This window comes from Gymnodraco acuticeps, unplaced genomic scaffold (genome assembly GCF_902827175.1).
Source record: "Gymnodraco acuticeps unplaced genomic scaffold, fGymAcu1.1, whole genome shotgun sequence".
NCBI lineage: Eukaryota > Metazoa > Chordata > Actinopteri > Perciformes > Bathydraconidae > Gymnodraco > Gymnodraco acuticeps.
The window spans coordinates 1,144,347-1,266,967 of NW_022989983.1; the positions used below are offsets into that span (position 1 = coordinate 1,144,347).

Sequence of the window (122,621 nt, forward strand, 5' to 3'; positions counted from 1 at the left end):
TTAAACAGCTTTGTCCTTACCTCTATTTCGATTCAGATTGGACAAAGTTCAAGACAAAGCAATCATATCACCAGACCTTTTAGGTAATTGAATCTTATTGTAAACCTTCTCCCAAATAAGTAGGAGTTTGATTAAAACCTGTATGATCTTCTGCCCTCTCTGTTTCTTTTGTAATGATGTTCGCTCGTTCCAATCTCAGCAAGAACTGCAGTGTGCATAATTATATCATAAAAGATAGAAATGATGGTTAAATACACCAATTCAAAAGTATTGGTGTTCAAACTCAGACGCCTTTGTTCAGTTGGTTCTAGGAACATCATTAACCTATCCATGATTGAACCATGCATTATTTAGTAGGAACATCTAACATGTAAGCCTTTGCAAATATTTCCAAGGTGGTATACGAGGCGCTTTGTTTAGTTTGACGAAGATGGTGGATGATTTAGTTTCCTCGGAGAGAAAGTGAAAAGGTCTTTGTGTGTTTGTGTGTTTTGTGTGTGTCTGTATATGTTTGAGTGGGTGAGAGTGTATTAACCAGACTCTTGGGCTTGACAAGTCTCTTTTAGAGAAGGAAGGAGAGGGGCGGCAGAACAGGGACCGAGGCCTGTCACAGCGCATTCAACTGCCAACCAGTTAGGATTCAATTCAGCCAAGTTTAACACTTCGGCCTGCAGATATCCGCTACACTGTAATACGATAAACTAAAAAGGAATTAGCCACCTTTTCCGTAAATGCAAAAAAACAGAAAGCTGCTCTGGCTCGAGTTCATGCTTATTCCCTGATGAAAGTAGGACGTGGAGGCTCATCTAAATGCTCGGTCAGGCCTTCACCATCAGGGCTGGTTATCCACCCCTCCCTTCATCGTGACCTGGCACTTTCTCAGAGTTCACTTTTCTGAAAGCTTCACAGAGCCTCTGCTGGCGTGAAGCGATTGGACCTCTGCTTCAGATCACACAACGTTGCCTGTCCTGAATAGTGTTCATTTATAGGTTTTGAGGCCCCATATGTTGTCATTCATCCTCTTTTCCTAATCATGCTGTGTTGTTTTGCCAGTGGTAGTGTTTCCCTGCATCTGTTTCTGATTCCTCTGTGGAAAGCAGGAAAATAAATGCATCTCTATCAGCAAAGATTTAGTAGGAAAGCGTAATTGAGATACGGGGATCTTAGGATCAGATTACTCCTGTAAAAGCTTTTATTTCAAGTAAGAGTAATGGCTTGCTTCAACTCATTTTCCTTTTCATTTTGATCTATGTATGGTGTTTGTAAAAAAAAGTTAACCTCTACCACCATTATGGCTCCCTAGAATCACAGTTACACACTGCTGTTAGTTCTCTTGCTCTACGGCAGGGCAATTATTATTTGTTGATGTCTTTTATGAATTATAAATCAGTTTTTCAAAACAGAGAAACATTCATATTCCTTTGGAGTCAGAAGTGTTGATTGGCCACCTGAGTACAATGCATCCATCTTGTTTGGTTTGTTAAGGTTTCCACCGACTATTTAGCTGCTTCATGGGCAACCACAGTATGTTTGGCAGCTTGTCACTTACTTTTTATATCTGCCATTTTTAGATACTGGGCAGGTAGCATACCAGTGGCAATCTCTGAAATAGTGACGCTACTTCTCAATGTATTTATAACCTTCGGCAAACATGAGTTCATGGTCTCAATTACCATCTTCTTCAATACAAAATGATTTTCCTTTTGTATACATTTGTCCCATTTAGAGTACAATAGACAATAAAGCAGCGTATGCTTAAAGATGTAGCTTGGGTGTTTCCTTGTTTTTGTCCTAGAACTTAACTTTCATATTACGAGTCACCTCAAATATCTTGTCCAGCATTCGATCGCTCTTAGCTCCACACTCGGCAATTGAGCTTGTTAAAAGAAATGGAGACAGCCAAAATGGCAAACCCAAGGCTTCAAAACCATAGTCCACAAACCATTAGCTGATGTCACATTGACTAAGACCGCTCCTTATTTGATATATATTAACCCTAACCCTATGTTGGCCTACATTGGGTGTATTACCTTAATTGACCTCTAGACGATTTTGTTCAATAGAAATATACAGTAAAAACAATATAATGATGTCTATATGTTGTGTATTAATTTACATCAAGAATATGTTAAGCAATACTCTTTAATCCCAACAGAAACATCAAAACCATTAAAACCATTTAAAGTACTTTCCATCCTTCTTCTCTCCTTCCTTATCTTGTCCTTTAACTTCTCGTATTTAAAGACTAATGGACTCACTCACTTGGAGTTTTGAAAGATAGAGGTCAAGGGTGCTGCAACAATCAGCGAGAAGGAAACCGCGACAAAACCAGGGTCTTTCTGCTGCAGACCCTGTTGTACATCTGCTGCAGACCCTGTTGTACATCTGCTGCAGACCCTGTTGTACATCAGCCAAAGTGATGGTGAAATGTTGTCACTTACGGTCCTGAAAACAAGGCACCTCCTTTCAGCACTGTGGTTTGGTCTGACTCAACTACTCTTTAGTCACTGACCTTTAACGTGACACTTAGCTGTGACACCCACTATTTATTTATGTTTGGGTCGAGGTGATCGAATTATTTGGCTAGATTGTACACTGGCGCATTAAACAAAATGGTTGGTATCAACAGAAACTCCCTGATACTTTGACAAATTGCCAATTCTCTGCAAAAACGATTTTACGTGTTGCTCATTATTTCACTGCTCTGCCCAGCCACAACATCTGTATTTGATGATGCTTTCAAGCTGAGTTCAAGGTAAGGTCTCTACAAATTACAAGAAAAGTCACTACATTTTATTACAGAATGACAACAGGTATTTTAACTGAAGACAGTGAGTTATAACCAGGCCTCCCATTGAGGAGAGTGGTATTCCTGTACTGAGATATTATCTTTTATTGGATATTTCGCTCTAAGACCAACCACACATTTCAGCCAACCCCTGATACCCACATTATTTCCTCAAAACAAGTCTTCCAATACTTTCCAATACTTTCGGACACCGCAGTACCCTGTGTGACTTCCCTCGTGGAACAAGTGTTGCTTCTAATTGCCCCCAGGCATATGGGTGATGAGAGGATTCAATGGGGCAGTATTAGTTGGTGCCCTCTGCCAAACAATGATGACATCAGGATGTTCGTTTTAATTACCCTCTAATCCTCTCTGCTTGAACAAGGCTCATGTTAAGCCTGGTGGTAATGGGCTGTCATAAACCAGAGTAGACATGGTTTAGGCTTGTTGGGATAATCAACCAGCTGATGAAGAATGGAACATCTGGGAGGAGGACGCTGGCGGTCAACTCCCACGAGGCTTGACGTTTCAGTAACTTTGTTTTCTCAGTGTGTGAGGGGAACAAAGACATTGAATGTATCAAAGTGTTTTAACTCTGCTACCTTTGTAAGCAGAATGATTGATTTTTTAAACAAATGTATTTGGATAAGAAAACATGAGAATGATTTCACTTTTATAATACTTTGTTTTAATTTGATTGTATAATCATTTTTTATATTTTTGAGTTTTAGCACAGGTACACTTTTTAACCTGTGACATATTATGCACTTTTTCAAGGTTCTTATTGGTATGTTGTGCCTCTTCCGTGAGATGTTTACATGCTTTAATGTTCAACAAGGTCTTCATTTTCTCACACGGTAATGTCACGTACCATTTGTTGGAAGGCTAGCCAATAGAAGAGCTAGTGTTACATAGTGATGTCACTGTCACATGCACAAAAACATATATAACACACGCAGATACTAAAAAATACATAGAAGTAGTACAACTCATCTGTTTTCTGACTTTAATATAATGAGGGTTTGCTCAATAAAGAACAAGAAATATGCACATGTGCAAGAAATAAGTGTAATGTAATTTTAAATCCAGGCTGAAGACTTTTCTTTTTGTCGCTGCTTTTAATTGAACTATTCATATCTTAGACTGCACTGTAACTTTTATCCATGTACTTTTTTCTTTTAATGTTTAATTGACAGCACTGTAACTTTTATCCATGTATTTTTTCTTTTAATGTTTATTTTATTAGCTTTTTTTTTTTAATGACTGATTTTAAATGCCATTTTCTTAATCTCTTTCATTTTTTGTAAAGCACTTTGAATTGTCTTGTGTTGAAAAGTGCTCTATAAATAAACTTGCCTTGCCTTGCCTTGCCTTGCCTTGCCTTGCCTTGCCTTGCCTTGCCTTGCCTAATGTGCCAGCTCTCCTTTGTGTGAATCCCTTGTTTAGAGAATGGCAAATCCCGACAATACAAACTACTATATGGATCAATAACTGATTTAATGAATACAGCAAATTAAATAACAGACAAACTAGCATGAGAAATAGGATTTTTCAGTTTTGACCAAAGCCATAAGTGTCTGCATTGCTTCTGCATGCGAGCACTGTGAGAAAGCTGGTGGTAGAGCTGCAGGGAAACTGAGCGGTGAATTCTTATTCAGATTGTATGTAAATGACCTATTTTCAAAGCGTCCAGAGGGGTGTAATGGATTTAATAACAGCACATTGTGCAATAGCAAAAATGTGCACATAGCATCCTATTTTGCATTGCCAACCAGATAATACATAAGTTTAAAGAAATGTAATGTGTTTTTAGACAGCATACCCATTGCACTTTGGTACAAAGCCATGTGCAATACATTTGGAAATGGCTGGAGGCCAAGCGAGTGTCTGCTGCTCCACACTGCGCACAGCTTACCTTTGATAATGAAGGCTTTGACTGTAATACAGCACTTTATCAGTGATTGCCATGCTGCTACTGGGACTGTGGTCAATGTGTTACAGGGGCTACTGTCAATTAAAATGTGAAAATATCCTAATTAGGCTGTAGTTTATTCATTCTAAATACATTTGAATACTTTAATAGCAGTGTTCATTTTAGTGTTGTTGCAATAAAGTTAGTGTTTGTTACTGTTCTACTTGTGGTACCAAGATTTGTGTTCACATCAGTGTGTACCAGCATTCACTACACATTATAGCACATCTGCACTCTTTAACCTCTTAAATGGATGATAAATGACATTCATTTTGAGTTTGCTGGAGAGACAGAATATGCACACAAAGTCTACTGAAAAGTAGGAATTTGACCTCTTGGAGCTGTTCACCCTCAGATGATATCGTAACAGCTGTATTCATCTGCAGAGTGAGTGTGTGAGGGACGCTCTCTTTTGAAGTGTGAAGGGGACAGCCAGTCAGTCTTTGCAGGTCAGAGTAATTACAGAGCGGCTTTAAGAGAGAGGTCAGAGAGAAGTGTCTGTTCTGGCGTCAGATTGCTGCGAGACAGCCTGAACACACTCCAGAGGTTAATGCTAATACTGTTAACGCCTTTTTGATATGACCTACTTTGACATTGTGTTGAAATACATGTCAGAGTTTAGAGTCAAGTATCTGGGATCAGAATCACAATCATAATCAGATTACTTTAATTCGTCACAGAATCAAAATATACATTTGTTACAGCAAGTAAAGAGCGAATGAAAGCTTAATATTAATTAAGGAGCATGCATACACATATTTTCAAAATAAAAATTACACAATCTACAATTTATAAAATACACATCCACAACCAGTAACAGTTTTGAGATATGGCACCAGGTGTAACAAGAGTTTAACTGGCAGAGACACCTTGTCTGTGTGTCCACAATCAGGTTTAAATGTAGTTTAGGCTCCAATTATAACTAACCACCTAAAGCACTGAAATAAGTTGAATAGTTGAATAGGGTTGTGATGGTATTTGTGTAATGTTGATAAAACTTGTTAATCGGATTAATCGCTGCTGTAAAAAATATGTTTTATACCGCTTTCTTTTTCTTCTTGGAGCTGGTTCTTCATATGGTGCAGGGACCCTGCTATAACTCACCAATCTCCCTACAGAACCATTTAACATAATTAAAATAAGTAAAGTCATCATATACCATTACATTGTACTGTTGGATAAAAAATAAAACTTGTTAGGTCCGGTCATTTTTGATGGCCCCTTTTCAACGTTTTAGAAAAATTAAACAAATGTATTTAATAAACATTTTAATTATTATATCAATTATAGTTGAAGTTGTATTTTTCGAGATATTTTTTTATTTAAAAAAAATAAGAATGTGTGATACTATTATCAAAGTCAATTTATTCACAAATATATGATAGACTGAATGTAAACAGGTTTTTTTTTTAATGCATTTGTAAACTAAAGTTTAGAGTTACATTTCACTGCTGTTTGGATAAACCCAAGATGGTGCAGATGCTGAAGCAGAGGTGAGAGTGGATCTGTAGAGGTAAGATTAAACCTGTCGTTTGTGTCGACTTTATGGTTTGTGTGGAGCTTCTTGTCGGTCGTCCATGTTACTGTCCCGCTGTGTGACAGAGCCGCTGCTGCTCCACAGCTGTCTCCTGGCTTACAGACGTGAGATAAAACACTGTAACATGTGTGCCAAACATGAGGTCAGTGTGTGGGAAAGCATGTCAGTCCGTGTGTGTGAATGTGTGTGATAGGTCACAACCCTGGACTGCCCCAGATACGGTGAATTGTCCTATGACAAGCAGCATTTTAGCACTTTCATAAATCAATTTTAGATCAATGCAATTCACTTCGTCCTTGTTCTAACATCATTGAAGTCTGATTTAAGCACATTTATGAGTGTGTCATACAAATGAAAACAGTGTATTTAACCATCGCCGTAATTTAATCTTAGTAAAAAAAAAATGTAAGCAGTATTGCTGCTCTTAAACACTGTGAGGTGTGTCTACTGATAGCGCCAAAAACAACACTTTACTGTGCAAATACATAATGCACAGTAAATTAAACATTGTTTGTTTGACATCTCAATATTGCCCGGTACTTTTGCTCTATGAGCAGAATTTGTACCTAGTCTTGGCCCTACACTAACTTAAAAAATTGATGATTCAGTTTGCAGCTCTTCGAGGCTTTTAATGAAGTCGGATGTCATTGATCAAATAGTACAGTGAGGCGAGTCATTTTAGGGGTTGGGGGTGACACTCAAAACAAATAATATTCACAGTTTTACAGTCCCAACAGCAGTGAACAGTCCGGGCTTGTTGGCTGGAAACATTTGAACTGATTTTTTACGTTATATGTAACCAGGTCACGCTATGTCAGATGGCCAGTACACCACAAGATGGATTTGTTTATAGTTGTTTTGATGGACTTTTGATTGAGTGGTAGAACCAGCCAAATGCACTCTATAGTGTTAGGGAAGCGTTATGCTAAGCATGGCTCTAGTGCGTCACCAAGCCATGATTTCAGACCTTCCCAAATATTACTAAACAGAAACATCGTATAAACAAGTTTACCAGCCTGGCACCACAGTTCGGTACTATGAGCTTCAGTCTTTTCACGTTTTAAACAATTATTTATAGCATTTTTTATGTTTTTAGAATCAAATAATAAATGTTGTACTGTCCCCAGACTTGAATTGTTTCCGTAACGTTTGCATATTTCTTTCGGTGGCCAAATTGCACACATGAGAAGACCTTTTCCATGTGCTTAACCAAACAAAGAGTTCATCAAAAGCCACCTTCTACTTATTGATGGTGATCTCATTCATGGGCAGCCAGATGACATGTGTCACCATGGTGGAGACATAATGTAGTCCCCCCTCATCTATTTTTCTGCAGCTCTCATTATGTGAGGCTGGGTCCCATGAAAGAAAGAGCAGGTCTGGGCCTGAGATGAAAGGGTATGTCAGTCAGCATCTGCAACAAGGCTGCCCACCTGCTCCTGATACCACACAGCTGGAGAGCTAATGAGATACCTGCTTGGATTAGAATACAGTATTTCATTAAGGGTCACCGCTCGCTTGCTGATTTCAGCCCAGCTCTGGTATTGAGCGGTGGCAGGACATGGATGCAGGACAATGAGGTAATTATCCGTCACTCGATAACGCTGCCAAATACCAGCAATGCCATGTTGATTGAGTTGCTATCAAATGCCAGGATCATAGGGCTCTTGGGAACAGGTGGTAAATGCTTATCAGAGCCTCAAAAGCCCCTCCCAGGTCCCTCCTAGTCGACTGATGCTTATCTTATATAATATGTGACAACTGGGTTTATTCTTTTGTGCGATTTTGCCACATTAAATGCACAGGGTTACCTTGCTAGAATCGCCCCTTGTTCCCTCAACAAAACGTGATTTTTCCGTTTTGATTGGATTATTGTAGTAAATAAACCCTGTGACAAACAATATCATCATAGTGCAATCTGACCCAAAGTCAAGAGATCTTGCACTATAGTCTTCCAGCATCTCTGGTCGCCTACAGTATGGTAGTCACAAGAACCCCTCAAAGGCTTCCATAGGATAAGATCTGAAATGAGTTCAAATTTGGTGGAGAAACAGTGTCCAATCTAGTCCGCCATTGAATTAGGGGTTTACTGGGACGTGGGATGTTGCCATATCTGGTATGTTGGGTAAATCTTCAGGGATACATTTTGTACCTTCATCATGACATGTCAAGGTCTCAGAGCCCTACATGAGGATGCCCTTCACAGGTGTCCTGAACAGATAAGGTCTCATTGCGGTCGTCAGGTCAGATCGCAATATTTGTCCAGTTTATTGCATGCCAAACAGGTTTTGGGAAATTGGATGTAAAAACAACACATACCACATATGTGTATTTCAATATGTCATTAAAAAAAATCACATTTTATTTAGTGCATTCCTATAGAAGCAGCGTTACTGGAGCTGTATACTTCTTTGAATTGCTGTGGGCTAACACAGTGTAACAATTCTTGACTCAGTAAAGAGGAAGCTGCTCAAAAGTAAATAGGTCTATATTATTTAAAAAGAAAACAACTGTGGTGCTTCTCACACATTAGCATTTCTAAATAAGAAAAAGGTTTTCTTGCCAGGTTCATTTGTAGTTGCAGATGAAGTCAGCAATTTACCAATAAGATTAAAGCTGAATTATTCACCTGTAATTTCTCAATTTGGTTTCTTAAGACCTGCTGATTTTGCCATTGCTCTTACAAACAAATAAGAAAGCCAATAGTGTTATCCACAATCCAGTGGCGAACCGTGTCTATCACAACTGGACCTTCTGTAGACACACACACACACACACACCCCCCCCCCCCCCCCCCGCCGTTATAATGTCCGTCTTTTCACTGAATTGTCGTTTTGAAAGGTACTCACAACTATTCCGCAACAACATCATCTTCGCCTGTTGCACTTGCCATTTCAACGTTAAAAACAATAAAACTGCGTATGAATTGCTTCGTGGCATTTATCCAGATCCTCTGTCTCGAGCCAGTTAACTAGCGGGCCTTCTAGAATACCCTGGAACTGAGGGAAACTGAAAGCATACGCCCATTAGCTACAAATCAATATATGGTTGGTTGATCAAACTGTGAGTCCAAACGTACGCTCTCATTCAGTGCAACGGCCAGGGCCTTCGATCAAGGATGTAGAATAACTTGGTTGAAGGATATTCTACCCAGAGACCCAGAACAAGATCTGATTGGTTGCTTTCTTTTCTAACACAAAACCACTGAAATGCGTAGAGCGTGGTCCGAGAAGGACAAACAAATCAACGTAACACTGTAATATTACAGATCAACAACACAGATACCATTCTCATTTATTCATTTTACATACGTTTTATTTATATAATTAAATCGATTTGTTGTTAGTTTTATCTGAGTGTTCCAGGGTATTCTCTGAATACCTTGAAGGCCCTGACGGTTCGCCACTGCCACAATCACTGGTTGCTATGGGCACTTTCCAATTAAAGCGAGACTGAGCTGAGTGCTGCTAATACAGTTCTGTTGAAAGTAACATTAGCATGGCTCTGATCTAGCACATGAAAGCGATGCGTGCCAGACTCACCCAACTGGAGACGCTGACATGGTCTAGACACACACAATGCTGGCAGAGAATCCCTGCCTTTAACTATGGGCTGGTCACCATGGATACCACATACTCATCACCAATTTCTATTACTCTCCACATGGCACTGTGTGAAGGCCACCCTACCTCAGAGATACAACTCAAAGCATCTGAAATGAAAGCTTTTACTCTTCGTGCCGGTTAAACTATCACAGGATAGAGATCATTATCAAACAGACTGTCATTAACTCCATCTTATCATGTATGAGCCACGAGCAAGGCTTTGAATATGGGGAAATAAATCGAGGTATGACTGGATTATGAGGGATTTGAATTTGACTCGAACAATGTTAACTCCAAGGCACACCTTCAGTATCACAGCACATGTGCTACTACAGTACTGCATATGCGCTTTCATTCATGAGGTCTCCCACATGAAACTACCCACACTACAACCACAAAATGCCTCAATAATTTACAAAGTTTCTTTGCCTGTATCTCCTCTGTTTTTATCAGATATTCCTTTTGCTTGGTTGCTCTCCTGGGAGAAACAGTGCAGGGCTTTTTCAGAATTGAGAATTTCAATCTGGTTTATTAATTCCCCCTCATTCCATCTCCATGTCAATCTGAATCCAATAGTAGTATTTCGTAAGCTCAAACTCACCTAGCATGCCATGGTTCAGATGTTATTTTACAACTGGCTTTAGTGCACTTTCTGACCTTGCAAATAGTGCCATTTGCAGATATTGGTAGGATACTGAAATCTTGGAACTAATCGGCTATCAGTCTGACCATAATTAGCATCTTGATGCAAAGGGCTATATTTCTGGGGTTTTGGTTTAGCGAGCGGATATAAGCCGAGACTTCCTCTGCCCCGAGCGGGTCAGTTGTTTATAGCTTCATTAGAAAACTTGAAATGCGAGCCTTGAGTTGGATTTGAGAGAGGTCTACGACTTGTTTTACAAGTAGCCAGCTTATTAGCACATTTTAAGCTAATAAATAGCAACATTTATCTGTTGTGTCCAACCTGATTAGCCGGACATGGTACATCATTCAGATAATAAAACAGCTAAGTTAAAATATGATCTCTTGGTATATTTATCTTGTTAAATGTTTACCCTGCTCACCACCTTAGTTCAGCTTGATAGCATGCTAACATTTGCTTATAAACTCTTAACACAAAGTTCAACTCAGGTTAAAGAGAATGGCATAGTTTTGCATTTGGTCACAAACTAAAAGTTTAAGGCAAATTTATAATTTTGGACCTGATAATAAGTTAAATGAATGAATCATCAAAGTTAAACTTGGTCATTATCAAACCATAGATTTCTTTACAAATGTAATTGCTTGGGAAAAAATCAGATTTTTGTTGAGATATTTCAATCTGGAGCAACATGTCGATCGCGTGGCTAAATATTTGTGCCAAATATCTTAATTTTGCCACAATTAGGATACTTGCTGGAAGTTTGGGATTTGGTTCTTCACTCTGGGCAGAAGCAATAAGTATGCAGAAAGTCAGGCTTCATGTGGACTTGATGAATTGTGAATTTAAAAAGCCCTTGGCACAAAGTCTTTATTATCAAATTCCTGCACGATCTGAAAATCTGAAAGTGCTAGGAGATGTGGACATTTGGATTCAGCCTGTATCATTGTCAAACAAACTTCTGTTTGCCATTAAGAACTCCATGCTACTTTATTTCACATTATTGTTCCTTCAAATTAAATATCTATAATATCTAGAGGCAGGAGACCAGTCTGCAACAACTGAAAGTAATAGGTGGGATCCTGAAAGTCACTTATATTGATCCGTTTGTTGTTGTTAATAAAACACAATTTCCTCTTAACAGGCACATTTCCCCGTCAATAGACCACCAGGGGCCTGGGGCTGATTGTGATGCAAATACCCGCAGCAGGAAAGCCTAAGGGTGAGGTACAGGTAGTGGTCGAAAGAGTGTTTGTCTGCATGTTTGTGTGTGTAGGGGGTTTGTGTTGGGTTGTTGTGTTTGTTTTGACATGAATGCTGAGGAAGGAAACAAAGAGGCAGAGAAGAAATGGTTTGAAGAGGCAGAGCAGGACTTCTGTCAGGCAGGAGCTCTGTCAGTCACACCAGGCCAGGTCAGAGATCACTGAGCAGTGTGCTCACTACAACCTCTGATGATGTCGGAAAGTGTTTCTTCAGGCTGAAACATGATGGATGGGTTTGTTTCTGTAAACGGAGGGATTTCTTTCTTCAGTGTCTGAAAGAGATGCATGTTTTATGTAACAGTGCTCAAGTGACTGACCATTTAACACAAAGAAAGTGTGTGTGTGTGTGTGTGTGGTATTCAGTTTGATCAGCTGTTGGTAAGCATCACCATGCTGTCGTTGTAAGCCAACCCAGTCTCATGGCATTTCGTGTTATAGTCACAATATTTAATCTATTGATTCGTGTTCACCAACACGATTTCCCCCTTTTTTTCGTGTCACACAGAATGATTTTAAAAGCAATGTATTTCTATTGGTACTGTGTTTCGTGCCTGCAACATGTCTTTTTGTCCTGTCGGGTCTTGGAAGACCGGAAGCTGTGTGGTTCATAAAAACATGTTCTTACTCAATATCAAGCCACGATTATTGTTTTTATTTTAAATCCTATAATTCTATAATCTCTGGCTTTTTTGGCGTCCGTCAGGAACTGAATTTCAAAATAAAAATAACCGGAAACAGATACACACCCACTGAACTGATTACCCAAGATCCTCAGCTATGGTTTAAGCTCGGTGATTGGATTGTTTAGCCGCAATGCACGTTGGGATATGGTGTTTATGCGATATGAAATCCGAAAAACTTTTTTTTTTAAAGAAAATAATACTTTAATGTATGTGTGCTTGCTTTTCTCTTTGAAAGTCATCACATAACGGCATTGTAATACACGGTTCGGCTGCATTAAATATTATACACCTGCCGTAGTTCTTTATTTATAGAGCCCTGATTAGAAGACCTTTGGACAAACTGGAAGAAATGCCGCCGAAACTGAATACGTGACGTGGATCATAAATATATCAGCAATTAAACAACATCTTCAATTTCTCTTCGCATAATACGTCTCCTTGCAGTATCAACATTAATTCGGCTGACTTTTATATTTGATCCAATTGATAGATAGGTTATATTTACACCATAACGGTGCACAGCTGATAGAAAGGGACTTGTAGTTTTTAAAGATATAAGAATGTAAATACTGAGTTCAGAGAAAAGTCAGGGTTTTTTCCCAGTAGAGACGTCCCATAGAACATTTTGCGAAACACAATAGCCAGCATGTGTAGTTCTGGGGGGGGGGGGGGGGGGCTGGTCCCGTTCGAGTCCAGTTTTGGATAGTCTGCCGTGGTTTTGTTCTATTTCAAAGAGCTGTTTGACGCTCGGCGTAACCTTGGCGCACTGCCACTCCAACATCCAATCACAGAGCTTGAAGATTAATCACGGGTTTTTTCAAGCAAAGGGACTGTAGTCCCAAACGATAGCTGAGGATTATGGGTAGTGTAGTGTCTTCGGCCATCCTCAACTCCGAAATGTTTTTCGGATTTCATATCGCAATAACACCATATCCCAACGAGCATTGCGGCTAAAACATCTAATCACTGAGCTTAAATCATACCTGAGGATCTTGGATAATCAATTCAGTCGATGTGTATTGAAATGATGCTCAAAATGTCCCATATAGGCCTACGTCTGTTTCCGGTTATTTTATTTAGAAATTCAGTTCCTGACGGAGAAACTCAGCTAACTGATCTTTTTTTTTTTTTTAAACCCACAAAGCTAACGCTCTGCCTCTGAATTAGCCACGAGCGGAAAAATGCTAACGCATTACTGCACAGAAACTCACTCATAACACCCTTATTACTTATCGTAGCTGCACGTCCAATCCATCGATTAGCATTGTGAGAAGACACAGAATCGATCGGTACCTACAGAACTCGCGAAGATATTAACAAGAACAGACATCAAAACATGTGGCGCTAGGTAGCTAAAAACGGCAAAATGGCTTACCTTTGTCCATGGACGTAGGAAGCATCCTCAATGTGAGTGAGACAATTTGACGGGGGGTGTGGGCAGGTGGTGGATCTCAACTCCTCTTGGGGGGTCCGAGGGCATGCTCCCCCGGGAAGTTTTTTTTTTTTAATGTTGAAGTTAAATGAATCTATCTGGTGCACTTTGAGAGCAAAGTTAGGGACTAAATCTATGGATACATCTCTCAACACCCATGTGAAACAGTACTGTTTAAAACAGACTTACTTTTTCTTTATGCATATTTTACTAATCACTCCCCTTTTAAACTGTATTTTTGTTTTACTGTCCTATAGAATGAGTTGGAATAATTTCATACCTGTTATTCTCGTGTTTTTTTATAATGATCATATAAAAGGTGTGCCTTGGAAACACTTGTTTACATGAGATAACTTAGACCCCGGCCACACGAGGACGATAATGGTCGTTTCCGTTACCGTTTTGTGTCATATAGACCGTTCGGCCACCCTAGGACGACAGAATATGACACTATACGACTACGGTAACGATAACGGTCCCAAGGTGGATAGAACGGCATACGCAACGCTCTGGGGGGTCCAACGGCTCCGTGTGGTCCAACGGCTCCGTGTGTACGCCCTATACGATCATTTTCTGATAATGTTGAGGCAATAGCCCCGCCTCTCCCCACCTCTGCTGCTCACCCTCGCGTCAAAGTAAACTGCACACTGAATTCAGATTATTTATCTTTCTCTCGATATAGAGTGGCGAAGTCACGTCCATCTACTTCCGGTCCATGGGACCTTATTTTGGAAAAATAATGTATTGAAGTCAATGGAGAGAGAACACTTATCTTTCGATCCCGTTTGAATTGTGCCATGAATTACACATATGATGTTTGTCAATCTTAAAAAAATTATTTCCATGTCAAAAAAGTCAGTTTGTCGTAAAACTGTTGAAATATAAGACTATGAAAAATACGCAACTAGAAAGACTACAAATCCCAGAGTCGCGTAAGTGATGTCACAATTGTTTTCCTCCACTAAGAGCTAAGATCAGCGCTGGCTAAGATAAGATAACTTTAACAAGATGCCTGTGTGCTTAGTACCAGGTTGTTATCATACCAGCAATGGGTCTTGCTCGTTCTTTCGCTTCCCGCCTGATGAAAGGACCAGGAGTGGCTGGATCAAGTTAGCTACCTAGCTAGTGGCTAGCACGTTAGTCAGCATTACAGCCTTGTCATTTTTATTAGCCTTAATATGAAGTAACATTAAGTAACCCAAAATGTTAAACAGTAAGAGTAGTAGTCATATTTCGTGAACCCTTTGAAGAGTACTGTCACCGATCATTCTATAATACACAATTTAAGCCCGGGGGAGAAATGCTAATGCTAGCATCGGCGATCGCCGATCTTTTGTACTTCATGCTATCTGCACAAATGGTTGACATTAAACATTAAAAAGACCAGGCAGTTCAGAGAGCATCAAAGGAAGGAAGGCAGGCAGCTTTGCATGACATTCTTCTGGACGTGTTTCATTGTGGTGATAGTGAGGGTAGCCAATCGTTTTGTTGACAAGACAGTAGTGACGGCCATCTTGGTGACGTGTGTTGTTCTGCGAGACCAGAGATGTAGTTCATTGAGCGTTTCACACAAACAAATGTGTTACTTCACAGTTTCACGACAATTTTTTTTTTTTTGACTTGCAAAATTATCTTTTAAATTGACAAACATCATATGTGTAATTCTTGGCACAATTCAAACGGGATCGAAAGATAATCTTTCTCTCTCCATTGACTACACTCTCCTGCGGCCCCCTTTCGTGGCCCGTTCCATGGCCCGGCCCTCACCTGCGACCCCACCCTCCTCGGCTCCTGTGGTGCTTCCTCCACGAACGTGAGGATTGTTTTTTGCCATGTTTGAAATCTGGGGGGGCTTGTGTGGTGACCACCTATTTATACACTGGGTTCATAATTCATACATGGAACTACAGTTGGGGGTATTGTTCCCACACTGACATGTTATGTGTTTTACTATATATGTTGTGTGCCCTCCTCTCTTCACTCTCTTCTTCCCGGACTGCAACTACAACATGACCTTAGTTACTCTCCAATAAAGTACCCTTTTGCACCTTCATTGCACCGTCTCTGACTCCCTATCTCTCGGCACTACAGTAGGGAATTTCATTGATTTGGGCATTCTCACAATAAGCAAGTGGAATGGATTTGATAATGAAGCACTGACTCAGCGCTCTACAAAGAGCGGCGAGTGGATAGACCGATTCACAGACTTTCCACATGGTAAACGTGGGAGGGTTCTAAACCTTCTATACTATATATATACTATATATAATATACTCTTCCCAGAGTATATGATGGGACCAAAGTGATGATTTAGTAGGCTACATGGTTTTAATAATACTTTTGCTTTTCAATATTTGTCATTTCAAACCATGAGGTGGTTCAAATAATATTTGCCTTGATTTACAATATGTTCTCATTTGTTTTATCAGTACAGTTTTTAAGCTTTTGTGCTTTTCTTTGCCATAGTCAACTTTGGACTATATGAAATATTTCAGGATTGCACTTTTAACTCACTTGAAATGTTCTCACTTGCTTGGTTTCAAAACATAACAAATGCCATAATCTTTTCATTGGGGACCATCAATGCTATTTTTCATTGCTGTTGCCGGCCACTATTGCTCATGTAAACCTGCTACTGCTGCGCCCCCTGTAATCTCAGATGCACCCTGAGTCATTTTGTCCTGGAACCGGGCCTGTACATGGCCATATACTAAACACACTACAGAGCCCATTCCGTGTCCTGTTATTGTTTACTTCCTGTCTGCCTTCTTCTGGTGACTCATCTGACGTCCAGCGCTCCATCTTTTAACCTCTTTTCCTTTCTCTTTCTTGATCCTCCTTAGCAACCTTCATTATAGTCCTTGACAGTGGTCTGTAGCTGGATTAACAACGTGTCACATGTTAAGCATTTACAATCGGAATCGAGTATTCAACTAAGCCGTGTAATACAAGTTGTTAGTAGCCTTAAGGGCATACACAGTTGTTATGCTATACCACATTGCCCTTCACTGGATGTATAATGAGCTGCACTAAACTACATTTTAGCATTTAAAATACCTAGCCATTCTTTTGCGGTTATTTTGGTGAAAGTAACTAAAAAGTAGTGTAACTCATTACATTTCAAAACACAGTAATAAGTCATATGTAATATATTACATTTTGGAAGTAACTTGCCCATCACTGGTCAAATGTCACTTGTTTTGCATCAATCTTGATACAGGGTACTTATTATATGTTGTACTTTGGATTCCTAAAGCTTTTAGCCTACCAATCATCATCATCCAAGGGTAGTTTTCACTATAAGTAAAAAATAATTTTTGAATGTTCAATCTGAATTTTCTTTAAAATAAAAAACATCTATATTTATTCTGACTTTTCTACATCCAACTCACAGGTTTATCATTACTTTGAGAAAAAAGATTATTAATGTTCCCCTTTTAGAAGTGTAGTTATGGTCATTTGTTCTGGAAATGTCCTGAAAAACAGGCTCAGTGCTTAACAGGTTAAAGGAATGCTCCACTCATTAGATAATTAATCAAAACTTCAGTATTTAGTGAAACATTATGTTTAAACCATACCCTGAAGAAATCAGCGATATTCCCCGGTAAATAATGATTTTATAGCTCTTTTTTTATTCCGTCAGGCCGCTGCCATTTTGCCCATTTTCAGTAGTCACGTGATGGTCGTGACGTCATCCATGCGTTCACTTTAGCCCCTTTCACACCAGCGCTTTTTCAGCTCCGGCTCGGAGCTGGAGCCTGAAAAACGCCGGTTTTTCCTGTTCACACCGCAGCGGCGCCGGCTCTTAGCTCCGGAATCGGGTTCACTTCCAGCTCCAAAAAATTGTCGGTCTAGAGCAGTGCTTCTCAAAGTGTGGTCCGCGGACCACTGGTGGTCCGTGACCGCCCCCTAGTGGTCCGTGAGTATATTGGTAAAATTTCACATTTGAAATAAATAAATTTAAGTTTTCCGCACTCTCGCGGGAATATCTCCGCAATGGAGCGAGCTTAAGTTTCATATAGGTATATAGCCCAGATAAACACTTTCATCACACATGTGGCCAGTTGTTTGTACCATTTTCAGGCGATTTGTAAAAAACGATGTGTTTTTGGATATTTGTGGAGTTAGGTGGTCCGCGAGTGTTTTTTTATTGATTAAGTGGTCCTTGGTATGAAAAAGTTTGAGAAACACTGGTCTAGAGGCAAGAGCTTCGGAGCTAAGAGGAGGCGTCGCTTACGTCTCTCTTACGTCGAGGCGTGCAGGAAACTAAACCCTCCTCCCCTGAACATGGGTCGACTGTCATGCCTGCCTACAAGCAGTAGTGCTTATAAACACACTTTATAAAGTCAGGCAACACTAACCAGGCTTCGTGTGATTCTGTTTATTTGTACCTTACTTTGACCATCCGTTCACTGTTATTGATCATTGTGGAGAGAGGCAGACGTGTTGTTTTGTATTATAGCAGCTATCGGATGGAATCAATACATGGGCTGCACAGGTTGTCGTGTCCGACTATCACAAGTAGAATCATAATAAAAATACGCCGGTAAAATGTGCCTGTAGAAAACGGTTTATGCCACAATAGGATAGCAATAGCAAGTAGTCAGTTTAGCTTCGGTTGCTATGCTAACATCACCCATTTTATACCAGAGAAACTTTCATAACAGCGTTGTGATACCAAACAGCGTCAATTCAGACTGACACACATTCACTTAGGCTAAGGGGAACTGGGGATATGTATCAGCTGCTTGTGTGAGTCGGACAGTGAATACTTTAGAGCGGCCGCAGCAGTGTGAGCTAACGGAGGAGAATAAACTCCCGTGCAGCGGTCGGTAAATGCTGCAGAAACACATTAATAAACAATGAACCACGGCACTCTGGAGCAAAGTATAAGGTTGGAGAAGTCGTTATTCAATTTAATCTGGCTTCGTGTGATTAAAAGCAACACGATCATCGACCCGACGCAGTTCTCCGTTGTTGTGAGCGCCGTAATGCCGTTGGGGAGCAAATGATTTAATCAGCGATGTAAACGATGACGTCATGACGCAGCAGCGGCAGCACCAGTCGGGTGCTGGGCGGTGTGAACAGAGCGAGAGCAGAAAAGGGAAACCGGAGCTGAACCAGAAAAGCGCTGGTGTGAAAGCCGCATATGTAAACACACGAAAACATGGCGGAGTATTTGAGTTCAGACCTATGGTTCGGACTCGTCAGCCGAGGAAGAAGTTTTGAGCAATATGAAGAGATTGGAAGGGGGAATTCAGCCATACAGGTTCGAGCCTACTTAGTACTACTTAGTAGATACAATGATTTTGATTACTAGATATGTATGCATGTAGTACCACCCTTGCTAGTGATTCCCTCTCTAGTTTAGCATACTCAGCCTCGTTGTCCCTGGCCCTAGAACCACGATTTTATGGGGCCGGAAAAACTGGGGGAAAATACCCACTAGCCGGTGTTCCGGATTAACTGGTTCCCCGATCAACTGGTTGACAGATGTGGAGGCGTGGCCTTCGACTGAAATACACATTTCGATCGCTTCTTCTGTCGTTTTCATAAATCTTTTGGTATATTTGACTGGATAGGAACACTTTGATGCACATTCAGTACCAGTGTGTGAGGTTGTGGTTACAATGGCGATATCCGGACGCGAACAGCGAGGACTACAAAAAGAAAAACGAGTTGACATGGGGATGTCTGTTCAAAACATTGCGAGCTCCAATAAATCATTTAAACCAGCTATTGTTGCCAGACTAATTACTGAATATCGTTCCTAATGTGATACCAAGTCCATCTGAGACACCTTCAGACAGCCTCCCAGTGAAGCGTACGTTGTTTACTCAGAGTTTGAAAGCAGCGTGGAGAAGTTTTCAGCTGTGATAAACTGTGATCCTCTCAGGTAAACTGTGATTCGCTCAGGGTCAACTGGGATCCACCCATGGGAAAATGGGATCCGCCCAGGTTAAACTGTGTTACGACTTCTGTGGCTATCTACCAGCGATCATGTTTAATATGAAAGACACACACATATACATCCCTTATAAAAACGGCATTCTTCAGCACTCATCCAGATAACATGTGACTGTTAACTCGTTTTGCAAAGATAGCAGCAGAAATGTCATTGCTGCATGTGCAGGGATATTAGACTTTACAATGCTGAAGGGTCATTAATGTTGGTCTCGGCAAACAATATTAGGAATCCTCTATTCAAACTACATAATATTCAGTGTCCATCGACATGAAAATAACAAAAGTTCATGCTGGACTCAAACCCGAGTCCCAACAGCAAAAGTCACTCCAGCCCTGCGCGTTATAAGTGCACCACGGATCAACACGACTCATCGAACCACCACACTATAATATTTTAGATTAACCTTGTTAAAAAGTTCCAGAAAAATGCAACCCGACCATCATTTATAATGTGAGCGAATCTATGTACACTTTAAGCCATATAATATACATATTGTAATATAGTATTCTGACTGAGGTCTGTATCAAGCCTCATTAAGACCCACCGAGATCAGATATCCTAGTTTATCAGCCTGCGAGCCCACATTATGTTGTGATAAATGTTAGTTTTACCGTGGTATCGTGTTGATTCGTGGCGCACTCATAACGCGCAGGGCTGGAGTGACTTTTGCTGTTGGGACTCGGGTTTGAGTCCAGCATGAACTTTTTTGTTATTTTCATGTCGATGGACACTGAATATTATGTAGTTTGAATAGAGGATTCCTAATATTGTTTGCCGAGACCAACATTAATGACCCATCAGCATTGTAAAGTCTAATATCCCTGCACATGCAGCAATGACATTTCTGCTGCTATCTTTTCAAAACGAGTTAACAGTCACATGTTATCTGGATGAGTGCTGAAGAATGCCGTTTTTATAAGGGATGTATATGTGTGTGTCTTTCATATTAAACATGATCGCTGGTAGATAGCCACAGAAGTCGTAACACAGTTTAACCTGGGCGGATCCCATTTTCCCATGGGTGGATCCCAGTTGACCCTGAGCGAATCACAGTTTACCTGAGAGGATCACAGTTTATCACAGCTGAAAACTTCTCCACGCTGCTTTCAAACTCTGAGTAAACAACGTACGCTTCACTGGGAGGCTGTCTGAAGGTGTACACATGTTTCAGATGGACTTGGTATCACATTAAGAACGATATTCAGTAATTAGTCTGGCAACAATAGCTGGTTTAAATGATTTATTGGAGCTCGCAATGTTTTGAACAGACATCCCCATGTCAACTTGTTTTTATTTGTGTAGTCCTCGCTGTTCGCGTCCGGATATCGCCATCGTAACCACAACCTCACACACTGGTACTGAATGTGCATCAAAGTGTTCCTATCCAGTCAAATATACCAAAAGATTTATGAAAACGACAGAAGAAGCGATCGAAATGTGTATTTCAGTCGAAGGCCACGCCTCCACATCTGTCAACCAGTTGATCGGGGAACCAGTTAATCCGGAACACCGGTACTACGCTATATGGAAAGGCCACCAAAAACTGGCCTGGCCTGGACGATAAAGGACGTTTAAACAGGCCTACCCGCTGCAATGGAAATGCGCTATAACCAGTGGCGTTTCTAGGTGTACAAAACTGGGGGGGCAGAAAGAGGTCGGGGGAGAGAGAGAGAGAGGGGGGGGGGGACAGAGAGAGGGAGGAGAGAGAGAGGGGGGACAGAGAGAGGGGGGGAGGAGAGAGAGGGGGGGAGTGTCAAATTACAATACTGAAGACCACAGGAGCAACACTGTGAGCGCATACATTTACGTACACAGCGTGGGGATGTCATAGTAATGCACCTTCATACATGGAGTAAAGGTCACCATCACAAAGTAATTCTTAACAATAACAACAACCGTAATGCTTTAGCATTAAAACACCATAGACTGTAAATATAAGGAAAACACAGACACTCATCATCGAGGTCACAATATCAATCGATCCAGCAGAGGCAAAACACAGAAGATCAACAAAATATATGACATAAATGAACTTACCAAAGCTGAAGGCTCACTTGAAAAGAAAAGCGGCACGGCGGTCCTTCCTCTGACAGAATGTGTCTATCACTTTGGGGATGAAGTCCTGTAGTTGCTGGATCAACTGGCTTTCAATTGAAAGCATGGCCAATGCGTTAAGTCGCGGCTGTCCCATGGTGTTGTGAGTGAAAGTCTTTATCCTTTTGAGGGTGGAAAAGTTCCTCTCTGACTCGGATGTCGTCATCGGAGTTGTCACTATTATTTTGACCAAAATAACAGTCTCAGCAAACGTTTCCTCCAAGTTGTTCTCGTGAATGGATTTCAACAGAGACAGGGCAGTGTTTCCAGTGTGAAGCTCACTGTGGCGGTAGAGCGTGGTCAGCTCAGACTTCAACTTCTCCTTGTTTCCCAACGCAGGCCACAGTTTCACGGCGCAGTCAAGCTCAGGTGTAGGAAATGACAGGACATGCTGTGGGAAGAATGAGCTGTCAACAAGCTTTGCAGCGATCAAATGGTCACTCTGTGAGAACCTCTGTTCCACCTGTGAGATGACTGTGTCCACAAGCCTCCTTCATCACCGGCGCTGTGCTGCTGACTCGTCGGCCTGGCTCGTCTGTTCCATCATGAGCAGTGGCGGCCAATGCATCAGTTTTCTGCCTCATTTTCTGAACATTTTCCTTGAAACGGCAGAGCGCGCTGTTGATCCCAGGTGCATCAATGCTTCGTTTTTGCAGAGTGTTGTATAGAACATCCACTTCTGGCATAAGCAACGAAAAAAACTCCAGGAGCTGCATAAATGCTCGGTCCCGCAGTTTCTTTGACAGGCCGTATGCCTCACTTATGGTGACCGCATCCCATCCTGGTTGTGCACGTATATGCTTCATACACTGAAGTAGTGCATCTCGGGTCTCCCAAACCGCGTTCACAGTTCTGCTTTTAAAGTTCCATCTCACAGCCGGTGGCCGTGGGATGCGTCTCTGTGTTGCCTCTGCAAGAGCTGCAACACGTTTTGGAGCACCGGAGAAAAAAGTGGAAAAAGCAGTTAGATCTGCAAAAAACACCTTCAGGATGCTCATCCTTGCTGAACACAGTTGCTGCAGGGTCAGGTTCAGTTGGTGGGCGTAGCAGTGAACAAACTGAGCGTTTGGGTACGTCTCCTTCATCACCGTCTGTACCCCCGCGCACGTTACCGCTCATGACGGCCGCCCCGTCATAGGTCTGAGCGATTAGCTTTTCTTTCAGCTTCAGGGGTTCCAGAACAGCCTTGATGCTGTTAGAGAGACCTACACCAGTTTTGTCCTTTACTTCCACAAACTCCAAAAAACGCTCTGTAACTGTGAGGTCAGGCATAATGTATCGCAGCACAATCACCATTTGCGATTTACAGGAGACATCGGTTGTCTCGTCGGCCTGAACGGCAACAAATGATGTGTTGTCCACTTGCTTGGCTATTTCCTCCCTGTACACATCATACATGCAGTCCAAGAGTTCATTCTGTATGGTGCTTGATGTCCCTTTGAAAACAAGCTGAGCTTCGTAGTGCCGTTGAAGCCTGGAATCGCCCTCACACATTATCTCGAAAATTGACCTGAATATCCCTGGATTCAGAGAGTCCGCCGACTCGTTGTGGCCCCGCAGTGCTGTCTCACATTTCCCACACAGTTTAATACAGGTGATGATCCGACCAAGCACGTACCTGTTTTCTTCCACCTTCCTATTATGAGAATCAATGCCGCGTCTGTAGGCGCTGTCAATCTGAGCTGCAACATTCACCCTTCCAAGTAATCCCAATTTTACGGCATTTTCCAAATGACTGTTGCTGCTCTCATGCTTCATTGTCCTCTCCGAAAGATGCTTTAAGTCCTTGTAACCTGTCCTCGACCAAGTACCTTGATCTTCACCAAAAAGCAGGCAAGGAAAGCAAAAGAGGGAATTCTTCTGGATGCTCGCCGTTAGCCATTTCTTTTTAGCAAACCACTCAGCGTTAAACCCACGTTTAACTTTGCCCGCAGTCTCGACCATTTGGAAATCCGGTGGATGGTGGGCACCGAGGCGCTTTACCTCCAGTTTCTCTCCGAGACTAAGTGTCTCAAATGTGTGCTCCAGTAAATGGTCAACTTCATTCATTTTCTTTCAGTTTTTTACATCTTTTAATCGCTGGTGATGTTAGCTATATGCTGCTCTCTCGTCTCCTCTTCAAACTACACGTGACGTTTCGCAGCACTGCACACGTGAGTACTTACAGCCAATCAATTCTGAATTATGTGAGATGACGTATGGTGGGGATGGGAGCACTATGCCCCTACGGTCATTATTTTTTTGCCACACACATTAAATAGAAAAATACTCTGAGCATGCGCAGTGTAGTTTTTACAATCACCGTTCACTTAGACTGTGAGAGGGAGGGGCAGGGTCGGGTTTTGTCCCACATGGCTCTAAACAGCTCAAAACGGCACTCTAGACACTAATTAGAAGAACACAGACTAAAACAGAAATGTACAGACGAATCAGATTATTAAACATGACCTTAAAATATATTTTATATGTTTTTTTATTTATTTTTTAGTATTTTTTTGTAATCATTATTTGTAATACTTTCTTCTGACACTAGGTGGGGCTGTGCCCCACCTGCCCCTAATGACCCGCCGCCACTGGCTATAACATACCTTATTCTTACTCCGAGCACTACTTCTGGTCCTCCGTCGCTTCACACTTGCAGAGGGCGATTTCTCAACTGGCCGAACTGGTGTCCTGGTCGGTGATGACACCAGAAAGACCGATGGTACTGCATCTCCATTAAGTAATGGTTGTTCAATAAATCCCATGTTATGTTTTATCATACTCTCAGAGTAGTCGTCCGGAAACTTGAAATGTTCGCTGCATACATGCGCCTGTGGATCTTTCGGTTCGGGCCGGCCACATTTCGCTAGCCACTGCCTCCGAACGTACTTCCTACGCTTACCTTTTGGCAACAGATGGAACCGAGCATTCCGTGGATTGTTCCTATCAGAATTGTGGCAATGTTTCGCGATACAATGAGGCATATTTGAAGAGAGTAACTACAGTAAATAACATGAACATCAACGTGTCCTCGAAACCAAACGCATGGTTTACGTCACGTCCGGTAAAATGGCGCCGCCCACAGTGTTGATGTTATTTCGGTAATTAATCAGTTTAAAATCACTGATAATGTCATCGGATTAAAAAAAACAAAAAAAAAACTGGCAGAGACTGGTCTGTTTTATCGGATGATAATTATTTAAAAATGAGTGTCATGAGCATACCATTCCTTTAAACAAATAAATAAAAACAAGGATAATTGTGTGTTATTGTTGAGTAAATAACAGTGTATTATTTAGAAAAGAATAACACATTTTTTTTTTAATACAGATTTCCGTGTTCTGAGGCTCTGAGCCCCATTTATTTTCCTCGCGGACGGCAAAAAAAGTCCGACATTATACGATTTAAAACTAAAAACAATAATCGTGGCTTGATATCGAGTAAGAACATGTTTTTATTAACCACACAGCTTCCGGTCTTCCACCGACCGGACAAAAAGACGTGTTGCAGGCCGAAACATACTACCAATAGAAATACATTGCTTTTAAAATCGTTCTGTGTGACACGAAAAAAAGGGAGAAATCGTGTTGGTGAACACGAATCAATAGATTAAATGTTGTGACTATAACACGAAATGCCGTGAGACTGGGTTGTGTAAGTATGCTAACGTTAGCATTTCAATGCAAAACAGTGCCTGCAAGTCCAGCATCAGAGCTGCTAGCATTGCTGTAGACTAGTTTTGTATTGTGCATGCAAGTTATTCGATTGTTATACAACCGTTGAAATACACTATCATAGAGAAATCCTGGATGCTACTCAGATTTTATTTAGTTTAAAACTGACCAGATAAAGTTTGCTAACTGATGCTAATCACACGTCAACAATGCAGTTGTTTCTCCAGTAGTTAAAAGAAAAGACACAACGTGCTGCAGGTTTGTCCATCTCTTCCAGAACTTTTGTTGTGAGACAATATGTTTAATCTGATTGGTATTCCTCTCTCATCCCTGGGCTGTGTGTATCCAGACCTCCATCAGAGAGGAGCTTGCTAATACCTGAGTATGCTGCTGGGCTTCATGCTGGGATAGGGGGATTATCTGATCACCTGTTCACGCTGCATTCCCTCGCTCTCTATCTGGGAGAGCTGCAGGTTTTAGTTATGTTTCCCTCTTTAGCCCTCCCTCTGTTATATATTCCCTTGTTACCTTTAGTGACAGTCCTCAAATTACTCTCTATTTGCACGCATCCCTGCAGGTATTTCTCACGAGAAAAATACCTTCTCATTCAAAGGTAAGGAGTCCTTCCGTTGCCACAATTGTTACTTCAGAGCCAAACAAAAGATCCTTTCATCCTTTCGTATTCAGGAGGGAAATAGTGTGTGTGCCCCGGAGACATTTGCTAACACGTTCCTGTAGTGGGTCATTTCCTACTTTAGTACTTCCAATAAAGACAAGCCAGTGGCGTTTACATTTAAGCCAGATGGGAAAGTATTACATGGAGTTATAACAATACCACTGCCCTTCTATTAAGTCGTAAACCTCAAAGTGACGATGCAGTCCATGCCGGGACGGATTTGTTTAACCCAAACCCCAATTTCTTCACACCCTATCTCCTAATCCATTGAACACATTGAATTGTCAAGAGGGGGAGATATGGAAAGGCAATTTTTGGGGATTGACAATTTAGATACACTTGATCCTAAAGGCCTCAGGGAGGATTTTGATTGAGGGCTATGCAGTGATCCACGGTGTTTATTTTCTTCATTTATCTTTAACATGGGAGGTCTATAGTTCATGATTGCAATTGCCTGAACCCCATCCATAAACCTTTGTTCCATTTTTGTTGTATTTTTGCTTTGGCATGCTTGTAGTTTCTTATTGATCCAGGGATCTCTGATATGTTCTGGCCCAAGGCTGATCCTTTCAAAGCCCCTTTTACTATCTGATGGTATTGCATGATACTTTTATAATGTGCAAGCTGATTACTTTCGTCAAGGAGGTCATGTTTTACTCTCTGTTTGTCCGTCAGGAGGATTATAGGAAGAAAAAAGGCATATTTGATTGATTAGACTGTGAGAAGAGTGTAGTGTGTGTCAATGAAGAACCAATTACAATTAGTAGCAGATGATTATTAATCAGGGGCTGAAAGTCAGTCAAAAGGCCCCTCAATTTGGAACAGCAATTCAAAAACAGCTATCAAGATGTTATTTAATCTTGATAGCTTTTATGTGTCAAAAGTGATCTTTTGTGTTGCCTCTATGGTGTCAACACATTGCGACGTAAAGCTTTTGAGCATACCAAAGTTGGAAAACGGACTTACACATATGCCCAATGGACCATTGCGGATATCTGAACTCTTCTAGTGCCATACTACAGTAGCTAATGCTTCCTCTTTATTCTCCCTATCCACCCCTTTTTGTATTTTAGAGGATTGCAAAGGTGTGTTGCATACTGGCAATGATTTGTTCACAGTCTGTCTGTTGTTCAATCATGTATGCTCGGATAAAAGCAACGTTCAAGTCCTGTCCTAAAAGTTTGAGTAAAGTGAAACAATACAGATAACTAAGTGTATGGATATCTCTTTTACTGTTTCACACACTCCCCAAGACACGCACCCCAAGACATGCAAAGACTGATGGCCCCTTCAATAGTAACCAGGCCAACATGCTAAGCCATTGGCTCCAGTCTGTGCTGTTGCGATCTGCTCATCAATCATGTTACAACTCAGTCTCTCTGCACAGCGGATTTATTTCCCCCTTTTTTATGAAGCGTATATGACGAGTTCTTTGCATGTCATCAATACTGCCTGCAGAGAACTAAGAGCCACAGATCCACCCTTGGAAATAAGTAGTGTTTTTGAGTTTGTTCCATCTGCGGCCTGTTTTAATGACCTGGCACCAGTCCGAATGGGTTACATGCTTACATTGTCCTCAAACTCCCCTCACACTTTATACCATACTAAGACTTGAACTCCTGGGGCAAATATGTTTTCCTTATGCAAAGCTTTGCGAGGGTGCTTTGAAGTTAAGTATTTTCTAACTGTGGGTGAAAGGGTGTTTTCTGGAGCGTGAGTCATGCTAAAATACTTTGTGTCTTTTACATCAGGCTAATGTTTGATGCCAGGGAGCAGATCCGTGCTGGAAATCCCTCTGCCAATAGGTCGTATAAGGAAAACATAAAGGGTCTTCGGGGAAGGACAGGAATCCAGCCAAGCCTAGAATCCAAAACAGTTTGTGGCTCAAAAGGTTCACGCAGAGGACTGTTTGATGAAGTCTTCTGCTCTGGTTTTGAACGAAATGAAAGCCAGTGTCATTTCACGCAGCGCGGTACTGACAGGATTGCTGTGTTATTGCTAAATTGAAAGCTATTAAAGGACATGACAGATGGTGTTTAGAGGGGGGGCTTTTTAGCACAGGCCTTGACGGAACTTGCTCGTATATCATCTTAATAGAGGATGAGCCACTGTGGCGCTCAACACTACAAACAATTAGAAAGGCATAAAACCAAATGAGTTTGTCACCTGGAGCACTGGGTAAAACATCTGTAGGATATGAGCACGGGATGATATCTGATCATGATGTGTTTCCCAACTGTCTGCTGAGTCATCCACGCACAGCTGAACTGACAGTGACTCTTTTTTATAGCTGTAAATGGAAAATAATAGAAATTGAAATTAGAGACCGAAATATAATCACATTTTCCAACTGCGGTTTCTACCCATGAAGATGGTTTCATTTGGACAGGTTTGGAGATTTCGGTTGCCACAACAATACAATGAAGGTAACTCGAACTTTCTCAGAGACTACGGAAAAGGACATTTGACAGTTTACGAGGTTATTTTAAGCAGAGGGGCGAGTCTACACTTGTTTTACTGGGGTTGCCCAATTGAAGCACACCCACACACACACACACACATACACACATTCACACAGTCATGATTCCATCATTACATTGAATTACAATGATTTCCCATAACCCTAACATTGGGAATCCCCTATCTAACCTAAACCAAACCCTCACCTAACCTAAGAACAAAATCGTCAACCTATATTATTATAATATAAATCAAAAGTTGGATTAGCACCAATTTACCATTTCAGAATTATATAGTCTCATACTGTATACTTAAATTACTACACATACCATTATTGCAGTGTCTTGCTGCTACCCGCACTAACACATCCCCTTATGTGGGTTTTGGATTTTCTTCTAACATGGGTCTGTATTTCTCTCTTAATGCCTGATCATTTTTGGCACCTGTCACATGACTTTGTGTTTTTTTATTGAACAGAAGAAGGACCATTGAGGACATCCAGGGACACACAATGTTCAGCCCAGCAGCCTCTCCCATGACATCATTGAGTCCCAGTGGGTTTAGTTTACACCCAACACAATAAAGGATTAATGTATTATAAAGAATTGATCCTGTTTGCGTAAAATCTGCAAACGTATATTGTAGTGATTAGGGATAAATCAAAACTTTAAACCAGTAAAGTTAGTGTATCTTTTAGTGATGTTGACAGTGTTACTCTGTTCCCAACGAAACTAATTCAATCCAGGCTTTGGCCTTTAGCGCTGTTGGCGCTGTGTAGTCTACGAACTGAGAGGCAGAGCTGCACAGACATGCAGGCCCACAGCCCCTCCGGCACTATGGCAGACAATACAAGTACCTCACGTAGAGATGTATCACGACTTGACACACAATGTTACTAAATCTCCCGTCACCCTCAGATCTCACATGCAGGCATGTCCCATACAATTTAAGGAATGTGGGGTTATTTTTTCTCATTGTCGGAGATGGCTTTAAGGACATTTTTAGGATGCTGATAGAAATCCTTCCCGTTTCCAGTTTTTATTAGATTCTAGCTCAGAGATTTATGGGTGATACTGAAGTGGCAGTATTTTTCCTCAGGCTCACACCTACTGTATCTCTGTCAAAGTAGCACAGCAACGGAGACATAATGTGAGTCAGCATACTTGGATTTGGCATAGGAGCAAACAATTGGTTTCAGGATGCCATGCTGTAATAGTTTACCCTTTTTGTAGTGAGTTTCCGTCACTATTGGGTGGTTCAATGCAAGGCACTGACTAATGTGTGTAGGGCACACCCTTGAATATTGGGACTGTTACCATGGCACTGGTGACCTGTGAGCTGGTAAAGAGGAAAGGATCCAACGTCAGAAGGGAAAGGGAAACAAGGAGTGTTCCTTAGCATCCCTGCAGCTGTAACCTATACTGTATGTGACTTTTTTGAAAAAGTGTGACATGGGAAATGTACTTCAGGGAAAGTTCAAGTGAAAACACAAATTTGAACCCACCCCTGTAACTTTGGGTCAGGGTTTTTAATATCCACACCTACCTACTGTACAACGGCACCCTTTACACTTTGCTATTGCAATCATACCCAAATAAGGGTATATTGCATTCAGCAATTAACTCAGAATTGTAATTACTTTGATTATTCAAGGTTCAAGGTTCAAGGTTCTTTATTTGTCATACAAACATAGCTAAGGAGTAGTTATGTCGATGAAAATCCTAGGTCACAGGCTTCTCCAACAGTGCAACACAATAATACAGAAAAACAGAAACATATAGTGCAAGTAAATATCAAAAAGTAAATACAAAAAGAAAAATAGTTTAAAAAAAGTGAAATAGTGAAATAAGAGTCTATATGCAAGCTATTGGAATGATATATTAGATAAATAGATAAATAATTACTAAGTAGCAGATGCATGTTATGGATGTTGTTTCAACAGTTCAGGTTCAGTTCATATTATTAAAGGATTAGTAATAAGAGTATATGCTTTAAATTGTATTTACATGAGTTTGGCTCATCTACTGGGTTTAAATCAGGTCATTTTAATTAGGTAGAGATTCTGGGGGTGACTTCATGGTGGGACGGGTGAGGGTGTGGGAGAGGAAGGGAGTATCCTGTCTCTGCAGAAACAATAGTTGTCAAGGCCAGTATCGAAGGTTTGCAGGATTAGGTCCCATAGAGAGTTAAAGATAACCGTTCAGCTCAGGCAGCGGCAACTCCCAGCACTTCAACCAGGCTTTACATGGTTGGCATGGAAATAGAGACGCAGATAAAAAGTGGCACTGCCTTTGTTTTACTGGTTGGGATCATGCCACTGATTTACCCTTGCATAGTTATACTTTTCTTTAAAGGTACAGTATATGCTTTCTGGGGCAATTAGTGTCAGAAGTTTACACTGAGTCACATCAAGGAGTAGTACATTTGAAAATCATATATCAAAATGAGAGATTACCTAAAGAAATGTTTTGTTGTAATCCCTATAGGAAATTGACAGGGAAAACGTACAAAAAAGTTTAAATGGTTACAATGTTCAGGTTTTCCGTCACTCTGCTAAAAACAGTGTAGTTACGCATGCTTATATCGGCATTTTATCATTTAACATTGAACCGGTCAACTATCTGAATGTGTTTCAATACTTCAGTTGAATTTACATGTCTTTGCTATTGATGTCTATACTCAAATCACGGTGCAATGGGTCAAGCCGGTTTGAACAGTGATCACAGTATTTAGCGCCAATGTCAACAGGCCAGGAGCTCAGTCAGATTAGTAGAAGCTGAATATGCTTGACAGGGTCAGGACCTCACAGCTCCTATCAAAAGGCAGGAAGTGAACGAGAGCCTAGAGGAAGTATTGCACTCTTACTCACTATGAGTCCCATGACTTCCTCAGGAAACTTCCATGGAGTGGAGCAGTATCAAAAGCACAATAGATAACTAGCCAATGGGAGAGAGGGCACAGATTGTTCCTAATTTTCACGGTCTCTTCTCTAACCCTGACCCAAATTCAAAGGAAAGCCACTGGGCCTGGCCACTTTTAGGCAAAGTACTAAGTTTAACTTTGAAGAGGAGAGTTAATGGCATGGACTCTCTGCTTCTCTGTGAGCCAGACGGTCACAATACATGAGTTGCTGACAGAGGTCGGAGAGAGTGGTATTAGTTATTAGTGCAGTGGTTGTGTAATGGTTTTCTCGTAAGTGTTTGATATTTGTAGAAGCATCTACTGCAGCTGTGGGAACAAAGTGGGTATAATGTGGAGCTTGTTAATATGAACACAATTAGGGAGCACTTGTGTTCTGACCATGCCTTAAATCGGTCAAAGAATCCATCTTAACCAGAATAATAGCAGCCTAGCTCACTATACATAATGCTTTATCTATCTTTAATTTGTACAAAAACCAGTAGGTACCAGTAAGTATAGTACAGGGGGGTCATGTGTGGGACTTTTTTGTGGCTAGGTCAATTCTTGACATGGACTTTCATGTAAGAAATGTAGTGTGCAAAAGTAGTCCAGTAAGTGAAATTATTAAAATGTGAATTATGAAGGTATGCAGCATCACGTAATAACAGACAATTTGTTGGAGGAAATAGCTTTTGTCAGAGTCTTTCCCATTTTTCTGTGACTGTTATGCTTTTATTGTCCTGGGATGGTAGCTGGACCTCCCAGATAACTACTTTTACAGATTCAGATATATTTTGATTATGTGTGAAAATGATTTCTCCAACATGCGTATCTAAACACTTCAGTGGTGCAGTGATGTAATCCAGTTTTTACCCCTCCCGAGAGTCCTAGCAGCACAGCGTAAACTCTGTCCTCGCTCAGAACCTCCCAGAAGGTTGGTGTGAAGAGGAAGTATGACGCATAGCAAGTATGAATCATATAAGACCCACCTAGAGACTTTTTTACAATCAGACCCAGTCCTCTGCTGAATGAAATCACCATTCAAACTTGGGTGGATGGATTATTTGTTCAAATTGTGCCACTCAACTCTACAGTGACAGCCAAAGAAATACCGGCCTCGGAGAACAGAGGCGTATTGAGAATCTCAATGTGGGTTGGCTTTTCCCCCGCAGGCCGATGTCTCGGTTTGTGATTTTATTCAATTACACAGTATTTACCTTTCACATAATGTCAACACTGATGTAGAGCAGCGGCGGGAAGAAATTAAGTCACCTGTTCGTTAGCACACACGTTATATTGTGTCCAATGGGCCACAATTTAAACGACACAGAAATATGTGCTCACACACCGTGGTTTGCGTTTGTTTATCCAGCTCGGTCAGGACCAGCTCAGACTTTGTCCCTTTCCCAATTTGATGTGTGAAAAGTGGAAGGAAATCAAAGCCATTTCCTTTATTCCGGCCGCTGTGGGTTGTGGTTCCCTGGGGTAGGAGGGCCGAGACTGGCAGTAAAATATCGTTGAGCGTGCAGAGTCTGGGAAGTGTATGGAGCACCATATGTTGCCAAAAACAACAGAGGAAACCATGGCTCAAATTCACCAACCGCAGGTAGGGGAAAGGAAGGTGGTCCAACCGCTGAATTGTAATCTCCGCTCCAAGAAGTTGCATACTCTGGTTCAGTGCGATCAGAGCCTCAAATCCCCTTCTTCCATCCTCTTCTACCTAATTGGTTCTTTTGGTTGTTTAAGTGAACACACTCACATTCAGTCACTCACCTCAGGAGATAATAAAAGTTTGTTTTAAACACTCTTGAAATGTTGAACAAGTTTTACATTGTGGAGTGTCCCTGTGATATCTAGATATGATGCTTTTCTTTTCTCATTTAAATGCTAATAACTTTGAGAACATCATCACAGAAAGTGCTGGGAGCAAAGCTTTTCTGCTATCTTGTTGCAGCACAAGGTGAGCACCTGCCTGCTGAATTTGAAATAAGTCTTGTTCTCGGCGCTACAGGACAGTCTGAGCTTTGTTTGAACGCTGTGTGCATTCAGTGTGTGTTTATGCGAGATAGAGTGTGTGAGGCGCAGACGTAATGCTTTCAGGAATCAGAATTATGTTCAAATGCCTAATAATGGGTAGACCAAGCCGATGTGAAACAAAGAGCATATTGTGATTTAAATTCACTCCTTTTGAAAGAGGGCCATGGTCTGTGCTTGAAACAGTACCTCAGGTTGTGATCAGAAAGCATTACTTAGTAATGCGTCAAAATGATTGCCTTTCTTCAGCAACAAGTAGGGATGACTTCTAAATTCAGTATTTATATAACAGTCACTAATCCGAGTAACGATGCATTTATTTTGGGGCGAGATTTGTTTACAGAAGTTTCATTCAACACTGATATCAACGATACTATGAGTAGGAATGTTTTTTAAACAATATATTGACAATGTAAATATTAATGCGTAATGATTATTAAATATAGTAGACTATGTTAAGATCCACAGGAAAACTTTTACTTTTTAAACATTTATCTGCTAATACTTAAAGGTAGGGTAGGTAAGTTTGAGAAACCGGCTCGAGATACACTTTTTGTTATTTTCCATGGAATGCTCTTAACATCCCGATAGCAATGAATATCTTAAGTGCTTTGACAACAAATCCATAAAGAAATGTCACCTGTGGAAGCCGTAGCACTGTAAAAAGCACGACCAATCATCTGAGCCGGCCCGGCTAAAGTAACTGGATGGCCTACCTGCCTGTCAGCCTTCCATCTGTGCACAAACTTATCTCGTGCCCTCATTGGTCATGTGCGTGTTCGTGTGTGTTGGAGGAGGGGCTCTGTAAGGAAGTGGCAGATTTTTTCCGGTTGTGTATTTTCAAATTCTAGCGCACTCGAGCTGGTTTCTCAAACTTACTGTACTTGATTAACTTGTTATACACATCATTCATTTACTTTGAATGCAGTATTTTTACAATATTTTAATGTTTTTTAACTTATGTAAAGAACCTGGATTTTTTTCCACCACTCTTTCAATGAATCAATGCATGTTACATACCGTTGATGCAATGTATTTAGGCTTTGTTATGTACGGTGGCCCTGAAGTGCAAGACACCACAGCATTTCACAAAACGCCACAGCATTTCACAAAACGCTAAAGCATTTCAGAAAACGCTACAGCATTTCAGAAAACAAGACGGCATTTCAGAAAATGCCACAGCATTTCAGAAAACAAGACGGCATTTCAGAAAACACCACAGCATTTCACAAAACACCACAGCATTTCCGAAAACGCCACAGCATTTCACAAAACACGGCAGCATTTCACAAAACACGACAGCATTTCAGAAAACGCCACAGTATTTCAGAAAACACAACAGCATTTCAGAAAACGCCACAGCATTTCACAAAACACGGCAGCATTTCAGAAAACACAACAGCATTTCACAAAACACGACAGCATTTCAGAAAACGCCACAGTATTTCACAAAACACAACAGCATTTCACAAAACACGGCAGCATTTCAGATTGGACGGAAAGGGTATTCCTTTAGGGAGAACACTTCTTGTTTATGATTAGACAGAGCCAGCCAGAGAAGCACTGCTGTGATTGGTTGTTTTTGCTGCCAGTGAAGAAATGACGCTTTGTGATTGGTCAACGTCCGACAGCGCAATATGTCCCAACCGGTCCCTCCCAACCATAGGCTCCCAACACATCAGCCGTTAGCACACACTCAGAGCTCACAGCTCCTCATATCTGTTCAGAAACTGGACAAAAGTTAAACATGTACAAATCACAGAATGTCTATGTCATGGCGAATACAGTCGCTGCTTTATTTATGTCTGTATGACGTTGTTGTGAGTGTGGACGGAGCAGCTACAGGTTAGTTTAGCCTGATGGATCCGATTCCATTCAGAAAACACGCATTTTAAAAGCTTTTCACCTGCCGTCTTGTCTGCAGACTTGTCAACGCGTTAATTCATGGTTTTTACTAACCGTTATCAGTATGTAGTTACTTCGGCATCAGTTTGAAACGTGTATTACAATTAAATCACGGTCAAATATGTTCATTTTGTTGTAGGTGGTATCTCCCATTGGATTTACATGGAGATACGCCCCGCCCCCTCTCCAGCGCGTCTTGTTTGAATGACAGGAGCAAACACAGCTGACAGCCGCGGTGAAACTCGAGCGATTAGAGCGATGCGAATATTGGGTAGTCTACCATAGTATTTACATGGAGATAAGCCCCTTAAAAACCATGAATTAATAAAGCATTAATTCTGTGTTTACTCCTGTCATTCAAAAAAGACGCTGGAGAGGGGGCGGGCCGTATCTCCATGTAAATCCTATCGGAATCGGATCGATCAGGCTAAACTAACCTGTAGCTGCTCCGTCCACACTCACAACAACGTCATACAGACATAAATAAAGCAGCGACTGTATTCGCCATGACATAGACAGTCTGTGTTTTGTATATCTTTAACTTTTGTCCAGTTTCTGAACAGATATGAGGAGCTGTGAGCTCTGAGTGTGTGCTAACAGCTAACGGCTGATGTGTTGGGCCAATCACGAAGCGTAATTTATTGATTGGCAGCAAAAACAACCAATCACAGCAGTGCTTCTATGGCTGGCTCTGTCCAATCACAAACAAGAAGTGTTCTCCCTAAGGAATACCCTTTCCATCCAATGTGAAATGCTGTGGTGTTTTCTGAAATGCTGTTGTGTTTTGTGAAATGCTGTGGTGTTTTGTGAAATGCTGTGGCGTTTTGTGAAATGCTGTGGCGTTTTGTGAAATGCTGTGGCGTTTTGTGAAATGCTGTGGCGTTTTGTGAAAGCTGTTCTGTTTTCTGAAATGCTGTGGCGTTTTGTGAAATGCTGTTGTGTTTCTGAAATGCTGTAGAGTTTTGTGAAATGCTGTGGCGTTTTGTGAAATGCTGTAGCGTTTTGTGAAATGCTGTGGCGTTTTGTGAAATGCTGTAGCGTTTTGTGAAAAGCTGTTCTGTTTTCTGAAATGCTGTGGCGTTTTGTGAAATGCTGTTGTGTTTTCTGAAATGCTGTAGAGTTTTGTGAAATGCTGTGGCGTTTTGTGAAATGCTGTGGCGTTTTTTGAAATGCTGTGGCGTTTTGTGAAATGCTGTTGTGTTTTCTGAAATGCTGTTGTGTTTTGTGAAATGCTGTTGTGTTTTCTGAAATGCTGTTGTGTTTTGTGAAATGCTGTGGTGTTTTGTGAAATGCTGTTGTGTTTTCTGAAATGATGTAGCGTTTTGTGAAATGCTGTGGTGTCTTGCACTTCAGGGCCACCGTAGTTATGATTTAAAGACACATTTAATGAAGTATGTGTATGTTTCAAAAGAAAAGTAACAGTTACAGTTTTTTAGGTAAAAGGCCAAACACTGGTTGTCACACATATTTGCCTCAAAACAGAAGTTAGAAGGAAGGTATATCAAGAGGTGGAAAAGACGAATCAGAGCAACAGCAAGAGAAGAATCTTGTCACTGCATTTTCACCTCCCCAGCCCAAGATAGAAGCTGACACCTTTCATGGTTCAACCCAATACAAAAACACAAAGCAGCCTCTACAGAGCATGCAACAGAGTGTCACATCTTTCCACACACATTGAAACTGAGATTGTGATATGGATGATCTTTTCAACCATGTAAGAATCACAAATGCTGATATAACACCTGGCATCTGCTCATGCCCTGCAGCAGAGACCCACAGAAAGCACTGTTCACACCTCACTGGAATGCAGGCTCCTCTGCAGAGCATTCAAACAACTTCATACACCACTAAGATAGATGTCAACAGCGACTTGGAATCAGGCACTAGCTAGATTTTATCACAAATATTATAGTTAAGGCCCACTTAGGAGCAAGAAGTCCTTCTGCGTATTGCACACAACTCTCCTTGGATTCCCATGAAGCAGAAAAGAGGAACTGTGGGCAATCAGGGCCGACAGTTGACTTTTTAAAATGTTTTCAAGCCCTTTTCACTTTCCATTGCACTGCAACACCTACATGTGTTACACATTCCCCAGAGGAGCTGTATGTGATAATTGATCATTCAAATGTGCCATCATTCATACCCAACATCATACTGACCCTATCAGACACTCAAATCCAGAACCTGACACTTTTTACGCTGCTATGGACAATCTTGCACTAATGTACATTTCCCAAAGATATTGAACTGACTGTTATTTTGTATTTGATTGTTGTGCTTTTATTTATGTCTTAATGTGCATATGTATAAATGTGTCTGTTGATTGTGTATATTTAGGATATACATATTTTATACATATTTTTATATATATTTGTATTTTTGTATTCGGGATTGTGGGAAACGGTATTTTCGATCTCTCTGTCTCTACGCACAAACTGAAAGATTGACAATAAAGTTGACTTTGACTTTGACTATCCTACCAGCTCTCTAATACAAAGTCTTTGTAATGTCCGATTGAGCAAATGTGTGAATGGAGCTGATCATGGTTGGAGCATTCAAAGCCAGGTAAGACATGTTGAAGAAACTCCTATCGTGGCAAGTGCGGAGCTCGAAGAAAGCAAACATTGGAGGGAAAATAGGAAGGTTCATTTCCATGAAGTTGGTCATGAACTCAAGTAACGTCTAGAGACGTGGTTGTTTTTGACCAAAGTACGAGTCAGCTTTGTGACAGTGATGTTATCTGCGTCACCAACTAGGGCATTGAGTTCCAATAATTCAGGGTTATTGATGGTTCCTAAGTAAATCCAACTCAACATCAAACTGACTTTACCCTGCCAGCTCTCCTAATATAAACTGTGTGTAATGTCAGATTGAGTCAAAGTGAGAATAGAGCCAATTGTGATCAGGAGCATTAAGCCTTTGCACTTGTTGGTTAAGCATAAAACCCGGTTGACAACGGTTGACAACGGTTCAACACAAATGAAGAAACACGGAAAGATGTAAAAGAAGGGGCACTTACACAAAGATGCTGAGGAAACTTGTCAGACAAAAAAAAATCAAGGAATGATAAGTGACTTGGTTGTTTCTGACCAAAATATGAATCGGCTTCATGACTGTGATGTAATCATTTTCATGTCCCAGTAGGGCATTGCATTCCATGAATGCAGAATAATGATGGTTCTTTGAAAAGGCAAATGAATGAAACATTTGTACCAGACATCAAAGTGACTTTATCCTACCAGCTTCCTGGAACACAATATGAGTAATGTCCGATTGAGCCAATGTGCAATAGAGACTATCATGGTCAGTACTAGCATTATAACAAGCAAACTACTTGGTTGTTTATGACCAAATTCTGTAACCGTGGTTTAATCTGCATCGTGTCTTGCCTGCTGCAAGACACCAATCCTCGCCTAAACCAAACCAAGTACTTCCAGTTCCAGAAAATGCTTCTGACACACACAATCTCTCGTTGTCCGGAGTTCACGTGAGAAGACATCTTCAGAAGACTGAACCAGATGACGAATGTTTAGCGATCTTGCCTTGGAGAAGATAAAGGGCCCAACTCTCACAAAATCTGCCGTGTCCTCACTGAATAGATGACTTGTCTGGAACAGGAAGAAGTCAACTCGGACTCATCCAACTGATCCCTTTCTATTTTACCTTTGCCAAGTCACTTAAAAACCAACCTTAATGTTCGGCCAAGCTGCAGAGTGGAGGCGACAGTGCCAACATCATGACTTTATATGGAAGAAAAGTTGGGCAGGACAGCTTCCTTTGACCCCATTGAGTCGAACACCTCACTAACTTTCTCTCTAACTCCCAGGCGGCTTCATGGTAAATCAAGTACATGCAATTTAAAGCTCCACATTGAAAGAGGGGCAGATAATGCAGGTGTGAAAGGACAGTGAATGGAATATGATTAAAAATGGGAAAAATGTTTAATTTTCTCAATGAGCTTTAGAAAATCTGAAGTCGCTTTGAAGCAATCAGTGTTTGAATAGAGGAGCAAATTAAGCATTTTAATCGGGTTTTCCGTTTACCATCAAATGAATTACATTGCTCACCCTTTTCTCAAATCAATGGGTACATAACCAAGATAAGACTTTTAATTTCTGATAAGTTGGACCCATCAATTCTTACATTGTCAGTGCTCTAAGTGGCTAAAATGGACTTGAGGGGTCAAATATTCAACGGGACAAAATTAATGTAACAATGTTATAAACTTGTATAATGAACTTTTAAACACTTTAAAAAGTATAATTCAGGCAAGAAAAGTCAACTTGCATTAAAAAAGGATGTATTTTTAAAGGCACTCACTTGTTGATTGAGAGAAAACGAACACATGTAGACATCCCTTAAGCCAGATCCTGTTGAACAGTTTCCCTCCACACCTCATGTGTGGGTGCAGATGGTAGCTGACCGGTTGTCACAGTGAAAGAAGATGAAAATACAGGCAACTTTTTCAAAGCAAGCAAACACCCCTTCTGTGAAAAACACATATCAGCTGTAAAACATATAGAATATGAACATACTGTACATTCACAGTAATTTTTTTCTTTCTAATCGCTAAAAAGGAAAGGATAAGTTTAAAGTGTCCTAAAAATTGATAAACACATTAGTAAGAACAACGCTCTTTAACCCTCCTGTTGTCTTTGGGTCAAATCTGACCGATTTACAACTTTCATCAATCATAACTTTTTTGTTTTACATTCGATTGCATTACGGCTTTTTGATATCCTTCACAGTAGACATTTGAACATATAAATTGCTGATCACCACTTTCATTGCATTTTGGATGATTTTGTCAACTTTGTAACACCCATGGTGTTCCCGGTCAAAATGACCGCCATAAAGGAGAGGAAATAGTAACCATCCGGATCAGATAAAACACACACACACACCCACACATACTCTAGATGTGTTCCCCCCCTTATGTGCCCATCCCCCCATGTGAATCACACCTGGCACACACACACAAACACACAGAACAATGAGACATTTCTCGCTCTTATGTGCCCATCCCCCCACATGGATCACACCTGGCTGCACGATATTGAAAAAAACTGACATTGCGATTTTTTTTCCCCCTGCGATATATATTGCGTTTTTTTTAACTATATTTAACCGGATGAAGGTATTGTCCTCCTGTGCCTCGCTGATTTTTTACCGGTGTTTTGATGGTCTGCAAACTAGCGGGGCGGGGCCTGCTGTGATCTGATCAAAAATGATTGTGATTGGTGGTTTGCTGTGCATGCAGAGCCTGCATGTCACTCACTCAAGTACCCCTGACATGAGAGCCACGTAAGTTTTCCTTTTGTAGCAAGTAGCAAAATAATTGTAACATGACGTGTTTGAGTTAATTCACCTACTTAAGCACTGAGCCTGTTTTTCAGGTCTCAGGCTCGAAAATGACATTCCCAGAACAAATGACCATATCTTCCCTAAATTAATAATCTTTTCTCTCAAAGTAATGATAAACCTGTGAGTTGGATGTAGAAAAGTCAGAATAAATATAGATGTTTTTTATTTTAAAGAAAATTGAGATTGAACATAGTAAAAAAACTGTAAATTATAGTGTCCGTCCAAAAATTATTTTTTACTTATAGTGAAAACTACCCTTGGATGATGGGTTAGTAGACTAAAAGCTTTAGGAATCCAAAGTACAACATATAATAAGTACCCTGTATCAAGATTGATGCAAAACAAGTGACATTTGACCTTTTTAGAGAGGTTTAGCAAAAAAAAACTCTTCTGGGGTCATTTGGGTGGATTTTCCATATCTCTGGCCCCCCTTGGTCGATTTTGACGAATGAAATCTCTTTATAACCGCTAGAGCCAATGGAATCGAGGGGAAGTTCTACACACACCAACACATGAACAAATAAGGAGTGAGAGTGACGCGTAGCCAAAACCGGAAGCTGCATACACTCTGGTAGTTACCATTAGCAGCTAACTTTTGTGCTCCGATTTTTACATACAAATTGAATTATGGATTATAAACAATTGCTTCAAAGCCACAGATACATTATTAACCTATGGATCAACCGATTCAGCCGCGTTTTTCTCGTTTTAATGCCATTGAACACGTCTTTTGATCAGATTGACAGCTACGGTGAGACGATCTCCCGTAAAAGCTCCGTAAAGGTACGTGTTGTGATGTCTGTGTTTGCTTCCCCTGTCGCGAGATCGGATCGCTTAGTGATGATACTATACTTAATTAATCTGTGGAGTCTCAGCTTTAATCGGATATATTGTATGTGCAGTTTCGATAAGTAATAAGGGTATCTTTATTTGGAATTCTGTGCTAAAGTGCGTTAGCATTTACAAAAGAAAATGAATAAAACCGCACGTCCCTGCGGTGTGAATATCGCGCATGCGCATATCGCGGTTATCGCCATGACACGATATATCGTTCAGCCCTAATGTTCAGTGTCTATTCTTTGTATATTTACTGCAATTGTTCATGTATACCAGTAGTCTGATACAATATTTACAGTTTGAAAGGGTGTTTGATTAATGGTTGTTGTGTTAATGTAATAGCAGTTAAACAGGACCGGTCAAATTTGACCGCGAACACCAAAGTAAGGGGGGGAAACGAAGACAATAGTAGGCCTAGTTAAAAGTAAAAACTGCAAACATTACAACTCCAAGATAAAGGCATTTTTATATACTTAAAAGTTGATGGAATATATATATTTGTGTGTACAGTTGATTTTATTTATGGGACAATTTCACCTTCATATAAAGAGATGGATGAACTTCAAACAAGCTGTGCCTTCCACCTGTTAATAAACTGTCAATATCCAAGGAGACAACATCTAATTTGATGAAGCATTAACAGGTAAACTATCTGTAAATTATTCCATTTTGTTGTCCACTATACTTGGAAAAGGTGGGTAGACTGCCTGCATTTTCATTAATGCTACTTTGTATGTTTTAAAGTTAAACATATTTTGTTAAATTGTATTGGCATTGCATTTGATATCTAAGTAATCCTAAAGTAACTGAAAGTAAGGTTACATTACTTTTACATTGGGATACTTACTGATTACATTACAGGTTATCAGTAATTGTAATAGCATACATTTTTTAACCAAACTTGAATGTAGCCTATGATGTTCATAATGTTCTCTAATAAGACATTCTGGGCATTTTTTTTTTTAATGTAATGTGTAAAAAAATCTATTATGTTTATATATTATGGTCTTGGAAAGGTCAAATATAAATATATATTTTTTAATTCTATTGTAACGTTAACCTTTACATTTGATAATTCAAATGGTAATCCAAAAGTAACATAAAGTAATCAGATTACATTTAATATACTATTGTGTGATACATAGTTCCTGCTTACATACAGTACAGGTAATCAGTCATTGTAACTGAATACATTTTACCATCCCTGAATTTAATGTATATTGTTGCATGTTATCTTTCTATTGTAACGGAATACATGTAAGGTAAGACTCCAAAGTATTAATATAGGATGTGCAATCTTAAAAAAACAATATAAAAAAATAAAAGACGTAACGGAATACATTTTTTAAGAAACCCTCCCAACCCTGAATAAAATGAATGTTGTTCACATGTTTTCTTGAATAAATAAGATCGAGAAGAGATCCCTCTCTCCCGGCTGGCCGAGGGGCGGCTCTGCTCAGCCCGCCCTGTGGGTGTGTTTCCGGGCCTCTGCATCCACCTGCTCGCGCTGCCTCCCTCCAGTTAGGAGCGCCCAACTTTCCTGAGGAGGAGCACGCGCCGCTGGACCTCTCTACACCACAGGGACTTTGTTTCCAAAGCTTTTTCCCACGAAATGTTGATTGTGCTCGTGCGACGCCAGTATCTCTTCGCCTCGCGGTCTCGCACAAGCTCCAACTAGAGAATATTTTCTGCTTTACATTTTTTTTTTTCATTTTCCCATTGTGCACTGCCAAACTCCGGGGCCAATAACCGCGCAGTGTGTGTGCACAGGTACGGACTGCCCTCCTGAGCAGCACCGGGATTTTATATTCTTATTTCAACTTGGAGACGAAAGTGAGCGAGCTGTTGGATTTGGTTTGTTCAATGACTTGCGGGGTTGGATCTGAAGTTATATTCGGAGAGCTGTAACAATAAGGTAAGCGTTATTGTGCTCATTCATATCTATTTCAGCTGCGTTGTTATGTCTGGTTAAGCGTTTTTTTATTTATTTCTAATGCATTATTTTCTCTCACACATTCAACCAAAAACATCTTATCATCCCGATAGATCACACCGTTTATTCTTCATTATTACTATTTAGTGTATTGCTATTTCAATTTACGCTGCGCTCTAATACCACACCAGACTGTTTACAGTTCTGTCGTCCATGTGTGGCCAAGGCTGCCAGTCTGTCACACACAGTCTGTATCCTTCAGCAACATTCAACCTTTATTTCTGCTTACATTTAGTATCATTCACTGCTGAACAACATAGAGCTGGAAATATACTAATAAAGTTTGATATTATTATATTTGTGTTGCATTTATTCTGATGAAGAAGAGTATTATTGTCTTTTAAATGTTCCACTGAATATACCAGCAGGATTCAGGAGGAAGGTTATGTTGCCTCTGCCCTTACTTGTGGTTAATAGCTGTTGTTTTATTACATTTGTCCAACATGTGGCAGTTAATGACTTGCAGACAAATACGAAACTGAGAGCATTAGTGGATATAATATCTTCTGAAGGAGCATGGATTGAAATGATTTCATGGTGACCTTACGTATTCATTTTTACAATATTAGAATCACTTGAGGACAGTATACATGTTTATCGTTATAGCACAGTTTGAGCCAGTGGACTCGGTCTTTCAGGCTCCTCGGTGCCTTGTTTGATTTCATCTGCTTGTGTGAAGGACTTGGCCTCTGTCTCAGAATAAACAGCTGGATGGTTAACAAATTGTCAGTAAACAGCCGAGGTTTAAACAGCTGGGTTCTGCTCATAAATACACTGGCAGCCAAGCAGTCTGAGGACTCTTTGGCTCTGAAGGTGCGTTTGAGATGGAGACCTTTTCCAAATATTCAGGGTTTGTAGTCAAAGAAAGAGAGAAGAGCTTTATCAGTTATTTTGGGAATAGTGTGGTGAAAAAAGTTTCATATGGGATATAAAAATGCAGTGCAAGTGGCAACATGGTTCAATGATTGGATGGGGTATAGCCATAGGGCAGAGTGGCTGTTAGACAAGCCTTTCTGCTGATTTGTGACAGTGTGTGGATCATTGTGGTTGCTCCCTGCTGTCGATGATTTATTAACTGGAGACTTTATTGATGACTTCACCTCATTGTTTGTAGGACTTGTTAAACTGAGCGCTTAAGCCTGTCATCATTTGTAACCCCTTTTAGTTAGGAGTTAATATTTTACTTAAATTACACCAATCACATCTTTGTGTGTCTCTTTCTCTAGACCACAACCCGGTATTAGGTGAAGCTATAATTACAGAGCAGCACACACACTCTCATAAGGTGTCATGACGTAGGAATGTGTTTTGGGTGCGTGGAGAAGATCACTAGAGTCAGCATGATCTTCCCATCAGTTTGTCACACAGGCACACCCCGAAAAAAACCAACCTAATAGTTCCCAAATGGAAGTGTTTACAAATATCTCTAACAGCTTGGCTCTTCTCCATCAGGACTAATCAGTTTTTATGAAGCTCTCAGAGATATGGGCGTAATCTCTTCACCTCAGCAGGGATGGGTCCCTTGGGAGCCTTGATTTGACATGTCACATAAATTAATAAAAGAAAACGGTGGCAGATTTTCTGTTATTGTAGAGTACAGTTGAAAAAGCCTCTTGTCTTCTCACCTGTTTGTAGACCTGTTGAAATAATAACATTACCCTGTTATTCTATCATATATGGAGGTTAACCTTGATCATCTTTTCGACTTATTCTACAATTTAACTCATTAATTTATCTCATTGTCTTATGAACATAACCCTGATAATTTTTACGTTTACGACTTATTGTATACCTTTTGGAATTGAACCTCCAGTTTATGTGTTTTTGTCATGGTTAAACCTATACCTAACTTGTAGCTAATATAATTTCACATGGTCCTAACCATTGGGAATCAGGATTGGCAGTATATTACCTGTGAGGAAAAATGACTTTATACTCCTGTGCCAATTGTATTTTATGCATTTAGCTGCAATATTGGTTACAAGAGCCCAACAATCCATTGTATTTATTGTTTTAGCTGTGTGGTTTTATTTCAATTATAATTCATTCACTTAGTTCCTTCATCCAATGTCTTGTGTGAATAACTAAACGTTGATTGATCTTTGAAAGTCTGTACTTGCACTATAATGCAGGTAGACAATACATCGTCCGAATAAAGAGTCACAGAACAGGTCTAATCATTTCTTCTTGTCCTTGCAGGTGTTTTTTATCTCTCTGTGTGCTGCTGGAGGTTGCTCCACCATGCAGCCGGCCGGTCTGTGGACGGCCCTCTTCCTCCTGGCTCTGTCCAGCTCCGCTCTGGGGAACCTGCTGATCAACGACCCGCTGGCCGCGCCCCGCGTCTTCATCTCCTTCAAAGGTAAGAACCAGATCCTGATCCTCCCCTCTTTACTCCCACCTGCCTCTCATTCCTGGTTTGCAACCGTTGTTGGGACTCTTCTAATCCTGTGCTGGTTTAATCAACTCCGCTAGTTGTATGACTGATGACTTGACAGCTGTGTAATTGGAGCGATTGTGGCTTCGATAAGCGCTTAGGGGTTGTTGCAAATGGGGAAACTTACAGCATCACCAGACTCGTGTTTCACTGCAAGGAACACCGCAAACAAATCATGCAATTCTGATTTGCTGCCCGCCTCCAATAGACCTCCAGGCGTTTTAATAACCACCAGATGCTTCCATTGGCTAATAATGTACAAACAATTAAGAAAAACAGCTGAACAGAAGCACATATTGAAGATATTGTGCGTCTTGTTCCCTTCGAAACAATATGCATGATTGTTGTTTTAGCCGATCAAATGCAGCGTCTTTATCTTCAATCATCTTTATTATGGAATCCCTAAATTGGAGGCACAAAGGGAGACGGGATAATAAGCAGCATGTAATAACTCTACGGCCATTATGTGATTATTCCCCGGGGATGCAGACGTGTACTTTAGTGGAGCTGTGCTGGTGCGTTCCAGCGCCCGTGCTTACGTTAGGTGAGATGCCGCCGGGTTTCCAAAAGGGGTGCAGAGTGAGAGCGAGGGTATTATCAAGAGCAAATTGCCAGGATCAGCCGAGCAGAGCCACGTCCCCGAGGCCTGTCCTGCTCCGAGATCACGCCTTTGATTAGCATCCAGAAGAGAAAAGCCGAGGGAGCGAGCAGAGCGCCCCTGTTTGCTTTGCTTTCCATTTCCCAGCGCTCCCCGTGTACAAGTTGACTTAATTAAGTGGACTGGCACAGTTCATTGTCGAAGGCGTTTTCCTGCTTTAATCAAGTAGGATTTACCACATCAGTGAGCACACATCCAGAGCTCAGCAGTATTTCTTTTTGCCCTGAATATCATTTTAGTCCCACAAACGCTGTTTTCAAGAGAGTAAATTGTGTTTCGCTCTATAGGCTGTTGTATAGGTGCATCTTTGGATGGCTGAACTCGCTAGAAATATATGTGAAAGCAGCGGAATACTGAGGGGCAAAGTGGAAAAAGCTCGGCTCTGCTGCTTACCTGCGTGTTTGCCTCTCCAGTCAATATGAATTTCACAGTCTACTGCCGCTGCCTCTCTCAGAGGAATGCACCCCCCCTCTCCATTCAATATTATGACTCTCTCTCCCTTAATTGCTTTCTGAGAGGCCCTTGTAGTCCTTACCTTGGCAAGAAGGCTGCACTACTTCCCCTGATGCATCATGATGTGTTAAGTTTGTGCTTGAGCTGCTCGCTGTTTTCCTCTGAGCTGCAACTTTAATGGAACCAGAATGAAGACAAAGTGTGGACGATATGCAGGCTTTTATTTTACGACACTCAGGAAAAGAACGTGTTAATAATCAGTCCCCTGTTTATTGTTATTGATCATTATGGCAGCGCTGTTAAGAAAAAGTTAAATTGAGGCTATAAAGCGGGATGTTTCTCTCTACGTTGAACTCAACACATGTTTCAAACTGATTAACTCGGTAGCTTGAGGAGCGAAGTTGAGAACCGTGACCTCCATCTGGGAGGCCCTCACTTCCCTATTAAAGCAGGTAGAGTAAATCATGGGACCTAATTGCTATGTTTTGGCTTGGTGTAATGCACAGGAGGAGGTATTGGGTATCCAAATATTTAGAAGATATAAGCAGAAAAATGCATCCACTTGTACACATTTCAATGAGATTAGAGTGTGTAGAGTCTGGGGGGGATAAACCTTGGAAGTAGACTTTGTTCGGGCTTATCAGGTTTTTTCTGAGCTAGCAAGCTGAGTCGGCAAAAAGAAAGAAGTCTGCCTGAGTTCAGACAGCAAATAAATGAAATCAATGTCAGACGAGTGTTTTGTGGAACGAGGGAAGGAGCAAAACAAATCCGCCGTGGATAATCGTAGATTTTAAAGTTGGTTTAGACAAGACTGCTGTCGCCAGAAACCCCCAACAGAGGGGTCAGAGCAAATAGTTGAGAGGCTGAGAATATGCTAGTTACAAACCCAAAGTGACTCATGGGCAAGACACTTGATTGTATAGTTCAGTGTTTGGAACAAATGCCATCTACAGTATGTGAGCATCTTGCACTTATTTTAAGAATTTATTTTCCTGCTGATTATTCTTGCAATACTTAATTTTCTTATAGAAAATAGTGTAAAATGTCTGTTATAGCGTCCCACAGCTCAAGGCAATGTATTTAGATTGCATATCTTCTACAACCATGTGTCCAAAACCTAAACATATTCAGTTCATTGACATATGTTACAAACAAAGCAACAAATCTTCAAATTTGAGAATCTGGAAACAGTGTGTTTTCACCAATCTTTGCTTGAACAGTTACTAAATCGATTACCAACTGTCTTCACTAAAACGCCAATGTTGACTTATTGATAAATCAACTACCTGTTGCAATAGCATTTTTATCCGAAGTGAGAACATCTTATAATAAAACCATTTATTTTGTTGGTGAATATTTCTTATCTGGAATAGTTTAAAGCTTTCTTTGGAGACATGTAGGTGTTTAAGCTAGTGACCATGATTATTCATCGTGTACTCGAGGAGTGAAGTACTAGTATAGTCAAGCCGTCACTCTTTAACTCCGTTACAAACTAGTCCCGCCAAATCAGCCCGCTCTTTTTTTTTTTTTAAGCTTTCCATCACTAAAGGGAACTAGTGAATTAACATGTGAAAGGATGGTGTGGGAGCATCGCCTCTCCGTGAGACTCCTAAGTCATGCAAGTGCCTTTGAGGCGTAAATCCATTAAGAGGTCGACTGATTTAAATGTGCTGTTTTTTTTTTATTCTTGCTTTTGTATTACACTGTGAAAAACACTGCGTTTTCTGAATGAACAAAGCACTCTCCAGGGAAGTTTTGCCATGAGTGTAACATATCGCTGCTGGCCCACATTCCCTCCATGACATATTTGAGTTCATGCATTAAGAAGATCCCAATCTAAATCCATGCCTATGGCTCTGGCACATAAACCACTGCTTCCACAACTTCATTCACTCACAAACTGAAGCACTGTCCAAGCTTTGTGCCATCGTTGACACGGTAGAGGTAACAGGCAACTAAAAGCCTTCAGTGGCATTTTAAAGGTCTTTAAAATAGCAACAGCTTTTCTCGGTCTGCTTAGATAAACAGACAGCAGGTAAACATTTGTTCGGAGTAAACAGAGGCACAGGGTCAAGTATCCCCACGATTGTAAATTTTTGTGCAGACGTCATCTCCTGCTGAGGGTGGGGCCATGCATCGCACCATGAAGTCACGTGAGAACCGTCAACACCTCACTGGGTGTAAATGAAACTAAAACTGCTGCTTTTACGGCTACAGCGATTGAATTATGGCGTGTCAGTACAAAATAAAAGTCCCTTAAATGCCATAACATAAAAGGATTACAGCCTAAAAGCCCCCCCCCCTCCTCCTACTGTGTACATGAAACACCACAATGTGGGTCAGCTTTGCCACAATGCACAAAGCTCAGCACTGACGGGGCAGGTGGCAGTGAAAGGAAGCAGCTCTGGCCCGTCATTATTCCACATATTTCTCATCTGCACGCCCTCCTGTGAAGGGCTAACAGCAGGCTCCTATTTTTACTCCTCAGCAAAAGTCTTTAGTCTATATCGGGTGTGTGACTGTGTGTGTGTGTGTGTGTGTGTGTGTGTGTGTGTGTGTGTGTGTGTGTGTGTGTGTGTGTGTGTGTGTGTGTGTGTGTTGTGTGTGTGTGTGTGTGTGTGTGTGTGTGTGTGTGTGTGTGTGTGTGTGTGTGTGGTGTGTGTGTGTGTGTGTGTGTGTGTGTGTGTGTGTGTGTGTGTGTGTGTGTGTGTGTGTGTGTGTGTGTGTGTGTGTGTGTGTGTGTGTGTGTGTGTGTGTGTGTGTGTGTGTGTGTGTGTGTGTGTGTGTGTGTGTGTGTGTGTGTGTGTGTGTGTGTGGCATAAAAGGTTAGAAACTCCCCTTTGGGGTTAAATACCAGGCATTCTGATATGTGTCACCCCTTGTTATGCAGTCATTTGTCTTTTTAATGCCCAGGAATAACAACAGATAAGGATTACATATAATAAATGTGCGCTAAAAAGCAGCTTAGGAGTGAGGTAATTGTTTTGATAAGTCAACAGTTTGCTATCAGTTCATCTCTGGGCTTGCCCCATCACTGCCGCCCCGTCACTCATACTAGTCAATGTTTAAACTGTTATTACTGTCGTGCACACAACACTCTCCGGTGGTCACTTTCTTCTCTGCGCTCCGGAGGTACGTGTCAGTGGTCAGGATTTTCTTATCAGACTTGATTGGCTATGGCAGAATGCATTTATGAGGCTGGAGCTAAGTATAATCTATATTGATTTTTGGGTCGACATAATTATTTTTTTAATTTAGTAAATTTGCATCTAGGCCTCTTTTGCTGCTCTATCAGCTAAAAGCAACCCGACTTATTTTTATGTTTAATAACAAATTATTATCATTTTTATTTAATTTTTTTCTCTTTTTTTATTTATATTTGAAATTATTGTTTATACTATTTCTATTATTATTTATGTTTCATTAATATTATTATTTTTCTTTTTTTTCTTTAATTGTCTTATTTTTCTCTGTCGATCCCACACACACACTTTGTCATTTGTTTTCGATTTACCTTGTAAATTCTCTTTTGTCTGTGTATCTTGACACTGTACTTGTCTCTATCTGCACTGTCAGTATTTAAAATACTCAATAAAAATACAATATGCAAAGTATCTTGTAGAATTGCTCTGGGTGATTTTCTATTATGATTAGCCGCTGTCTAATTTCCAAGACACCCGGAGCACATTGGCATACCTCCGCCCTGACTGAAATGTTGCAGTATTGTTGAACCACATGCAGGAGCCGCTGCCCCAGTAGTTTGGCACTGCCGCTGTGATCTCTAATTACACTTTGTGAGAGCTGAGTCCATATATCCCAACGGCAGCAAAGTAATGACTGACAAAGCACTGAAAACCACTATTGCTTTGGCCATGTCCCAGACCTCAGCTTCTCTCCACACACAGCAGCTAAGCCAGGTTATATTTAGTGTAAAACTCTCTTCTCCCTCAGCAGGCGCACAGCGGTCATTTGTAGCTCCACGGTTCACCATTGAGCGCAGTCGGCAGGGTGGTGGCGGTTTAAGTGCAAACGCAGCTTGGTTCGGAACAACTTGCACTCTGCTGTGATCCGGCTGTCAGGAATGTCACTTTATTGTTAGGTGCTGGCTAGCTTGGAGCCATCTTTGACTGTGTGAAACATTTGAAATGTGATTGAGTGGGTGTAGAGAAGACAGCGCGTGATGAAGCAAAAAGTGTGAGGCCCAGAAGCAGTGTTAATCCTTCATTGTGGTGCACGTGACTTGTATGTGTTTGTATCTTGGAGGTCACCATACAGAGGCTCCCTAAGCTTTGTGGAGTGGAATTTGCGTCACATTTCAATCCAAATATCAGACATAGTACACATGCCTTCACCTGTTTTGTTTTTTTAAAGATATTTTTCAGGCCACCAGTGCCTTTGTTGAAGTGACAGTGTTGAAAGGGGGAGACAGAGGCGATGGCATGTGGTAAATGTAGAGCTGGATTTGATCCTGTGTCCTCCACACGGAACCATATTTAGTTCATTCAAAATCATGTAATACTAAAATCATGTCAACAAATCGTAAATATCACCTTGAAATGCATTAATCTCATTCGAAAAGACTTTGTTCTGAGCTCATAGTTTGATCTCAAACTGTCATGGTACTCTTCATTGCATTTTCAATCAAAATCATGCAACAGCCGTGCTAAAATGACATGTGATGGCTGACCTGCCGCATTCCTCGTCCAAACTCGGAGCATGTGTGATAATCTAGTCATAGGTAATCGTTAGACGCCTACATGTCCAATAGTCTCAGGTTGACAGGTCCAGGAGATCGATTAGCTATCTGCCTGTGAGCCTCTGTCACATCAACTATGTCACCTATTTGGTGTATGACTGATGGGTCTATGATTGCAAATTATTTCCGGACCAATTGGTACATTGTTTGAATTGGTAATGCATTGAATATGATTGTGACAGCTGGAAAAAAAGTGCACTTTGGTCCCATCTGAAGCACACCACCAATGGAATTCAATACATCTATGTGGATGGTATTTCAACGCTTCATAGAGTTTGGGCACAACATTCTGTATACAAAGCTTTTAGTAGCAATTTGCTTGGAAAGATTTCTGAACATCAATGCATTTTTTTTTGGCATGTCATCCACACAAAGTAATGTAATGTGTGCAATGCTTTGTTTATTTGAATATGTCTCAAATTCTTCTCCATGAAGCTTTGCAATTCACTGTTATATCTGTCAGCCTTGCGAATCACTGTTATAGAAGGCAATATTGCTCCTTTTCTCACCCCTCTCTCCTTGTCAGGTGTATGTGTGGGACAGGAGTGTGATTTCTTCCTCAAAAAAGATGAGTATGTTGGCACCTTTCAGCACATTGCCCCTGAATCCAGAAGCAATCTCTGTGCTTGTCTCTGATGGTGCCAGCTTCCCTTTGCAGATAAAACCGCGGTCACAGTGTCATCTCAAAGCCGAGTCAGACACTGTCTGCCTCCCACCCAGCGCTGATAGAATATCTGTTTTATTCTCTCCTTCCCATGGTTGTTAAACGCACACAACCCTTTCTTTATTAAGGCAGATGAATCGAGTCATTGTGCTTGAGTGTTATAGAATATAGCCACTTGGCACCTTGGTGTAGTTGATTCTGACACCATATGGCCGAGAGGTTGTAAAGTGTATCGCTGGCAGTTTGGGTGGTCCTAATATTTGATTAAGAGGAAACTGTATCAGCGCTTGCCTACTAATTCTCCAACATCTGGGCAATGGTTGCTGGATATATCTTAGATGTGCATGTGTTGGCAGGTAACAAGGCTCTCTAAGGGATGATTGTGTGCAGGGGAAAGTGAAGGTGACAGAGTGTCGTCTAAATATAGTCCAACTCATCTTTGAATGCTCGGTTTCCTGCCGCAATTCTGTCTGTCTGTCTTCCCTCCCCTTCTCATTTCTCTTCCCCTGGCATGGGAACGGTAGTAAAAGCACGGCGCCCGGGGTGTTTGGGATTCCTGGCATGGAAGTCCTGCTCTCTTTTAGCATCTGCAGAAAGAGGGATATGTTGTGTTGAGAGCGTGGTGTTCCCCTCTTTGGTCAGGGCTTCACCTGTGGAGCAGACCCCTGAGTCGGGTTACGGTGCTCTGTCAGTGCCTCGCCTCCACTGAAAACCAAGATCGTGTCTCCAAAGGACTGAGGACCCAGTGTTGTCTGTCCGGCTTGTCTTTCACTGGCATGTTGTTGCATCTGTTGCACCCCCCCCCCCCCCAACCTCTCCTCATCAGACTGGAAAATACCAGCCGAATTGTCCAGATACTGTGAATCACTCTCTCCTCACTAGTGCACCACATCCTCCCATGTGCTTTTTATTTATGACTACAATTGTACGTTTTCAATTAAAATGGCCAAAACTACAGAATTAGAGCAGCAATTACAAACAGAGCGGAGCTAACGCAATTATGTATTGCAGAATATCGGCCAACATGATAGAGATGTAATTGATTTCACATGTTCAAACCAAAGATAGTTGGTTATTTCCTGTAATCAAAGAAGTGCCAGAGGAAGGTTTTACTCTGACTCTGGTTGCTAAAGTTACATCATGGGAGCCCTGTCAGGTGGCATTACACTTTAAGAAACTCCTCAGTGCTGTAGAGAAAACTGTCACTCAGCATCCTTTGTTATTATACTACCCCTTTGTTCAAGAAACTGTCAACAGATAATGATGAAGAGTTCTCAAGACATGTCATTGTTCTCAATCTGAGCCTGCGACTCGGTATCTAGCACACCAGCCAAGCTTCTAGGTTGGTCCTTTTTCTAGGTGGCATAATTACAACTTCCTGTGGGATTTTGTGTCTTTTCTCCCGTGTGAAAGCAAGGCATTATGGGTACTGGATAAACAGGTTGAGGAATCAGACTGGCTTTGTCTCTGTAACGCCGTTGGGACTGAACACTGTATATTCTTAGCGCTGGTGTTTCTCTTGTGGCAGATTAAGGTGTCAGGTAGAATAATGGTCCAGGCGGATTAGACACGTTCGTGCAGCTGAAACCTGCCCTCGGGTTTACACTTTACAATGTGATCTAATGTGATAGATTAACCTCCAACTAAGGAACGTGTGTTGAGCGAAGGAAGAACCCACATTTTTTGGAGCATATCCAAATATGTTTTACTTCAAAATGGCCTTGGCCGAAGTCTGCCCTCTCCTAGTACCGTTAAGTGTTTTTTAAGGGAAAGAGTAACATTGGAGAAGAAGGCGTTAGGGTTAGAGGATGTGGGAGAATATGCATGAAAAAAGGAAATCATTTGGCACACAGGTGAACAAATATACATTGAGCACCTACTAGGAAGTGCTACTTGTGCGTCTCGATTTGACCATGACGGCCTAGCATTTACCAAACCCAGACAAATCACGTTGTCTTAGTTCAACAGACAAGGACATGCACTTTATATTTGCTGTTTTAAAAATGGACAGTCAAAGTACTTCCTTCGGCCCCTGTCCAACTCATCCAGAACAGGGCAAACTGCCTGGTCTTCCACTTCTGCAAATTCTCCCAGTATCTCCTCCCTCCCTTCCTTCCTCCCTCCCTTCCTTCCTCCCTCCCTTCCTTCCTTCACTCACTACCCTTGCTGTCTGTTACTTAGTGGTATCATATGCAAAGCCCAGTGCTGTGGCATACCATCCTTTGAAGGGATCTGCTCCCCCGTACTTCCAGGCCTGTAACTCCAGCCCTACACAACACAACGCCCCCTCCCTGCTCTGCGTTCAGGTACAAGAAGACTCTTGGCTCCCACTTTGCTACAAAAAGCCAAGTCATCACTTGTTCACTCTTGTTCCTTCCTTCCGGCTCCCGAAAGGTTACATCGCTCTGGTCTGCCCAGCGGTGTCACTCCCAGTTTTGCTCACAGTCGTTTTTCTTTCGAAAGAAAACACTTACAGTGTCCTTGGGTTAAAAATGTTCATGCATCAAACTTTTTTCTTTCATGGACAAGGTGTAGTTATGAGAAACATCAGATTCATGCGCTTGTTTTATTAGTTGGCTGCTTTTTTTTGTTGATCTTGGAATAAAATACCAAAGACTGATGTTGATCTTCTGGGGCTTGGATTGTATTTGGACATTTATAGTGTTATTTTTACATCTTATATGTACGGGGCACTTCCTGACCAATTCAAGGTTTGCTTAAAGCCCGTCTCCATGCATGTGTAAATCCCTGAAGACTCTAAGTATATGGGAGTTTTTGGGAAAGGTCAAGTGGTGAGGCATGACCCTGACTGAAGAGGTCAAGGCCACTGCACCCACTCTGATCTACAACCTCAACATCATTTCTCACCCTCTGTCAGAGGGGGATTGAGTTTCAGATACGTCTCGCTGCCTCGGAGACTCGGGCCCACTAATGTGACCTCCCTTCTTTGAGGTCTACAGTAAATACACCGTGACTGAGATGCTCCACTGTACCGTAACCTCCGAATGAGGCGGAACACAATTGTGTGTCATTCACAGATCACACGGCGACATTGTGACAGACAATCAGTTTGTACTGCAGTTGTGGCAAAACATATTACCCATATTCATGGATGTGCATGCCAAATGGAATGGTCACAATAAATTGTTCTAGTTTTCAACATTTTAACCATTTATTCACTTAATAAAACATCTTGGTGGAATGGGAGGTTTTGATTATTGTCTTATTTGTGAAGTTCTGACCTAGAACAGAACTTAAAATGTACAACAATGTAAACCCTAACCTAGGGCTGCTCGATTATGGCCAAAATCATAATCTCGATTATTTGGGTCAATAATTGAGATCACGATTATTAAAAACGATTATCCATTTACTTTGAAAACATCAATTTATTGAAAATGTGTAGTATGTTTTTAACAGTTGATTGCCCTGAAATTTAAGTATAATTAAATTGAAAAATCAATTAAAAAATATATAATATTTTGTTTGTTTTTTAAAAATAATAATTTTTTTTTTTTATAATAATCGTTTTATTTCGATTACGTTGTTTTCATAATCGTTGCAAGCCAAAATCGTAATTGCGATTAAAATATGATTAATTGAGCAGCCCTACCCTAACCTTTACTTCCCATATAGTTAAAGGGTTAATAAAGAATGAAGCCTTTGGAGCAACGGCAGTATTGTTATAAGGGATCCTACGGTATTTATTGGATAACATAGCTAATAAGTTATTTAAGTTCACTTGCACCTAATCTTTGTTTCACAGTCTTCTAGAAAAAAGGTTGCAATAATACTGATTACAAAAGTAAACATTATGTCACGCCAATGATGATGAGGTAATGGGAATTAAGTGAGTATTTAAACAGCTGAGTATGTTCAAAACAGAGCTACACATGCAAGATTAGAAGCTGTGCATAAATAAACTGTCCGTCTGCATCATGTTCTGCATGTACGATGTGTCTCAGGAGTTAATCAGCGCAGTTTGCTGCATTGATTAGGTGGAGTAATGTATCGGATCAAAAGGTAAAACTGATGGGAACCAGGCCGGGTGTCTTTTGGCTTTATATTACAAGTTTAAAAAATGTGAACCTACAAGATTAAGTATAGACACGATGCAGCTTCGCGACTGTTTCTACTCTATATAAGGCCATACTGTTCTATTTTTTAGAAGTTAGAGCCGAAGTAGTTTCTGTTAAGACCACAGTAACGGGATGCTATACTGATCAGAGTTCACTGGAGCATGTTAAGAGTAAATTGACGTCAACATTTCACCCAACCCTCCAATCCAATCCTTTCAACATGTTTGCCCCTGCTTCCCACCTCCTCATCTGGTCAGTGGTGAGGTCATATACTTTTCCACTTTTGAAAAGGGAAATGAGGCTGTTGAGAAGACACACTGAAGAGTTTAGCCCATGAGAGCACTCGGGGATATTACAATGCGTGCACTTTGATGCCTTTGTAGTGGCGTGTTTTTGAAATGCTGATTTTGGAGATTTCCCTATGGCTGCCTGTTGGTGGAGTAGGTGTTAATTGCAATGCGTGGGGATGAACTTTCATTTACATCCATTGAGGCCGAGCCAGGGCCAGCGGTGACCCCCCGACAGGCGTTTTTTTGTCAATGACCCATCCTTTCAGGCCTCCCTCCTGTGGTGGAGCCTCCTCTTGAAGAAGTGCAAAAGAGGAGCCCTGGCATGCAATTCCCCTTGTTGTTGTTGTTATTTGGCGTCGCCCACACACTCTTCCCCACTGTGACGGTCCTATAGCTGCAGGGGTGTTTGTGTAGGTTTGCCTCTTATTCACAGAAGTTCATTCGCATTCTGGGAGACCTGGGGTGGGCGTCTAACTGGCATCAGACCCTTTTTTTTCAATGAATGCGCTGCACAGCGTCCCGCAGGCCTTTCTCTGTGTTGCCTTTAGATTTCTCAGACCAGGTCCAAGGAGGGCTGCTGTGGAGCTGCAAAGGGAAGATGGCGGTTTAGAATGGAGGTGAAAAATGAGGTCCTCGGACGGAGGGAAAATGAAAGTCAGGAGAATCTACAGCCTGGCCTTTTGCCAAACCAGTAGTGGGCGATGTGTTGCAATATGCACAAGGATTAGGGGTAATGTTTGTGAAACAATTTGGTAATGCCCTAATGATGCTCACTTTGTTCAGTGACGCACCCGCAGTCTTTGATCTTGTAGTGGGGTTTACGTACTCTTGAGCTCTGCGAATCCTCTCATTGTTTTGTCAATCCTGGAATGAGAGGGCATGGTGTTATTATGAGCGCTAAGTCCCTGTTTGACTTATTAACTCAGTTGCTTGTTTTCCTGCTTAGCCCCTTCAATGGAGGGTTAATGAATACTTTATTGCTACTTTACTATGTGGATCAGAGTGAAGGTATTTAATTTCCCCCCTGGGGACGTCCTGTGGCGTTTCCCAGAGTTTCTGAGCAGCCTACTTTGCATTTCCTTTCTGTGAGGAGACAAACAGGCCTAGAGTCCAAGATGAACCTCTCTGTCAGAGGGAGGGCACACGGAGAATATAGGGGACAGCGAGAGGAAGAAGGAAGGCTTGGATTTCACTCTGAATCCCGCAAACGTCTCTCTCCTGGGCTGCAGTGTAGATCAGGTTTTACCCCCGCTTGTCCTATCCCACCTTCCTAGTTTTGACATGCTTATGTTGTATCTTCCAGGGTTGAAATAGAAGACGGAGTGGTGCTCGCTGAGAAATTGGAGTTGCAGCAAGTGTAGAAGTTGTTGGATGAGATTTCAAGGGTAGAAAGTCCTGTCAGTAATTGTACACTGTTGGACGCGTCTATATTCTGTCACTTCACTGGAGCTGCAGTGTAATCAGGCAGCCAGCCACACATTTGTCACCATGTTGGCTTTATTCTTTTCCCCTTCAATGCTGTACACTTCCCAGCTCCACTTCAGGTATTGACTGATTTCCTCACCCACCTTTGCAGTGTTTCTCCCTTTTCTGCCCACAAATCTGTCAGGCGGATCTCAGTAACGCCGCTCAACCGTAGCGAGTGTTTACTATTTTAAAGCCTGTAATTAAGCAAGTTAACTTCCCCTTCTTCAGTCGTACTACGCGCCCAGAGAATGGTTTCAGGGGGTCTGAGAGGCCACCTCTGTCACATTTTAGACCCCAAAGTGAGGGATAGCTTTTTAATGGAGGCCTCCCTGTAGAAAAAAAGGCCCTATAGCCAGTGAAACCAACTCGAGGGAATATTTAAAAGACAGGCAAAAGAGCAGTAATGAATAAGCAGCTCTTCCTGTTTTGCTAAACGTAGAAGCAGCATTGAGTAAAGGTAATTGATCGGAACTAATTAGTGGTGAAGGGATAAATGATGGTTAGGTGAGATGCTTTTAATGACGCGCTGTGGGGATGGAATGCACTGTGGAGTTAACTCTTCAGCGAGTAGAGCTCAGTCATGTGTTTGTGTTGTATGTGTGTTTGTGTTAATCTCCAAGGCACCTTAGGACCCATAGGCAGCTCTACGGCGTGTACATCAAGTACATTTTCCAAGCTGTTTTTGAGCTACGATTTTTCCCGAAAGAAAGTATTGCATTGGAAGAAGAATGTAGGGCCACTGAAGGTGTTTAAATGTGGACACTTGTTGCCTGTGCTAGTGTATGATCCTGCTGGTTGTGGCCATTAGGAATGCAGCTTTAGGTTTTAGGGTTAGGGTTATCGTGCAAGTTGTCCCATAAGTGTTCTTTATCCTTGGTTTCTTACTAAGAAAACAGTTTTGTTTTGGAGATGGGGACTAACACTGTATCAAAAACAACCATAACTTTGATATAATTAAGCGCTTTGAGCACCAGGAAAAGCGCTTTATAAATGTAATGTATTTTTATTATTATAATTATATAAAGACTCCAGTTATTTTGATCTGCTTGGTTGGAAGGAAACACAGGAATGCCTTTTGGCTGAAGAGTGAGCAAAAACCATGGGATTCTTAAATGAAGTGCTGTTTGAGTTGCATAATACCAGCTTGCCATTTTCACTTTTATCAAAACATAATCCAAAATCCAAGTTGTGTCAAGTTCTGAAATAACGGGCTGATACGAGATTCGCTGATAGATGTGTTGAGGACTCTTCGCACAGCTGGGGCCGCCCTCTGCCTGACGTCTCCAGGTCTCTTCCTTTGCCACATGCTTCCGCTGCATTGCAACAGTTGTCTCTTGAGATGTAAAAAAAAAAATCATCTTTCATGCGTTAACTAGAGGGGGAAGATCTGAAAAGAACTGTCATGACCCGGGAACAAACACTGACACACCTGATAGTTTACCTGTCAAAGAGTTTCCTCTCCTTTTGAATTCTCTGCTATAATTTCTGAGTTGTCTCGTGATGGATGCTTTCATCTTATATTTAGCAGGCGTTGATAGCCCTCTGGACATTATCATTCTTTAATCAGTGTCTCAAGTAAGGTCTACATTTGATAAAATGCTATTTCTAAAGGAGATGAAGGATACAACACTATGTCGGTATACCATTAGATATTTTCTTCTCTCTTATTTGACACACATTTGTTTAGTCACATAAGGAGTGGCAACAACATGAATGTTAGAAGGGAAGTGCTACTGTTCAATGCTTCATTTAACTGGAAGCTGCAGCCTTGATTCACACTTCACTCTTCACTTGCTTGTTAGGGAATAAAAAAGGCCTTGAGGTTGTTTGTGATAGATATCTGAAAAAACAAGTCTGCACCGGTAATACATCATTGTTAACCTCAGTGAGCATGGAGTGGGCAGATATTTATGAGGTATGCTATGAAACTACTTGGAGAAACCGCTGCTTTAAAAGCGACATGCTATATAATAAAGGGGAGTCAATTAAACCTGTGCACTAATGTCTTTTAACTCTTAGTCTCTGCGTTACAATACAACAATGAGTGTTTCCAGATCTTTTCTTCTGTGGTTGAGAGCAGCTCACCCACAGTATTTTGCTGCCAAACCCAAGTGTGGTTTATACGATTGGTGATGGATCGTGGATAATATACTGCATGTATTTTAAAGATAATTACAGTACTGCATGTCTTACTCACTTAACAGCTAAATGAATTGACTGCTGATTTTAATCCAAACTATGTTGCAGATGTTCTGATTTTGTTGATGTGTTCGTCATCAGAAATCCACCATGTAGTAGAAATCCCTATTTGAGATCATGTCAGTGAGGCGTGTGGCGCAGTGGGTTGTGCGTTGGTGTTCGGATCAGGGGGTCACAGGTTCAAACCCCACTGCAGTCAGCATGTCGTTGTGTCCATGGGCAAGACACTTCACCCCAAATTGCTCCTGTGGGGATTGTCCACAGTATTGAGTATGTAAGTCGCTTTGTTTAAAAACGTTTAACAAGTGACATGTAATGTAATGTTAGCTGAGATTTTAGCAGGAGTTTTGAGATCACTTTTGAACAGCAACCCTTTAATCACAACAAGCTGTCAGATTGACATCCCAATAATGGGCTGGAGACATGCAACACTTTTCAGTTATGGAAACAGCATTAGCAGAGATCTCCTAGTTGCCTTCAAGTTGATCTAGAAGTTGGAGGTTTAATAAACATAGGACTTTACATAATCTTCACTCAAACATCAGCAATTGTATTTTTAAACAGAAATGAATGAAAAACTTCTTAGTGATGATAGACAAAATGCATCCACGTTTAATAACCTTTTGTTCTGGAAAGGTAAAAGGTTGGTCATCTAACAGTAAATGGGCTGATATATGCAGGAGCATTGACATGACCCTTTCCCTAATTTGTACCCATTAATCCCCCCCCCCCTGTTTCCAGTGGTGATGTATTTCAGTTAAACGCACATCATTCCCAAATATTTTCTTTGCGGTGAACTCTCTCTGGCTCAGATTCAAGCCACACATCTCTGATGAATAGTCGACATTCTCTAGATAAACTTGCCTGAGGAAGCAGATTACTCGCTCCTCACACAAAGGTTCCACGAGATCTCTGTTTTGACTTGCCTCGCTTAATTACTGAGTCAATTAAAATGTTTTTCATAGAAATCATGTGGGCAGGGAAGGGGCCGCGAGGCTCCGTCTTGTTCACAGCTGTGGATTGCCTGCAGTGTTGCAGCAGAGAGAGAGAGCAAGTGAGAGACAATGAAGTTGGGTTGCCTGAGTGAGCAGCCAACACAAGCGATAGTTTTCCTGTCCAAATCAGATGAATATATTCTGAGATAACAGTCACTGAGAAGAACCTTTATCAAGATTAAGGCAGAGTACTATACATCTGTAGGTGCTGTTGATTTAAATAAATACATATTATGCAAATGTTCAGGTTCATATTTGTATTTTGTGCCTCTACTATGACATGTTTCGATGTACAATGGGTTGGAGAACTAGCCAATAAAAGCACACGTTTTACATAGTGATGTCACTATGTAAGGGAAGTAAACAAAGGAGACCAAAGGAGGGGTTTCATTGTCACACTACAGGAAAGGGAATACCTCAAAAAGCATAATAGGGCTTCTTTAAAATGTACTACTTTGTTTGGTAAACCATCTTAATGGTGCAGTATTTAGGAAATGTATAATAAACTAAATCAGTCACCATTACAATCTTTCTTGCTTTTAAAAATGATGGCAAATTATGTGAGGGTCCTCACCATGATGACTCTCTATGTATCTCTTGCATAAATTGGGCCAATGATAACATTCCCTATTAACTGCGTACGCATTGGAGCTGAGTTTTGTTCTTTTTGGCAAAGTGTAAAATATCTATCAATGTTGTCTTTTGGGAGAAGAAGAACTCGACCCATGAGGGGTTTCATACCAAATTGATGGTTAATTGTCGAGGGCTGCAGGGCCACGGACAGTGTGAGAACAAGACATCCACAGTAGAGTTTTCTAGGTCTGTGGGACTTGACAGTCTAAATCTAGATTTGGATATTTTTGTATAAAGGTTTACCTTGCATTACAGATGGATTCTGGGTATTCTCAGGAATTATGGGATGAATAACCTCACACTTTGCCGCCACGCTATGTGCTATCCTCCAGCTACACATTAACCTCATGGTAGCTTAGAAAGAAGATAAAATGGATGTATGCTTTCCAGTTAAAAGAGTCTTCTTACTGCAGAGTTGTGAGGTGGGTAGCCTTCAAACTGGATCCAAAACGTCCTGTATCATTGGTAATCTTCTCCACACCTGTAGCAACACGCCTCCACAAACACAGACCCTTGTTTGTTTATTTTAAAAACACCATGCTATTTTTGGTCTGAATACCCATGTCTTCTTCAAAAAGACGCCCTCAAGGTCTGTCAAGCAGAACATTGCCTAAAACCAGGATAAAGTAGAGATAACTGTAATTATCTCAGTTACTCTCACTGAAAAAAACTACTTTGTGGGCCCGGGATGCTTCATCCTCCACGCAAGATTCTTGTCTTTAGCATCTAGGAATTCAATCTAAACAAAAGCTGAGTTTTAGTCACTTTGCAATGTATACTTCCGGCCTCTCCCGAAGCTCATTACCTGCTGCCAGAACTTCTCAAGAGGAGGGCCGCGGGGTCACACAGGAGGATATCCTGCCTGTCAGTCAAACGTCAGGGCTGTCAGGTTTTATTTTTCCGCTTTGCAGATTTGAACCCAAGTTGGGGTAAGACGGACTAGTCATTAAAATCTCGCAGAGGGAAGCCTAGTTTTGATTTTCGCCAAAGCTAAATATATTTTTCCACAGCTGTCAAACTGTCTTTATGCCTGCTGCCATGTGTGGAAGTCACCTGCAGGCACGACTGAGTCAAGAGAGACAGGTTTCCTCTGGGTTAATGAGGAAGATGGGGGACAGAGGTGAGGAGGACTTGCAGGCTAGATGTGATGGCTCTAACTTTGTAGAAGTGTTTTTGTTATGTAGACCCCTCCCAGGGTCATATGAGACATGTCGTTTTGCATTTCTTAATTTTGTTGGAGGGAGAGCTTTTAAGTCACTTGACTATAAAGGAATTTGGTATTGAAGTAAATTAAGTAAAACCAACATTGATTTGGGTTTAATTTAACAGGGTTATAGTTACTGTTCTCTGACAAAAATACTTTCTACATTATCTAAGTAGCATTGGCCTTTAGGGTACAGTTGTATTTGCTCCATTTAGACTTTTCTTTGCTCTTCCCCTCCTGTGTGCCCACTCCCCCTCACTGCTGTCATGCCCGCCTCAGAAGTTATAAATGGCGGTGGATTTGTGAGCCTTTCATGGGTTTGTGTAGGGGAGTCCCTTTGTAAGCTTCAAATGTTTAGGGTCAAAGCGAGGCTATCATACACCCAGAAGAATTATGGATGTAAGAAGTGCAAGTTTGTTATTGAAGTGATAGAAGGAAGACCTAGAGGGATAGTATATCATACCACTAGACTGTTGTTAGAGGGAGTGAGGATCCGTCAAATAAGGAGGGTGAATTCTCAGAATGAAACAATAAAGAGGGTTTTTTTCCCCACCTGGCATGAGTGCAACACTATTGGAAAGCGCAGCTCTGACCTCTAAGTGCACTCGGTCTCCCGGAGAGATTTCAGCCTGTGACAGACCATGATGCCGTCCCATTAGCTGAGATAAGGCAGGCAGAGATTGAGAAGCTCAGATCAATGAGTCATTACGGGGAGTGCAGGGCTCTGGCCACAAGCGGCATGCTTATAGTCATGGCTTAGCGGCAACGTAGGCCAGAAATCCCTCAGCCGCTTCCCACCAACCTGCAGTGAGGCCGTCCTGGAAGAAAAACCCAGCAGGATTTTCTCCGGATTAAAGGCTGATTCCATGTCTAATATGCTATCGAGGAATGATGAGACAGGGCATCAACCTTTCACCTGACACATTTCAGATGTGCAGCGCAGCCGGTAGGTTTCTTACCTTGACATGGTTTACATTAAGCACCATTTATGGATTCTGCTTTTCCGTGGAATGCAATAACTGGCTGATAAAAGATAGCTACTTAAAGGTGGGGTAGGTAATTCACTTCAGAAACACTTTTTGTTATATTGCATGGAATGTTCTTAACATCCCGATAGCAATGAATAAATGCTTTGACAATAAATATATACAAATATTTCATCTGTGGAAGCCGTGGTGCTGTAAAACGCTCGACCAATCATCTGAGCCGGCCCGGCTAAAGTAACTGGATGGCCTACCTGCCTGTCAGCCTTCCATCTGTGCACAAACTTATCTCGTGCCCTCATTGGTCATGTGCTCGTTCGTGTGTGTTGGAGGAGGGGCTCTGTAAGGAACTCTGAAGGAAGGGGCAGATTTTTTTCCGGTTGTCTATTTTCAAATTCTAGCGCACTCGAGCTGGTTTCTCCAAAATGACCGACCCCACCTTTACAGTAAGCTTTAAAAATAAATTCTGGAAAATGTTCAAACCCTTAAATATAGAGATTTTATACTTTACTCTGTTTTATATCTTAAGTGGGTATTTTTGGGTTTTAATCCAACAAACCTACATTTGAACCTTCAAATCACCTTGAAGGTTGAGATTTAATTTGAAAGTTGTAATAAGTTCTACACCTATTCTTTAAATGTTTTGTTTCAGTTTGATGGACCGTGGTACTGAGACCCCTCCCTCATCCCGTGCTCCTGCTTTGGCTGCCCATTTCAAATCCTCCCTGAGGCTCAGCGCTCCCTTAACAGCCACTCCTGGGTTACTCTCTGACTACATTTTGCCTGATATTGATCAAACTTGAAAGGAGAGCCCTTAAGTGAATGTGTAAAAAGTCCTGGTAATCAATGATTGACAGTTGGTATTTCGCTCATCAAGGTCACTTTGCCAATTTCGGCACGATGAAAAGCTGCAGGGCAATCAAGTGATGAGCGAGAAAGAGTGTTTGTTTTGTCTCTTCAGATTTTTGCTGTACCAAAGGGAGGTCAAACTTAGAAGGACTTTCAATCACAGTAGTACTTCAGCAGGACAGAGCACGGCTGAAAGGAGACACGGGGAAAATTGATCTTTTGTCTCACAAGCATGTCTGCACCAAGCTACTGGAATAATGCTGCTTCAGTCCGCTATTACAGCTACAGCTAATCAAACTGGGACACAACCACATCTCTGTTTTTCTCCTTTTCAGAATGAGTAAATCACATGTTAGAGTGTGTTATTCTTAGCCATTGGATTCCTGTAATATATACACAATGTTGAAAAGAAGATGTTACCCTGTAGTCAGAGCTCAGCCAAGACAACCTGTGGATTGGCATTTCCACCCTCACATTACTGCTTAACCTGCGTGCACCTCCAGTCACTAAATGAATTTTGACAAGCACATTTCCTCGTAATGTGTTTAAGTGAAAGTCCTGCTGGGCTGTCGGAGGAAACCAAAACCCATCAAGTTCAGCACTTATGAGCTCCTTATTTGAGTTCACATGTCTGCATCGCTCCTGGTGCAGTTCGTAAAGGTCCCACCTCTTCGAAACTCATCCCATTTGGCTGGGAATGGGAGAAGCAGGAGAAGCGTCCCCTGATTTAGAAAACACATTGCCCGAGTTGGGAAAGAAATGAAGTGTTTATGGTGGAGTTTAGAAAAGAGGCCGTACTGAAGGGGTTTGAAAGAAGATGCTCTGGCAATGTGTCTCTCTTTTTCCCCTCGAGGTCTGAGGTTTTGGTCAACATCGCCAAAGCAAACACCTCCGTATTCCACCTCAGAGGAACCTTTCACACGCTTCTTGCCTTCTCTGCCTTCCAACTGGATTACCCTCATTTGTACTTGCTGGTTTTACACGAATAGCAGAACAGGCCATTTTCATTTTCTACCCATTACAATATATCATGATAGCTTTGTGTTTATGTTCCTCCAGCTGCTGCATGTCCAAACCATCGCGAGTCACACTTGTTGTGTGCGAGTTGCTTAAGCTAACGTGTGTCCATGTGCATGCTATGCATATTATCTGGAATTTGTGAGACAGAGGGATAACACACACACACACACACACACACACACACACACACACACACACACACACACACACACACACACACACACACACACACACACACACACACACACACACACACACACACACACACCACACACACACACACACACACACACATATCTCTCACACCCACTCTGCTTCGCTCTCTGTCCATCTCCCGCAGTTATCGAGCGGATTGTATCACCCTGTTAGCTGCAGGGAGATTACCAGTGACAAACTGGGATGGCTAAATCGGCTAAACTCTGTGACCCTGCAAACCCCCCCCCCCCCTGCCTCGCTATCTCCGTAACACCACCTTAAATGGGCATCGAGCAAGGTCTGCCAAAAGAAGTCTTAACGCAGATAATGCTCTGAGGAACTTTGGAGCTGAAGAATTTAAATATTATGCCCAAAATTCAGACCAATGTAATCAACTCATAAACCAAATACTGAGTTAAATAGAGGAAATGAAATGGACTTTGTTGGTAACATCTTCCATGATCTAGGGTTAGGGTGTTGGACAATGTGCTGGTGTAGATGCAAATGTTCCACAAGTCTGGATTATTTATTTTAACCCAAAGAGAAACTGGTCAGCTGGGGACACCTTCTCCCAGTAGATGGCTTCCTCACGTCTTAAGGGAACCTATTATCTTGTTCTCAGAGAGGATCAGAGCACAGAGACTTAGAAGGCCCTTTAAACACAACCGTGGTTTAGGAGCCAGCAGGCTTATAGCAGAGAGTGCGCACGATTGAATCAGTGACTTCTGATCTTCCCTGCTCTGACCTCTGAACCTTCAGAGGCTGAAGACACCGTGCTGGGTCAGAAGGCGTTAGGGAAGGATTACTCCCGAATAAGCTAGTTCATAAGATAGAGGCAAGGACATGGTTTACTTTCATGCACTGGTAATGCTGAGATGTGTGGGCTATTGGCCTCTATACATATCTTTTGGAAAACATACAAAAAAACATTTTGGTGTTTTTTTGTTTACTATCTCTATTTCTATTTCGTTGCTGTATGTGTTAGGATCTGTTTATTTTATGTTTTATTTTGGAATTGTCGAGGACTGTCGGCTTCCTGTTTTTCATTCAAGGATGTTCACCCCCTGTCTGTCGTGTGTATTTGTTTCCTGTCTGTGTTTTCCCTCCTGTGTGATGACCTGATTCTGTTCACCTGTGTCTTTGTGTTTTCCCTCCCCTCCCCAGCTGTGTCTTGATTGGCCATGTGTGTATTTAAGTTCTTGTTTTCTGTTGGGGTTTTGTGGGTTCCTTTTTGTGCTTAGAGGGAGATAGAGTTCCTGTCTGGTTTTTTTGTTGATCCTGTTGCCTTGAATAAAGGTTTTTTGCTGTTAAACTATCGTCTGTCTGCACTTGGGTCCTCCCTGCGCTGCTCAACCCTAACAGAATGGATGTCGATTAAATCCCAGCCCCTTTCAGTCAACATGTAGATGTGTCCTTGGCAAGATACTTGACCCGCAGTTGTGTCCAATGGCATGGCCAACGGCGTGTGAATGTGGGTGAATGATGACTCGTTAATGTAAAGCGTTTAAGGAGTTGTATAGACCGGATAAAGCGCTATACAAATACAGACCATTAACCATATGTAGATTTCTCCTAAATCCCCAACAGCTAAAGCCTCATTTACATAGTTAAACGTAACATCTCAGAAAACATTTAGTACAAATGCCTTTGATGTATATAGTCAAGCAGGGAGCTTTCATTGCGATATATATTTTTTGCTTACCCGTAAAATAACTTTGAATGTAATATGTTAACAAAATGAACCTGCAGTAGCTTTACTGTATATGTTATCTATTCTGGAAATATGTGCAATTGGACATATATTAGATCATTTTTAAGTTGCATATTATAACATTAACATTATAAAACGTTTGCATAATTCATCTCTAGTGTCTCGTCAATGACTGCAGAACTTTGCCAAATCAGAAGGAAGTCAGGGAAGGATCATGCTTGAACAAAACTAGTTTGTACGAAGTTGTGAATGTGTCCTTTTTAGTGTTGTGTGAGACGCTGACCATTGCAGGCTTCCCCCGGCTGCAGCCGAAAACATAGAGCTGTTTGGATAAGGCTAATCTGCTTAATTTCAGATGAGCGCTTGTTGAATAGAGAAGGTAATTGATGAGGCAAAAAGTGATGACTCTGCTGACATACGCGTGGATTGTCTCCTAATCCCACTTCCTGTCCCCAAGGCCTGGGAATCAGGGGCGCATCGGAACTCAACTGATCGCTGATCTATTCAGAAGGGATGTCCCGTCTTGCTTCGGTCAACATCCACCGCCTCTTGTTCAGAATAACTGATGATAGGACAGAAAAACGGTAAAGGCTTCCGCGGCCCGACTTCTCCTTCACCCTGCCCCCCCAAGGAGGAGGAAGATTAGCGCTGAGGTGGCACCACATGCAGTAACACAGGACTGAAGGAGCAGCGGGAGCCTGGTGGGAGGAAGAGACCTGGAGCAGAGCCACAATGGCTGCTGTCACAATCTGTCCTGCCTTCCTGTCACTCTCAGGAAGGGGGCTAGAACAACTGGCCTCCCACACTGCGACCCCACACTGCTGCAACAAACAAGGCATTCATAACCACAGGGCAAGATAGTGGGCCACTGGTGTCACATACATTAGGTTGCTATCCTGTGTCTGTTCAATTGTAAATCTCCCACTGGCCTGTCAGGATGCACCTGAGAGGAATGTATTGTCGCAGCGAGGCAGTTTTCAGCGCTGCCTGACAAAGTTCTCTCAGTGGTGCATTCAAGCTGCCAAGAAAAGCCTTTTCTCTTTAAATCCACTGTTTTCAAGATGTTGCTCCATCGTTACAAATAAAACCGTATTTGGATGGAAACTACTTGGACTGCAAAGGATGCAGAATTAGTTTAACAAAGTGGAAAACTGTCGACGAGGTATATGAGAAAAAAGACAATTACAAAATAAACAAAATAAATAAACAAAATAAACCTTAGTCAGCCTGTGGGAGCTTAAACCTGCCTTTTTGATGCCTTTTGATGCAATTGATCATGTCAGGAAGTTGACATTATCTTTACATACTCTCTGTTATAGCAGAAAGATCAACATTTAAAAAAATATATGAGAAGCAGTGTCATATATGATAAGTAAATATTTTTCCATTGGAACCCCAGGGCATTTTAAAAAAAACGACAGATCCGCTGTGGATTCAGCTTTTAAAAAATTGCTTTGTTGCTAATATTTGACAGATTTATACGTTTTGATACAACTAGAGGTAGAATTTGTGGTATTAAGAGCTGGATGTTGATTTAAAAGGACTTTAATGGGCTACTGTCCACAGTCTATCTCCTATAATTCTCTTCTTGCTACTGCATAAGCAGGGTTTCAGATTATTTTCGTCCAATATTCCCATGGAGTTTAAGACCTCTCCATTTCCACCAGCTTTAACATTTTTGCGAGGCAGATCCATCTTCATTACAACAAGGCTGTTCTGGTCTCATGCCTGACTGTTTCTCCCAGCTGCACACATCCAGACAGCAGGACCAGATACGGTAGAGTGTGTCTCTGCCCCTGAGTGTGTCCACTATGTGGGGATTACAGTCTGACATGAGGCTGAGACATGCCAGGTAAAGATAAGAGAGGTTAAAGGTTTCATTCTGGGCTTTATGTTTAGTCGTTGTGGCTGCTCCCACAAAGTTATTCTGCTAATTCTGCATTGCTGTTCCTTTGTTCTTCTGAAGCAAACACTTGAGTGCATGGTTTTCTGTTCTGGCTTCTGTACTAAATCAGAATTTAAGGCATTTGCTGAATGCACATACAGGCTGGAGAGATACCGTAGTGATGCATTGGTTCACAGGCTGTGTTCATTCACATCTGTATCTCCACTGGGCTGGAACTCAGGGCTGCGAAGTGTTCGAGTGATAGCAGCAAGGTTGCAACCCAGAGCCCAGAGAGTCATGCTGAACATACACTCTCTCTCCTCTTTTTATTCCGCTCGCCCCTGTAAGCACAGCCTCATTGGGATTCTGAACAGGCTATCCAGTAATGCCACTTTACCCCAGGCAATCCCTGCTTCCTGATTCCTGTCAGGCGGAGGAGAGATAACCCTGACCCTGAGCTAATCCCAGATTAAACCAGAACATAAAGCACTGCCATTGCTGCCCAGCGACCTCTGACCTCCCCACGTCTCCCTGCCGAGCCTGCAGAAGCCCTGCTGACCAGCGCTTGCAAAAAGCAGATTTAATCCATATACTATATACAAGAATTGGACATTTAAACCATTAACATCTTGTTTTCGTGGAGCTGGACGAAAGAGACCCAGTGGGGCCTGCTAAAATACAAGCTAACATTAGCTAACTAGCTTGCTCAGCAACTGTTATATTAACTAGGATGCTTATTTTGGCTAGCAAAACAATGCTTGAAACAACATGTGAAAAGGTAACAAACTGAAATGAACATCATGCTATCTAAGAGACCTTTAACTTATTATGCAAATGTTAACTGAGACAATAACTCAAGTGAGAGGCAGGGTCATTTTTCTCATAGACTTCTATACAATCCAACTTATTTTTGTGGAGTCCCCTTCTCGTCATTCAAAAGACTATAGGCCTGTTATGCATTTCAGACCAGGAGGTTGCCGCTCGGCAGCAACCAGTAACATTTCGGTCAGGTTTCCTGTGATTGAATAATGCAATGAAGGGGTTGCAGGAGGATTGAAGGTGTTGACATGTGGGATGGGAACAGGGCAAGATGTGTCGCTGCTGAGCTGGAGACTGTTAATAAAACACATGTCAGTTAAAACAGAGCCATGTTTGTGCAGATGTGTGCGATTAGATCAAGACTCTCATGGGAGGATCTCCTTCCCTACTTGTTCTCCACCTTTCACAACCCTTCTCAGCTGGATCCCCACCTTTATACGTTTCTGCTAGATTGAGGGAGAAAGGTGCTCCATTTGTTTAGAGAGAGGTCCAACTGTGCACATTATTGGCCTTATAAGATTTAAAGGAGGAAACATCGGAGGAATGTTTTGTAATTTAAGTTTTCAGCGTGGATTTCTTATCTTCTCTTGTTCAAGCGATTCTGTACCAAAGCACATCTGTCTGCTGTTACATGAGTTTACATGAACATGGAGATACATGTGTACCCCCTCTACACCCCACCCCCTCTGCGCCTGTCCATCAGATTCTAGGCTTGGCAGGCAGGAGTAGAGGGGCTTAGGTGATGGGAGCCAGAGGCCCTGTGATAAGACCATTTCTTCGCATGAGAGCCCATCAGAGCTGACAGTGAATACAAATTGGTGCCATTAGCGATTGGGGGGGGGGGGGTTGGTCAGTGGAGGGGTGGGGCACTACAGTGGCTCTAATTATAGAGCGGGTGAGCCCCCCAGGTCGGCAGGGGAGTGGCGGTAACGAGGTGGCGACAGTAGTAAACAGGGAGGTGTCGTGTCTCAAAGAGCATCACGGTGCAACTTGTGGATGTGCGGTCGGGAGTGATGCTTAATGATGTGTGATATGGAAGCGCTTTTACTGTGTATCCATTATGAGGGATCGCGTTTAACACGTGTTGAGACAAGAGAGGGTCACACCTTTTCCCTAGCGAGGGGGCTCGCAGCAACAGAATACAAACAACATGCCACGAATAGAAAGTAGCTAGGAGTCAAATCCCTGATTGTGTTTTAGCGTAATTCTGCTTTGGGGATTCATTCCAGTGATATGAAGTTATGTGGATGTCGTGACTCTTTTCCTACATCACAAAACACACCTAAACCCTTTTACTGTGTTTTCAGTTAATAAGACGAAAACACAGAGAGCACCCTAACCAGACAACACCATGGTAGCAAGCTGACAGTCAGTCTATTTTACGCCGTATTGAAAAAAGCCTGCATAAATGATTACGACCATGAAGTCATTAGGAAGGTTTAATAAGGTAGTTATTAAAGTAAGACATTGGGTACTTTTCTCCTCGAATTTTAAACACTATCTATTCACTATTTGAACAAATGTATATTTTTAGGGTACTTTCACTTTTAATATTTGAACAACTCAACATCCGGTTTTCTTTTTGACTTTATACATTTTCTATGGAAAAAAGACAAATAACATTATAAAAAAGGACGAGGATATATAAAAAATGTGTTATAGAAAATAGTTTGACAAAGAAAATAGTGTTAAATTACTCTTTAAGCTGAAACAGATAATCATTAGCAGACAAATGATGATCACAGTGTTTTCAGTTTCAGAATAACTGTGTGGCGTAGCGTTGTGATTTATGTCAATTCTAATTTCACAGAGTTTGAGGTTCGATGACAGCGAGCAGAGGTGGCAGTGCTGATGCTTTGTACGTAGAGGACAGGTGTTTGCACAGGCATGCTGTTATGTCTGTTTCCTCTCCGAGCGGCAGAGCCTGTCTCTCCACCAAGATGCACACACACACACACACACACACACACACACACACACACACACACACACACACACACACACACACACACACACACACACACACACACACACACACACACACACACACACACACACACACACACACACACACACACACACACACACACACACACGCACACGCACGCACACGCACACACCGAGGATTCAGCGAAGCTTGACCACATCACCAAACATTAGCATTCCTTTCTGTTGCAGGCTCTTTTAGCCTAACCAATGGGGTCAGATCATATCTCCGGATGCCCTTGCATTTTTGTTATCTGCTGAATGACGTGTCCTATCTGATGTGACACAGCGGCCCGAGTCTCCTGACCGCTTTTTTGTATCCTCCGTCCCACAGAGTGACTAAGCCGAGGCGAGCAGCTGCTGCGTTCACATGCTGTTATCGTTCCTTTTCATTTAGCTGCACAGCTAACCTCAAACCCACTCTCCAGTAATCACACAGGCATTCTTTAACCACTGTGTCACTTCTCCACTGGCTTCAGAGCGTGGAGCTTACACAACCCCAAATTACTCATGTAAATGTTTGACGCGAAGACAAGTCGCGATGAAAGGAGCTGTTGAAGGAGAGTGCAGGAAGGCACTGTAGGCGAGGGAGCTGATTCGTAGTAACTCTGCTAACAAGATTGCAATGCAGGTGCCAGGACAGAGGCCAGCACAGTTAGCCATATGCAGAACATGGCCCTTTAATCTCCATCGCCTTGTTTGTTCTCTCAGTAATGGCCCCTATATCAGGCGCTTCCTTATCCGAGCAGATACAGGAAATCACTGTGAGAAAGTTTTGCTAGATTAAGATAAGATAGAGAACCACAGCCGGTCTCAGATACAGCGTCTGGATTCAAGCCAACTCCACTCTTACTGTGTAAATGCATCTTATAACAAAGTCATCTAAAAACGCATAGTCACATTTTGCAGAACGTACACAAAACAAAGCGATGCCTGTACTCTTTTTACGTTGCTTCAGGGCACTTTGTACAGTTAGAAGGTGCAAATGAATTTCAACCCAACACCAAAATACCACACAAAGTCAATAGTTAAACACTAAGGTTGGAACTTTCGGAGCTCTAATCCTTTTTTCTTTCCTTTGAGTAAGTCGTGATTTCCTTAACATGTTCAAATCAGACCAGATAAGTACTCACAGTTTGGGCATGTTTGCAACGGTTAAGTGAACAGAAATCTTGTTGCAACATTTGAAGGCCATGTTAGAAGAAATTAAGAGACCCATTGACCCGGTCCTCCCTGATCACTAGAGCTGCAACAACAAAACAGAAATGTAGATAATTGTTGCATTATTCCTGCAAAAATGGCAAAAACAATAGATTTTAGCCTCTAAAATACAGGGATCTTATGCCTTCTTCTATTTTTATTTAAAGTGAATATCTTTTGGTTTGGAATAACAAAAGGAGAACAAATGCACAGTTATACAGCTACATGGGCAGCAGACACTTCCTGAATCATTCAGACTCAAATTAATGAGATTTAGTAATGCACATTATGTCCAGCAATTCTCTTAAACCTGTGGCACTGTCACCTGTGGCGTCTCAACTCATTACCGCTGCTTGTTAAAAGAAGACTGCCAACATTGCAATTTCCCCCCCCCGTCTTTTGTGCAGAGCTCCGTCACTGTTGTTGAAATGAAGCGTGTCTTCTGAAGGGTAATACTACTGTCTTAGCTGCAGTTTTCCTCCTCTGCATTGACAGCATTCAAAATATTTGGCCAGGTTTCCTGACAAGTGCTGCCTTTGAAGTGCGAGAGCATGCCACCTCCCCCGCCCCCTCTTAAACACCCTAATTATCACTCCTGTCACTCCGGTGCGTGTGAACCAACGCACCTCTCTCCTGACGGCTTGGAAAGTGCCTCAGGTAGTGCAGATTGTTTTTGATGCGCCGTGAGCTAACGGGGTATTTCTGTCGCTTTGTTGCACAAACCGAACGCTAGACTTTTCCGTTTAGTGTTATTTCAGTAGAATTACAGCTGATGTGCTGCAGCTTTACTGTGATCTTTGGACAGGAGGACTCCTGGTGCAGTGGCTGCACTTTCTAATTATCGACCACACGCTCCACAAAGGGGAGAGCACAGACCCGTGAACTGAGCAGGTGATTGCTACACACTTCGCTCCACATTGCTCATCGCTCCCTTCCTGTTCGGTGTCAAAGCAACAGACCACAAACTTTTTAGTCTCTCCCCCATCACCATCCCCCATCCTCTTCACCTTCTCGGCTTCAAGCAGCAACACGCTCTGCACTGTCATTGGCAGCCGCCTGCTCTTTTAATTTACCCAATTTCAAAGCAGGGAAATATGCAGCGGGCTGGAACACCCATATCAGTGTCATGAAGCGAGTGTGTGCCATGCTGTCAAATGCCAGGATGTGTAAATACCCCCCTTCAAATGTCCTCAGTATTCTTTGTTTTGTTTAAACACACAGTTTTCCATGATCCAACCACTTACCCAATGTTTCTTGTGAATTTGCCAGGAAAGTGACGAGTGGGGTGTACAGTTGAATCACACTGGATGCAGCAATACATCCCTAATGTGAGGCAATTCTGATGTTAGGATGCATTAACTGCCTGAATACGATGCATACAATCCAGTCTGTACTTTCCAAGCATGGCAGGAAATCATGTCATACAAGAAAGCATGAACAAGTTTTCTTTTTCTTTTTCTGGAGCTCCTGAGAGTGCAGCGCTTGACATTGAACTTTCGTGTCCAAGCATATTTCCAAGGTAAATTTAGCCCGTTGGCTATTAATTTAAGACGGGGAGATATGCTATAACATGCAGGCCTGCAGTCGGCAGCCAAGTGTTCTCTCAGGAGGAGGCTCCGTCTGACAGAGAGGCATGATTCTATACCTCATTTCACCAGGCAAGCTGACAAAAAGACTAGTATTATTTATAATGGTCTGAGGAAGGGGCTCAGGCGCTTCCCAGCACAACCCCTGTATTGTATGAGGGCTTGGCAAGAAAAACTGCAAACAGGAAGACAGTGGTTCCAAATGTACAGTGAAAGATGAACTCAGATATTAACATCAACCTGTCAATCTCTGAACATAAATCTATTGGATACAATATATTTTGGGTCTGTACTTTCGCAATTTGGCTCCTTGTTTTCATGTTGAACCAGAGCCAGGGTTATTGGATAGACTTCCCTCCTTCACAAATCAGCAAAGACAATATTTCAGCAGGTAGTGATAGTGATTTATTAGGCATGCTGTGTGTAAGGACTGGGAGACACAGCTGTTTTCAAAAAGGTTTCAGTGCGGAGAGTCTCATGAGTATACTCTGGAAGCATATGTACATCTGTGTCTCCTATAACATTACCTTCCCATGCAATGTGAGTGCATTCACAGTTTTGTTTTTTCTCACAGATTACAGTAACAGTCTTAAACCTGTGGTTAATGGCTATCAAAACAACAACTACTCGGTAAGGTTTAGACAAATATTATGGTTTGGCCTAAAAAAAAGTACATATTAAGTTTTTGAAGTTATGGAAAGAGTTGACTTCACATGGAACAAGAATAACGGTCTCCTGGGTGAAAATCATACCTCCTACACATATGCCAAAGGCCATGAAAGTACCCTCACTCATTAAAAAGGTCATTCGAGAGCTATTTGGGGTGTTCCCTTTCCTGTAGTGTGTTATATAGGTTTTTGTGCATGTAAATGGTCTGCAAAGGCTAAAATTCCAAAGTTACTTCCAGATGGAATTTCTCTCCCACACACCCCGCCTAAAAAAACACATTTTTAAACATTAAAGCATGTAAACATGTCACAGTAGAGGTTCATACAAATATGAACCTGAAAGTGAGAATGGTGTAGAGACCCATAAGCTTTAGACAATGAGTAAATTGTCTGTGAATTTGACTTTGGCATCTCTCTCAGGACATGCTATGACTCTGACATTGAACTAGAATGTGTTCAGGACTCATCTTACTCAGCTCCCTGTTCTCAAACACTGGCACAAACCCTTCTACCGGCCAGAGAGGAGTGTTGAGTTGTGGGAACCGGCAGTGGGCTGTGTCACCTTGAGATGCTGGGAGAGAGGAGAGGATTGTCTGTGTTCAGCCGACTGGAGACAGCGGACCGGATTGCCTCTCCCTTCTGGAATGAGAGCTCTCTCCTGTATGCATTACTTGTGTACACGAAAGATGGAGCAATGAGAAAAAATAAATGAAGGATGTCAGTCTCATTAAAGGACTTCTTATTTACGTGGAAGTGCATGGCTGGGGAGACCTTGAGTGAGAGTATCATGTTCCCTCTCCGGCTTACTTTCACCTCTAATAGAGCCTTTGCCATTCCACAGGGGGAAGCGGTGCGTCCCCGAAACAAAGCCCTCGCTGTGTGTGTGTGCAGACCCCCCCAGAGTGAACCTAAACCATACACACAGTAATGGGCTACTTCAGGAGTTTATCTGGCTCAAATAGACACACTTGTTCGCTGCTCCAAGCCTCTAAATCTCCAGGATAAGTCTGTGTGTTGGGGAAATGCTGTCATGCCCTAATGTGGAGGACAAAGAGCACAGCGGCCACTCCGAGCTGATCCTGTTTGAAAGTGTAATCTGCTACTGAGGGCATGTAGTGGATCGAGTGCGCAATGTATCTGCAAGAAGGAGATTTTTGCAAATTGAATTGAGATGTTTTTAGACTATTGAATGCCAGCTATGTTAATTTGTTGCACAAACATGCTACCTTTTGGGAATTACCACACACTTTAACACAACCCTACACAATTCTTATAGATTTTACAGTGCAGGTATAATTCTTGATCTGTCACATTTCGGCACAGTCTCTCTCTTCATGTGGCATTGCTGGAATATGACTATTTACTGTACTGTACCTCCGTAAAATGTTGATAATCAGGAGGCTGTGGCTCAGTGGTTAGTGTGCTGTACTTCGAATCAGAGGGTAGCAAGTTCGAGTCCCACTGCAGTCAGCATGTCGTTGTGTCCCTGGGTAAGACACTTCACCTCAAATTGCTCCTGTGGGGATTGTCCACAGCTTTGGATAAAAGCGTCTAACAAGTTAAATGTAATGTTGATAATCCAGTAATTTCATATATATAATTCCAAAGTGAGACATTACTTACGTTAGTACTGTTAACTTTGGGACCTGCGTTGACAATACTTTTGTACTATAGGATGAATGCTGGATTTTTCCTTGTTACAGAGTATTTTGTACTTCTTCCACCATTGGCTGGTTGTGATTGTGTGTTTGCCGGGCACCAGTCTGAGGGTCCTGCTGGTTGTGTTTTCACAGGCAGTCTGACCCCAGGCGAGTGTCTCAGTCCAGCTCAGTTGCCATTATGCATCCTCCATCAACATTTCATAGCAGCACAATGCCGGCTGCCCGAGGCGAAGGTTGACTTTGGGACTGAGCTCAGAAAGGCTGACAGAAGGGATTGATGTCTAATAGCTGGATGACTTCACACTTTTTGTACCAGATCTCTTACTTCTTTCCTTTGACTTACTCGTGGTGAGATGTTTCAACAGTTTCATTCTTATGGTATTAAACGGCCCAATGGTGTTCAGGCTAAATCATGAGCTCCATATGCAACCTATTCAGCTTTACTCCTGTTGAGCTTTAAAAAGTCTTACATAAAGGACTACTTCAACCAAAAAAAGATCCTTTGTATATCATTGACTCATCCTGTGTAAACATGAATTATTTATTTATAGAGAAAGACAAATATTTGATCAATTAAAGCAAATGGGTGCCGTTTCTAACAACAACAAAACTGTGCTAAAAATCAGTTTTAAACTCTCACACAATTATATTAATTACATCCAAATGTATGCTCACTACAAGACACATTTTCACTATAATGTTACAATTTAAAACACACACACACTTTGCACATCTGCACAGTTAAAACCAATGTGTGTATGCGGACGTGCACGTGAGTATGAATAGTGAGCATACGACCGGATAAAAAAACACTTGGAATGTACTGAAGGAGTTGTGTGGCACTTTGTAAGTAGAAGCCTTCACATAGTTGTTAATACATGCAGACTTTTCTCAATGTTTGAATTGTTCTTTCACAATAGCATTCCCTTGCATATTTCTTTCATAATAAAAACAAGGGTTTTATTTTTACAACACCATCATCAAATAGGCAACGCTCCCCATGATGTAGTCTATATTACAATTAGATTTGGAGGATAAGGTATGAGGAAAGTTATTTCATCACAGTGTTGAATATTTTGGCAGTATTTGAACATGCTGTGGGGTACACTGAGACTCCCCGCACGTTATTGTGTGATTATGAGATTAGATTACAATGTGTTTGTTTGGTAATGTGCGGCTCTCTATAGGGTGTCTTGTTGCCATGCACTGTTCACATTCCCTCTTCAGCTGACAGATGGTCCCATCCAGCTTCTCTCTGACAACAAACACACACTGAGAAGTTGCTGACAACCTGCTACAGGAAGGGCTTCGACTAGCCCTTTCGGAATGTGTGTGTGTACAATGCGTTCTTATCCGGTGTGTTTCACTCTAGCCGCACGCACATATAAACATAGCAAGAGTGCATGGGGACTCATCATTCAACGTGTCTCCAAAACAAATAATCACAGGGACCGGCCACATGTTGCATCTCCTCCGCCGTAGGCTCTGACAGCTGTCAATCACTCTGCTGCCCTGTAAACATTCCTTTGGTGGGCAGTTATTAAATCAAACTGTACAAATATAGCAAATCTAATGCTATTAATCATTGCTTATTGACGTAACCCCTGCGTTAAATTTAGATCTGGCAGGAAAGACTGGTAATATCAGATTCCATAGGGAGTCTGTTTAAAAAAGGTCTCTAGATGGTGTTTATTTTAAGGCCCAATGGTGGACATGTTGATGGCTTTGCATGCTTTGGTGTCCAGACCTCTTCCGCTGAGCCACCTAACAACCGCACAAGAATATTTCCCAGTTACTTCAAACACGTTGAACATGACTGCGCATACAGAGCTTGCAAAAAGCCGCCCTAAACATTTTCAAATCTTGAAATTACTTATTTGTATAAGTCTTGGCCGCTGCTTAGTTAGGCCCGACTCCCCACGTCGACTTCATTTCACACAGCCTTGCTTTTATTATACACTGGCACACCTCTGCTCTGATATATCATTTGTAAATATTGAAACAAAGCTAACTGGCATTTGACAGTTTATCCTTTGGTTTCCCTTCACCACATTTTTCGGCTGCTAAATCAACAGCGAAGAACTCGGGTTAACCTCAAAGTGTGGTTCCCTGTTTCTGCTTTCTGTGGTCTGTTGGTTGTAGAATAAAGCCAAACAGTGAAACGGGACTTTCCAGCTGTTTGAGAGAAACCTCTGTTTGTCCAACAATACGTCAGGGCCACCCTCCATTGCCTGAGGAGTGTGTTTGTCTATGGTGCGGCATGGGGCCTTCGCTGTCTTAGCTGTGGCCTCTTTGCCCCGTATGTACGTGGCTGCTGAACCAAGAAGAACACATTAAACAAACACTCAAACATGGAGCTAAAGGAAGATTGGGTTACTCTCAACATGAGTGGACTAGTCTACTGCATTGTCTTACCATGGTGCACACTCCTCTGACCTTTAGAGAGTACCTTCAAGCCAGGGATGAAGCAGTAGGACCTATTTCTAGAAATGTTTTCCCCATTGGCAACCATTTTGAGGTAATGGTACAGTTCTTGGCCTTTGGCTGCCATCATTGGCTATCACTTTTTACAGATAAAAAACACAACAAGAGACAGCAAACTGGACAATTTGCACCCCAGCCCATCAGAGTGGGAATTCAGCTTTATCATAGGTATGATTCAAAACAATTCACAAGTCATTTCTGGAAGTAGACATGACTTCGAAATGATGGACAAGCCAATGTTGGTGTGACTTGATGGACCCAAAATGTAATATTTCAATAGTTAACATACAATGGATCAATAGATCTTTGGTGGGAATCAGAACAAAGGTTTAAAAAAAAAAACAAGGTTTGAAATGGAGAAAACATTTACGAATAAGTGACTTGGTGGATTCACTTCGTAAGAGTCCATAAAGAACATGAAAATAGCTTCTACTGATATTTTGTACAATGAAGGTCTGCACAATTAATGGGAACTATATCTAAATCGCAATATTGACTAGTGCAATATCCAAATAGCAGTAAGTACAATATCTGGTAAAGGCAAAATATGTGAAAATATGATTCTATATTAAATATTGTGGTGCTGCAGATGATTTCGTATTTGAAAGACCTACTAAATAAAATCCTTGTTTAGGACTGATCCTCATTTTCATTGATTTTGTGAATGAAAATCGCAATTGCAGTGTTAGTCAAAATCATTGCAATATAATGTGTTTCTACTTGTTTTTTTCCTTAAATTATATGGTGAGTAAAAGTAGAATATTTTCAGTGTTGGCAACCACTTTTCAGACACCTTAACTTCTTCCACACGGTATCATCTGTAGTAAACACATCTATCCGTCAAACTACTGTGTCTGTCTTTTCTAACTTCGGTCTCGCACTCAACGGCAGCCATTGATGACTTTTCTAGATCCTCTGATCCACTCAGGAGGTATTAAGCCATCAACACAGTGTGACAGACGCTCAGTAGCACTTGTCTCTAATGCGCAGTGTCAAGTTACAGCCGTGTTGGTGGAAAAAAACATCAGTAAACTCCACACGGGTATGCAGGAGTGGCACAAGGAATGTGTCAGTTGTGCATGCATGTGTGTCTGAAAATGTGCATGTGCGCCACAGCTGTCATTAAATGGTGTATTTCTGTCTCCGTGCAGAGCTGAGATCCACCGGTACCGCTCATCACTTCGCATTCATCCTCAACACCAGCGACTACCGGATCCTGCGTATGGATGAGGACCATGACCGCATGTACGTGGGCAGCAAGGACCACATCCTCTCTCTGGACCTCCATGACATCAACAAGGAACCACATATCGTAAGCGCATTCCCATCATGCACTTTCCCTAAACTCTGGCCCCTTTACCTCAGCGCTACAACAGCTGCCCCTAAGGGAACAATCCTCTCCTCTATTGCCCCAGCATCACACATGTTGCTCACATCTAGTTGTTCTTGGACTGGTATTTCTTCTGGTGCCGGTTCATTAAAACACTGTAATTGGGTTATGACAATCCCAACAGGACTAATATTAGCCTGGGTGGATATCCTTTTTGCAGTTTCAGCCGAAATTTCTCATAAATGCCAGTGATGTATAACGGGTTGGATTGTAACTATGAAATGTCCTCTGTTCCTGCGTCACAGCTCCACTGGCCGGTGTCCGAGCGAAGAAAGATGGAGTGCCTTGTGAGCGGGAAGGATGCCATTGTAAGTATGCCTGTTGTTGACAGCACCCTTAAGCTCAGCGGGGTCGTTCTGCTGAGGTGATTTCCATCAACTTGATAGGCTGAGAATGAGAAAATACGAGCTCCCTCCATTGTACAAATTTGCACAAGCGAGGAACCTTATTAAAATCACCTGTTGGGTTCGGAGTAAAAGTGCTGGTTCCCTTCTGCCTCGCCAAAGAGACAGAAATGGATTTGGCGCAAAGTCAATCTCACCATCCTCCTCTCTGCCAGGCCAGGGTGGGCAGCACAACACTATTGGCAGATAGTTTGATATATTGTTCAGATATATAGTGAAGCACAGTATAACAGGTTTATTTCTATCCACTTAGATTTACGGTAAATCTGCAGGAGGTGTACCAGTAAACCACGGCTATAAATGTATTTTTATTTTCGAAGTTTATTGCCCACTAATTGGTCTTTGTGTCTCCAGGAGGAGTGTGCAAACTTCATCCGTCTGGTCGAGCCATGGAACCGGACTCATCTGTACATCTGTGGGACGGGAGCTTACAATCCAGTCTGTACCTTCGTCAACAGGGGACGCAAACCCCAGGTTAGGATGAAAGAGGAGTGTTCAAGCAAAGGAGATGAACTCCTTTTACATCAACTCAGCAAACATAAACAGCTTTCTCCATCTGCGTCATGAATGGCATAGCTTGGCCTCTCCCCTTTTTTTTTTCTCTTACCAGGGTTCTCCATCCACCTTACGCTGGGTTCCCTTTACGATTTCCCTCCATCATTAAGCCTGCTCGAGGTACCATGTCTCCGCGTCTGGCCAAGCAGCACAGCTTCACCGGCACACAGCTGTCCTCCCCAGCGAGCTGTTAAAGCTGCTCTGTTTAGTCTCAGCCTTTTAATGGGACCTCTTGAATTTCCTAAACCGAGCCAGGAGTCCCTACCTTTGCGTTACTCCCCTTTAACACCTCACTCTTCCTTAAATATCACACTTGTTCCCTTAATGACGGCCGGGGGAGTTTTAAAAACCGGATAAATAAAATATAAATTTCCCCATTGGACTCTCCCTGGAGATATACAGTGCTGCTGCAATGGCAAGCGTGCCTTGCATGAGTCCCTTGTTGCATATGGTTCCTACATTACCCTTTGCTAATGAAGGGCTTCCATCCATTCCCTCACCTATCCATTCACCCCTTCATGCATCCAGGCCACCCGCCAGCCTCCAGCGTGTGAGACGTTGGGTAATTGGAAGTGGGAGCTCCCATTATGGGGTGCCAGTGGAATGTTCCAGTTCTAGTCCATTAATGAGAGGACTGTTTTCTCCTCGTCACACTGAGCAGACAGGTCCGAGTCCCCCCCCCCAAAAAAAACCTCCATGACCATCTTTCTCAGCTGGGCTGGGGACTGATTGGAAATTAATTGATACACACATATTCAAGATTCAAGGCTTTTATTGTCATGTGTGCAAAGCTACAGTGTAGTACAATGAACATCTTAGGTCACAGGCACCTCCAACAGTGCAACACAATAAAACGGATAAAATAGTGCAAGTAAATAAAATGAAATAGAATAGAATAGTGCAGAATAGTCTACAGTATATATACATATATCCTGCCGCAGACCTTTCTATCATTAATAATTCAACTTTCAGACAGATTTTTGTCATTTGATTTCACCACTGCAGGGTATATTCTTAGGCTTGCCAGCTTTAAGTAGGGGCCCTGTAGTTTTTGTAAACGGTAATAGCCAAATGTTTTGCTTTAGCAGCAGCTTTTAGGGGAATGTATGAAGCATACTGTGAGCGCCTTTATTGACTCAACCACAGGATAGGGAACCATCTGGTCAAATAAAGCTACACACATTTGCTGCACAATCCTTCACACACATAGTATATGTATATGTTCCTAATTCACTTGCATTCCTAAAGGTTTTCACGGGTCGTTAACATTCTTAAATTCAATTGTCTTAAATGTAGGCCTTAAAAGGTTGAATGTTTTGGAACATTTTGAAAATAATGCTTTACTTTACAGCAAATGCTCAATCTGATTTATTTATGTTTTCTTCAGAATGGGAGCTCAACTGAAACAAAAAAAGCTTCCTACCTGATCAGTTCTACTCACTATTATTCTACCCTTCCAGCTCCTTTGGATTTCAATCTTTAATTTAACAAGATTAAGACTCAGATGTAATTCTTCTACACTTTGCTGCGATGGGGAAATGTACAATTTAACCTGAAGTGGATGGAGAATATGTTATTGAAGCCAGCTGGCAGCTGTATGAAGCCTGGGGCTGCCTCGTTTTTTATAAAGAATGTCAAATTAGTAATGGATTAAGCGTTTGAAACCCAGGTGAAAAGTGTCAAAACGATTAAGCCACAAGTACTGTACAACTTGCTAACAGACTCCAGCAAACCTTCATTATTGTTCGGCTGCAGTCCGCACTACAGTACCACAGTGGCCAAGATGAGCAAGTGCTTTAGTTAGAACTCTATCCGACCTTTTGACAGCGTTCTGGTCTGACTCAAAGAAATTCTACACATTTTTGTTCTAACACATTTTTGTTGAATATAACCATACAAAAGAAACCAGTATTACATCTAATTCTTAAATTCTTAACCTGCAAAATCCCTGGTTCCATTTTCTAGTCTCAGTAGCATTGGTTTGGTGAGTTTCTGATCCTTTCTAAAAACCAGGACAGTTTCAAGAGATGAAGCTCCGAAAGGTCCCTGATCCCTCCTCCTCAGTGGCGTAACATCCAGACTCTGTTGCTGTCTCCTGTTTTAGACCTCCATGTATCTGCAGATGGCCCAGGCCAGAGGAAGGGCTAGCCGCGCAGCTGAACCCAGCGCGGTGCACGACACGCTTGGACTTAAGGTGCGATGTGGGCCCTGTCTGCACCGCAGCCCTGCGTTCTGCCCGGGCTCGCGGTCGCCAGCAGCATGCTCCCCCCTTCCTTTTTTTGTGTCTGATCACATTTTGTCATCACCATCCCTAACACGGCCATCACTTGTTTATCTCCGTAACATTTAGCATGCATCCCTTCCAGTCCGTGCACAACCGTTGAGTTTTGTGTGATGTGGAATTGCATTTAATGTCATTTTTGTTTCACTCATGTTCTCTTTGTGTGAGCCTCATTGTCTAAACACCCCTTTTGTGTTCGCCATTGTCCATTCGTGCTTTGCGTCTGTGCTAAATGTCACATTTTTGCATGAGAACTGGGTTATCAAGTGGAACTGGCTGCTGAAAGAAATCAGTTGACTTTTGCAAGACTCACATTTAATTAAACAGGCTTTCACTGCTGTTCAGTGCATGGCATACTCTTTTTTGTTGCATTTAGCAGAGCCCATTAAATACAGATCAAATGATTCCTCCCGCTTATCTGAGACAACGCAGGATGTCCCGCCCATCAGCCCCTCCCCGCATCGGGCCCTCCTCCACCTTCTGCAGGAATGTGGTGCAGTCTCTCCCACTCCTCAGCATCTGACCTACTCCCACAGCAGGCTCTGTTAGCCCAGAGCAAACAGCAGCCATCTGTAGCCAACTAGCTGTGCAGCAAAGGAAATACAAGAGCTGCATACTTGAACATGCCTCCGCTGTTTGAGCTCTCCAAGCACTTTGAAACACTGAGAGGGACTCATGCAGGACATAAAGGCTCGAGGTGCAGGGGGACTCTTTGAAAATGTTGCAAGTTTCTTTATTTCAAACATGTTGCAACTTTTGGTAAGGGTCATATTTTACGGCAAGGTTGTAAAAGCACGTTCAGGGCACAGTTCCCCTCTGGTACACATAAATGTTTGTGACCTTTTTTCTTACGCGTCAACATCTGGCATGGCTGGGAGTCGGCCTCCAGCACCTCCTTACTTGCACGAGTGCTGATTTTAATCAAAGATGAGTAGGGAATTACACAAGGCTGCGTGTATGATCCAATGAAGTGAGTTTGGCACAGTGCTTTATTCGCTCCCCTGATTTAGCGCTGATGGACAATGACAGAAATGTCTCCATCGCTGTACCCGTTGGGAGTGAAATATTTGGTTTTGGACATGCTTTGGTTTCTGAGGCGGAGCTACAGGACATGTCATCGCACGCCACTAATTCATTTCCCAAGCCCTCATACGCAAATTCCTGCCAATCAACTCGCAGTGCTTGCGTGCAGTGATGCCACGAGCAGTGAGCATCAGTCATCCAGCCTCCATCCCCGGCTTGTTTTCACTGTGCTGGATTACAGGTGTCAGCAGCCATAGGCACCGAGAAGCTGAGAGATGTCTGGCATGTAGCTTATAATGCCGAGAGAAGAAGCCCGTATTGTTTTCCCGCAGTAAAGTGGCATAGACATGGATCATAAATTCCTTGCTTCCCTGCATGTATTTTTCCGTAAGAACGCACGCTCATTATTCTAATACTTCATCCCCATCAGGCCGTAGAGGTCCCACAGGAGTCAGACGGAGCACATTGGCTGCCTCGCTTTCCCCACACAAGGGAATCATAGTGACAAGATGAAGAGTGCTGAATTTATTGCTGTATCCATGTGATTTCTTTTTCCCATTTCAGGAAGAAATCTTCCATTTGGAGCCGGGCAAAGTGGAATCTGGGAAGGGAAAGTGCTCCTACGACCCGAATGTCAACAGCGTGTCAGCTTTGATCAGTGAGTATCGCCATGGGTTTGGTCACATGAGGGCGTAACCATGGTCAGGCCTAGCAACAACAGTTTCATGGATTGTTTATATTTTTCTTTATATGCCTCATAATGCATATTTTAAAGTTATTTTCCGTCTGCCATTGAAGAAGAAGAAGTCAAAAAGGTCACGCTCAGTGTCATTTACATTCTTTGCCTATTTCCCACAGTTAGCTTCATTTACAAATCAGCCAAATCATCAGGAATATGTCCTTGTTAAGGTGGAGGTGGACATTATGTGTCTCTTAATGGGAACCCCTCACTGGGGAATCATGCCTTCCAATAAAAATACTTAAAGCATGTTGGGAAAGCATTGCTGTGCTTTCATTACCATTTGAAGAGTAAGATGATCTCTATTCACGTGTGTACCAAGGCTCACAGTCTTACTTCCCACAGGGCCTGAAGTATTTGCACATGTTTTAATAGTTAAACAATCCTCTGCTTACATACCATTATATTTACAGACAGGTTACCAAGGAACTCTGTAGGGGCGTTGCGTAATTTAATTACAAAATGAATGAAATTATAATCAGTTACAGTAACTGGGAAGAAATATGTTATTGAATTACAGCTACTAGATCTTATGTTAGTAATTACATAGATATTATTTTCAAGTTAAATATTTTCATTAAAGAGCTTATATGCAGAAGTCAATTCTATTGGTTATTCAAGTTATATTAAAGAACTTTAAATACAAGTTTGACTGTACTCAATTACTACAGGGTAACTAGTAAACTGCTACCTATTACATTTCAAAAGTATGGATACAGACTCAGATTGAGAGGGAAAACAATGTACAAAACATTTTGAAATGAGGGAATAGTTTTTAACTTTTGTATTTTTTTTAATTGTTATCTATTTTGGAGGGCTCCTTTGGGGTAAAATATTGAAAATAAATTAGATCTACTTCAGCGAGAAAGTGTGTCCCAATGTTTATTTACTATCCATCCATTATGTCCTGGTGAATCTACACGTAACCATGATTAGTTTAGCCTTTCATCTAGTGTAGCATTCTTAAGGGCAGTGTCCTCTGTCTCTTCACCCAAGGTCACTTAGTGAGACAGACCACACAGTTGCCACCAGTGAAAGGCAATCTTCTCTCTGTGGGGCGAGACAGCGGGTGTAAATCACTGCCACTGCGTTCCCACATTAGCGCAGTGCCAGCTGACCGGTATGGAACCAGCACTGTCATCCAAGATGGATTCATCCCCCACTTCTTCCATTTAGCATCCTACAAGGGACACGGTGTTGATAAGGACCGAGATCCACAACAATAGATTTACCGTTGGACTTGCTCACCACATTAGACACCCCATCATCCGTGGACGTTTTAATGATGCGTCATCAATCTCCATATAGCGCTGATGAACACCATGACATTGAATATAATGGTGGTAGGACAGTGTTTTGTGTTTTCCTCTGATGTACCTCCTGCTGTCAGCTTACTCAATCTCTGACAGTCCCACCTGCTCTCCAGCGGGGCCCCAGCAGCTGGAGGACCGACACCTTGCCTTTCTGTGCCTTAACAAGGCTGTTGTATACATTTGTCAGTCTGCACACATGGATGTGCTCATAGTTTATGTCTTTATGGAGTGCGTGCGAAGGCTGTTTTCAGGAAGTTCGAGCACTGTTTTTGGTAACGCTTTAATTGATGTGTGATGAGTTTTTCCTGGAAGGAATGTACTATTATCGTTCAAGAAAATGGCATAGTGGTCTCAAAATTGGGAGGGATTTAGAAGTGTCACAGGAAGTGCCTTGATGCTTAAATCTTATTGTCCGGAGTTACCAATAGTATTGGTTTTAGCCCAAGTATTTAACAATTGGAAACGTACTGGTCCATATTTAATAATACTATACTAATAATACTACAATTTACAACTTGACGATAAAATATACTTCACCTGCGGTGTAAGGTTAATGACTAAACTTTGGTCGTACTTAAATGCTAACACTGTCCAGCTTGACTGACATATTTTAGCATTGTTCTATATTACAGACAATATGTCCACATTTAGATTTGATATACCTCTTGTTATAAATACACAGTGGCGAGCCGTGACTTTTATACCTCTCGTATTTATCATTGTAACTCAATCTTGAAAATTACTCGGTTAATAATTTCGCAACGATGTCATGTCACTATCACTAACATGAGCCATCACGAACAAACTTATGCTAATCATAAATCTATCGATTAGATTTATGATTTGAAAATGATAAAAGTAGGGTAGACTAATGAAAAATATAACTAAACAAATATTTAAAATATATATATTTAAAACAAAAACATTTTCTTTAATGTTTTCAAATATTATTTTTAGCCGTCAGGGCCCTGACGGCTCGCCACTGTAAATACATAATAATAATAAGATATTAGTATGGTAGTGGTGGTCTAATGGATCGTGAGGTGGGCTGAAGATCGGAAGGTTGTGAGTAAGGCACTTAGCCCTTAGTTACTCCAGGGAGAATGTCCCTGTAATTGGTAATTGTAAGTCGCTTTGGATAAAAGCGTCAGCTAAATGTAATGTAATAAGATTGTCTGGTTGGCAGTGCACTGTGAGCATTACCTTACATTGTAATAGAATATACTGTATATATATCAAGATACATATTCAACTGCATTGTGTGCCATGCTACAAATAAAGCCTAATAGGGAAAGCAAATGGACTGTGGTTAGGCAAGTTGTTTTAATTTCCCCTGTCATCGGTAATAAATGACACTGTCCTCATACAGAAACTTTCCTTAAAATATACAATTGTCTGATAGATAGATAGATAGATTCAACTTATTGTCATTACACAGTACAGGTACCATGTAACGAAATGGTTTCTCTGCATTTGACCCATCCTAGTGTTAGGAGCAGTGGGCTGCCATTATGTACGGCGCCCGGGGAGCAGTGTAGGGAACGGTGCCTTGCTCAGGGACACCTCGGTAGCACTTGGTCTTTCCGGGACTTGAACTGGTGACCTTCCAGTTGCCAAGCCAAGTCCCTATGGACTTCGCCACCACCGCCCGGGTGGCGGGAACCTTTGTAAGAAATGTAAAGAAACCTCTGCACATATTGAGCATCTTTGGCTTTCTGAAGCTGAGCGTCCGTATCATAAAATAAAACATTCCTGAAATGTTGAGTTCTAAATAAAAGCCATGTTTTGTTGTGCCAAGGTCAATGCTGGTATGCCAGAGTGAAGGAATGTCCCTAAACTGAGCTGTTCCCTCTCTCTTAGATGGTGAACTATATGCGGGGGTCTATGTTGACTTTATGGGAACAGACTCTGCCATTTTCCGGACTCTGGGAACAAAGACTGCCATGCGGACCGATCAGTACAACTCCAGATGGTTAAATGGTAAATGTTCTTTAAAACCTTCAAAATGATACTCATCCAGTGTGTGAGGAAGATGTTTTATCCCAAATGTGTGAGTAAATGTTAAGATTCTGGTGTTGGCATGTGTGAAGAATCCCCCAACAAATGATAAACAGGAAATGCTGACAGTTTATAGAAGATTTCCAGCCAGATGTTTCCCGAAAGGCGTCTTCGACCTTAAGATCTCACCACCTCTTTCCCCACAGACCCTACTTTCATCCACGTGAAGCTCATCCCTGACAGCGCAGAGAGAAATGACGACAAGCTGTATTTCTTCTTCCGGGAGAAGTCATCCGAGATGGGCCAGACTCCGGTGACCCAGTCCCGTATTGGACGCATCTGCCTGGTTTGTACACAGTGGGAAGCGTTTGTTTTTGGGTGTAAACATAATGAAAAGAAAACCTGCGTCGATATGAAGAGCAGGCGGGGGGCTCCCCAGGCGGGGGGCTCCCCAGGCGGGGGGCTCCTCAGGCAAACTAGTGTTTGGTCAACGCTGGCGTGCTGGAATCCACATGTGTCTTTAACCTTCCTGTCTACAATGCATCCCTCTGTCTGGGAGGTCGCCCTCTGACCTCTGACCCGGTGACCTCCTGACCTCTTCTCCCTGGTAGTCCTAAAAACATTTGAAGCATTTAGTGTAAAAACATTTCATTCGTTTTTTCGCATGTCAATATATGTTATGTCATGAATTATTTTTTAAAACAGAATGCAAGTACTACACAGCGTAAAAGCGACATCGTTTTTTTTCTGGAACGACATCCATTTTTTTGAGCTTTTCCACTTGGTTGAGTTCTGCCTGTATTTAAAAGGATTATAAACTAACAACACTGAAGCTCCATAGGCCGACACCTCATACCTCATACTTCTTCCAATTGTACTTTTCACAATCAAAGTCCTTGATATTGATATCAAGTCTTTTGCATTGTTGTGTTATCCATTCACAATATTCCTCCTCTTACTGTAAGCCTGTTTACACTACAAATGCAAATGTAGCTTAGCAACAAAAACAAATAACAACAAATGTGAATAGAAAGTGTTTATACGGTGTTAGCGTGTGTCCATGCGTCCCCGTATGGATTTGCGTGCATATGTGAGCGGTACAGGGAGTGTATGAGCACGGGTATAAGTGAGAAAATGTGGCGTACGTGTGCTTGTCGCTTCAGCTGTTCACCGTTTTAATTATTTGAGGGGTCAGGTGCTGACCCGGCACACAAACACTCGCTCGCCTCTCAGTGGGCTGTCATTCCCACTTCTCCTCACATCTGGATACTTTTATTGCCACTCGCTCCGCACCCTGCACACCACCTTAAATACACTACAGTATACTGTAATTACACTGGGAATTATAAAAACATTTCAAATCCCAAAATGGGATTCATCAGGAGTTTATGGAAGAGCCTACATCCAGCCTTCAAAAGGAAAAAGACATTCTTTCTCTAAAGATGCTGATTATGGAGGAGCACATACTGGTGTCAGCTCTTTCTTACTGGGATAGATTCTGGCCTCGCTCCACCACAGATGGGAGAGTCTAAATAGGAGGAGACAGTGTTTACCATCTCAACCCCCCCTTCCTCTTAGCTTCCTGGCTTTGCATCATGTACAGTGTGTGTGGGTGGCTCCACCTGGGTTTGTTTTCAGAAGGAAAGACGGGAGGATGTGAGTTTGATCGAAACTGTTCTGTGTCTCCACCCCTCTTAATACAGAATGATGATGGCGGCCATTGCTGTCTGGTGAACAAGTGGAGCACCTTCCTGAAGGCCAGGCTCATCTGCTCCGTGCCGGGCGCCGACGGCATGGAGACGCACTTCGATGAGCTCCGTAAGTACAAAAACCTTCACGAAAAAAATTGCAAACTGAGATTTTGCTGTGGTTCCTTACACAATGTTCAGTTGAAGCCGTGATCTGTGGGTCACTTGGTGTGGGTGGGGGGGGGGGTGTTGTTTAGACTAGACATCATTGTCAATCAAAGAGACTGTCAGACATCTGATGTATTTTCCATTTGCTTTCCACCGATGTTGCCAGATTACATCCGGCACATCTAACCCAGCAACTCATTGTTTCATTTAGTTAATTTGCACATTATTTAATATTTAGTGAATATATTTAGTGAATATATTTAGTGAATGCTTCAGAGTTTTGTTTGTCTGCCCGATGTTGTCATGAATTTATTTTTCATGCAGTTTAAAGCCACATATTTAAAATACACTATGATGATCTTTGTCGTTTTACAAACATTTTTAAAACTAGATGAATGGTTTTAGTTATCTGAAATATAAACACGCCTTTTTTCCACCTGAATAAGAGACATTTCATTTTTTCTGAGAATTGTATTATGGAAGTTATTGTTAAGAAGTGTATCTGTAGGCTATATCATTGAAATTAAAATGAGTCAAACTGTGACATGGAATAGCGGACTTCTATTTAACACAGAGGCACTACTTTTTCAAAAAAAATAGTATCACTACCGTCTTATGCGTGTGTTAACCACTGTTTTTCGAGAGAAACTAAATCCTCTCTGTGCGGTTAATCATTTTGAAAGTCAGTATCACATCGAAAAGAAGAAAATGGCAGAATGACAAGACGGAATTTATTCCAGACATATTCATTTTCAAGTTCCTGTCACGTATGATCACATCTGATATATGAAGTAGAGAATAATCTACTGCAGGGTCTGATTCGACTGCAGCACCTGCCAAGAGCGTATACACACACACATTCACACTAGAGCTAAGTCCTTGGCCCACTCCCATCATTTGGCCCCTATAGTGTACTGTAATGAGAATGACACACATGCGGTTGTTGACGTTTTCTTTCAAGATGTCTTAAACAAAAGTGTGTGTTTTTTGGATGTGTGTAGGAGGGTGTCCTGATGGCGTGCAGATCAGATCGCCAGGCAGGAATGTCTGAGAGTGTGAGACTATTAGCATCTCCAGGGGAAGCGCTTTCCCTTTCTGTCTCACTGGTTTAAAATAAACCCAAACAGTGATAGGGGCTGATATGATGCGTGAGGCAACTGTTGCTCTTGAACTAATCTCAAGAATGAAAAGTGGCATGCCTGTTGAATCTGATGATCGTTTTTGTGTCTCTTTATCTGGCTGACACATACAATGTTTTTATCTGTGTGCAGCTCAAAGCTTTGTTTTTACAAGTGACGTTTGTTTTATACCTCTTTAAACAACAAAATAATGGACACACGTTTTGTCTTGCCATGTTTGCAGCCTTACAAATGAGGATTCTGTATTTTCCCTGTCAGGTCAGGGTTGACACGGGCGTGCTGCTGCAGAGTGGTTTTGTGACAGAGCTGGAGAGTTGTCAATGTTTGGCACCAGTGATGGCTTAACGCTAACTGCTTAAATTAGACAACAACCAAGGACATGCATGACAGGGGAGACATGCCTAAAGAGAAGAAAAATGCATGTCAGTTTGAATAGCAAAGACTCCTGGAGGGAACAATACGTTGGATATGATTTGAGTTTGATGCTAGTGGCTTCAGTTGTCTCTCTGGAGAGTTTGTGTTAAGTTTGTGTCGGCACAGATTTAAGGATTTCTCAAGGGCTAATTGGTCTTTAACCTTTGTACACTGAATTTAAGTCCTTCAAGTAATAGTTTGACATTTTTAAAATAACCCTTGTAGTAGTTAGTTAGTAGTTAGACAACTCTCATGCTGTAACCACAATATTCTTTCACACACACATACGGGTATTGGGCCGAGGGCGACACCGTACTTCCGGTATCCGCCGTTTTACGCGAGGTGCAAGCAGGCCAAGGGTTTAGCCGTACACCATCTAGGTGTTGCTAAGCTTCCTGTACTGAATATCATAGTCTATTGCAGTGCTTCTCAAAGTGTGGTCCGCGGACCACTGGTGGTCCGTGATCGCCCCCTAGTGGTCCGTGAGTATATTGGTAACATTTCACATTTGAAATTAATTAATCAATTTAAATTTTCCGCACTCTCGCGGGAATATCTCCGCAATGGAGCAAGGTTAAGTTTCACTTTCGATTGCATGATATAGCCCAGCACAACACCTTCATCACACATGTTGCCACTTGTTTGTACCATTTTCAGGCGATTTGTAATCTGTTCTAGAAAAACGATGTGTTTTTTGATATTTGTGGAGTTAGGTGGTCCGCGAGTGTTTATTTATTGGTTAAGTGGTCCTTGGTATGAAAAAGTTTGAGAAACACTGGTCTATTGCCTTAATCAATATCTAGTCAACTCTAAAATACCACATATATGCAATGGCATGATAATATTATTGTGACAAGTGAGGTATTCACCTGGTGTTTCCAGAAATTAGATGCAGCCAAAATCGACGCAGTCTGTAAGGGCAATCCGACAACCCACACAGCTCTAGTTTACGCTGGTAACGACCTAGAGCACACCCCTCAAGTCCAGAGATGTAATCCGAAGACATGCAGCGATTTCTTCGGTCGTTAATTCAGAAAAAAAACCTAGTGCGCTCTGCCTTGCTACGTTAGCTAGCTGCTTATATTTGCACTTCCAGGATATTTGCACCTCCATGAAAATGGCGTATTTATATATATATATATATATGGCGCGTGTTGCATTGTGGGTAGCTCGTGACGTCACTGTGTGTGAAAGAATGAAGCTACAGCCATGAGACAGTTAGCTTAGTGCCGTTTAGCTAGCTCTGGCTAAAAGCAAAGATATCATACTCCCAGCATGACTAAAGCTCACTAATCAAGTTATACATATATTTTTTAAATAAAGTGTTAAGATTACAATGTTTTTTTCAGGATTCCAGGAAGACATTTCCCAGATTTCCACAAAACCACTTCACTTTAAAGGTGGTGAAAGGCAAACATATTACTTTTCAGTTACCTTTTTTCTAGTATTCGTGAAAAGCTTCATATTTACAGTAGCCTACGCATATGAGAGTGGTATCAATCAATCTTCTCATTGAATTCTTGGCAAGAAGGCTTGTGAGCATATTTGCCAAAAGGTTAAACTACTTGAGAGTCTACATGTATACAAGATGTACTGAGGCACTGTAGATATATTACATTACACAGCTGAAGATTGTTTCAAGCCAGGGAAAGTTCAGAAAGATTTGTTAGCCTTGCTTGAGTGAGTCTTCAACTTTCCCCCCTTTCTTTAAGGGTTTTAATAAAATGACTCTACAAGTTATTACTGACAAGTTTGTTGAAATATCCTGACCAGCTGTATTCCTAGTGTGGAAGTCTTATTCAGAAAAAGCATTATGGCAAAGCACGCCTGCGACCTGGGGAGTTTTTACAGTTGGAATATGAAACACTTATCGGCTCTACCTGACAACTTGTACCTGAATGACTGAAAGTGATTTAAAACACAGACCTAACATGATTTCTTACTGAAAAATAAAGAAAATCCTTTAGTTTAGATAAACAAGTTAAAACAAGTCATCAATTGATAGAGAGAAGTAAAGGCAAAGGCAAGTGCCAAATGGAAAATGTAGAGACACTTAGAGGCGCGGACAGCAGATTTACAAAAACAACCCAAAGGCTGATTAAGTTAACCTTTTTGTTTAGGAAATGGGATGTACAGTGTGGCTGAGATTTTATTGCTGTACAAATATTGAAAAATATGCTTTGCAATATTGATAGTTTCCTTACTCTTATTAGCACACAAGATCCCCTGGAGCTAAGTCATCACTGCCCTGTCAGTATAGCTTTTATTCCAAATCACAAAGCTTATTTTTCCACGTTTTCCTGAATAGAAGGCTTGATCTGATTTTAGTGCCTGTATACCTTCCAGCTCTATCTTGACCTCAGCAGTATCTTGTCCACATATATACGCACACTTACATGTTCTTGCGTGCAAAATTGCTAATTTCTGCAGTACAACAGCTGTATGTCATGACAAGGATCATCTGTTGCGTGACACCCATTGCAGCTCGTCGCGCTGCGTCCATCCTACACCATGACCATGCCACTGCTCTACTGTGTGTGTGTGTGTGTGTGTGTGTGTGTGTGTGTGTGTGTGTGTGTGTGTGTGTGTGTGTGTGTGTGTGTGTGTGTGTGTGTGTGTGTGTGTGTGTGTGTGTGTGTGTGTGTGTGTGTGTGTGTGTGTGTGTGTGTGTGTGTGTGTGTGTGTGTGTGTGTGTGTGTGTGTGTGTGTGTGTGTGTGTGTGTGTGTGTGTGTGTGTGTGTGTGTGTGTGTGTGTGTGTGTGTGTGTGTGTGTGTGTGTGTGTGTGTGTGTGTGTGTGTGTGTGTGTGTGTGTGTGTGTGTGTGTGTGTGTGTGTGTGTGTGTGTGTGTGTGTGTGTGTGTGTGTGTGTGTGTGCGTGCAGTATATGGGTGTGACTTTGGGGAATTTGGTGACTTCAGAGGAGCTGTAGGAGCTCTCAGCTTTAGGAATGAGATCAAGGCTGCAGACAGTTCCCAGTGGAGCGCAATTATGTGGACTAGTAGTTCAGACGTATAGACAATGCTAACCCTAACCCTCCATGTATCATTATATATGCATAGCAGCCTGACAGCTAATTTCTCATGCTGGTCCATATGGCTCTGCAAGTGTATACAACTGAATTGGTATACTCTCTTTCTCTTTGCGTTGATCATTTCTCCTTCTGTTTCCACGCTTCACACAAGCTGAAATAGTTATATTTTTAGCTCGATACCTCAGTGTCTATTGCTTGTTGACTTTCTCACCAATCACGCCTTTACTTCACGGTCATTTACCTGTGCAACTAGGTTGGGAACGCATTCTTTGTTTTGTGCCAAAGGCCCCTTGTTCCTATTGTTGGCAGTGCCTCATGGGACTTGTATTTAGGTCAGGTACAGAACAGGAGGGAGACTTATCACATGTACTGTAAAGCTTATTTGTTGCTGTAGACCTTTCTTCAGTATCTTAAATCAGGAAGGGTCTAGTGCCAGAGATCTGTAAAAGAGTGTGTGAACATTTTTGTTTTAGAGATCTCGGGAATTGGCCTAGGAATAAATGTTGCCCTTGTCTTTTGGGAGAGAAGATATATTTTCTTACCTTTTTGAAATTGACGACATGAACTATGGACGACAGGAAAAGGAGAAAACCCTGTCACATTGCCTTTTAATATTCCGTCTCCTCGGGAGGTGGTTTAGCTATCACGTTGTTCCAGTCTAGACAGTAGAGAACCAGGCTGTGTGATTTCACTGCTCTGCTGTTAAAAATCATTGCTTTCCGTCCCATGCTTGGATTGGATTACCTTGTTGATGTTAAGTGGTAAAATATTCAGTTTTGATGTGTTATAAAGCCTTCACCTAACTCGTCCTTCCTGAGTCCCTTTCCATGTGTACCCCTTCCCATAGTTCGCTTTAAAGTCAATTCCTGTGGTTTTACACCTACTGTTTCTGTCGGAAGCAAATGAGAATGGCAGGAGGGCTGTCTAGACGGAAGATACTTTTTTTTGTTGACCTCTTGACATATTTACACTCTAAGCTAATGTTTCTAGTCATTTGAGCTTATTAAACAGAAATGGGTTTATGTAAAACACATTGAAACCTGTTTGGTGAAAATTGGCCAGGCCTTAACTTGTCTAATATATTGGTGTGTGACCAAAAAAAAAGCTCTGATGGGCAAGTTAGAAAGAAAATCTGTTGATGCATTTTATACGTTTTCTAAATGTTGCTTGATAATCTTTCTTAGTTCATTAAAAAAGTGTTTTACAAATGTTGTAAGCAGCACAAAACCTCTCACATGAACCCCTGACCTTTACTCCTTTGATGTAATTATGGATTTCAGAAGCGTAAAGTCTCAACACAAGATCCCACTTAGCTCATTATCTAAAGGCAGTAGTGATTTCCATGTGTTTAGATGAAGTTTCAGCTTGCCTTCTATGGTCAGCTTCCGGTTGGATGTGTAACCAAAAAGCCTATGGCTAAAAAAGAGGTTTGATTGCCTGAAAGCTGTGTAAATATTAGTGAAGGCGAGTGCTTGTGCTGTGGAGCGCGATGTTTCCTTCATCGGGTATGTTTGCACCGACGTGATTTCCCTCCATTTTCTTACAGGAGATGTTTACATACAGCCAACACAGGACACGAAAAATCCCGTGATATATGGCGTCTTCTCTGTCTCTGGGTAAGAGTGTTATTACAGATATTGAACAGACACAACTTATTTATAAGGCTCTGATTGAAGATGTTCCTGACTTTTTGTATTTTTCTTACTTGACTTTCTCTCCACAGCTCCGTCTTTAAAGGCTCAGCAGTTTGTGTTTATTCCATGGCTGACATCCGCATGGTCTTCAACGGACCCTTCGCCCACAAGGAGGGTCCCAATTACCAGTGGGTTGCCTACTCCGGGAAGATCCCCTACCCTCGACCCGGCACGGTGAGCTTCAAGTCCACAATGACCCCACAAATTAATCCCACGGCAAGCTGGCATAACAGCTTTTATCTGAGTTGAATAGAAGCTGTTTTTCCAGACTTAGATGTTATAGGCTCAACAATGGTGGAACAAGTGGTGTTTGGCCCTTGACTCATTAACCAAAAATAAATTGTACAACTTAAGATATGTAGCTAATTTGAAACAATTGCACCACCAATGGTTTGGCTCATTTAAAGTAAATATACCTGCAGGATTCTTGTTATTCTTAGCTTGTATCTTTGTGGTTTATTGCACTCATTGTAAGTTCCTTTCGGTACCTGCTTCATCTAAATTAAATATATGTAAAAATCATCCAACAAGAATGAGGCATCAGCATAACCAAACTTTGAATATTACTGCAAGAAAGTCTCTCAAATGTGCATTTTTACTTGATTGTGTCAATTATATTTTCATCCTTTTAGACCAAAGCTCAAACTTCTCTTCGTTTCTCTTTCAGTGCCCTGGAGGTACGTTCACCCCCAACATGAAGTCCACTAAGGACTATCCAGATGAAGTGATTAACTTCATGAGGAATCACCCTGCCATGTACAATGCCGTGTACCCGATACACAAGCGCCCCCTGGTGGTCCGGACCAATGTGGACTATGAGTTCACCACCATCACTGTGGACCAGGTGGCTGCTGCTGATGGAAACTACGAGGTGCTCTTCTTAGGAACTGGTGAGTGTTTTGTAATTAGGCCGGAGTCTAATCTCTGCTTATACAATTATCTCAGCTTTGTTTTCTTTGTAGTCAGTCTGAACCCTTTGATCATGGTCATTATGGAGAATGACAGTGTCAGTAAGAAGCTAAATAATGGAGGAAAAAGCCCCCCTATAGTAATAAATCCCATGTAAGTGGAGGGCTTGTCTACCCTGCAATCATTTATCATTAAAAGAAAAGCATTCTTTCCCCTTGTGCTCGAGTAGAAATGTAACCAACCAAAGGGTTTGTAACTCGCTCTATTCACATGGAGTAAACAACAGGAGATTTGTACCTGGAGGGCAGTGGTGGATCAGCAGCAGGAGGGAGAGGAAAGAAGCAGGGGGTAAGAAGAAGAGAAAGAGGGAGAGGTGGGGGGGGGGGGGGGGGTACAGTTGGGACATCCATCACCTTAATCTCGCCCACTGGTGTAAAATAGATTATCTGTCTGTCTGCATGCCTTGAACCTTTACTAAGGCCCCGGGTATGACAGCAGCAGCCACCACACAGGATGCAGCCCTCACATCTCGCACATGACGCCACTTAATCGGCTTCTTTGTTCATGTGGGCATTAACAGGGAGGAAACGAATGGGTTTGTGTGCGATGGCGGACCAATGTGAAGGAATGTGTCCTTTCAGCTCCTGTCACAGCCCGCCATTCAGCCCTGCACCGGGGCTCAATGCACAAGTCATACTAAATCTCAGGTATCCCGCTCGCAGGAATGCCAAACTCTTTGCAGAAAACAAACATGCCAGAGAAGGCCAAGGGGATGTCTTATGGTATCCAGATGAATAGGTCAAGACAAGAAGGGAGCGGAGGATGACAGAAGGGGCTTGTCACGGTGTCGGCAGCGAGTACACTAAGTGGAACGGACCTTGAGGAAAGTTTAAAGCGAGCAGAGCCACGTAGCACACGTGGAGAGTACAGTGCAGCCTGTTGATGTGAGGATTATCCCATGTTGGAGGCTGCTGAGAGAATAAAATGCTAATCCAAGGGGCTGTTGACAGGCGGAGGGGGTGTGAGGTTGCAGGTATGTAGCTGACAGGTGTGTGTTGTGGTCCACAGACAAGGGAACAGTTCAGAAAGTCATCGTCCTGCCCAGAGACGACCTGCAGACTGAGGAGCTCGTCCTGGAGGAGGTAGAGGTTTTCAAGGTGAGCTTTTATCTAATCTTTTGCTCTAGCTTCTTCTGGTATACTCCATTTTACTACCTACTTCGAATGATATCACCCCAGAAATCGCCGTTATCAGTAGTTTTCTGCTCCTGTAAATCAGGGGTTCCCAACCTTTTTTCCCAAGAGCCCCCCTAAATGACTCCTGTTGGAAGTTGCACAGCCCCCCCCACACACACACATGGGGGGGGGGGGGGGGGGCAACAGCGGTAATTCAAGTTTCAAAGTCTCAAATGCTACAACTACTGTCACAAACTGGATGAATGTTTAGTATTTTGTTAAAGGAGGATTAAAGCGTAATTAAGGAGCACTATTGGAGTGACTTTGATGGTTATTGGACTCAGGATTAGTTCATTTGGATTCCCGCTGTATGAAGAAATGAAAGGACGGCGCAAGTGGAAACAATTCACAAAGGGATTAAACTGTTTAAAACACATGCTCAAAGTAAGCCGGATTTTGCCGATGTGTTTATGTGGATTCAAAAGTCGTAAATAATCTACAAAATGGAGGAAACCGATCTGATCGGAGCAACTGACAAATGATCCAACTGAAACCGGCATGGACAATGACTGTTTTAAAAATGCGCTTATCCAGCAAAGCCTGGTTTGGACACTTTACGGGCAGAAGAAACATTTCTATTAAAGAAAGAATTATACATTTCTGTCTTTTTATGCCTTTAATAGCTACTAAATTGAATTTGTATTCAAATTAATTAATCAATTATTTTTTATATTTTATTGTAATGTAGAGACAAGGCTTTTAGTGACAATCATGTATTGCCTTACAATTATATGTAAAAAAAAAGTCTAAATATGATATTTGGCCTCAAATCATCTGAGGCCTGGCTCCCCCCCTGCGATCGTTGGCACCCCCCCAAGGGGGGCACGCCCCCCAGGTTGGGAACCACTGCTCTAGATATAGGTTAGAAGCAGCCTGCTGCACTTACGAGTAGGCCGCCATTATTATCTGTTCATATTTGTTGCTCCGATAGGAAGACAAGAAGACGATGGTCCTGCCCTTTAGCGGTCCTTGTTCATATGACAGGAGCAAATAAGAAAGTCTGATGGCATAGTATATCAAAAGTCACTGCATGGAAGGAAAGGATGGGTCAAATCAAACACATTACTTTTATTCAGAAGACCAGAGTTTGTGTCCCGTGTGATACCAAAAGGTCAACGTTTAGTCATTTGCACTGACATAAGCTTACTGTACGTCACTCACTTACTTTTGTAATAAAGCTATGTAAACTTGGTAAATGGTAAATGGACTTCATTTATAGTACTTTGTCCAGTTTTTACGACTTCTCAAAGCGCTTTACATAAACAAGTCATCATTCACCCATTCACTGGCAAGGTGCCACCTGCTCAAGGAAACTAACATTCACACATCGTTGGCGATCCCACCGGGAGAATATGGACAACCCTTTTTTTAGCCCAAACCATCATACGAGAAACACAACTTCCTTGACATTTTATATGCAAATTCTGACCTAATGGTGGTTGCACCCCGCCTTTGATTGGGAGAAAAAAAGACAACCATTTAATGGCCTGATAACATTAGAAACGAGTGATCTCGCTTTCAATGCTCTTCTGTTTTCGTTCTAACATCAAAACCTTGCCCCTATGTCTTAAGTCCTTCTGATCTTCTTTTTACATTTTTCTCTCTATAGACATTTCTCATCTGCTATAAAGACAACACGCTGTACTCACAATGTATTATTTTCTCCTTCAAGGTCCCTACTCCCATTACAACAATGAAGATCTCCTCCAAAAGAGTAAGCATGGCTGTGCAGAGAATTTTCCACATAAAGAGAAAATAAACGGTATTCCAAAGAAAGGGAATGAAGAGAGCTACATATATACAGTTGTTATTCACTGTTGCTCTGCTTCTTAAGTCATAGAAAAGCTGCAAGTCTGAGGGAGAGGATGAAGAGAAAACATTTGGAAAAAACCCTTAGTATTGACTTTCAACGCCTGGCTTTATTACACAAAGCCTGCCAAGCTGACACATTTCAAACAGCTGATCATGAAGTTATGATGGTAACCTGATAGATATGAGCTCAATGTTCTCCTAGGAAATCCAGAGTCTGTTGCTGTGTCAGCACAACACAGAATTAGATGTGTTGCAGTTGTTTTATTACATACATCTGGGTTTGCGAAGTCTTTTGAGCCACTAAGAATAAATATTTCTAGGGTTAGGAAATTCTGATTTAAAATGAAAGTCCCTAGGTTCCTTCCATGGTGTCTCAGATGTTTAGGTATGAATTTCACATCTTGATATTAGTGTCATATTTTTCAGTAGAATTGCCTCTGAGATATCCAGTATTTGCAAACTGAAGCTAGATTTTACAATGGTTTATGGAGGGCATTGTAAGTTTCAGATAATTGTATTTTTACTGACTGAGCGCGGGTTTGAATATTCTACATTTAAGAATTTCAACGTGTAAAAAAGTTTTAAAAAGAAATAACCGATACATCAAAAAATGTATACAATAATAAATATATTTAATTAAAGTAACAGAAGAATTCATGGAACAACAAACAGTTGATGGACAACGGTTGTCGTCGAAACGTATTGCATCCAAACACATGTTTGCAAAATTCACAAAAATATCCTTACTAAATTGTTACCTAGCGTTGCATATAACACAATTTACTGTTCTCTCTCAACAGCAACAGCTATATGTGTCCTCTGATATCGGACTGACGCAGTTGGCTCTCCACCGCTGCGATGTGTACGGGGAGGCGTGTGCTGACTGCTGCCTGGCCAGAGACCCTTACTGCGCCTGGGACGGGAAGTCCTGCTCTCGATACTCCGCCTCTCAGAAGAGGTGAGCAGCGGTAGCAGTGTTAGCATGAACTACACTAACTTTACAACTAACTGGATTGGTTTGTTGAATGATGCTCAATTAGACGCCTGGATGGCTGATAGGCTATTTAACGGCATCTTTTTAATGTGTGTTTCTAGTATATTGAGCTTTGGGTAAACTGTGGTTTGTGCTCCCCTAATGCATCATAAACTTGTGGTTTTATAAGTGTAACCAGTAAATGACGTTAATTTAAAGACCTGTTATGTCGTAATGGGGTAATGGTTTGTGGTTAGGTCTATTTAATGTGATACTTTAATGGCTCTATGTGTTGTTGATTGGCTTTGAATGGCTTGCGGTTGCTTTATTGCATTTTTTTCTCTCCTTATTCGACAACACTGGTCTGACCCCTTTAGACGTAGCCGAAGGCAGGACGTCAAATACGGGAACCCCATCCGCCAATGCAGAGGCTTCAACTCCAACAGTAAGGCACAACTCAAATCAACTCAAAACGTTATTCATACTGCACTTCACACACAACACACAAAGAGCTCATAGTAAAAAAACAGACCTATAGTGCCTTTTTTTTAGATGCAGTGTTGAAGGAGTAGGCTAAAGGGGATCACATTCCCTAATATTTGACAGTGGAATTTGCGTACTTGGCAGTGGAAACCGCATTCAAGCCACAAGCTCTAACCACTGTCTGGCGGCCATTATTATTATTTTTCAATTTGATTTAGCTGATGCTTTTATCCAAAGTGACTTACAAAACACCTCTACACTGTTTGCCAGGCCTCCTGGGGCAATTTGGAGCTGAGTTTTGCCCAACGGCTATTTGACATATTAACTGCAGGGGCCAGGAATCAGAACACTGACCCTGTGATTGGCAGAGGACCATGTGCCCTTTGAGACACACTTGGCTTCAGTAATTTGGGCAGTGATAGAGAAGGGCATTTTCCATAGATGTCTTTGGTCAGACCTTATTGTGTGATATGGGGACAGGAGATCTGTAATATAAAAGGGGGAAAAACCATTTAATACCTCTTAAACCAACCTGAGGATGAGGATTTTTCTAGTTCAGAAGTACAGAGAATTTATCGGACATGATGCAGTTTTATGAAGCTTATTTTTGAATACCCATTCATTTGTTTGTGTTGCAAGGGTCTAAGGACAGAGGGTGTCATATGCTGTAGAAACTGTAAAGCCTCTTGAGACAAATGTGTAATTTGTGATAATGGGCTGTATAAATACAATGTTATTGATTGGTTGATTGATTTTATCCAAAATTAAATTGGTCCAGATTCCAGATATTTGCATGTGGTTTACAGAGGAACCATGGTGATGAGAAATAATGTTCATGAAATGCTGTGGTCCAAATGAAATTACTTCAGCTTTATTCTCATTGAGGTGAAGACTCCTGGTTTGCAACCTCCATCTATTGCTTCTATTTGTTTATTAATGACCTAAAAAGGTAAAAAATAATGACACGTCTCATTATGCTGCTCCTGGCTCCAGGTTGTCACTGCTTTGGGCTGTAATGACTGCATTCTGGCAGCTTTTTGGTAATATGGTAATTTACGACAGCCCGTGTTGCTAAAAAGGACTTTGATTTGCCACGACTGAGATTTTGGTGGTATAGGGGTTCACGGTAATGATGTTTTGGTTGCCATGGTAATCCCCCTCTGTCTGCCCCGCAGCCAATAAGAACACTCTGGAGATGGTGCAGTACGGGGTGGAGGGAAGCAGCACCTTCCTGGAGTGTCAGGCCCGCTCTCCACACGTTCTGATCAAATGGCATCTGCAGAGAGACAACAGCGACCGCAGGAAAGAGGTGAGGCGCCACACTCTCAAAGATCCTGGTTAAAAAGCAATTAAGTCTACTCAAATTCATATTTACCCAATACAAAGCACAATACACAGTTATCAGAGTATAACATTTGGTTTAACATATAGAGAGAGAATCAGAATACATTTTTTTTTCTCCTGTGGAAATTAGGTTGGTGACAGTTTCTCTATTTTGTAATTAAATAAATAAAAGATAAATAACAAATAGATTAAAAATATGTATATATAAAGAAGTAGTTTAAGCAAGAACAATTTTCAAATACAAATATGTATATGAAAATATGAGTTAAAGCAAGAATGTGCATTTAAAAGAAAATACAGATATTTATATATACATAAGAAGTTGAAGTAAATTGTCCATTAAAAGATTAAATCAAATATAATATAACTATGTATATAAATATAGGGCATGGTTTAGTGGTGGATTTTTTTTTGGATATATCTAGGTTTCATTTCAGTTTGTTATTTTCTCATTATGAAGATATCATTTAACGGCTGTATGACACATAAGTTATGATTATCCTCCACCACCATCAAGTGATTGAGGCTCTGACTTCTTACACAGACCTCCGACTGTCCTCAGGCCCCGAGGGAAGGACATATAAAGGGGAGCTGTGAGAAAGCCCTCTGCTATGAAATACAAGCCTGAGGCACTAGTTAAAGTTTTATTGTGGAGCTATGTAGTGTTGCTGCCTCTCTTTTATTGACTATTCTGTTGGATGAGCCTCTGATCCCACAGGCAGGGCTGCTTTCTCGCACTTCTGATGCTGAGCTGAGGAGCTGTCAGCACCTCATCAGGGTGTGGATGTACAGATAGAGATGATATTCATAGGTGCAGCTCTAGTTACTGTGGGATAGCATTAGATGTGTTTGATTTTTAGTTTTTTTAAAGGACATTATTCTCCAGTGCAGGCCAAGACATTAGGAATTAGACCTAATTTACTATAAAAAGGTCACTCTACAAAATCTAAGATGAGGAATCCCCGAGGAAAGATGGCAGCAAATCTATTTAGAAATCAGAAACAGACACTATGTATAATCATCAGATTTGTACTTTGTTTGCAGTTTTAAAATATTCTAGGGATTGTTGTCGTTGGTGAAGATAGTTTAAAGATAGAAATGTATTCAGTGAGGTCCAAATACCTTTCATGTTGCGCATTATTTTTATCTCATGATAGATATTGAAGCCTATCCATGACACTAGATGAGCTGAGGTTAGGGACTGTCTCAAAAGTGCAGACACACAAATTAAAAGGCAGCTTTTCTGATTGTTGTCCATTTTTCATTCTTTGTTTTGTTTTTAAAAATACAATTTATTTTCATATAAAAAAACATGGGAAACATGGTATTGTCTACCTCCAGTTTTTAAGGAGAATTTATGCAATTCCGCACAATTCCATTTTTATTTTCCTTCCTATTGTTAAAATATCCTGTTATTTTTCTATGGTTGATTTTATAGAAAATATTAAGGTAGAGAATTTGAATTATAATGCCGAAAAACGAATTGAGAGAAGGAAGATGAGCTTTTTTTTAGCATTTCAAAATGCTAGTTATAAATCACAGGTGTTCATGATTTTGTTTTCCTCTGCAGATCCGCTCTGATGGTCGTGTTTTGAAGACAGAGCAGGGTCTTCTCCTGCGGTCTCTGCAGCCCTCCGACTCCGGCATGTACCAGTGTACGGCCACGGAGAAGAACTTCAAACACACGCTGGTCAAGCTGCAGCTGGTGGTGCTGTCGAGCCGGGCCGTCAACAACGTGCTGGTGGAGGGCGGAGGAGGGCTGGTGCCGTCTTCTATCAACTCAGGCAGCACCCAGTGGACCCCCAGCGCGGGGCAGTACAAGGACCTGCTGACCATCCTGAGCCAGCCGGAGATGAGCCTGATCAATCAGTACTGCCAGGACTACTGGCAGTACGGAGACCCGCTGATGGGCGCCCTCAAGACCAAAGACCTGAAGGAGCTCAAGGAGCAGAAGAAGCCCCGCAAACCGCCGGCATCACGGGGAGGGGGAGGAGGAAGAGGAGCAGGAGGAGGTAGAGACATGAGGAGCCTGGCTTTGCATCTGAACCCCCCTCAACCACCCTTCCCCCCCCCTTACCCTGTGAAAACTGGGAGACACTCATTGAGAGTAGCAACAAATATTCAACCAACCCGAGAAAAAAAAGCAAACTGAGAAAAAAAGAGGCTTCCGAAACAAAACCCCACATACAGTCAAACAGTAAGATATATGATACACAGTATTTATTGTAGGTTGTATATAGTATCATTCTGTGGATTTCTTTGTACTTATAGAAAAAAAAACATGCTCTTTGTGTATAGGTACCTTTGGGGCAAATATTATTGTTATTATTGATGTTGTTAATTTTATTGTTGCTGTTACTGTCATTACAAAACTCATCTGTCAGCATCATGTGACCTCGGCGACTGTTGGGAATGTGTTATCAGCGTGTAAGCTGTTCGGAGCTGTGAGAATGAGATGAGTTGATGATAAGGGGTGATGGGATCTCTGTCGTTTCTTGCTTGCTTTGACTCGATGCCAGGACTCTTTTTATTTCTGGACGCTCCAGGGACGCCTGCGATGCATCCTCCCTCGTGGATGCATGCGGACAGAGACGTATTATTGCAAGGGGACCATCGACACATGGTCCCAGTTAGAGAGGAAACAATCCTTTCTCCATGGGAACCCGGACGCACAGAGGACTGTTCCAATATTCTCACTGGTGTAATTGGGTATATTAAAAGGAAACTGGTACTTGCCCCTCTTCTAGTTCCCTTCTGATTGGAGGATTGAGGATCCTTGATATGGATTCTGACATTTGAATTCTCAGTGTTACTCTACTTTGAGTTAACTAATTCCTTTTCCAGGCCATGAACTCAATCTTAGCTAGAAGGGCGGAGATTGTAGACTTCAACCAAGGCCATTTGGATAAGTGAAAATGACTGCGTGTATCCGCAGCCACGAGTCAGATCCACTTCAAAATTCAAAAGGTTCTGCCTTCGCCAATGCTATACCCTTCCACCAAGTTTCATAACAATCGGGCCAGTAGTTTTTCCGTAATCCAGTTTACAAAAAGACAACCAAACCAACAAGCTGAACACTGAAACAATTTGTAGACGCAAGCATTAGATCAGTTCTTGTTATATTATGAGAAAAAGTAGTTGGGTTTTTTACAAATGCAAACATCCTCTGAGCTGAGGTTGAGGTGCAATAAAGGGTCAAGGTTATGCACAAAGGGCATTATTCTTTTACTTTCAGGGGATATTGGCTGGGGCCAATTGCAACAAGCACACTCGGGCAAGTTACTTCTGTAAAATATTTTTTTTAAATCCAATTTAAGATGAAAGCTGTGCCCAGATCAGGCATCAGTTGTTAGCTCTGAGATTTATTTTGTTCTTTCTTCCTTTGACATTCATATGTGTAAAAAAAAAGGTATTGCCCGCATACACAACAGAGCATTGTAACAATGTTGTGACACTAACCAAAATGTTGGGAAGCTGGCTTTCATTGTGTGCATGAACCTGTATTTGTACTGTAATTCTGATAAGATTCTGTGTGGTCGTTTTTTTTTTTTCTGTTTTTCATCTCTCATTACAGTGACACGGGGACAACAAATGCTTTAAGAAGCCCTTATTTCAAATATACCCCTGTATGAAGCACGATGCATCTTTTCATTGATATCATTTTAATTGGAGTATTAAGTGATATTATTTCACGTATGTGTTTGGAAAGCACATAAGCGAAAGTATCATACAATGGCATATTATCTATGTAGATAAAGCAGATTCTGAAGAGGGCAACAACACATTATGTTATAACATTGGATTCAATTGTAACACACAATGTAGTGAGTGAGTAATGATCTGCTGGAGTCTGTAACTACCAGTTTGAACACAAAAACTAATACATTTCCCAGCATTTTGTAATAAATATATTGAAGAAGATAATATACTTATCTACTGAAATAATTGCATTTGTTTAATGTATTTAATGAGGCAGTATGAGTCATGCTTGAGTGCATAATTATAATTAGTTTAAAATAGATTGTTATAATTTAAAATATTTTTTTTTATGAATCAAGACATCCATTTTGTTTTGTCATGACATGATGTATTATATTATTAGAAAATAATAACATAATGCTGTTTTATCACCTTTATCGTGACAGGGTTTTTATTTAAAAGATGAGTGATGGTTCTATTGATGAGAATTGTTATATTCAAAATATTAGTACAGCAGTCCTTCAGCAAGTCAAATGAATGGCTCTTTCATGTATAAGATTATATGACAGGGGAAAAACAACTGAATTGTTCATTTTTATATCATTGTGATATTTCAAGGCTTTTAGTACATGTGCCTAGCTTATATTCAGACTGTGTTGAATACCTTTGGGAAGATGCATCCATAATTCATACAGAGGTATCCGTATCTGCTATTTAATCTGGGATGTCTGTCTGCGTTCCCAGAATCAATCACAGCTCCTGATTGTCTCCTCCAAATGAGACCAGGGGTAATACAGCAAAAAAGAAAACAAATGCAAAGAAAGGTTGTACAAATTTTTGGTATTTTTAAGAAAAACGTGTCTGTAGTTTTTGAGTGTATTTTTTTTTGTTTTGTATTTTTGCATCATCAGACTTTACGGAGAGAAAAAAGAGAAAAAAAACGAAATGCACAAAGGTGATGTTCTTGTAATGACTTGTGTAAATTACTCTATCTTCCCTTTCCATTGTTGTTGCTGACTAATAAATTAAAGCTCTATATTTTATAAGAATGGAATGCTCCCCCCACCTTCATTGTGATTGGCTTGATACTGGATGTTTTCCATGTTTCTGCCCAGAACCCTCTGGATCCTTGGAATAAAGTTGTACCTGTTAAAGAGATATGTATGCACATTTGTATAAAACATACACATTGCATTTGTGTTTGTAATGAAACTATTGGAAGGTAAAAAACCTCCAATGAAAGGACGCAGGATGACATTTTCTCTATGGGCCTGATGGGTATTGATTATGCAAGTTCCTAATCCCCGTCAGTTAATCAAGCTTGATCACGACCTAAAGGTTAATAAACTCTGGTTAGAGGTGATCAATAGTGCTAGATAATCAGAATATACCTGTGGGAGATAGATAGGGTTGGAAATCAATCCTCATTTCTCCAAGTTTACCAGAGGCATTCTGCCTTTGAAAATCAAATTAAACACACTAGCTTGCGTTTTAAACTAAACTATGTAAAAAAGAAAATTACTCACCGATGGCCAGCTCAGGCGTAGGGACCCAAGGGTCAACGTTCACCCCTGGCCCTGACGTAAAGAGGCCGAAAACAACAAGAATGTCTCGCTCAACTGTTACCAGATCGAAGTGGTGGTGATTTTAAGTTGGCAAACATTAGCATAATCTTTCTAAAAGTGAATCTACTAAACAATTACTACTTGGTTGACAATAAGTAAAATGTAGTTAGCTTGTTGGATAAAATCACATTTATGTCAAGTAGGCCTACCGAAATCTTAATGAATAACCTGTGCCTAAACTCATTGCCTTTCACATTTTTTTAATAGAAAATCAAACATATTTTCCAGATTTTATAATGCCTCTCCTCTCAACACAATAACTAATTTACAATTCTTTCACACACACATACGGGTTTTGGGCCGAGGGCGACACCGTACTTCCGGTATCCACCATTTCACACAAGGTGCAAGCAGAATATCATAGTCTATTGCCTTAATCAATATCTAGTCAACTCTAAAATACCACATATATGCATTGGCATGATAATATTATTGTGACAAGTGGGGTATTCACCTGGTGTTTCTAGAAGATAGACGTAGATGCTGCCAAAATCGACCGAAGGCCACTTTCGAGAGTCGTTTTTCCATACATCTGCAGGCAGTCTGTAAGGGCAATCGGACAACCCACACAGCTCTAGTTTACGCTGGTAACGACCTAGAGCACACCCCTCAAGTCCAGAGATGTAATCCGAAGACATGCAGCGATTTCTTCGGTCGTTAATTCAGAAAAAAAACCTAGTGCGCTCTGCCTGGCTACATTACCTAGCTGTTTATATTAGCACCTCCAGGAAAATGGCGTATTTCTATATAGATATATGGCGCGCGTTGCATTGTGGGTAGCTCGTGACGTCACTGTGTGAAAGAATGTGACTGGGCTAACAAAACCAAATATCGCCCATACAACAAGTGTTACAACTGTTTAATTTAGGAGGTTAAGAGGTTAATGCACCACCCGGTTGGCATGCTAAGTGATTCAAATCAAACACACTTGACAGGTGCATTCTGGGTCTGGCTAACATGCTAAATGCTAACGCAGATTAATTTCGAAATTCATAGGTGTATTGCCATAACTACACAACTAATGTGTAATCATGGTGGATCCTGAGGAACTGATAGGTGTGTGAGGATTGTTTCTGACTGCAAAGCCTCATTAAACCATGGATGTATAATAAGAACCATTAAACTCGACTCAGACTGCAAGGAATCTGGGTGTGACCCTAGATAACAACCTGTCCTTCACTGCAAACATCGCTGCTACAACCCGTTGCTGCAGATACACGCTTTACAACATCAGGAAGATACGTCCCCAGCTGACACAGAAAGCGACGCAGGTTCTTGTCCAGGCTCTCGTCATCTCACGCCTAGACTACTGCAACTCCCTCCTGGCTGGTCTACCTGCATGTGCCATCCGTCCTCTGCAGCTCACCCAGAATGCAGCGGCTCGTCTGGTCTTCAACCTTCCTAAATTCTCCCACACCACTCCGCTCCTCCGCTCCCTTCACTGGCTTCCGGTAACTGCTAGAATCCACTTCAAGACACTGGTACTTGCTTACCATGCTGTGAATGGATCTGGCCCTTCGTACATCCAGGACATGGTTAAACCGTACACCCCAGCGAGTGCACTACGCTCTGCATCAGCCAAACGACTCGCTGCACCCTCGCTGCAAGGGGGACCCAAGTTCCCATCAGCAAAAACACGTGGGTTTGCTATCCTGGCTCCAAGATGGTGGAATGAGCTCCCCATTGACATCAGGACAGCTGATAGATGAGAGTAACACCTACGTCACTTCCGGGCAAAAATTACGGCCCCGCCCACTTTTGGGGGAAAACAACGCTGTCATTTGAATGGCGGTCAATACAAATTCTGAAGTTTTTGCCAATCCGATAAAAACAAATTGAAAACCGTCGATTTTTGGATCTTCAAAGAGCCCGATTACGATGGCCAGACAGGCAAACAATTACATTTGATCATTGGTAATCGACAATCGGTCTTGATATATGGTTAAATTAAAATCAGTAGGCGAGGCTGTAATTTCTCCAGCTGTTACTCTCATGAGCGAGGCGGAACATAATAGTTGTATCATGCCAACAAGCTGCCGTGTCGTTTATTGCACCTCAAACATTAAAAATAATCCAGAGTTCAGTGTTTCTGTACTTCCTCTAAGAAGAAAGGACAGTAAAAGAAGAGCTCTGTGGCTTCAGGCTCGATCGCCATTCAAATGACAGCGTTGTTTCCCCCAAAAGTGGGCGGGGCCGTAAAGTGACGTCGATGTTACTCTCATCTATGAAAATCGATAGCCTACTGCTATATTTAACCATATATCGAGCCCGACCTTCGATTTATAATGGCTTAATGCAATTGTTTGCCTGTCTGGCCATTGGAATCGGGCTCTTTGATGATCCAAAAATCTCCGGTTTTCTTAAATTTCTGATCGGATTGGCAAAAACTTCAGAATTTGTATTGACCGCCGTTCAACTGACAGCGTTGTTTTCCCCCAAAAGTGGGCGGAGACGTTATTTTTGCCCGGAAGTGACGCATTTGTTACTCTCATCCATAGCTTGCACATCTTCCGGCGCAAACTGAAAACTCATCTCTTTCGACTCCACTTCGAGCAATAGATTTATTAACAAAGCACTTATATACTAATAAAGGACTGGCTTATCTAAAGCCAGTTGAGTAGCACTTGAAATGTTTGGCTCTATGAAGCCTGATGTACTTATATGATTCTGTTTTCTTCAAGGTTGTGTCTTCCTGGTCGAATGTACTTATTGTAAGTCGCTTTGGATAAAAGCGTCAGCTAAATGCAATGTAATGTAATGTAATGTGTCAAACATTTCCGGAATGTAATGTGACAGAGACACTGGGACTGGCAGCTATGCTCTGAGATTAAAAAACAGAGGAGTTGAACCATGGAGCAGCAGATTATGGAGGATTTGGCGGTGCTGAGGACTCAGACTACGGTTCAGACAGGTGAGTACAACAACAACAACAACAACAACACACTGTGATAAATCTCTTCAGAGAGGAACGTCAATGTTGCTAGGCAACGAAGCGTTGTGTGTGTACAGTCTGAGGCTGTGGAGTTTCTATTGTTTCTACAAGAGGTCCTCAAAACATTTTAAGGCAGAGACACCTTACAACATGAGCAGTATTCAAAGAACCCCCTCATGATCCTTTCAATAATTTCCAGTACAACAATTTACTGGTCTAAAATATATGTTTAAATGTATATTCTACAAGCTATGTAAAATGTAAAATGTAGTTAATTCACAAACAGTTGAAATAGAAGTACAAACATAATACATTATTATATTATTCATTGGACTAATACTGTAAGTGTAAGCCCTTTGTGTGTAGACTAATTAATAAATAATTTTTCTATATCAAGATCATCCAAATTGAATAATCGTAAAACCTATGCCAATTTGAGAATTACTTTGTACATCTGTATTGTCTGCTTTGGTCATGTTTTCTTTCTGTTGTTTATTCCTACACAAAAATATGTATGGTCTGCGTTTTGACAGATTGCTTTATTTAGTTTTTTTCCTGGTAGAAAACCTCCTAAATAATGATTAAGGAAGTAATCCTACTAGAGAGAAGCTGACTGCATTAGCAAACTCTAATGAGCCACTACCCAACCAAACTCTATCTTTTGTTGTTGTTTCAATGGAGTGCACGCTAGTGGCAGAAAATGACATGTTAAAAGTCACGTGTCTGAAACATTTTAGGAAGGAGCCCTTAAAAATTGCCTGCAGTCTTTCTAATACTGTTTGTTTTTCTATGTCCATCTTTGACCAATATTTCAACTATCAAGATTGCTTACTCGGCAGTATTGTTTCCAACCCATAATGAATTACAATAATGTGCTTGAAGTACATGAAGGCAAGTCTGGCTCAGAGCACACAAGGGGAACGGGCTGTTATCGGGTCAGAGAAGTGTTCTTCGGTCCAGCCCATCAGGGTTTCTGCACCTCATAAAAGCCTTGATGGTGGAGTCGAGCCCTGGTCAGACCCAGAGTGACTCACATCTGCCTACAAATATCTAGGTCAGGAACAAAGTGGCAAGAAAAGCCATGGATGGGGTTATATGGAGTACAAGAATGTATGAAGATAACCTCAGGTCAGCCGTTTATCTAGGGTTTAAGGCATTTATCTATATTTTGTTAGCCTTTCTGGTCGTTAAAAACGTTCAAAGGACCGCTTTACTTTGTGTTATGGCACTGTCAGCTGTATTGGCCACACAACATATTCTGCTTACCATCACCCATCACTGCCTGTTATGATTCGGTATTCATTGTATTCAGTATCATATTTTCTTACCACTCGCTTTGGTGCAGGGTTTTCTCCCACATCACTTGGAAACTGATTAATGTAATGTCTTAGCATTTTAGGGAATGTGGCTAACAGTGGCGAAACCTGTTTGTCCCTACTTGATGATGTGTCGTGACTGCCGTGGTTTTATTCAAACCTAAACACATTTTATTCATGTGAACTCTTGAGCACATATATTCAAATCAACATATTTAAGAAATAATACATTTGTAAGACACCGATAGACTCAAGCAATGGTTCCCCAACAAAGGGTTGGGACCCTAGCAAGGGGTCATCAGGACTAAATATCACAGTGCTATTGAACTTCTGAAGGGAAATGTGTTGATAAATGTACCAAATAGTTACAGTCAAGGCCTGCCATGGGGCAATCACTTGTACAGATAGGCATATGCCATACTGTTTTGGTCATTGTTGCATTTAGGTGAGCAAATTAATATGCCACCCATACTCAAATGTCTGTATCAGATTGAAATGTTTTTGCTGTTATAGTAGTTGTGAAGTAAATATGTGAAAATTGATATATATAAATAATGTTTTGGAGAGTGTTTCACATCCTGCAGACACCTGGGGCCTATACTACGAAGCTGGTTCAACCTAACCTGGATATGTTTGAGTTAGCCAGTTGGCCTAATCCAAAACATACGCGCTCGCTAAACGGTACTACGACACGATCAAGTGGATCGCTCAAACCAGCCGTGTCCTATCTAGTTAGGTGCGCGTTCACATGAAAGGGGTGGTATTTGGAGCATTCGACCAATCACAAACATGGAGAAGCGCACTGACAGCGCAGCGTCATACTTCCTGAATGAAAAGTCAACTATAATATTAGTCAAATATGAAGAAGTTAAACTTTAATAAACATCCATGACTCAAACACTTTATCCAGGATCAAAGCCATGGCTGCACCTGCAAGGTGAATACAGCTGGTAAAAGAAAAAGTGTTTGAATGCGTACATTAACAGGTTTATGATATCACTGCCCCGTCTAAAACACGAGTGGATCTGACTTTAAATACATTTGACTCGAGTGTTTCGTCAACTTAATGTGTTGCTTAAAATAATACTTCTGCATACAGTATGTGACACTGTAAGCGTTGCATGGCCAGATACGGCTCAATAAGCTGACTCAGATAAGGAAATATATGATACATTATGATGTGATATGAATGATAATGGGACACATTGACGTCTGCACTCACAGTGCCGCGGACTGTAGGCTACGTACTGTAATGTTACTTTGATCCGGTTACTTATGTTGTGGCAGATATTTAAGTAAGCTTTCTTAACGCTAATGTTATAATAGTCAGATTGCTCTGAAGATGGGAGGTGATATTCTATTCATTTTCACGTTCACACAGTCGGTGATTTTGGCCGGCCGTCTTTCCTGTATTTCCTCCGCACAGGCGTGGTGCTTTCGCTGAGTTGAGCTCTTATCCTGGAACATATCCTGCTTCGGAGCACAGACTAGGTTCCAGGATAAATCACCATGGAGATCTAGCACGCTAAAAAGTGAACCTGCTTCGTAGTACCGGAAATCCCAGAAGTTATCTTGCTAAACGAAAATCCTGCTTCGTAGTATACCCCCCAGGTTAGCCGTTAAGCATAAGTTACCATGGAGATCTAGCCTGCTAAAAAGAGAACCAGCTTCGTAGGACCGGAAAGCCGGAGTTTTCCCTGAATTTAGCCGGCTAAGCGAAAATCCTGCTTCGTAGTATACCCCCCTGGCCAATAACTACGTGAAGTGTGAATGCTTGTTAAATTGTCTGTTTTTGAATAGTACAAAATACTTTGACACAGTCCCCCCAGTTATGATTTGGGAATGGTGTAGTGGGAGGAGGTTCAGACGCTTTCAGTTTATATAACAAGCAGTTTGTTGAAGCATATGGCAGCTTAAAGTGGACCTATCATGCTATTTTTAGGCAATAGCATAGGTCTCAGATATATAAAAATATATAAATAACTTGTCTATGAAGTGTTTTGCTCAAAATACCAAACAGATCACCCATTCTAGCCATGCCTCATATCCAATGGCGGTTCTAGAACATTTTACATGGGGGGGCAAAGGGGAGGCAAGAGGTCATGCCAGGGTGGCATGGGAGGGCGGACAGTACGTGGTATTTTATACTGTATATAACCTATTTATTGTTAATTCATGCCCTAACACAAGTGTTCTTAATGCACAAGAGAAACAAGGTGTTCAGACAAACAATCGGGTGCCCTTTGAGTCCCCCAAGCTTACCTCAACCATTTTAAATGAAAGGAAACTACAAAATGTATTTTAAAGCAATGAATTAATGGAACAGGTTGTTTTGCATTACAATGTAAAATTAAATATATATTTTGTTTTAGACAGACACAAAAATTGGTTGTCTTAGAGCAGTGGTTCTCAATGTGGGGGGCGCAGAGGCATGCCAGGGGGGGCGCGAGAGACCAGGAGGAAAAATGGTTCTAAAAATAAAAAAGATTAAAAAAAAAAAATCAGAATTTTTTAAATTATTGATTCGAAAATAATATGATGCAGTACTATTACGTCTGGGTCTCTGTGTTTCATTAAAGCTTGGCTCTGTGTGTGTGTGTGTGTGTGTGTGTGTGTGTGTGTGTGTGTGTGTGTGTGTGTGTGTGTGTGTGTGTGTGTGTGTGTGTGTGTGTGTGTGTGTGTGTGTGTGTGTGTGTGTGTGTGTGTGTGTGTGTGTGTGTGTGTGTGTGTGTGTGTGTGTGTGTGTGTGTGTGTGTGTGTGTGTGTGTGTGTGTGTGTGTGTGTGTAACGAGCCATTTTGTGTGCGCACGAGAGAGAGAGAGAGAGCGCACCGGTACTGGAGATCGTTGTTGTTAGCTTCCGGTGCTAGCGAGCTACGCTAACAGATATAAGGAGTTTTTTCAACAACAAAGTGGAGGAGAGTCCTCTCCTGTCAGACTGAGAGGCTCAGTGAACTAAAGGACTCTGCAGTGTTATCTCAGTGGGTCTCAAATGTTTTGGTCACCATTAATGTAAACAATTATTTCCGAGGCACACGTTTATATGATCATTATAGTTATACAAAAATAAGAGAATAAATGAAAAACAGGTATGAAATACTATATGACAGTAAAAAAAGAATAAAGTTTAAAAGGGTGATTTGTAAAATATCCATAAAGAAAAAGTAAATCTGTTTCATATGGGTGTTGAGAGAGGTATCCATAGATCTCTTCATTTTGCTCTCAAAGTGCACCAGATTGATGCATTTAACTTCAATATTTAAAAATAAATCTTCCAGCTGGGGGGGCAAGGCTCTACAGTGGGGGGGGCAGCTGCCCCCCCTTGCCCCCCCGTAGATCCGCCCCTGCTCATATCCCTCTATTTCACTTCCTGTTTCAAAAGTGCTGATTTGGGGATTTATGCAGTATGGAGCTCAAAGGCTTTCTCTCTTGCCGGTTATACCACAAGGTGAGTTCCTTTTTTATTTCCTGCTTCTTCACACACATGCTCTATCCAGTACAGGTTAGCTCTGAGTTATTAGTGATGCTAATGTAAACATGCACTGACCATATAGAGTGCCACAGTGACGCGTCCTAAAACCCGGAAGTAAGCTGCTCATGGGTTCCTTCGTCAAAAAGCAATGCAATTTCTCCATAGGATTTGGGAAAATAGCTCGAAATAAGGTCTGTGGTTGACACACATTTAAGAGACGGATCACGTTTTGTTCAGTCGGATAATCTCCCTACTTTTATCATTTTCTAATCGTAAATCTAAGATTTACGATTTGAAAATGATTATTATAATCACTGTGGCACTCTATTACGTCCAAAACAGTCGGGCATTGTTTCTGATAGCAACGTTTCTGATAGGGCCGTGGGTGTAAAGCCAGCCTACATTTCCGATATTAAAAACTGGATTTTCTTATTTCTCAATCATTTCAAAACCACCTATGTGTCATGGTACACCTGCTGTGTTTGTGTTCGTGTCTCTGTTATGCAACAATAGAAGAAGCAACGATGCAAAAAATGTTACATATTTGTTTCCACTTGCATACATTGTGAATACAAGCAGAGCACAGTGCAGATGACATTTGTTCCTTTCTTGTGTTCGACAGTGTCTTCACAAATACATACATGAAGTGTACATCATGTAGGTCTAGATTCTTGTTTGGAGATTATGCTCTTTGTGTAATGTGTACAAAGGTTATCCACTTCATCTGCTCAATTTAGCAGCGATGACATATTGTAAAAACACGTCTCAAGGCGCCTTTTTATGCTGTTTATGGGTTTGTTTCAGGACAAGACGGAAAGAGGTCAGATGGTTCGGGAAACCATCACAGGGCATTCCAGGCATCAGATGACATCTGGGCTTTCGAGAACTCTTTTGTCCCCTTTTAATTCGGCCCCATAGACAGAGCTCTGTTCCCTTCTCTTATCTGATCCCTACGAAGGACGCAGAGTCGGGGTGAAAGTCTGACGGTCCTGAATAAGACACACCAATCACTTCAAATCCAACCACCTCCGCCTCTGAATCAGAAACTGGCTTGAAACCAAGAGACTGATCTACTTTTTGGAAATTCAAAACTACCCACAACAAAGGTCAACCCAACCAAATCTGATCAGACATTTCTGTGCACCATTCATGTATTATCTCCTCAGAGGCGTATCACATGACATAATGCCAAGCAACAGCATCGCTAACATCATTCAATTGACTTTTCAGACGTGTAACCCGGCTCGGCCGTTATCGTCGTGAACGATCTGGGGCTCGGTGGCTAAGAGGCAGTCAAGACATTCTGTGGTTATCTGCTTCGTCTCTCGGACACTTACTGCTTTGTTGGAGCAGAGACTCAGAAGTTGGAAAGTGAGAGGCAAGGTTTGGCATGTCATGTGAAACTGGTTCCCCGGGCATCCTTCTGACCTACAGACTTGGCAGCTGTTAAATACTAAGCTCGGTCCATTGAGGACATGATGAGCTGACATTAACTTAATGCCCCAACCAGGGATCTCTCACAAACTGGGTTGCAGGGTTTAGCTTTTAAAGTGACTGGGTGTTTTATTTGAGCCATCGCACCCTTTTTTTGGTACTAATGAACTTCTAGTTCATATTGCCAGACTTTCTCAGGCAGTGTGGAGTAACTACTGGATCTAAAGGAAAGCAGAGCAAATAGGGAGCAACACTGCTCTCTGTTGCTTCAATGCAATCACAACAGCAGTCGTAGTAAAAGCTGCATTGCATGTAGTCAACCAGCAGATGGCAGGATTTAACAGTGTCTGCAGTTGTGTTCATATGGAATAGAAAGCCTTGAGTACATATAATAAAAATAGCCTACAGTAGAGACACTTTACAGCAAATACAACAGCACAGATTTGTACTAAGCATACAAAGAAAAGTGTTTGAAAAGTGTGGTAGTTCAAACTGTAATGTCAAAACATGTTTGCTGAACAATACACAGGGAAATGGGAAACAGTTTGTGCCGGAAGAGATACCTGTATATTTGACTTCAGTAAATGTAATTCATTCTAAAATTGACGTAACAAAACTGCATTAAACATCCACCAAATCACTGTATGTTGATTTAGCTATTGAAGCTTTTAGATGTTGACATGGTTTGATAATGGCAGAGCTCTGTTTTAAGTTCTGTTAATTAATAATAATAATAATAGCTTCGATTTCTATAGCGCCTTTCAGGGGACCCAAGGTCGCTTCACAAGTAATAGTGCAAAGACAAACATAACAAAACAAAAGACAGACAAACAGAACAACAGATCGATTTAGGGGCCGAAAGCCTTGGCAAACAGATGGGACTTGAGGGCCCTTTTGAAGGCTTCAAGTGTGGGGATGTTGCGTATCTCCGCAGGGAGAGCGTTTCAGAGGGTGGGGGCTGCCACACTGAAGGCTCTGTCCCCGTAGGTTCGCAGTTTGGTGCGGGGGGTGGTAAGCAGGCCAGAGTCTGAGGACCGCAGGTTCCGGGGTGGGGCATGTGGGTGAAGGATGTCCGATAGGTACTGGGGGGCAAGGGCATGGAGGGATTTGTAGGTAAGGAGGAGGATTTTGTAGGATATGCGGGACTTGACCGGCAACCAGTGTAGGTGGATGAGGGTGGGAGTGATGTGCTGCCACGGTTTTGTGTGCGTGAGTACCCTAGCAGCACAGTTTTGGACATACTGGAGCCTGTCCAGGGTTTTGTTGGGAACCCCGAACAGGACACCATTGCAGTAATTGATAAAGAAACTGCAATTGTATTGGTATGTTATTTCTGCAGGAGCTCAGTGGCAAGGTGAAGCAGTAAACTAATAAGGGAGGTTGTTGATTGATGCCTTTTAAACCTACTTGCCAATAAATCAATGCACCGTACCTCCTCCATCTATCACAACCATAATTATTCTCTTGAAAATTGTCATTAGCTTGCATCCCATGCCTGATAGAGTAACCTATGAGATGGAAACATCGATAGAAGAGCATGGAAACACGTAGACCTGTGTGAGGTGTGTAAGTAGAGTCATTCTTGCTTGCTGCTGAGTACTTCTGTATCGATTGCACTTCATGTTAACAATGCACTGTAACATAAATTCAGGATTCTGGATACCACTTCAAAACCATGGTCAGAAACTATCATCAGCAACAAATCCGACTTTAACATCCACACTTTATGTCAAACTTTATTTTGTTAATTGTTTTTTTTGGGAAGTTTAACAGCTCATATTTCTATCTATTATATATTGCTATGAAAACATCTCCTGCACAAACTGTAGTCATCATGTGATTAATACTTTTCTCACCATAACTTCATTGAACTATATTTGATTACATCGTGAATTTTTACTGCAAAGACCATTCTCACCTGCTTACAGCAAACGGATAACATAAACTAACTTACTAGGTTTTGTTGTTCACTAGGTAGCAATATTGGGGGGGAAATAGTGATGCGTTGAGGGTGTGTCATCCCAACAACATATGTTATCGTCCCTGGAGCAACAAGACTACATTAGTTTTGAGTCCTCAGGGTAACGTTAGCCTCCTGCTGTTCTTACTGTCATGTTTGCGTATTTTACCAACGACTTTGTACCAAAGTATCTTTGTAGGTATCACTCTATGTAGCTCTTGTATCTATGTGCAGTAACTATCTTTGCTACTTAGTTTAGTTAGTATGTACTCTAAATGTGGTTTTGCCAAGAAAAGGTAATATTCAGTAACTTTCCTTTCCTCCAAGGACAGAATCTGATCAGTAGTCTTTCATCCTTTGATTGCCTGTTGAGAGAGAGACAGGAAACACTTCTCCCACCCTACCAGTCTTAATGAAGTCATCCAACTACACAGAGCCGGTGTAAGGATCCCCCTGAGCCCCGATGAGTGTATGGATGGCTGCATACCTTTGTACAATGGGCATGAAAAAGAGTAGAACTCCAGAGAGGAAGCCTATTGAAACCCCAGAGGGCCTAGAGAGTGAGCTCTCTGCATTATTATTCCAACAACATGCAATTCGAGTATCTCGGAAAGTGTCACCAAATGGCACTGCTGGGATTTTTCGAACACGAGTTCACACCCCACCAGGAAGGCTGCTAAGCTTGTGCTAATTGAGAGTGTGTAACACAGATGCTCTCCTCCGGGTTAGAGGGAAATGAGTGTAATGACGCAGGCTGTTTCTCACATCTTCAGCAGTCGCATGAGACATGGCTCTCCTTTTGTTGTCCTCTGTGGGGGACATGACACTGAGGCCTACATTTCCATGCATTCGTTTAAGTCTTAATGTACTGTAAAGAGAACATTCTGGACTTTCTAAGGATGTAA

General features: G+C 41.6%; 1 protein-coding gene across 1 annotated transcript; it reads left to right on the forward strand.

Moving 5' to 3' along the window:
* Positions 1-43,320: 43,320 nt before the first annotated feature.
* On the forward strand, positions 43,321-110,132 carry sema3fb (sema domain, immunoglobulin domain (Ig), short basic domain, secreted, (semaphorin) 3Fb). Its single transcript, XM_034212231.1, is given in 20 exon segments — positions 43,321-43,729; positions 46,007-46,166; positions 81,838-81,998; positions 82,322-82,384; positions 82,835-82,954; positions 85,140-85,229; positions 86,904-86,997; positions 90,252-90,371; positions 90,596-90,735; positions 92,093-92,207; positions 98,376-98,445; positions 98,553-98,697; positions 99,191-99,413; positions 100,501-100,589; positions 102,340-102,381; positions 103,280-103,437; positions 103,830-103,897; positions 105,111-105,244; positions 106,850-107,242; positions 107,244-110,132. Coding segments are annotated over 19 exon segments (2,403 nt in total). The 5' UTR covers positions 43,321-43,729; positions 46,007-46,048; the 3' UTR covers positions 107,304-110,132.
* The last annotated feature ends 12,489 nt before the right edge of the window (positions 110,133-122,621 follow it).